This window comes from Salvelinus alpinus, chromosome 27, assembly GCF_045679555.1.
Source record: "Salvelinus alpinus chromosome 27, SLU_Salpinus.1, whole genome shotgun sequence".
NCBI lineage: Eukaryota > Metazoa > Chordata > Actinopteri > Salmoniformes > Salmonidae > Salvelinus > Salvelinus alpinus.
Genome location: NC_092112.1, coordinates 15,499,325 through 15,621,220, shown reverse-complemented (window position 1 = coordinate 15,621,220; position 121,896 = coordinate 15,499,325). Strand labels below are relative to the sequence as shown.

Genomic DNA, 121,896 nt, shown 5'->3' with positions numbered 1-121,896 from the left:
AGATTCAAACACGTAACCTTTGGGTTGCTAGACATTTGCATAATATGCCCACCCATCCACCCTGACCAACAACCCTATGTTTAGTTTCTGTCTTATGTAACCCTACCAAATGTAACATATACTAATTTACATTTATGTTAAGTCTAGTCTGAGACCAGGCTGTTTTTTGAGATTGTATTAAGTCGGGGATCTTGGGGAAACTGCAGTGGGGCTCCCAAAATATATAGATATATCTATATCTATATATATATCTCTCTCTATTTTTTTTTTTTAATTTTGAGGGGGGGGACAATATCCAAACATTTTTGAGATAATTTGAAAGATGTAAATGTATTAATTGGTTTCTTTTCATTTTGATAAGAGAAAACCAAACGATTCAATGAATTTAAGCTTATTTGTTGATGTAAAAATGGAAATTGACCGATTGTTTATTTATTTTTTGTTGATAATTTTTTTAATTAAGTTTGTGTCATTAGATTTGGGGTGTGGTGGGGTCGCAATAAATTCTGGCGGAAAAAATGGGGTCCCCAGAAATTCTGGCAGAAAAATGGGGTACCTGCTGAAAAAGTTTGAGTGACTGTATTGCAAGTGGACTAATGACCAAAAAATGGAACTAGCTCTTTAACTCTAAACAATAACACTAGAACTTTCTGCCTTTAGGCCAGAGGCTCAAGGAAATCGCTCTCTCTCCCAAGGACGTCTGTCTGCCTGCCTGCCTGGACAGGTGGTGAGGCGTACAAGCTTATCCCACGGTGAAGTTAATATTTGATAGGAGAGGAGTGGCGGCTAGTTTGCAAGTAAAATCCTCCATAATCAGAATATTGCTAGAGAGAGAGGAGGAACCCGCTTGGTCGCTCATGGATTGGTGTCTTGACGGTACAGACGGTCCGTTCCCTCCCTCTACCCTACCTAGTGCCTCCACTGAGAAAAGTCACACACTTGTCCAGTCCAAGGGCAAACTAAGTTGGTAGAATGAAAAGCAATTCAATTCAGAGATGGGGTATTGGTGTCCGAAGCACAGTAGTTCAACTGTGGTAAGTAAAAAAATTATATGTGCCATTGGTATAAAGATAAAATGATGAGACTTTGGATAAAGTGCATATAGACTGCCGAAAAAGGAAGTTGGTCTGGCTAGCATATTACTTATTAGCCTTAATTTGTAATATTAATCATTGCAATGTACAGTATTTGTATTTCATGGCTTTTAAATGTAGAGCATCTCTGCTTGGCCTAATTTAATTAGAAATTGTTTAATGCAGCTGTCGGACCAGCTATTGCTCATGCTTTGTGGGTAGTCAGTTTGTTCACCGATACCATGTCTGGCTCTGCTTCTTCCTCTGAGTCAGCCAACCACTTCTTGCTCTCTTAATCAGCCAACGACTCTGCACTTGCCTGGACTCATCCTTCTCTTGCTGTTTTACATACAGAATTTTTGCCAGTAGGCCTATAACAGAGGAGCTTGATGTTAGTTTTTAAGGCCCACTGACTGTGCATTGGTTTCAGTTGGCTTTGTTGTCTTTCCTTTCAAGATAGACATATCGTTTGTCAGCAGAATTTACTAAGCTTTCCTGCAGTGCAAGTTTGCTCTCATTTTTTCAGAATGATATAGAACCTAAAGGTAAAAATAAGAGTTAAAAGGAGAAGAAAGAACTGTTAAACGGCTTCCATTTTATGTTCTACCCTGTTGTTCCTGGTTTAGAGGTTTTTCCATCCTAAAAGGTTAGAAATGAAACCAGCAAACACTGCATCCCTTGAAGACAGGCATTCTTCCTATCACTGTACTGTGCAGAACGTTGTCTTTGTGAGTCACAGCTCACTCTCCTATCCTACACCTGCATGACTTCAATGTGTCACAGCCGCTAATGACAACCAGGTGTTGTTGAGACGTCTGTCATGTTCATTAGGCAACAAACAGAAGAAGACTGTCTGAAGTGGAGTGTGAGGTACTCAATCTCCAACTTGTCCAATTAGAAATACTCATTTTCATTTTATATTAGAAATAGTTTGGACTTTGGTTTGGCTCTGTGCCTGTTGACACATGCATTTTGATTTTCTTTGCATATATTAAGTACACTGAGTTCATTCGCACTTCTCATTATATATGGCAGTGAACCAGGAAGACGTTGCTGTTTGTGGGCCACTGAAGGTGCTGGGCCGTCACTTTGACCTTTTAAAGTATCACTACCTGGTCATACTGTAATTTAACAGTAATCATGTGACTACACTGTCTGGACTTGCCCTGTGGTAGCTTACAAGAGTGAATGATTGTCATCCCAAGGACCTGGCTTATCTGTGACTCAACCACTAAAGTGGTTGTTACTAGCAAAAGGGAAACCCCAGTGTGCATTCCAAAGGGCAACCTATATATTGCGCTACTTTTCACCGTGGCCCATCGGGCTCTGGTCAAAGGTAGTGCACTACGTACTTAATAGGGTGCCATATGAGATGCAGCCCCAGTCTTGTGACCAGTTATGTAAATTCTGTCATGGTTGCTCAGGTGGTTTGGAAATGCAATGGCCCAAACAACACTTTTCTGTCATTTTTGCGTCTTCAGAAGCAGCACTGCCTTGACCTCTGTGTGGCATGTGAGGGGAATAGGGGGAAGTTGTCCCTTGATGGTGATCTTGGGTCTGTTTTGTATTTTACCAACTAATGGTTTAAGGTTAGGATTGGAGTAGGGGAAGCTGATCCGAGATCTGTACCTAAGGGAAACTTCACTGGGGAGCCATGTGTGAAGTTAGGGGATCGGCTAGTGAATAGCCAATCAGCTGTCAGAGTGGGGGGATGGGAACGAATGGGGGGAAAGGGGTTGTTAAAAGTGACTGACATCCCTGTCTTTTTTCTAGAGGCTCAGGTGTTTGAGACCATCAACTGTTACTTGTAGCCTCACTCACTCACTCCGTCCTGTTTACAATTCTCATTCTATGCTTCTCATTAAAGGCAAATTTAGTTTGAAAATCCTACAGCTCTTTCTTCCTCATTCATACAAAAACACATTGGTCAATATTTATTGTTCAGGAATAGTTAGGTAGTAATAACCGTATTAAGGAACGTAAAAGCTCCCTTTCTAACCTCTCTGGCGTGGATCTGTAACCGTGGCTGTCCACCGTTACCAAGGGGAGTTGTCCCAAGCTGGGTGACTCCACACGAACACTAATTCAGCCGTGGCGTGTTGATGAGTCACCAGCCATAGAGAGAGGCTTAAAGCAGCTATGTGCTTCAGGGCCTGAAGGCAGGAACGCACCCGGCTCTCAAAGACGAGCCTGAGCCTGCACTGTGTAGGAGTGCAGCCCTTTCAAGCTCTTTGTGTGTGTAATGTGCCACCCAAGCCATAGACTGTTCACTCTGCTACCATCTGGCAAATGGTACCAGAGTGGACCAACAGGCTCAGAGACAGCTTCCACCCTCAAGCCATAAGACTGCTAAATAGCCAGACTGCTAAATAGCTTAAACAACAGTCACCCACGAAGCGTCGTTACCCATCGCTCCACAAAAGCTGCGGCCCTTGCAGAGCAAGGGGAACCACTACTTCTAGGTTTCAGAGCAAGTGACGTAACCGATTGAAACGCTATTAGCGCGTACCCGCTAACTAGCTAGCCATTTCACATCCGTTACATACACACTCACTAGACTATATACAGTTGAAGTCGGAAGTTTACATACACTTAGGTTGGAGTCATTAAAACTTGTTTTTAAACCACTCCCCAAATGTCTTGTTAACAAACTATAGATTTGCAAGTCGGTTAGGAGATCTACTTTGTGCATGACACAAGTAATTTTTCCAGCAATTGTTTACAGACAGATTATTTCATTTATAATTCACTGTATCACAATTCCAGTGGGTCAGAAGTGTACATACAGTAAGTTGACTGTGCCATTAAACAGCTTGGAAAATTCCTGAAAATGTCATAGCTTTAGAAGCTTCTGGTAGGCTAACTGACCTCATTTGAGTCAATTGGAGGTGTACCTGTGGATGTATTTCAAGGCCTACTTTCAAACTCAGTGCCTCTTTGCTTGACATAATGGAAAAATCTAAAGAAATCAGCCAAGACATCAGAAAAAAAATTGTAGACCTCCACAAGTCTGGTTCATCCTTGGGAGCAATTTCCAAACATCTGAAGGTACCACGTTCATCTGTACAAACAATGGTACGCAAGTATAAACACCATGGGACCTGAGTTTAAATGTACTTGGCTAAGATCTATGTAAACTTCCGACTTCAACTGTATATAGTCTATTGAGTGTGTATATGGTGTGTATGTATAGTCTACTGAGTGTGTATATGTTGTGTATATATAGTCTAGTGAGTGTGTACAGTATATGGTGTGTAAATATAGTCTAGTGAGTGTGTATATGGTGTGTATATAGTCGAGTGTGTGTGTATATACAGTTGAAGTCGGAAGTTTACATACACCTTAGCCAAATACATTTAAAATCAGTTTTTCACAATTTCTGACATTTAATCCTCGTTAACATTCCCTGTCTTAGGTCAGTTAGGATCACCACGTTATTATAAGAATCTGAAATGTCAGAATAATAGAGTGAATTATTTATTTCAGCTTTTGTATCTTTCATCACATTCCCAGTGGGTCAGAAGTTTACATACACTCAATTAGTATTTGGTAGCATTGCCTTTAAATTGTTTAACTTTGGTCAAACATTTCTGGTAGCCTTCCACAAGCTTCCCACAATAAGTTGGGTGAATTTTGGCCCATTCCTCCTGACAGAGCTGGTGTAACTGAGTCAGGTTTGTAGGCCTCCTTGCTCGCACACACTTTTTCAGTTCTGCCCACACATTTTCTGTAGGATTGAGGTCAGGCCTTTGTGTTGGCCACTCCGATACCTTGACTTTGTTGTCCTTAAGCCATTTTGACTCACCACTTTGGAAGTATGCTTGGGGTCATTGTCCATTTGGAAGACCCATTTGTGACCAAGCTTTAACTTCCTGACTGATGTCTTGAGATGTTGCTTCAATATATCCACATAATTTTCCTCCCTCACGATGCCATCTATTTTGTGAAGTGCACAAGTCCCTGCTGCAGCAAAGCACCCCCACAACATGATGCTGCCACCCCCGTGCTTCACGTTTTGGGTTGGTGTTTTCGGCTTGCAAGCCGCCCCCCTTTTCCTCCAAATATAACGATGGTCATTATGACCAAACAGTTCTATTTATGTTTCATCAGACCAGAGGACATTTCTCCAGAAAGTACGATCTTTGTCCCCATGTGCAGTTGCAACCCGTAGTCTGGCTTTTTTATGGCGGTTTTGGAGTAGTGGCTTCTTCCATGCTGAGCGGCCTTTCAGGTTATGTTGATACAAGACTCGTTTTACTGTGGATATAGATACTTTTGTACCTGTTTCCTCCAGCATCTTCACAAGGTTGTTTGCTGTTGTTCTGGGATTGATTTGCACTTTTCGCACCAAAGTACATTCATCTCTAGGAGACAACGCGACTCCTTCCTGAGCGGTACGACGGCTGTGTGGTACCTTCAGGCTTTTGGAAATTGCTCCCAAGGTTTAACCAGACTTGTGAACGTCTACAATGTTTTTTTCTGAGCTCTTGGCTGATTTCTTTTGATTTTCCCATGATGTCAAGCAAAGAGGCACTGAGTTTGAAGGTAGGCCTTGAAATACATCCACAGGTACACCTCCAATTGACTCAAATGATGTCAATTAGCCTTTCAGAAGCTTCTAAAGCTATGACATTTTCTGGAATTTTCCAAGCTGTTTAAAGGCACAGTCAACTTAGTGTATGTAAACTTCTGACCCACTGGAATTGTGATACAGTGAAATAATTTGTCTGGAAACAATTGTTGGAAAAATTACTTGTGTCATGCACAAAGTAGATCTCCTAACCGACTTGTCAAAACTATAGTTTGTTAACAAGAAATTTGTGGAGTGGTTGAAAAATGATTTAATGACTCCAACCTAAGTGTATGTAAACTTCCGACTTCAACTGTACGTACACACCATATACACACTCACTAGACTATATATACACAATCATTCACACACACTACACTTGCACTCCCACACAAATCCCTCACACATTCCAACACTACGTACACACACACCCACACACAACACACACATACATACATACATACATACATACATACATACACACACAACACACATACACACACAACACACATACATACATACACAACACACATACATGCATACACACACACATACATACATACACAACACACATACATACATACACAACACACATACATGCATACACAACACACATACACACCACACATACATACATACACAACACACATACATGCATACACAACACACATACATACATACACAACACACATACATACATACACAACACACATACATGCATACACAACACACATACATACATACATACATACACAACACACATACATACATACATACACAACACACATACATGCATACACACACACATACATACATACACAACACACATACATACATACACAACACACATACATGCATACACAACACACATACATACATACACAACACACATACATACATACACACACACATACATACATACACAACACACATACATACATACACAACACACATACATACATACACAACACACATACATACATACACAACACACATACATGCATACACAACACACATACATGCATACACAACACACATACATGCATACACAACACATACATACATGCATACACACACACACTTTTACACTCATCATTTGCTGCTGCTACTCTGTTCTTTATTTTACTCTTATTGTTATCTATCGTGATGCCTGGTCATTTTACCCTGCCTTTATGTACATACTTTTGTATATATAGTGTATGTGGATTTGGCTATTTCAGCCGCACTCGTTGCTGACAGGTGTATTAAATTGAGCACACAGCCATGCAGTCTCCATAGACAAACATTGACAGTGGAATGGCCTTACTGAAGAGCTCAGTGACTTTCAACGTGGCACCGTCATAGGATGCCACCTGTCCAACAAGTCAGTTCGTCAAATTTCTGCCCTGCTAGAGCTGCCCCGGTCAACTGTAAGTGCTGTTATTGTGAAGTGGAAACATCTAGGAGCAACAACGGCTCAGCCGCAAAGTGTTAGGCCACACAAGCTCACAGAACGGACCGCCGAGTGCTGAAGCGCGTAGAAATAATTGTCCTCGGTTGCAACACTCACTACCGAGTTCCAAACTGCCTCTGGAAGCAACATCAGCACAATAACTGTTCGTTGGGAGCTTCATGAAATGGGTTTCCATGGCCGAGCAGCCGCATACAAGCCTAAAATCAACATGCGCAATATTAAGCGTCGGATGGAGTGGCGTCAAGCTCACCGTCATTGGACTCTGGAGCAGTGGAAACGCATTCTCTGGAGTGATGAGTGACCATCTGGCAGTCCAACGGACAAATCTGGGTTTGGCAGATGCCAGGCAAACGCTACCTGCCCCAATGCATAGTGCCAACTGTAGAGTTTGGTGGAGGTGGAATAATGGTCTGGGGCTGTTTTTCATGGTTCAGGCCCCTTAGTGAAGGTTAATCTTAACACTACAGCATACAATGACATTTTAGACGATTCTGTGCTTCCAACTTTGGGGCAACAGTTTCAGCATGACAATGCACCCGTGCACAAAGCAAGGTCCATACAGAAAGGATTAGTCTAGATAGGTGTCAAAGAACTTGACTGCTCTGCACACAGCTCTGACCTCAACCCCATCAGACACCTTTGGGATGAATTGAAACGCCGACTGCGAGCCAGGCCTTATCGCCCAACATCGGTGCCCGACCTCACTAATGCTCTTGTGGCTAAATGGAAGCAAGTCCCCGCAGCAATGTCCCAACATCTAGTGGAAAGCCTTCCCAGAAGAGTGGAGGCTGTTATAGCAAAAAAAAGGGGAAACCAACTCCATATTAATGCCCATGATTTTGGAATGAGATCGGTAAGCAGGTGTCCACATACATTTGGTCATGTAGTGTATCTACCTCAAATACCTCATACCTCTTCACATTGATCTGGTACTGTTACTCCCTGTATTATAGCAACATTCTTATGTATTTTATTTGAATCCTCTTGTGTTAGTTACTATTTTATTTTCTATTATTTTTTTTAAAACTCAGCATCACTGGAAAAGGTTTGTAAGCAAGCACTTCACTGTAAAGTCTACACCAGTTGTATTCGGTGTGTGTGTGATAAATACAATTTGAATTGTGACAGAGAGAAAGACCACATTCCCACTCCAACCTCCCTCACAGAGGAGCCACATTCATTAGACGGTGATGGTAATGATGTAAGAGCTGTTTTCTGTCTCAGATTCCCCTTCTTCTCATCCTCTCTCTTACCTGTAGGAAAGAGGTGAGAAAGGGGTTTGGCGGGGGAAGGGAGGAGGCAGTGTGAGGTAGAAGGGAGCGAGTTGGACAAAGAAAAAAAAAAGCTACGCTCCACTGGCTAGGTGAAGAGGGGGAGGAGAGAGAGAGTCATTACAGACCATGTGGCAAAACGGCAAGCGTTAGAATAGAGTAAACTAAGGAGGAACAGATAGGTCATCGTCATGCCACAGAGGAACCAGCTTTATCCACCGATCCGGTCCAATCCCTCTCCCCCTCTCCCCTCACCTTCCCCGCAAAGAAGCTAAACCCCTTCCCACCAGGTGAGTGAACAAATGGAACTGAAATGGCTGCTTCTTCTCACCACCTCTCTCGTCTCTCTTAGAACCCGCTCTAGCAAGTACCTCTGTTCATTTGACAGAATTTGAGAGCAGAACATTGAACCATGCAGTTTTCCTACAACAGTGCCAGGCCAGAATAGAGAGAGAGATCCAACAGGGTACTGCCTGAAGGGACTGTCCCTGAGCTGGTAGTGGGAATGACTTCTGGTCTTCTTCTTCTCTGAGTCTCTCTTTGGTGTGTTTTCAAAAGGGTTGCTTCTGATCCGCTACGATACAGACAAGGCATCAGGCTGCTACAATGAACACTGTTTGAAGGCATACAGTAGCTCATTATGTAGTTCTGCCAGTCATTGTACAGAGATTGGAGTACTGCAACTCTATCTGGTGCTTGAGTTGACATTTGAATCAGGGTAAATTGCAGTCAATTCAGGAAGTAAAACATCCCAAGTTATGTTTAATCTAATTCATGTTCATGTTCAAATCAAGGTTGGGGTCCATTCAAAAAAGTACATTTGGTTTACTTTTTTTTATTGACCCCAACGCTGAATTGAACGTAGATCAGATGGAACAGAGCGTGGGATGTTTGGCTTCAGAAATGAAGATCAAACAAACAGAACCAACACTTCAATTGATATTGAATATAATTATTGTCTTAGAGGACAGTGCATGTCTTGGGTAGAGGACAGTGCATGTCTTGGGTAGAGGACAGTGCATGTCTTGGGTAGAGGACAGTGCATGTCTTGGGTAGAGGACAGTGCATGTCTTGGGTAGAGGACAGTGCATGTCTTGGGTAGAGGACAGTGCATGTCTTGAGTAGAGGACAGTGCATGTCTTGGGTAGAGGACAGTGTATGTCTTGAGTAGAGGACAGTGTATGTCTTGGGTAGAGGACAGTGCATGTCTTGGGTAGAGGACAGTGCATGTCTTGAGTAGAGGACAGTGTATGTCTTGGGTAGAGGACAGTGCATGTCTTGGGTAGAGGACAGTGCATGTCTTGAGTAGAGGACAGTGCATGTCTTGGGTAGAGGACAGTGTACAATGGGAAAGGGATACATTTCAATAGAGGGTTTAGCCTCTATTTTCACTGCAGGATTCACAAAAGCAAGAAACAGGTGGTTACTGGGGCACTGATACTGTGCTTGGGTATTGTTACTTATCTGTTACCTACCTGGGGTGTATTCATTAGTCCAAACCGTAGCAAAAACAAGCATTTCATCTGGGACAAAGTTCTGGGACAAGTTCATCTGGGACAACTTCATCTTAGTCCCTCGTTTCAACATTTTGCTTCCGTTCGGTTCCGTTCGGATCCTAGTGAATATACCCCTGTTTAAATTGGCACTATTCTTTTGGCTTTTCACCAATGCTGTAATCAACACACCAGTTAACCCATTTGAGATGCATTGATATTTAGTCAGGTTGATATCTGTGCGGTACCACCACTACCACCATTGGACAGGATGTGACTTAATACAATAACTACAGCTGACTCCTGATCAGTGCCAAACTCCGAGAGCACATTGTAGTTCACCAGCACCAATTTAACTACATTATTTTTCAAATATCTGCATTCTTCATGACAAGCCTAGGCTGCTGCACATTTCAACAGTCAACTTGTTAGTTGAACACTGGGTGTTGGCAGTTGAGCTGTTGGCAGCTCAGTTGAGTTGGATATGCGTTGTTTTGAATAGTGAGGCATCTCAGAGATGTCTGGTCATGCAGCATGTAAGGAGCATGGACTCCTCCGGTATTTAGTCCTAGTCCTACAGCATAGTATAAAGGAAAACCTCACAAATCTCACATAGTGGTGGTTTCAAAGGCATAGATCCTAAATCCTTCAAGTTAGCATCAAACATACGTTTTTCTATTGTTACTATACCACATCTTAGGTGGTTTCTCCGTACAATATGAATGATGGGTTTCAATGATAATAATACTGTATAATAATTTTTTTAAGCACCATTCAAAACACCCAGGACACTGTACAGCAAAAAAAGAGAGAGGGGAAAAGATAAAACTATTTAAAATAAAAGTTCAAATTAAAAGCTACTTAGGTTTTCTGTATGGTTAACATGACTCTGTCAGTTGTGACAAGGACATGACAGAGGAACAACAGGTGGCCTATCTCAGACTTGCCGTAAGGCTTATGTTAACAACAAAACCATGAGAACAGTAGGCCGAGATCTTGACTACAGTTAATGTATGTACTGTATCTAAATGCTCAGACTGACACTATTAGCAATGTGTGTGGGAACGGAACAAGGCGTGTTTCTCGTGGTACGAGACACAAGTTTGATTTTGTTTTGAAAATGAAATTATTGGATGTAGATAAAGTCACCCCAGTATTAAAAAAAAAAAGTTAACAACTTTAACCTTTAAACGTCAGTACAGACCCGAGTTTGATCCCGGGCTGTGTCACAGCCGGCCGTGACCTGGAGACCCATGAAGTGGCGCACAATTGGCCCAGCATCGTCCAGGTTAGGATGTGGTTGGCAGGGATTTACTTGTCCCAGTGCGCTCTAGGGACTCCTTGTGGCGGGCCGTGCGCCAGCAAGCTGACTTTGGTCGCCAGCTGGATGGCGTTTCCTCCGACACATTGGTGCGGCTGGCTTCCGGGTTAAGCGAGCAGTGTGTCAAGAAGCAGTGCGGCTTGTCAGGGTCGTGTTTCGGAGGACACATGGCTCTCGACCTTCGCCTCTCCCGAGTCCGTAAGGGATTTGCAGCGATTGGACAAGACTGTAACCACCAATTATGATATTGGGGAGAAAAAGGAGTAAAAGTAAAAAAATTAATAATATGTAAATAACTTTTAACCTTTAAAATTGCGCACTCTGGATGCTACATTTCCGTTAAGCTGTTTGCCAGACCTGATTGTTGATGGTAATGATGATATAATTTAAGAGGTATGTTAATAGCTTGAGATATTATTACTAGTTCATAGCTAATGACATGGGGGGGGGGTCCTTTCCTCTTGTAGAAATAATACTACAAGGTATGCGAGTCACTATGAAGTCATTTCCTACATGAATAGTTAGAAGCAGACTCAAACTCGGTCTCAGACTCCATCTTAGTTTGCACCCCCAAGGTGCATGTTTTGGTTTTTGCCTTAGCATTACACAGCTAATTCAAATAATCAACTTAGGACTGAGTTTGGGAAACCCTGACTTAGATTAGTGACTGTGACATGAACACAAAGACCAAGAGATGTCCCAGATCCCCTTGAACCTGTTTGGTCTGTGGAACACCTGGGTCATGTTCATTAAGCACCAAACAGAAGAAAACCCACTTAACAGGGAGGGACTACCTGTACTTGTCCAGTAAGAAAGTATTTTTTTCATTTTCCTGTTGCAAGACGTTTGTCTAAGGTGTGTGCCCTAATGAATACTACCCTGGTATCCTCCAACCAAAATAACTGGATGGGCATTTCACCAGGAAAGGTATCATCCCCCCCACCCCACCAGTGAGTGGAGACATTACTCAAAACGTCTACAACCATCCCAGGAGCACCTTGCTCACTGTATGTTGTCATGTCACAGGAACTAGCTTTCATCCCAATCCAGAGCTCCGCTGTAGAGACACATTCTTAGCTGTGAAATATTTAGCCTATTCATTATCTGAAACTGGAATTATTTGCTGTTTTACTCTTTTGAAGGAGTTGTCATGACAACAACAACTCTGAACCGTGCATCATAACTGGAATCATGAAATAGCTGACACATTCCCCTTACCACCTCCTCTCTCTCTCTCTCTCTCCTGCTTTCCTCTCGTTGGTGTGTGTGCACTGCATCCTGCCAGCTCCAGTCTGTCTCCAGGATCATCTACCCTGTAGGTTTATGGTCAATTCATTTATTTTTGTGTTTGGTTTCATCCGCTGAAGTGTACTTCCTGTACTATCTGTATTTGTCTACATGATGAGATATTGGCCCAATAAGTCTTATCTTCTACAGTGTGACAATGACTCACCATGAGCGCATACCAAATAGAATTGTATTCCCTATGTATTCCACTACTTTTGATTCGGGCCCATAGGGCTCTGATTAAAAGTAGTGCACTTTGTAGGGAATATGGTGTAATTTGGGCAGTGGTGGGGAAAGTACTAAATTGTCATACTTGAGTATAGTCACAAGATTCATTAATAGAAAAGTTAAAAGTCACCCAGTAAAATATTACTTGAGTAAAAGTCTAAAACGTTTTGGTTTAAAATGTACTTAAGTATCAAAAGTAAATGTAATTGCAAAAATATACTTACTTATCAAAAGTAAAAAGTATAAATAATTTAAAATTGCTTATATTAAGCAAACCAGGTGTCACAATTTTTATTTTTATTTAAAATATAAGGATAGCCAGGGGCACACTCCAACACTCAGACATAAATTACAAACAAAGCATTTGTGTTTAGCGAGTCCGCCAGATCAGAAGCAGTAGGGATGACCAGGGATATTCTCTTGATAAGTGTGTGAATTGTACCATTTACCTGTCCTGCTAAGCATTCAAAATGTAAGCACTTTTGGGTGTCAGGAAAAATGTAAGGAGTAAAAAGCACATTATTTTCTTTAGGAATGTAGTGAAGTAAAAGTAAAAGTAGTCAAAAATATAAATAGGTAAAGTACAGGTACCCCACAAAATATTACTTAAGTAAAAATACTTTAAAGTACTACTTAAGTACTTTACACTACTGCATTTGGGACTCATACCATGGCTGCTTGGATAAACAGATGTGTTTTTGCTGTATGCACTTTGAAATACATGTCCTGAATACTCATAATTGCACATCGTTCTAATAACAATGAAATAGTCAACATATTGTTCATGCAACGTACAGTATGGCATATGGTGTAGGAGATGTATTTATCCTGTTGTCATGTGTTGTCCGCATGCCATGCCTGTTAAATCCCAGAAATAATTGGCCCTTGGGGATAAATAAAGTGTAATAAATCGACTTGAACAGGGATCCCAAGACACATTACTATCCATTAGCCTCCACTATCTACACTCTGGAACAAGCCAGTTAGAGGAGTGGACGAGATCCTCCGTAGCGGCAGATGAGCGACACTAGTCTAGATCTAATTTCTTGTCTCTCTGTATCCTCCACCACACCCGCAGATCAAACAGTAGGAGGGAAATAAAGAGAGGGAGAGGGAAAGTAAATAACATTCATTTTATCTAACATTTCTTTCCCTTCCAGGTCGAGAATCATTAAGACCCCAGTGGTGGGTTAAGGGTAGACGGACAGACAGACGGTGGACATAAAGCCCTCGCTCGCCCGGGATTAAAAAGGAACTAAGAGAGGCAGAAGACGTAAGACCACGGTAAAGACCACGGTAAAGACAGGTAAGGCTCAACACAGCTTCCTCTCTTCTCTAGCCTCCAGAGGACTCTTGTTTCTTGACAATGTTTATACCTAAACTACAGCATGTCCTGAGATCTGTGGCTAATCTGTTTATTATGTGATGTTTGACACCAGATATGGAAACTGTACATTATAATCAATATATTTTTTTATGCGACATGGAGAATGAGTACATGATAAAATAAGTATTTGTGCTATGAAGTCCTTATGTCGGTAGCCTTCAAATAAAGTTTAGCCATTCATCTCAATTCAAGAATTGAACATTCCATCATTGGAGATAAATGAATGAACCTCCCCTTTTAATTAATATCCTGAATTTACTTGAAATGTTGCCAACCCTGATCAGTTTCATGCTCTGATGTCCCGCACAGAACTTTTATTCGGAACACTTTGCTCATGAGGGTAGCAGAAGCAGTTATGTATAATGTCATAACATATTACCGTGACGACCCCTCTGATCTTGTAAATAGTGTACTTTAATGAGAAGCAACTAAGAGAGGGCTGAGTGAAAGGACATTAGTGCAGTATGGCCAGTTTAGAGAAAGATTCATGTTGGTAGGAGTACTGACATACTATTAGAATAAACTCCTGGTTCAGTGGCATGACTGAACCATGACAAAAAAATCTAATAATAAATGTTTTGTTAACCATGTTTAGTTATTGTAACTGTAAGCCTGACCTACGTTCAAAATGTAAACTCTTCTGTACATTCAGTACAGTGCAGTAAGTGAGATTGATACAACCGTTTAGCTCAGAGTGAATGTGTCATTTCAATATCCCACTTCTCGGGACAGCTCTCTTAGTTTACTTTCCGACCTTAGGTAAATATTGACTTACCTACTTTAGTGAGACTTTATGTTGCATCTGCCAACCCTACCTGGACTTGGAGACACACCAACCAGCACTTCTAACTCATGGACTGTACCACTAAACAACAAAAGAGGGGTGGGGTGACCATTCTAGCCCTAGGCAGAGTGATGACATTGTGGGCCTTGAACAGTTGATCAAAGTGTCACATTTTGGCATTTATAAATGCCATTCTTGTCTGCTATTATCAGGTGCAGGGAGCAAACTACATCCCTTCCTTTTGTCAAATCAAATTGTATTTATCACATGCGTCGAATACAGGTGTCACGTTCCTGACCTGTTTTCTGTTGTTTTTGTATGTGTTAGTCGGTCAGGGCGTGAGTGTGGGTGGGCATTCTATGTTATGTGTTTCTATGTTGGTTTATGGGTGACCTGATATGGTTCTCAATTAGAGGCAGGTGGTTTTCATCTCCTCTGATTGAGAACCATATTAAGGTAGGTGGTTTCACATTGTTTGTTGTGGGTGGTTGTTTCCTGTGTCTGTGTCTGTATGCACCACACGGGACTGTTTCGTGTTTTCGTTCGTTTGTTGTAGTCTGTTCCTGTTTCATGCGTTCTTCGGTTTTATGTAAGTTCTTATGTTCAGGTCAGTCTACGTCGTTTGTTGTTTTGTATCAATTCAAGTGTTCTTCGTGTTTTCGGTTTTGTTAAATAAATTACTATGTCCTATCACAACGCTGCGCCTTGGTCCAATCTCTCACCACAAGACGACCGTTACAACAGGTGTAGACCTTACCGTGAAATGCCTACTTACAAGCCCTTAACCAACAATGCAGTTCAAGAAATAGAGCTAAGAAAATATTTACTAAATAAACTAAAGTAAAAAATATAATATTTCTTTTTTTTTAAGTAACAAGAAAATTACCTAACAATATACAGGGGGTACCAGTACCGAGTCAATGTACAGGGGTACAGGTTAGTTTTGGTAATTTTAAAGTGACTATGCATAGATAATGAACAGCGGGTAGCAGCAGTGTAAAAACAAAAGTGGGGGGTCAATTTAAAATAGTTTGGGTGGCCATTTGATTAATTGTTCAGCAGTCTTATGGCTTGGGAGTAGAAGCTGTTAAGGAGCCTTTTGGTCCTAGACTTGGAGCTCCCGTAATGCTTGCCGTGTGGTAGCAGAGAGAACAGTCTATGACTTGGTTGACTGGAGTAATTGACCATTTTTTGGGCCTTCCTCTGACACCACCTGGTATAGAGGTCCTGGATGTCAGGAAGCTTGGCCCCAGTGATGTACTGGGCTGTTCGCACTACCCTCTGTAGCGCCTTACGGTCAGATGTTGAGCAGTTGCCATACCAGGCAGTGATGCAACTGGTCAGGATGCTCTCGATGGTGCAGCTGTAGAACCTATTGAGGATCTGGCCTGTTTGAGTCATATAGGTATTATAGACTCGGTCAGGGACAGGTTGAAAATGTCAGTAAAGACACTTGCCAGTTTGTCCAAGCATGTAATCCGTCTGGCCCTGCGACCCTGTGAATGTTTATTATTTTTATATATATTTTTTAATATTATAAATGTTTTCAGATTTAAATACCCCTTTTTCTCCCCAATTTCATGGTATCCAATTGGTACAGTCTTGTCCCATCGCTGCAACTCCCAAACGAACTAGGGAGAGGCGAAGGTCGAGAGCCGTGCGTCCTCTGAAACACAACCAAGCCGCACTGCTTCTTGACACAATGCCCGCTTAACCCGGAAGCCAGCCGCACCAATGTGTCGGAGGAAACACCATACACCTGGCGACCGTGTCAGCGTGCATTGCGCCCGGCCCACCACAGGAGCCGCTAGTACGCGATGGGAGAAGATCATGCCTGCCGGCCAAACCCTCCCGTAATCCGGACAGCGATGGGCCAATTGTGCGCCGCCCAATGGGTCTCCCGGTCGCGGCCGGCTACGACACAGCCTGGACTAGAACCAGGATCTCTAGTGGCACAGCTACCACTGCGACGGGAGGCCGCTTTGGGAATGTTGACCTGTTTAAAGGTTTTGCTCACATCGGCTACAGAGAGCGTGATCACACAGTCGTACGGAACAACTGGGGCTCTCATGCATGCTTCAGTGTTGCTCGCCTCGAAACGAGAATAAAAGGCATTTAGCTCGTCTGGTTGGCTCGCGTCACTGGGCAGCTCTGGGCAGCTGTGTTTCCCTTTTGCAGTCTGTAATAGTTTTCAAGCCCTGCCACATCTGATGAGCATCAGAGCCGGTGTAGTAGGATTTAATCTTAGTCCTGTATAGACGCTTTGCCTGTTTGATGGTTTGTCTGAGGGCATAGCGGGATTTCTTATAAGCGTCCGAATTAGTGTCCCGCTCCTTGAAAGCAGCAGCTCTAGCCTTTCGCTCGGTGTGAATGTTGCCTGTAATCCGTGTCTATGCACTTATTGATGAAGCCGGTGACTGAGGTGTTATACTCCTCAATGCCATTGGATGAATCCGGGAACATATTCCAGTCTGTGCTAGCAAAACAGTCCTGAAGCGTAGCATCCGCGTCATCTGACCACTTCCGTATTGAGCGAGTCACTGGTACTTCTTGCTTTAGTTTTGCTTGTAAGCAGGAATCAGGAGGATAGAATTATGGTCAGATTTGCCAAATGGAGGGCGAGGGAGAGCTTTGTATGTGTCTCTGTGTGTGGAGTAAAGGTGGTCTAGAGGTTTTTTTCTCCTCTGGTTGCACATGTGACATTTTCTTGTTTGCTTATGGCCTTATACAGCTCGTTGAGTGCGGTCTTAGTGCCAGCATCGGTTTTGGGGGAAATAGATGGCTATGAATAATATAGATATGAACTCTCTTGGTAGATAGTGTGGTCTACAGCTTATCATGAGGTATTCTACCTCAGGCGAGCAATACCTCGAGACTTCTTTAATATTAGACATTGTGCACCAGCAGTTATTGACAAATAGACATACACCTCCGCCCCTCGTCTTCTCAGAAGTAGCTGCTCTGTCCTGCCGATGCATGGAGAAGCCAGCCAGCTCTATCTATTCGAGGTGAGTAATCGCTGTTCTGATGTCCAGAAGCTCTTTTCGGTCACAAGAAACAGTAGCAGCAACATTATGTACAAAATGAGCTACAAACAATGCGAAAAGAATAAATAAATAGCACAGCTGGTTAGGAGCCTGTAAAACGTCAGCCATCCCCTCCAGAGCCATTATCACACCGTCATTTGGGGAAGTAACAATGCCCCAATGATCAATCAATCAATCAAATGTATTTATGAAGCCCTTTTTACATGAGCCGATGTCACAAAGTGCTATACAGAAACCCAGCCTAAAATCCCAAACAGCAAGTAATGCAGATGTAGAAGCACGGTGGCTAGGAAAAACTCCCTAGAAAGGCATTCAGAGTTAGAGACCGTAGGCACGGTAGAGAGAGAGTCGAAAACAGCAGGTCCGGGACAAGGTAGCATGTCCGGTGAACAGGTCAGGGTTCTAAAACCGCTGGCAGAACAGCTAAAATTGGAGCAGCAGCATGACCAGGTGGATTTGGGACAGCAAGGAGTCATCAGGCCAGGTAGTCTTGTGGCATGGTCCCAGGGCTCAGGTCCTCCGGGAGAGAGAGAGAATTAGAGGGAGCATCCTTAAATTCACACAGGACACCAGATATGACAGGATAATTACTCCAGATATAACAGACTGACCCTAGCCCACCGGCACAAACTATTGCAGCATAGATACTGGAGGCTGAGACAGGAGGAGTCGGGAGACACTGGCCCCGTCCAATGATACCCCCGGACTGGGCCAACTCCGCAAACCAGCAACTTACTACCCTGAGACAAGGCTGAGTATAGCCCACGAAGATCTCCCCCACGGCACTAACCCGAGGGGGCGCCAACCCGGACAGGAAGATCACGTCAGTGACTCAACCCACTCAAGTGACACACCCCTCCCTAGGGACGGCATGGAAGAGCACCAGTAAGCCAGTGACTCAGCCCACGAAATAGAGTCCGAGACAGAGAATCCCTGTGGAGAGAGGGGAACCGGCCAGGCAGAGATCGCTCCAGTGCCTTTCCGTTCACCTTCACACCCCTGGGCCAGACTACACTCAATCATAGGACCTACTGAAGACATGAGTCTTCAATAAAGTCTGTGTCTTTCACATGGATACATTTTCTTTCTAAAGTATATATTTTTTGTCATGTTTCTACAGGTATCTACATGATATTTGTCTATGTGGATTGCAAATGGTAAATTCTGGTACTTACAGAGAGTACAACACTGGTAGCAGTTTTGGTTGCTTTTTTCAGTGGAGGTGAAGTTATGCATTGCCAAGCTGGACATAGAAAGGAAAAGTGACAGTGAAATATTGTTTTGGATTCACAGTGATGAATCAGATATAACAGCAAATCGGCATCTGGGTAATGTCAGATATGCTAATAATCGTGATAATTCATGTCACATGAATGATCACTGTAGATCTGGAGTGTATTCATTAAGAGCTCACAGTAGCAAAAACTTTTTGCAACAGAAAAACTAGTGTTTCTTATTTCCATTTCAGCTGTTTGCTTCCGTTTGGTTTCTAATGAATACACCCCTGATGGGCGGATCTTATGTCTGTCTACTGTACACTAAACATCTTCAAAAAGGTTTTGTTATGTAACACATAATGTTACCATATCATCTTACTGTTTCCGTCCTTTTGAAAAGGAAGATATTTATGTTACATTTCGTAATCCAGGGATTTGTATCATTATTTATTGAGAAGTGGAGCAGCCAGGGCCGGAACTACCTGTCATATAATATGACGTAGAAATTATTTAGTTTGATCGTGGTTTCAGAGCCTTTTCAACATTTAGTGAAAAACTGTTGATAGTTTGTTTTTAGATTTGAAGTAGGACATGTAAGTTTCAAAGAGGCTTATCGTAGTTTGTTACACAAGCGTTTCAGAAAAACATAGCCAAGAAAGTAGGGCCTGTGGTTACAGGACATACCATTGACTAGTCCTGCGTGCATGCACATGCAAGCTCACCCTTGTGCATACACACGTGGTCAAAACCTTAAAGGCTTCCTGGAAGTGCTTAAAGTCATGTCTGTCATTTGAAGAAGCAGTAAACAACTACCAAATGCACATCCTCTCTGTACTCTCTGGAGATAAATCCATCTCCACTGGGTAAGACAGCGCAGCGTCTTCCGATCCGTTTTGTTCTAGGTTATGACACGTCGCCTATTGTGTCATTGATGCTGAAATCATTTTAAACCCTAACTCCTGGGCTAAAAAACACACTCAATGGAGAATATCCTATGGAAGTGCTTTTTATTCCAGGAACCAGCTTAATCTGGGTCTGGGGAAAACGGCCTTGAAACCCTAACAGAACAATCACGCTCAGGTGCCCGTCCTAGCAGTGCTTGTTAGTGCAGAAAGTGACAGACAGCTAACAATAGCATGTGTAGTAATGCTGTGGTGGGTGACTGACTATGTAGTGTAGTAATGGGACCATTATCGTTGTGCTAACTGAAGGAGATAGAGTAGGGAAGTTGTACCCTGTAAGCTGATCTAAGGTCAGTTTATATTTTCCCTCCTAATCATTAAAGGGGCAATCTGCAGTGGCTACATACATTTTTGAACTACAGTATGGAAGAACCCAACATTTAAGCTTGTTTTACAAGCTTAAACAAAGTAAATGTAAACAAACACTGTATAGCATCAAAAAAAAAATCTAATTAACAAGGGGAGGTGTGGCCCGACAGAGCGAGGGAGAAAACGATGTGCTGCAGCACCCCCTGAAAAATGTGAATATATATATATTTTTTTAAATGTAATGTTATGTATTTATGTTTTTATCACAAAGGTATTTTACTGAGCCTTTACTAGCAGTGTTTCAATGGACCGATATAGCCATCTGTAGCACTGTTTATCTCATGTCTCTCTCACTATCTACCTCCTCTTCATCCCCCCTTATTCTCTTCTCTCTCCCTCCCCCTTCTTTTACTCCCTCCCCTCTCTCCCCCTCCCTAACTCCCCCCTATTCTCTCTCCCTCCTTCTTACCCTCCCTCAACCTCATCTCTCTCTCTCCCCTTCCCTCACTCTCCCCTTCTTTATCTCCCCCCCTCCATTCTCTATCCCTCCTTATTTCCCTACCTCTGTCTGTCTGTTGACTCTCTCTCCCCTCCCTCCCTGTCCCTCACCCCCTTCTCTCTCTCCCCCTCCTCACTCCCACATCCCTGCTTCACCCGCTCCCGCACCCTCCCCTCCTCTCTCCCTCCTTTCCCTGCCTCCCCCTCTACTCATCTCTCTCGCCTTCTCTCTCCCACTGACAAACGGACAGACAGGCAGACAGGCACACATACACTCATACACACAAAACACACACACATATTGACGCTACACACACACACAGACACAGACACCTTTCACACTCCTACTCTGTTTCTTATCTACCCTGATTACCTAGTCACTTTTACCCCTACCTACATGAACATATATCAATTACCTCAACTGCCTTGTACCCCTGCATATTGACTCAGTACTGCTACTCCTTGTATATAGCCTCATTATTGTTATTTTATTGTGTTATTATTTCCTTAACATGTTTTGGGCAAATATTTCTTACTTTTTAACTCTGCATTGTTTGGATAGGGCTCCTAAGTAAGCATTTCCCTGTAAATCAAATCAAATGTATTTATATAGCCCTTCTTATCATCTGATATCTCAAAGTGCTGTACAGAAACCCAGCCTAAAACCCAAAACACCAAGCAATGCAGGTATAGGAGCACGGTGACTAGGAAAAACTCCCTAGAAAGGCCAAAACCTAGGAAGAAACCTAGAGAGGAACCAGGCTATGAGGGGTGGCCAGTCCTCTTCTGGCTGTGCCGGGTGGAGACTATAACAGAACATGGCAAAGATGTTCAAATGTTCATAAATGACCTGCATGGTCAAATAATAATAATCACAGTAGTTGTCGAGGGTGCAACAGGTCAGCACCTCAGGAGTGAATGTCAGTTGGCTTTTCATAGCCGATCATTGAGAATATCTCTACTGCTCCTGCTGTCTCTAGAGAGTTGAAAACAGCAGGTCTGGGACAGGTAGCACGTCCGGTGAACAGGTCAGGGTTCCATAGCCGCAGGCAGAACAGTTGAAACTGGAGCAGCAGCACGGCCAGGTTGACTGGGGACAGCAAGGAGTCATCATGCCAGGTAGTCCTGTGGCATGGTCCTAGGGCTCAGGTCCTCTGAGAGAGAAAGAATCAGAGAAAGAGAGAATTAGAGAGAGCATACTTAAATTCACACAGGACACTGGATAAGACAGGAGAAATACTCCAGATATAACAGATTAACCCTAGCACCCCGACACATAAACTACTGCAGCATAAATACTGGAGGCTGAGACAGGGGGGGTCATGAGACACTATGGCCCCATCCGATGATACCCCCGGACAGGGCCAAACAGGCAGGATATAACACCACCCACTTTGCCAAAGCACAGCCCCCACACCACTAGAGGGATATCTTCAACCACCAACTTACCATCCTGAGACAAGGCCGAGTATAGCCCACAAAGATCTCCGCCACGGCCAACCCAGACAGGAAGACCACGTCAGCGACTCAACCCACTCAAGTGACGCACTCCTCCTAGGGACGGCATGGAAGAGCACCAGTAGGCCAGTGACTCAGCCCCTGTAATACGGTTAGAGGCAGAGAATCTCAGTGGAGAGAGGGGAACCTGCCAGGCAGAGACTGCAAAGGCGGTTCGTTGCTCCAGTGCCTTTCCGTTCACCTTCACACTCCTGGGCCAGACTACACTCAATCATAGGACCTACTGAAGAGATGAGTCTTCAATAAAGACTTAAAGGTTAAGACCGAGTCTGCGTCTCTCACATGGGTAGGCAGATCATTCCATAAAAATTGAGCTCTATAGGAGAAAGCCCTGCCTCCAGCTGTTTGCTTAGAAATTCTAGGGACAATTAGGAGGCCTGCGTCTTGTGACCATAGCGTACGTGTAGGTATGTACGGCAGGACCAAATCGGAAAGATAGGTAGGAGCAAGACCATGTAATGCTTTGTGGTTAGCAGTAAAACCTTGAAATCAGCCCTTGCCTTAACAGGAAGCCAGTGTAGGGAGGCTAGCACTGGAGTAATATGATCAAATGTTTTGGTTCTAGTCAGGATTCTAGCAGCCGTATTTAGCACTAACTGAAGTTTATTTAGTGCTTTATATGGGTAGCCGGAAAGTAGAGCATTACAGTAGTCTAACCTAGAAGTGACAAAAGCATGGATTAATTTTTCTGCATCCTTTTTGGACAGAACATTTTTGATTTTTTCAATGTTACGTAGATGGAAAAAAGCTGTCCATGAAACAGTCTTGATATGTTCGTCAAAAGAGAGATCAGGGTCCAGAGTAATGCCGAGGTCCTTCACAGTTTTATTTGAGACGACTGTACAACCATCAAGATTAATTGTCAGATTCAACAGAAGATCTCTTTGTTTCTTGGGACCTAGAATAAGCATCTCTGTTTTGTCCGAATTTAAAAGTAGAACATTTGCAGCCATCCACTTCCTTATGTCTGAAACACAGGTTTGAATAATATTAATATTAAGAAATGCTATATGGAAGGAAAGTAGTGTGGAAACGTACCAAAAAAACTTCCTGAACAAAAGGTTTCACTGTAATAGTGAAGGTGTAAACTTGGCAGTAGAAAACCTAACCAGTATATTTGACCTCTCAGCTTTCCTATCAAATCTAAAAAATATATTTTTTTTAATGAACAACAATGACAAATGGTTTGATGAAGAATACAAAAACCTAAAAAATAAATTGAGAAACCTATCCAACCAAAACCCAAAGACCCAGAAAACTTGAGCCTTCACTATGGTGAATCACTAAAACAATACAGAAATACATTACAGAAAAAGAAGGAACAGCACATCAGAAATCAGCTCAATGTAATTGAAGAATCCATAGACTCACAAACAACAACACGAAGGGTTATCTATCCAACACGGAGATGAATGGATAAACCACTTCTCCAATCTTTTTGGCCCTATAACAAAGAACAAACAGCAAAAACATTTACATGATCATACAAATATTAGAATCAACTATTAAAGACTACAAGTACCCACTGGGTTCTCCGGGTACATTGAATGAACTACAGGACAAAATACAAACCCTCCAACCCAAAAAGGCCTGTGGAGTTGATGGTATCCTAAATGAAATGATAATGAATATACAGACCACAAATTCCAATTGGCTATACTTAAACTTTTTAACATCATCCTTAGCTCTGGCATCTTCCCCAATATTTGGAACCAAGGACTAATCACCCCAATCAACAAAAGGGGAGACAAATTTGACCCCAATAACTACCGTGGGATATGTGTCAACAGCAACCTTGGGAAAATCATCTGCATTATCATTTACTGCAGACTCATACATTTCCTCAGTGAAAACAATGCACTGAGCAAATGTCAAATTGGCTTTTTACCAAATGACCATACAACAGACCGACCACGTATTCACCCTGCACACTCTAATTGACAAAGAAACAAACCAAAACAAAGGCAAAGTCTTCTCATGCTTTGTTGAACTCAAAAAAACTTTTGACTCAATTTGGCATGAGGGTCTGCTATACAAATTGATGGAAAGTGGTGTTGGGGAAAAACATACAACACTATAAAATCCAAACACACACACTTCTTTCCACAGGGCCGTGGGGTGAGACAGGGATGCAGCTTAAGCCCCACCCTCTTCAAAATATGCAGTCGTGGCCAAATGTTTTGAGAATGACACAAATATTTTATTTTCACAAAGTCTGCTGCTTCAGTTTGTATGATGGCAATTTGCATATACTCCAGAATGTTATGAAGAGTGATCAGATGAATTGCAATTAATCACAAAGTCCCTCTTTGCCATGCAAATGAACTGAATCCCCCCAAAAAACATTTCCACTGCATTTCAGCCCTGCAGTTGAAGTTGATTCAGAAAATCAAAAGTCTAAAGTTGATTCAGCTGGTGCACCACCAGTACAGAGCTTGTTCAGGAATGGCAGCAGGCAGGTGTGAGTGCATCTGCACGCACAGTGAGGCGAAGGCTTTTGGAGGATGGCCTGGTGTCAAGAAGGGCAGCAAAGAAGCCACTTCTCTCCAGGAAAAATATCAGGGACAGACTGATATTCTGCAAAAGGTACAGGGTTTGGACTGCTGAGGACTGGGGTAAAGTCATTTTCTCTGATGAATCCCCATTCCAATTGTTTGGGGCATCTGGAAAAAAGCTTGTCCGGAGAAGACAAGGTGAGCGCTACCATCAGTCTTGTGTCATGCCAACAGTAAAGCATCCTGAGACCATTTTGGAACAGTTTGGTGACGAACAATGCCTTTTCCAGCATGATGGAACACCTTGGAATAAGGCAAAAGGGATTACTAAGTGGCTCGGGGAACAAAACATCGATATTTTGGGTCCATGGCCAGGAAACTCCCCAGACCTTAATCCCATTGAGAACTTGTGGTCAATCCTCAAGAGGCGGGTGGACAAACAAAAACCCACAAATTCTGACAAACTCCAACCATTGATTATGCAAGAATGGGCTGCCATCAGTCAGGATGTGGCCCAGAAGTTAATTGACAGCATGCCAGGGCGGATTGCAGAGGTCTTGAAAAAGAAGGGTCAACACTGCAAATATTGAGTCTTTGCATCAACTTCATGTAATTGTCAATAAAAGCCTTTGACACTTATGAAATGCTTGTAATTATACTTCAGTATTCCATAGTAACATCTGACAAAAATATCTAAAGACACTGAAGCAGCAAACTTTGTGGAATTTAATGTTTGTGTCATTCTCAAAACTTTTGGCCACGACTGTACAGTATATCAACGAATTGGCGAGGGCACTGGAACAGTCTGCAGCACCCAGCCTCATCCTACTAGAATCTGAATTAAAATGTCTGCTGTTTGCTGATGAGCAGGTGCTTCTGTCCCCAACCAAGGAAGGCCTACATCACCTAGATCTTCTGCACAGATTGTGTCAGACCTGGGCCCTGACAGTAATTCTCAGTAAGACAATAATAATGGTGTTCCAATAAAGGTCCAGTTGCCAGGACCACAAATATAAATTCTATCTAGACACCGTTGCCCTAGAGCACAAAAAAAACTATACATACCTCGGCCTAAACATCAGCGCCACAGGTAACTTCCACAAAGCTGTGAGTGATCTGAGAGACAAGGCAAGAAGGGCCTTCTATGCCATCAAAAGGAACATACAATTCGACATACCAATTAGGATCTGGCTACTTGAATCAGTTATAGAACCCATTTACCTTTCTGGTTGTGAGGTTTGGGGTCCGCTCACCAACCAAGAATTCACAGAATGGGACAAATACCAAATTGAGTCTCTGCATGCAGAATTCTTCAAAAATATCCTCTGTGTACAATGCAAAACACCAAATAATGCATGCAGAGGAGAATTAGGCCGATACATGCTAATTATCAAAATCCAGAAAAGAGCCGTTAAATTCTACAACCACCTTAAAGGACGTGATTCACAAACCTGTCATAACAAAGCCATCACCTACAGAGAGATGAACCTGGAGAAGAGTCCTCTAACAAGCTGGTCCTGGGGCTCTGTTCACCAACACAAACAGACCCCACAGAGCCCAGTTCTACCCCAGTTCCAACACAATTCCACCCAACCAAATCACGAGAAATCAAAAAGATAATTACTTGAAACATTGAAAATAATCAACAACTAAAATGCTATTGTACTTTAACTATTTGCACATCATATGACATTTGAAATGTCTTTATTCTTTTGGAACTTTTGTGAGTGTAATGTTTACTGTAAAAAAAAATCTTGTTTATTTCACTTTTGTTTATTATCTATTTCATTTGATTTGGCAATGTAAACACGTTTCCCATACCAATAAGAGGTGGGCGAGAGAGAAGGGCGAGTGAGGTGGGAGAGAGAGAAGGGCGAGCGAGGTGGGAGAGAGAGAGAAAAATACATAGATTAGAGGGAGGGGGAAAGAAAGAGAGAGAGAATGGAAGGAGAGAGAGCGGTAGAGGTTGAAGGAGGGACGACAAAGAGAAATATAGAGAGAGGAGGGAGAAAGAGATGGAGAGGGAGGGAGGGAGAGTGTCATTTTTGTGATTGCTTTGTCTATGCGTCCATATTGGGATTCTAATCTTACCTCATTGAATGCAATGTATTCACTTAAGCATTAACCCTGTGACACTCATCTTTCCCATCGACTGCAATTTGTTGAGAAAAACGTCAACCCTGTGACACTCGTCTTTTCACATTGACTGCAACGTACCAGAGGGTATCTTACCTGGACCCCTGCATGTCTGCTTGAGTGTGTCACTACCGAAAGAGAGAGTGTGCGTGTGTGTCAGTGTGTGTGTGTTCTTGATACACTGCCACCTTGGCTTTGGCTGAGAAGCTGTTGACGTCCTGTGGTAACAGGGTTCCCCTTGCTTTCCCCAGCCCTCCTTCTTCCCGCCCCTCACCGGCTGTCTCGTCATGTTCCGGCGGAAAAAGAAGCGGAGGCCGGAGATCTCGGCGCCACAGAACTTTGAGCATCGGGTCCACACGTCATTCGACGCAGTGCAGGGGTGCTTCGTGGGCCTGCCGCCCCAGTGGCAGAGCGTCATCGACATCCTGAGGAGGCCAAAACCGGTGGTGGACCCGTCCCGGATCACCAATGTGGAGCTCAGGCCCAAGAAGGTACAGTGGGGTGCCTCATGCCCTATCATTGTTATCATTGTTATTATTAGCATTGTCATAATTATTATCATCATTATTATCATCATTATTATTATCATTATTATTATTTTCATTATCGTTATTATCATTATCAGTATCATTATCATCATCATTATCATTCTTGTCATTATTATTATCATAATTATTATTAGTTTTATTATTATTATAATCATTATTATTATCATATCTATTATCATTATTATTATCATCAGTATTATCATTATTATTATCATTACCATCATCATTATTCTAATTATTATTATCATTATTATAATTATTATTATCATATGTATTATTATCATCATTATTATTATTATCATTATCATCATTATTATTATCATTAACAAATTAACTCTAAAGGCAGTGTTCTTTTTTCAACACTCGAAAGTGTTAATTTAACACTGGATTCAGAGGAACTAATACGGGCACTGAAAGTGTTACATTTAACACCTTCAGAGTTAAATGTACGGAAGTGGATTTGCTGTTGTCAACTACTGTGCATTTGATGTTCAGTTTCACCTGACCCAATTCAAGTAAATAACAATAATGATATCTGCATGCTTCTGTGTATTCAGTGTGTTTCATGCACATACTTTATTATACAGGACTCAGATAAATACCTGTGTGTCTTTATACGTACTGTATATGAAAGCATTGGTAAAAATAAACACCTGTTTTAGTGACACCAGGACATGCATATGAAATACTGAATGACGGGTTTATTTGTTTGTTAGTACAATAGAGACAGAGACACAGTTAGAGGAAGTGTTTGGTAAAGCGCTTAAAGAGCCAACTTTTTGTGATACTCTTTCGAGGCAACATTCTCCCTGTCAGTATGTTGCTCTTTTAGGTCATATTTAATCCTGTGACAAAAAGAGAATCTTAGATTAGTTTACACCTTGCATGACACACTGACATGTCATCCATGGTGCGTTAACGTACAACAAAAAATTGTGAGAAAAACCCTGAGGATATAGGTTTATATCCTCAGACCTTATGTGCCTGTTGTGTCCTCACCACTTCCCCATGTATTGGCACAAATTACAATTTTTACGGCACGTTTTGATTGATACATTGTCCTTGTGTTTAAAAAGTAACCTCACACCTAAAAAGTCCCTCAAGAAAATAATACAATTATGGGTATGTTCAAAATGTGAAAGTTGATCTGTTCATTATCTTCAATCATTGCAAACATGATGGTATACTAGAATGGTGTATACACAAACATGCTTTAGGGGGATATTGGTATTGAACAGATTGAATATAGCAAATAATGGAATGAGATGAAATTAAGTTAATAGATAGTAGGTAAGTACCAATACTTGCAGCATGTAAATTAATCAAGGAGCCCTTTTTACTCAACAACACACAAACTGATTTTGTGTCAGTCCTACATTTAACGTAACTCACCAATGAACGTAATCTTGCAAAAAATGAATCTGTGCATTCAAACTAAGTGAAACTTGTTTGCGACGAACTAAACCAATATACTGTCAAAACTCAAAAACGTGTGTAATACTGCACAGAGATGTTTAACTTTTTTAACTATCATGACCACACACACACACACACACACACACACACACACACACACACACACACACACACACACACACACACACACACACACACACACACACACACACACACACACACACACACACACACACACACACATCATTGACCAGTAGAGCACAGTTTAGGCCTACCATAACCAACCTTTGTTCTTACCTTCTATTTGCACTCATTTGTTTATGGAACCATTCCCAGCAATCTCAAGGCACTTTTATCAAGCTTCGTGTTGGGTGCAACTTGTGTTGTGTACACAGTGCTCTATTTTCACACACCATTTAGACCTGACCTGGTTTCAAGGTACACAACAGGAGCAATGAAAATAGTTTCCAAGATACAGTGTCACACTCTTAGACCGCCTATATATTGTTAGTTTATATACACTGCATTTCAGACTGGAATTCTTATGGGGATTTTCACACATTTTATTTAGTGAGGGAGTAAATCAGAGGGGATACAGGCAGGTGGGGAAAACAGATTGAAGGGTTAGGAGTGGGAATTGAACCCCGGTCTCCGATAGGGAGAGGATTATACATGTGTCTACGCCAGGAGTGTTACCACTAGACCACCGGCTCTGCCGACTGGATTTCTACGTGCAGACTGGATGTCTATTGATATACTTGACGAGGGGATTCAAATAAGAGATAATGGTGATACTCTTGAAGTTAATTTTGTACTAAACTGTCGCACAGACTTTTAACACGAGCAGTGTTCAGTCATGCCTAGTAATTCATTAGCTGAGAGGCTGTCAAGAACATGCTCCTGACCCTGATAGCTAACCCATCATCATCATCATCTCTCTCCCTCTCTCATTCTTCTCTCTTACTTTCTCGCTCTCTCTGCTGTTCATTAGAAAGATAATTGGGGGCTCCTGTCATTGACTAAGGGACTGTACGTTATTTATAATGAGGGATACCTAAAGAAAAATGGGCTTCTGTGAAATGAAAATGGATGCCTTCAGTGAAATATATTTTTAGCCAACCCTCCCGGAACGCTTAAAAACAACAAGTGAATCTCCCCTATACCCAAAATAATAATACAATTATTACAATTCCAGCCCTGGTTTTAACTTAACACACCAAGCCCTTCACTGACACTGAGATATGCACAGTGACTGAAGGAATCGGCTGACAAAGTCTATGGATAGTGTCGTGGAAAATCATTTTCAAATACAACGCTTACCAGAACTTTTAAAATCAAACATGCTCTTTATTACAACTGTACAGCCCACTGGCATGTCCCCGCGGAACACACCCCGCGGAACACACCCTTTCTCAGAACTCCAGCTACTCTATTTTATACACACATAGTATTGTCCGTCCCCTATGAAGTCATTCACCACCATCTGCTTTCAATTTGTTTATCATAGTGGCTGGACCCTCTATCCCAGTGTGTCCAATTACCTCTAGGCGCCACTCTGTCTGACATGTATGTTTGTAATAGAATGGTCAGACCATATGTCTAGTGTCCAATTGCTTTTAGGCGCCACTCTGTCTGACATGTATGTCAGCACAATGGAGAATCTACAAGGGTCAGAGGGTCAGAACGTCCCTTAGTAGACCTCCATCACCACGGTCCCATGACCCATGTTAACATGTGGTTCGTTACTTTAATGTTCAGCTATCTTTTATATTTATATGTTATCCATGTATCTTATGTTACCACTACACTACTACACCATCTGCTAATCTTTGGTTTCCTGTATTTACCAGAATGGCAAATGCACTCACATCTGCTCTCTTATACTACCTTCCAGTATACTCCTGTCTACTGTCCAACAGTGTGATATCTACCCACATATGTCACCTACTCCTACATAATCCCTCCTCTTGAGGGTATTAACCTCAAAAACCATACTAAAAATGACATATAGAGAGTAGATATCAATACCAACAATTGACTAAAACATTATCAAAATAAAGCTTACAAATCACTTGTACCAAACATCTCAAATGTGAAATAGGAGTAAAAGATCCAATCAGAAACAGTATAAAAAATAAAAATAATACAATGAATATAATAAGAAATTGAATATGAGAAAATCAAAGACCTACATGCAGTTACAAAAGAAAATTGACACAACATCATTCTAAATTTAAGCATTTCAACATGATCCTCCTTGCAGACATGAATTTGGGAATACAGCATATACAGGTAGACCATCCTTACAAAAATCATGGCAAGCATAACCACCTCCAGGAACTACTCTATATAGACAGTTTGGATTCCCAAAGGGGCAGTCCAAAGGTCCACCGACCGCATTACAAGGCTTTCCATACTTATTAGTATACTTGCCTGGGCTACTCGGTACAGGATCAATCACCACAGGAGGGTCATCTCTCCTTACAGACATCTATTTAACTGCTGTCTGAACCACAATTGACTTTACCAGGGGTATAACACAACAAAATGCAATACCCAAAGCCAACAACCCTCCTCCCAACATGATGGTCATCCTAGCAAACATGACACAAACTCCACCCTTCTCCACTAAGAGCCAATTAAGTATAGTTAATGAATCCCTGTTGATTATATCATATATAATTAATCCATTCTAAGTTCATATTTGGTGTTATCCACAGAAATATAGATTCAAATCCTGATTTAACCTCCTCTCTGGCCTTGAAATCCCTAAGTAGACCTCTAAGCAGTCCAATTGCATTAAGGTATACCTCAGGATCCTTATCATAAACCCTTTTAACTCTAGGTTTTAACATAGTCATCATGGAGTGATTCAATAATAGTAACCTATTTAATTGCTCTAACTAAGGCACAAAGACCAATCCATCCATCAGGCAATACATTCAACAGTTAGTTTTTTCCACACATCCAGAAACTATCAGCAATACCTCTGTCTTGATTTTTCAACATATTAAGAGATGGCGCAACCTGAGTTATGTGACCACACAACCCTTTATCATTATTTTTACGAACTCCCACATTCTCTAAAACCCAAATAGTATCACATTCTACAGTGGTGTTTCCTACATCAATTCCTTCGGTGTCATGGCTGTAAAAACATTCATATTTTCCTTTAACCACGGTACCTCTGTCTAATTGAGGTACATTTAATTCAGTTCTAATATTATAGGCAACACAATCATTGTCTCCCAGCATGGTCTCATTCAACATAGTTTTACCCCTAGTACTTACCCAGAACAATCCTACATTTTATGTCACACAAGGGAATAGAATACTTTCTATTGGTACAATAGTCATTTTTACAACTTACACAGTTTTGACATGATGCTGGTTCAGAGACTATTAAAAGATCAGACAAAGGTGATTTTCTTCACAAAATACAATTGTCCATTCTGTGTCTGTTTGCCATATACTTAGCCCATTCGTATCACTCCTTCTTCACTACTTCTTCTCATGTAGTGTCCTTGAGTGGTTCTGATTCTGATATATCTAATTCTGTTGCTTTTTCAATGTTCTTATCTTGAGGTAGATCATTAGAGTTTATCAGAAAGTTTCAAATATCAGTAAAAACTCTCCTGACTGATGTCTCAGGTTGCTTTGTTGGCACGGTGGTCTGCTTGGTAAGGGCAGTCGATGTCATCTAGTGGTAGCTACTGTGGTCGTCACAGCAGCCGCCACCCTTGTTGTTGTCACAGGTTCTTCCTGTTCAGGTGCAGGGGTAGGTCTTCACCTTCCACTGGTTCAATCTTGTTCATGATGAGCACCTACTCGTCTTTTTCTTTGATTCATGTCAGGTCACATCCTTTCGGGTCCCAAACGACTTCTCCCTTTGTTTGGTGATGTGTCCATCCACAGAGTGCAATCTCCGATAAGGGTTTGATCCTTATGATTGAGATAGACTTCAGTTCTCCTGCTTCTGTTATACATTGAGGTGGAACATAGATTCTAACCTTGTCAGTCTTTTTGGATTGTTCGGCTGATTCCATTCTTCTCTTCCTGCTCCCACCATACATCTTGATTGTGCATTAGTCTGTTGTTTCTATACTAGCATTCACTGTTGCTTCTGTTATGTCAATGTCATTATTCTTTTGTTGTTCTAACATCAATTGTCTGTAAAGGAGGCCATTCAAAAGTTTAAAAGTCAATTGTGGGGTAATCCCCATTTTCTTCAGCTTGCGGGACTTTTCCTCCTCTTTCTTCACCTGAAGCTCCCTCCTCAGGCCGGACTTAGCTTCCATCTGGAAGGGTTTCAATTTTAGGAAAGAAACGTTCTTATTCTGTTCCTTGTGAGGCCTCTCCTCCTCTTCTGGGTGCATTAGTCGGTGCACGTGTCATATTTTGGCTTTCACTTGATTTACTGTTTTCTTGGCTCCTCCCTGGCATCTCAATCGTTTCCGCTGCTCCTGCTCCCTCCAGGCTCCCTCCTGGTGAATCAGCATCCTCAGTGTCCTCATCTCTATGTGGTTGTATCCTTCTCTCTGTTGGGACTCAGCTGCAGTGGTTCAGATGGTACCACGTCTGGCTTCTTTTCACTTGGACGGCCGTTCTTGTTGCTTTGGCCACCTCATAGGGTCCATCTCTCCTCGGTTGATCCCACTTCCTCCGGATCCCTCCAACGTGGACTAGATCTCCTGGTACCACTGAGAGAGGTCCTTCTGGTCCCCTTGGATCATCAGACGCAGAACCTCTCATCCTGGTTCAGGTTTCTGCCTACTTTCTGTGAAGCATTCATACTTAGAGACTTATGGCCTCTGTTCTAAGATTGCACCATACATCCTCTTACTTCCATCACTCATCACACAACAAACAGACATTCCAGCTGAAGCTGGCGAACCCCTCTCCTTCTGGTTTCCTAAACATAAGACTTGGAAAACAACAGACAAAACATAACAGCATTGACAATGTTATGTGTTATGCATAAATATATTCATGCAAACTGAAATCTGAGACCATGACAATTCCCACTCTCTCTTTACCTGACTCTATGCCTCCAGGATACTTTTCTGCTGGACTCCACAAAAATAAAAGCCCTAAAAAGCTTCCTCATGCTTCCACCCAGTCTTCCCCTTTCGGCCACAGGTTCTGAGAGGTGTTCCCAAATCATGTCATTTTTACTTAGTTTCCCATCTACTCCATTTCAACTGATAATCATGTGCATAACCTACAATTAACATTCTCTCTTCTTGAATTAATTCAACACTGTATATGCTTTCATATCAATCCCTTTAACATGTTTGTTTAGAGTATAATATCCTATCATCCATTCTCTTTCACATGATGTATTAAAAATAAAACAAGTAGCCTCCAAACTCAACCCAGTATGTCTATAGTGGAATCTAATCTCTCTCTCTTTCTCTCTCTGATTCCACATCCTCTGTCATGGTGTTTTCAAGCTCACCCATTATTCAGCTGGACCTTACTTCTCGTGAGACTTATGCACCCACCAAAGAGAGACATAAAGAACTTTACCACTGCAGTGTTGTAAGAAGTATACCACCAGCCTGGTGTATCTTGATGTACACTCAGTCTCCAGAATGCAGCCCAAGCCCTTCCATTTCTGGCTGTTTTTTCCTGAGGACATACACACTAACACATGGGTTATTTCCTGACAACATTAGCAAGATCACTAAATCTTAATTTTTAATAACAGCCCTATGTAACCATTCTGCCTCAAATACCTGGCCTCCTGCCACAGAAATATTCAATGATAGTCAAATGATGTTCCCTACATCAACTGCTGTACAATAACATGTAATCAGTCAAATGTCTTCCAGTTGGATTAATATCCAATCCTATCAAAACTAAGTAATAAGTTTCTTAAACTTTTGCTCTAGTGTTCAAAATGCCACCACTTATTCTTTTTACCATATCTTTAAATATGTGAATTGTTCTATTTACTTTAGAATTGTCCCTATATTTTACACAGCCAGCTGTCTTTCCTTTTCTGTGAATTATCTCTATTATTATACATAGTTTCTAGAAATAACACCCCTTCACTACCATTACCTTCATTTATGAGTCCCCTAACCCATAACAGCCATTATTTGATACATACTTAAAACATCCTTAAGTCAATTTATATATCATTTATATCAGTATCAGTCCCTCCTCAGGAACATATACACAACATTATGTTCCTCAAAACAAAAATAAAGTGACCAAACGAGAAAAAGAGAGAGAAAAAAAAAAAGAAAATTATAATAATTTCACATTTGCAATAAATTTCCACTATTCGTAATGTAATTAAACCTGGAGAAAACGTCCATCTGTTTCATTCTATGCCCATGTTATTATTGGTCTCTTTCTTCTTCATTCTTGGGTATCATCGCACAACAGACTACCTTTTTATTCAATTACTTATATTATTACATTTTATCATTACAATTCCAATGGCATTATAAAACAAAAGAAACAAAAAATCCTGTAATCTAATATTCTGTAAGTTTTGTCAACCACCTTGTCTCAGGATTAGTTTCCAGAGCTTCCCTAGGCCTATTAAATTTAAACAGTTCTATATCTAAATAACTAAACAGTTATTTCTTAAATACATTTTCCAACCCAATATTCAGGATAACAGTCCTTAGTGTTTACTTTAACTCAAATTTGACCTTATCTATTCAATACACAACATCCCTTTAATAATTAACATTTATACTAAACACTTTAATTACCAGTACCATCTATTTTCCCAATAGCCCTTTTGTCTCAGTTTCTCTCATGAATGGCCTGATAATAAAAAAATCAGTACCCCAATAACTTTAAGTCATTATTCTCCCAACAAATATAATGTAATTTCAGCATGTCTTTTTTTAGATACAGTTCACAGGTCATCAGACACAGTTGTCCCTCACTGTTCAGTCGGTTAGGGTGGGTTTGATCTCCACACCCACTTGTGGTGATATTCTCTCCCATGCCTTAAAGCATTCTGACGTCACCTTCTTATGATAACTCCCTTATTCCACCAGTGTTCTCTCAGATGAATTATAGATGATGTTTTTATCAACAAAACCCTTACAGAAACCCACACTCCAATAAACCCTTTAGAATAACTTTCAACACTTTTTATATGCATAATGAACAAAACACATTTGTGTATTCCCCCAAAGACCATAACCCCAAAGAACTGATAGTTTTACCTATGAACCCATGTTATATCGAAAATAAAAATTAAAATAAACCTATTCGAATAACTTATTCAATTTAAGGGTACAACTCTTCATAATTTTCCCAGGGACATAAGAGATTTTCAAAGTAATTATACAGTTTGAATAGAGTCTGGTGTCTTAAACATTTTATAAGTATATCCCACCTGTTCCAACAATTTCTAGTAAAAGGTGATCAGTCTTTCACAAGAAATTCCTAGGATTCAGGGCATTTTGACACCATTAATATGTTTCCACTCCCCCTTTCTTTAGGAGCAACTTAAATACATTTTTCAAAAACATGTTCATCCTTTTGCATACCCAATTTGAAACTGAATTGGAAAAAACCCTTCCAATATATCTACTAATGCATATTCATTCCCAGTACATGGTGTACTCACTAGTGAATCATAAGCCAATAATCGCAAAGGGACTGGACTCACTCATCCAGAACTCCATGTTTTAGCCTTATCCAGATATTTTTATTTTTAAAGCGGCTGACTTTAATTAACTGCTTTCCACAGTAATGCAGTCTCCAATGACATTGTTGATCAGAGAAGATTAAAAAACCCTTTTTTTCCCTTATTCTTTCTGGAAAAGAAAGTGTACATATTGTTAATATTCACAACGTTACCTTTTAGTCAGCAAACCAATAATTTTACTTATCCATAGATTTTATTCTAAAGCGTCTTTAACAGTTCCAGAGAATTGTGGTATAGAATGTCTAACAATTAAAATTCCATCGTTATTTTACTAGATGTCAAACGTGATCTAATACTTCTTCTTGACCACATATAAACTGTAATTTCTATGAAACACTCATTGTTCGCTCAGAGACTATACACCGACAAGTAAAAAATTCCATTCTCACTAACCTCAAACCAATTAGTTGTTTGTTATTTTGACAAGGATATAAACTCTTGTATAGCGGCATTACCTACTACCGCACTAAGTTCTAATGTCACATTACACTAATTTTCCCATACCCGATATACCTATATCCAGAACAGAGAGCTATTTTCTTATTGGTTCTTAGATCTTGTCAATAGTTCTGCCAATCACCCGCACGTCTGCGAGGACTAGAGGAACCACACACACAACCTCATCGCAATGTATTTTCTGATGATAGAATGTTGACATCAGAACGCCTACAAATCGAGCTTCACATTTTGGTCCCATGCGACTATTTATTTATTTATTTTTCCTAAATACTCCCATGTATTTCTACACCTTTTATTTACTATTTTTCCGAGGTAGAGCCAATCTCCTTTCCAATTAATAATTCATTTGTCACATCACTTAATTTCTTTTATCGAAGCCTACTCTATACAGTACATACATTATTTCTGAATACTACAGATTACTTAATGTCTTATTCTAGTACAGTACTTCAAATATCACTGTTTTTTTCCCTTTACAGATATCATTATTTATTCATTTGGTTTGTTGTTACAGTTCTAATCAATTTTTAAGATTACATTTACGTTACATTTAAGTCATTTAGCAGATGCTCTTATCCAGAGCGACTTACAAATTGGAAAGTTCATACATATTCATCCTGGTCCCCCCGTGGGAATTGAACACTCAACCCAGGCGTTGCAAGCACCATGCTCTACCAACTGAGCCACACAGGTCCACTGCCCGCTCCGTTAAGATCTCTATCTAACGTCTTACTATTACCTATATTTATTTATTTTGTCTCTACTTTCTTACCTCTTCTCCATATTCTTATTGTTTGATCCTATGGTCAATTTACTAGTGAGTCAAGCCACCCCTGTTCTCCTTTTTATCCTGGCCACTCCATTTTGCACCGCTGTCTACCCTGCAGGCTATTTTTTAGACCGTAGCTTCTGTAGACACAGAGTGTCTGACGGCCTGTTTTTTCCTCCTCCTTTGTTTCACCGTACGCGAATTCTTAATGTGTCCTGGATCCCACTATTTATCTTAACCAACCTAGATTCATTGTTAAACTTTATAGTATAATTTCAATTTATTGGCGCTCCTACTTTCTGTTTTGTTACACACTTTTCTATCCGTATTTATACTATTCGGTTAACGCCTTTTTAAGTATTTTTATTTATTATTTGTTTTGACACCGTTTTTAGTAATTCTACTATGGTCGCTTATTACTTTATCACATCAGTGTTTTTATCCTTGATTACAACTTATTTTACTTCGATGTTTCTTAATTTCGTTCCCTCTATCTTAGTATTTAGAGGCACCCTTTCTTTACGTTCTACTCTGTCACAGGAAGGCTGCGCGCACCCTCTTCAGGACGCTCTGCCTACACGCACATAACCTGTCCTATCTTTCTTCCTAATGTTCTATCTTTACACAGATCCACTCATTTCTTACAACATTTTCATTCATCCTTTTTATTTTTCATCTGTTCATTCAATCCCTTTGTTTTTACCTCAAAACAACTTAGTCTTTCTTTATTGACTTAATTCACTTCCTCCTACATAAGCCTAGACTGCTAAGATTTCTACAATATGACGAGACTACTGTCTAATCGGATCAGCTTGTCTTCATATCCTATTCAACCCCCAATACTTATCTTTTCTTCTATTATTAGAGTAGTATTGTGGCGTGACCTACTGAATTACCAAACCCTGGTAGCTAGACAGAGCGGTTTTTTATTCGCAGGATTTCTTTTGCATTTGAACGCCGCACAATCGGGCCAACGTTTTTCCTGCACCTACTACTTCACCCATACAGTCCTCCTTTCAGAGCGGAAACTATGAATATTTATTTAACTACTGATTTATGTTTTGACCGTATAAGTTACTTTTGCAGTTGAACGCCGCACAATCGGGCCAACGTTTTCCTACAACCTACTGATTTATGCTTTGACCGTATAAGTTACTTTTGCAGTTGAACGCCGCACAATCGGGCTAACGTTTTCCTACAACCTACTGATTTATGCTTTGAACCGTATAAGCTACTTTTGCAGTTGAACGTCGCACAATCGGGCTAACGTTCTTCCTGCCTTCTAAATATTTCATCCGTTCAGTCCTTCTTTCAAAGCGGTAACCATGAAATATTAATTTAACTACTAAATATTCACCAACAGACCCTTCTGCCGCGCCGTGAATATCCCACCCAAGCAGACCTTTTCAAAAATGTTAACCAGCCATCTCAGCCAGATGCGCAAACAACCGCATCATTTAAGCTACACATTCGAACGGTCTGATCTGAACGAGCGCATGCATGCTCACTCTACATCTAACACAAGCAAAGTTCACAGCACCTATTCACTCAGTCTCTATACATGCGCATACATTTATATTTAATACCATTCCCCAAATTACACATACATGCAAATTCATTGAATTTAAAAGTTCTTTTGTATTTACTGGTTTCATTTTAGGAAATTTGAAAGAGAGACTTACGTGGCGCTCCTCTCGCTGAGACAGTATCTCTGAAGCAATCTTACACAAACATTTCAACTATTGTAAGAACTTGCTTACCGTCTAGTTGGGCGGCCACCTCTGTTTGTTAGATTGTCCAAAGAACCCATCATCAGCCAAGAACGTCCCAGTCCCTATCAGCTCCTGGCTAGCTCGCCAAATATGTCGTGGAAAATCATTTTCAAATACAACGCTTACCAGAACTTTTAAAATCAAACATGCTCTTTATTACAACTGTACAGCCCACTGGCATGTCCCCGCGGAACACACCCCGCGGAACACACCCTTTCTCAGAACTCCAGCTACTCTATTTTATACACACATAGTATTGTCCGTCCCCTATGAAGTCATTCACCACCATCTGCTTTCAATTTGTTTATCATAGTGGCTGGACCCTCTATCCCAGTGTGTCCAATTACCTCTAGGCGCCACTCTGTCTGACATGTATGTTTGTAATAGAATGGTCAGACCATATGTCTAGTGTCCAATTGCTTTTAGGCGCCACTCTGTCTGACATGTATGTCAGCACAATGGAGAATCTACAAGGGTCAGAGGGTCAGAACGTCCCTTAGTAGACCTCCATCACCACGGTCCCATGACCCATGTTAACATGTGGTTCGTTACTTTAATGTTCAGCTATCTTTTATATTTATATGTTATCCATGTATCTTATGTTACCACTACACTACTACACCATCTGCTAATCTTTGGTTTCCTGTATTTACCAGAATGGCAAATGCACTCACATCTGCTCTCTTATACTACCTTCCAGTATACTCCTGTCTACTGTCCAACAGTGTGATATCTACCCACATATGTCACCTACTCCTACAATAGTAGACTATAATTTAGTCTGTCAAACCTCTTATTTCTTGAATAGCAAGAAACAGGCTCCGACACAAAGCCCTCGTTGTCAGGAGCCTAAAGTCAAATTGAAATGAAGACTGTTTAAATTAATTAGGCCTTCTGGAATTAGCGTACTTTCAGCACCCATGCGCTGTCCATCTTTGCGGTTGCCGCTTCATAGTAATGTAAGTTAAGTAAATTACTGAAATATGGCTTATTGGGAGGCCAATAACTCTGATAAATAGCTTCATTATGGGCAATGAAACATACTGATTTTATTTTAATCAATTATAGCAGTAGCAAGCTTACCTCCGGTCCTCCTTCTCATCTTCGCACTCTCCCTCTCAAACTTAAAAGGACATCAATAGGCCTAGTCCGCATGCAGAGATATTGCATTTTTTTGGACAAAATAAAACAATAATTTTTGGAAGAAGCCTCTGACTTGCCTCCTGAAGTACCATTGTACACAGCACAGTCATTGGTTAGGCAGCACAATAGGGTCTACATCAGCAAGAGCAGGGCAGGCCAGGGCCCATGATTGGGAACTATATATCCCTGACCTATGACCTCTGACCTGAGGCAAGTCTGTTTTGCACAGAGGGATAGGAATGGATAAAAATCAGTACAGGTCGCTTTTTTACACAGCGCTTCTAAAGAGATTATTGACAATTTATATCATTTCTAATTATCAGCCAGCCCATGAAATAGGGCCCTGGTTGTGCCTACCATGTTCCAGAACCAATATTGACTGTTTTTGTTCATGTCCAATTTCTCCCTTTCAGACCATTTGTAGGGGGAGTTTCATTGGACACGAAGACTACATCTCCCACGTCATCTCCGAGATGACTCGTCTTACCGTCACCAGTTCCAACTCGCTCCGGAAGAGCAGTCCTTCGGCGCGGCAACGGGCACGCTCCATGGGGCGTCTGGGCGAGCTCGTCGAAGGGGACACGTATCAGTATGAGGAGCTGGGCCAAGAGAAGAGTCATAACGGCGGTAACAGCTACTGGCAGGTACAAAGCGAGACCGGCAGCCCCAAACTGGCTCTTAGGAAAACATCCACCCTCCAGCCCAATGGGGTACTGCCTAGGGCAAAGTCGACGCATGAGATGAGCACGGCGGCTGAGGATAAACCTGCACCTCTGCCGAAGGGGCCAGCCCCCACGCCCCCTAGAGGAGGCACAGGTCATTATACACGTAGCGAATGGGCCGGACTTATAAATAGGCCGGGACAGCAGATGGGGATGCCTCTAAAGGGCAAGGTAGCCAATCAGAGGCCGGCATCCTGCTATAACCTGCAGACCCTGCAGACGCAGCAGCAGGTCAACATGAGGGTCAAGCCTGGGGTCAGTCACCTGCCGGACCTTCTGACCTCCTCCAAGGATACTTCTCCTCAGAGAACCCACTCGTCCTGTGACCTGAAGGTAAGCCTCTTCCGTTTCCATTTAGCATTGATATGTTGAAGCTGTGTCTTGTTGGAAGGAAACATTGTGGTCACCTCAAGACTGCAGTTGCCTACACCTGTCATTGCAGATCACCTATATTTGTAGTTTGTCGAAGGCCTATGCTAAAATATCTTTCCTGTCATCTCCCAGAGGAATTCATTAGGGCCCTCGGCCATGTCCTTACCCAATGGCACCAGCAGCCTGATCTCAGGCCGAGGGCTAACCCACAGACCCTCACGCTCGTCCTCCAGCTACACCATTGGATTGTTATCACCTATAGTTCAGGGGGCTACCATGCCCCTACTCCCCAAACAGGACAGCCCATCCCAGCCCCGGCCTTCTCCCACGGGCTCCCCGGCCACCAGCTCAACAGGAACGGCCCAGCAGCAGCAACAGCCCAAACCCAAGCATGGGCCAGAGACTGAGCCGGTCAAAGTGACCCATGTGCAGTTCAAGGCGGCCCTGCAGATGGTGGTGGACAAGGGCGACCCGCGCACCTCTCTGGAGAATTTTGTGAAGATCGGGGAGGGCTCCACGGGGGTTGTGTGCATTGCCCGCGAGAGGCATAGTGGTCGGCAGGTGGCAGTGAAGATGATGGATATCCGTAAGCAGCAGCGCAGAGAGCTGCTCTTTAACGAGGTATGCAGTATGTTAATGGGAGGTAAACGGTCAGAATTGGACTGTAAGAAAGGCTAAACTATGTTAGTATATCATTAGGTTGTGGGTTCCTATCTGGCCTGAAGGACTAAAACAAGATATGAAACAGCATGCCTCCATAAATGGTATAGGACAGAACAGAGGACTTTATTGTATAGTGAGTTGCACTTAATGACATGTAAAACTCACTACACAACAGTTTCTTGGAATTTGAACATTCTGTTCAATTAATAAATGCATGTCTAGTCTGAAAGGTAGATAGACACGGACTTTCTCCCAATGAGCTTGAAAAGCTACCTTTAGATATCATTTGTCTGTCAAGATTGCTTATCTACATGGATAGATTGCCTATCTAAATGGATAGATTACTTACAGTTGAAGTCGGAAGTTTACATACACCTTAGCCAAATCACAATTGCTGACATTTATTCCTAGTAAAAATTCCCTGTCTTAGGTCAGTTAGGATCACCACTTTATTTTAAGAATGTGAAATGTCAGAATAATAGTAGAAAGAATGATTTATTTCAGCTTTTATTTCTTTCATCACATTCCCCGTGGGTCAGAAGTTTACATACACTCAATTAGTATTTGGTAGCATTGCTTCTAAATTATTTAACTTGGGTCAAACGTTTCAGGTAGCCTTCCACAAGCTTCCCACAATAAGTTGGGTGAATTTTGGCCCATTCCTCCTGACAGAGCTGGTATAAGGTTTGTAGGCCTCCTTGCTCGCACACGCTTTTCAGTTCTGCCAACAAATTTTCTATAGGATTGAGGTCAGGCCTTTGTGTTGGCCACTCTAATATCTTGACTTTGTTGTCCTTAAGCCATTTTGCCACAACTTTGGAAGTATGCTTGGGGTCATTGTCCATTTGGAAGACCCATTTGCGACCAAGCTTTAACTTCCTGACTGATGTCTTGAGATGTTGCTTCAATATATCCACATAATTTTCCTCCCTCATGATGCCATCTATTTTGTGAAGTGCACCAGTCCCTCCTGCAGCAAAGCACCCCCACAACATGATGCTGCCACCCCAGTGCTTCACGATTGGGACGGTGTTCTTCGGCTTGCAAGCCTCCCCCTTTTTCCTCCAAACATAACAATGGTCATTATGGCCAAAATGTTCTATTTTTTTTACCCATCGCTTTTGTGGAGCGATGGGTAACGACGCTTCGTGGGTGACTGTTGTTGATGTGTGCAGAGGGTCCCTGGTTCGCGCCCGTGTCGGGGCGAGGGGACGGTTTAAAGTTATACTGTTACATTGATGCTGTTGACCCGGATCACTGGTTGCTGCGGAAAAGGAGGAGGTTGAAAGGGGGGTGAGTGTAACGGATGTGAAATGGCTAGCTAGTTAGCGGGTACGCGCTAATAGCGTTTCAATCAGTTACGTCACTTGCTCTGAAACCTAGAAGTAGTGTTGCCCCTTGCTCTGCAAGTGCCGCGGCTTTTGTGGAGCGATGGGTAACGACGCTTCGTGGGTGACTGTTGTTGATGTGTGCAGAGGGTCCCTGGTTCGCGCCCGTGTCGGGGCGAGGGGACGGTTTAAAGTTATAGTGTTACATATGTAAAGTTCCGACTTCAACTGTATAGACATCTGGGCTGATTCCTCACCGTTCTCATGATCATTGCAACTCCACGAGGTGAGATCTTGCATGGAGCCCTAGGCTGAGGGAGATTGACAGTTCTTTTGTGTTTCTTCCATTTGCGAATAATCACAGAAACTGTTGTCACCTTCTCACCAAGCTGCTTGGCGATGGTCTTGTAGCCCATTCCAGCCTTGTGTAGGTCTACAATCTTGTCCCTGACATCCTTGGAGAGCTCTTTGGTCTTGGCCATGGTGGAGAGTTTGGAATCTGATTGATTGATTGCTTCTGTGGACAGGTATCTTTTATACAGGTAAGAAACTGAGATTAGGAGCACTCCCTTTAAGAGTGTGCTCCTAATCTCCGTCCGTTACCTGTATGAAAGACACCTGGGAGCCAGAAATCTTTTTGATTGAGAAGGGGTCAAATACTTATTTCCCTCATTAAAATGCAAATCAATTTATAACATTTTTGACATGCATTTTTCTGGTAATTTTTGTTGTTATTCTGTCTCTCACTGTTCAAATAAACCTACCATTAAAATTATAGACTGATAATTTCTTTGTCAGTGGGCAAACGTACAAAATCAGCAGGGGATCAAATACTTTTTTCCCTCACTGTAATAGCCCTCTAAGCACCTCTTCTCACGTACATTTGTAACCATAGGTGGTGATCATGAGGGACTACCGGCACAACAACGTTGTGGAGATGTACAGGAGTGCCCTGGTGGAAGAGGAGCTGTGGGTTATCATGGAGTACCTGCAGGGCGGCGCTCTAACCAACGTTGTGTCTGAAACCAGGTAAAGGGTCTGTCAATAAGAGGAGCAATGTTGTGAAACTTAAAACACAGAATACTTCCTAGCAACAGTGATGTTCATTAATCATATTATATATATTAATAATAATTTTCAGAATGCCACGACAATGTACACAAACCAAACCTGTCGGGTAGAATGAGATGAGTAATAGTTTGTTTTGGGAAAATCCCATTTGGTCAAGAAGTTATGTCAAGTAACTGTATTGCCACCCACTCCGCCATACCTTCTTTTGCGTTAAAGGAGAAATGTAATTGTTATAAATGCCAAAATAAAGGAGGGTCTAACAATAACACAAGTTGGCACGTGTTGCAACAAGATTCCTCTGTAATTGCCTACTACGATTTGGTCCACTGGAGAACAGTACAATGTTGATCTGAAAAGAAGAGAACGATTCACATGATGCTAATGCTAACATGATTAACCCTGATGGATGTTGTGTCAAAGGCAAAAAACTAAAATTTTATATCGTCGGCTGACTAGGATGTTGGATAACAAGTTTAAGTTGCATGTCATTTCATACCAGGCTGAATGAAGAGCAGATAGCCACCGTGTGCGAGGCTGTGCTACAGGCGTTAGCCTATCTCCATTCCCAGGGAGTTATCCACCGTGACATCAAGAGTGACTCTATACTGCTTACGCTGGATGGGAGGGTAAGTGCAGCCACATCCAGAAATAATTTCAGCCCGGTCTGTAACATCAGAACACATGACAAAATATTGCACTAGCTGTTTACTCCTGGGGGCAGGAGTGGCTGGGTTCTGAACAAACAAAATTAGGGCAGAAACTGTCTTCAAAAGCCCTTACCCAGCACCTCTACCTATCCATCCCCTATTTACCAGCAAACCCCTACAGATAAACCTCTAGAAACTCTCAATCACTGAAGACCAAATCTTAAATTGAGATAATGCAAATTGTATTGATATCAATGGCATAAAGTTCAAGCTAAAGCTAAATGTAAAGCTTAGATGAGCATGTTGGAATTTGGCCCTTTCAGTGATTTGTAATGTATCCAATCATTTTTATGGCCTTTAATTATAATTTAAAAATTTTTTTTATTGTATTATTTTCCTAGATCAAGCTGTCAGACTTTGGATTCTGTGCTCAGATCAGCAAAGACATCCCCAAAAGGAAGTCCTTGGTTGGAACACCGTACTGGATGGCTCCAGAGGTTGTGTCAAAGACGCCATATGGAACTCAGGTAACAGAACAACCAACCAAAACTGTGTTTGTTTGACTGCTAGAAGGTTGTCTCATTCTACAATATGAACAGAGTATCTGAAACACTGATGTGTCCCTCAAACACATCCAGTGAACACCACAAGTTTTGGGACAGTGACAATTGTGTTGTTGTTTTGGCAGCTTTAGTTTAAGGATATTGTCATCCATATCGGGTGAACCGTTTAGAAATTACAGCACTTTTTGTACATAGTCCCCCCATTTTAGGGGACCAAAGGTTTCTGGACAAATTCAGTTATGTGTATTAAAGTAGTCAAACGTTTAGTATTTGGTTCCATATTCCTAGCATGCAATGATCACATCAAGCTTGTGACTCTACAAACTTGTTGGATGCATTTGCTGTTTGTTTAGGTTGTGTTTCAGATTATTTTGTGCACAATAGAAATGAATGGCGCAGCGGTCTAAGGCACTGCATCTCAGTGCTAGAGGCGTCACTACAGACCCTGGTTTGATTCCAGGCTCTATCACAACCGGCCGTGATTGGGAGTCCCATAGGGCGCAGCGTCGTTAGGGTTTGGTCAGGGTAGGCTGTCATTGTAAATAAGAATTTGTTCTTAACTGACTAATTAAATAAAGGTTCAATAAAAAAAATAAAAAAACATAAGTGAATTTGTTCCGATACTTTTGGGGGATTGTATACAAAAAAAATCAATAATTTCTAAACTGTTCACCCGAAATGGGTAAAAATACCCTCAAATTAAATCTGACAGTCTGCACTTTAACCTCATAGTCATTGTATCATTTCCAATCCAAAGTGCTGGAGTACAGGGCCAAAACAACCAAAAATGTGTCACTGTCCCAATATTTTTGGAGCTCACTGTATGTTTTGATCTTATTGTTTTGCACATTGTGTTTTATTCACACACACACACACACACACACACACACACACACACACACACACACACACACACACACACACACACACACACACACACACACACACACACACACACACACACACACACACACACAAAGCACACACACACACACACACACAAAGCACACACACACACACACACAAAGCACACACAAAGCACACACACACACACACACAAAGCACACACACACACACACACAAAGCACACACAAAGCACACACACACACAAAGCACACACAAAGCACACACAAAGCACACACATGATCCTGTTACTGTTGCCTACACCTCTCCTTCACCACTTCAGGCCAGATACTCCTTGCACTAGAGAATACTGCCTAAAACAGACAGACAGGATTATCTGTTACCCACCGAGGTATTTTCTTATCGGGATTCAACAGAGATGGAGGGACCTTTTTCCATCCTTAAGTGTGCGTTTGATGTGAGAGAAAGACAGTGTGTGTACTGTCACTGAATGTGTGTGATAGTGTCTGCCTTTTCCTGTGATGTTCAATGAATGCTTGTACAGGATATGACATGGTTGAACATGCCATTTCTACGGGTGTGTGTGTCAGTGGCGATGAGTGACGTTTAAAATGAGTGAGGATGATTTTTTTTTTAATGAGCATGGCCTATTACAGCATATTGGATGACTGTCATTCACATTCCATTAACCCAGTTCAATGTAACATCGATAGATTTAGGCTACTACATGGTACTCTAATGTTCCCTGTACCCATCATGAGGTTGCTACAACCTAGCCTATGAATTAAAGTTTACAACGTAGTTGCACACAGGTCGAGAGACGCATTTGAGGTAACAGACAGTGACATTCAATACCGCCTTGCATCTAGCTGATATAGGATGTAATCATTAGTCCAACAGTCGCAAACGAGAGTTTCTATTGGACAAATTCAAGTATGTTTATCCCCGTTTTGTTCCATTTGTTTCCGTTTAAGAAACGTTTTTCAACAGAATCCGCGGAATGAATACACCCCTGACCACTCGTAAACACAGCCACTTTGTATTCCTTCTCGCATCCATGCGTTCACCTCCTCTCACCGCTCCCCTTCGCTTGAGGACTTCAATGCACAACACATCAGCTATATGTGACCAGGCAACGAAAAAACTTTACAAGCCAAACCGCTACACACAGCCTACATCGTTGTCACCATATTAGATAACGTAATATCCTAGTCAACATAGCTAATAGAACTAATGTGTTAGTAAACCCGCTACAATCACGCAGTAACGTTACAGTGTATAGTCATTAAGCAGTTTAGCCTTTACACCGGTGGCAATACATTAGTAAAACCAAAAGATTACCTTGACTTGGAAGAGTTCCAGTGTTGTGTTGGCTAGTCATAGCCAGATAGCTAACATAGCATCCCTCTGTTTGAGCAGGGTGTTTCAGTAGGCTAAACTAGCTAGCTGCATTTGCTAGCTAAGAAAGTGTCTTTTTTTTCAGTTTCAATCTCTTTCTATATATATATTTCTCTCTTGCATCTCCTTAATTTTGGAAGAAATGAATTTGTTCAAAACGGTTCAACTATTGTCTTTCTCTCCCTGAGTCAACTACTCACCACATGGGAACCATGAGCCTCCTAGGTTTTGTATTGAAGGCAATATACCCAGAGGAGGACAGATGCTAGATGTCCTCCGGCTACACCATGGTGCTACCCTACAGAGTGCTGTTGAGGCTACTGTAGACCTTCTTTGCAAAATATTATAATTTAATCAATAATTTGATGACTTGATAATATTTAGTATAGTTTTATCTAAAAAAGATAACTTTTTAAATGTTTTACCATTTTTATTTTTATGAAATTAACTGAGGAGGATGGTTCTCCCCTTCCTCCTCTGAGGAGCCTCCCCTGGTGTGTGTTTATGTTCCTGTGTCAGTCAGGTGGATGGAAGGTCTCTGGATATGCTGTTAGAGGATACGTGAGGCTCTGTGTGTGTTTATTATTGTAAATGTCTCTGATGTCTGGCAGGTGGATGTGTGGTCCCTGGGTATCATGGTGGTAGAGATGGTGGATGGAGAGCCTCCGTACTTCAGTGACACACCAGTGGCAGCTATGAAGAAACTGAGGGACGAGCCGCCACCCACAGTCAGTAACACACAGAAGGTGAAATACATATAGATACATACCACACACACACACACTCACACTCGCACACTACTCACACCCCATCTCTCTCTCTCTCTGTAGATCTCCCCTGTGTTGAAGGACTTCCTGGATCGTATGCTAACACGGGACCCCCAGGAGCGGGCTACCGCTAGCGACCTGCTGGAGCACCCCTTCCTGCTGCAGTGTGGCTCGCGGCAGTGCCTGGTACCCCTAGTGGAACGATACCGTAAGCGCATGTCCCGCTGCTGACTCACCCAAACACACAGGATCCATGATGGCCGAAAAATGGGCTGATCCCCTGACGTCTGACCCTGGGTTAACAGGCGACCTGTCGCTCCATCCACCACATTGGTATTGAGTCTCAATGCCCACTACAGGAAGTGGATTTACTGTCACTCGGTGTGTGGATGGATAGACGAGTCGATCAGAAAAGCCTCTCTCTCTTTATCTTGTCCCTTTTTATTTGCTCCTTTTCTCTGGAATCCCTTCAGATCCACAGGAGAGTCGTCGCTCCCTTGTTGGGCAGTGTAGGGCAGGATGGAATTGGATATCTGAGTTTAAGGATTTGTTAATTAATTCTATGCAAAAAGTGCAACAAGCCCCAATGCAGAATCGCAGTGACCTGAAACTTCTGTACTGATCATCCCCACCATCGCTGTCCAATTTGTCCTACTGACTTTGAAATGTAACAATTACAACTGACTTTGGTACTATACTTGATGGGTAATTCGTTCTGTAAAACAAATGAATGACCAGACCCTTTCTACCAGATCACATAGGGGTAACCCTGGACTTGATCAGGGGATGATCTACAAAGTTGTCCCAAGCAGAAGCTTTGTTTTGGTATTGCTGGAGAAACATGTTTTTATAGAATTTCAAAATGGATAAAGTATTTCGGGATATTGCAGATATGAATGTGAGTAATATAGTAAAGAGTAAGACTATACTGAGTATAGTCAATGTTCTATTGTGGGACAGGTATCCCTGGGAAAACACTATTTTAATCAGAACCGATCACCTGTATTTAAAGTATAAAAAGGGATCCGCCATACTTTGGTTAAACATGTTTTTGACAAAATAGGCATGCAATATATTGAAATTGAATAAAATACGGACATGAGGTACTTCAAAATCTCAAGACCAGATTGATTTGTAGCCTACTGCTGTACCCCTGTTAGCTGACTATCCTACTGCTGTACCCCTGTTAGCTGACTAGGCTACTGATGTACCCCTGTTAGCTGACTAGCCTACTGATGTACCCCTGTTAGCTGACTAGCCTACTGCTGTACCCCTGTTAGCTGACTAGCCTACTGATGTACCCCTGTTAGCTGACTAGGCTACTGATGTACCCCTGTTAGCTGACTAGGCTACTGATGTACCCCTGTTAGCTGACTAGCCTACTGCTGTACCCCTGTTAGCTGACTAGGCTACTGATGTACCCCTGTTAGCTGACTAGGCTACTGATGTACCCCTGTTAGCTGACTAGCCTACTGCTGTACCCCTGTTAGCTGACTAGGCTACTGATGTACCCCTGTTAGCTGACTAGGCAACTGTACTGTTTGCCAACACTGGATATCTATGTACTGTAGCTTTCTTATGTCAACACCCATTTTCACATGCATTTTTGTCCTTCTCAGAATGTTCTGTATCTGACCCTGTACAGCAGTTTATATTTTTCATACACTTCAAAAATGTGACTTCACTTTGCACGTAAGTACTTGGTAAGTACTGGTAAAGGACAAAACCTATGAAGGTACTTCTTTACATTTTTTAAAATAAATATCTGTGAACAAATGCTGTTTTTTTGTTGCAAATATCATATTGATTATGATTTAAATACAGCTTATAGGCCTACAACATGATATAAGCATGCTGTTGAATCTGCATAAGAGCCTCTGTTAAATGATCAAATACGTATACAAGTCATTGCCATTCAGGTGAGATCATCATGTCCTAACTATTCACAGGATATTCAGGTGTTTTGTGACCGAGCTTTCTGTGACCTTCATTACACCTTATCATGGCATCTTTTAATGCGATGAAAAGCACTAAATTATGGTATGAGTGAAAAAGTGTTTCACAGAGTTTAAATAATTGCAGTAATTTCTATACCATACCAATGTAAAATAAGTGATGTGAGAGAAAGGTTTCCCAGAGGGATCTGTATTAACCTGCCTTATGTTAATGAGTACAAATATGGAAATCTTGTTGAAAAAAAGGATGACAAACAAAGTTTTAGGTAGCAAACAACCCTGTGAATTTCAGCGTGACTCAGTTTTCAACTACGTAATGTGCAGATAAGGTTTGCAATTAATACACTTTTCAGTCATTTTGAAAATATTTTCATCACTTATAAAGCATGACAAATTGGGTGAAGAAATCAAATAGATGGATACAGATAAAGATATTCAATATGTTTCCTTAACAATAGTTTCATAATAACAAATGAAATAGCATATCAGTTATTGTATACAGCACAAAACTGGGACACAGTATGTAACACGTGATTGCGTAAGACCAGTTAAGCTGGCACTGCAGCTTTTCATAGCACTTAACACAGCCATGTTTTTTCCCCCTCATTTTAAGAATGTTCAACTTGAAGAAGGAAGGAGAATGAACCGTCTCAGAAGAGATTTGACACTGCTGTCGGGTTGCAAAGGGAGGGAATATTACCAAGTAACTCTAGAAATGTACCAGTAAACAAGCACATTTTTGGAAACTTGAGTTTTCATAACGTAAAAAAATATCAAATAATAAAATGTTTTAATATGAAAAAAGAATCTCAAAACTGTAAAACATTATCGGAAATATAACCCATCAACTTAGTGAACACTGTTACTCTTTAATGAGGGTTTCAGCATGCAATGTCCTTTATATTTTGGGGTTTTATTTACTTTACAATGCCAATATATCTTTGTTGTAAATGTTTTGGGGACAAATTGGTGGCAGTTGTGAAAAAAGGTAAATGAAAGAGTTGAGGAGATAATTGGAAATGACATCATTGTTCATTAGACGTGTTTTACATGATTAGGTTATTTTCTCCTGAATCACATGGTCTATCTACTAGAAACGAATGGACATTGTGGAAACAGATATAAAGAATATGAAGAAAATATGAATACATTTAGATTTCCAAAATTACCTTTTAATTACAATCATTTCTAAAAATTCCAAAATAACTTTGGTAAATTACCCGGGAGTTTTACAAACCTACACTGCTGTCAATAGATCTGGCAAATGGTAGGCAATGCTTTTTTTATGTCCCTGACAGCCACTAAAGAATAGAAGTTGTTCAACATTTTCTAGAGTCAGAAACAGTGGAATTTAACAGTTTGTCCATGTCCTGAAATCATCATCTCATTTGAATCAATTCAACTGTGAAATATGAACTTAGGCTGTACATGGACATTTAGATTATATCAAATGCACAGGACTTCTTAATGCAGTCTTATGAAGAGAAATGCTATAGCAAAGCGGTTTCAAAAGCCCTGTGTGTTACACTCTGTAAAACTTATCTCGGAATTAAGGACGGAGAGTGCTTGAAAGTGTGCTGGAGTGACGCATGGCAGGCTAGTGAGGCACTTTGTGATGATAGGCCTTGTTATCAACATACTCTTCAAGAGTCATTGAGAATGTAAGGCAATGCATGTTCTCAGTTTCTATAATTAGGCATGGCAACATAGCTCAACTCCAATTGTGGCAGCAAGAAAATAGTTCAGAGTTGTGGATTATATAGTAAACATCTATGTTCAGAGATGTGGATTATATAGTAAACATCTATGTTCAGAGATGTGGATTATATAGTAAACATCTATGTTCAGAGATGTGGATTATATAGTAAACATCTATGTTCAGAGTTGTGGATTATATAGTAAACATCTATGTTCAGAGTTGTGGATTATATAGTAAACATCTATGTTCAGAGATGTGGATTATATAGTAAACATCTATGTTCAGAGTTGTGGATTATATAGTAAACATCTATGTTCAGAGTTGTGGATTATATAGTAAACATCTATGTTCAGAATTGTGGAGTATACGTATATACTGAAGAAAGATATAAACGCAACATGCAAGAATTTCAGTGACTTTACTGAGTTACAGTTCATATAAGGAAATCAGTCAGTGGAAATACATTCATTAGGATTTCACATGACTAGGTATACAGACATGCATCTGTTGGTCACAGATACCTTAAAAAAAGGTAGGGGTGTGGATCAGAAACCCAGTAGGTTGGACCTGAAACACGCTGTCATACACGTAGATCCAGAGCATCCCACACATGCTCAATGGGTGACACATCTGTGAGTATGCAGGCCATGGAAGAATTGGGACATTTTCAGCTTCCAAGTGTAACGGATGTGAAATGGCTAGCTAGTTAGCGGTGGTGCGCGCTAGCAGCCTTTCAGTCGGTTACGTCACTTGCTCTGAAACCTTGAAGTAGTGGTTCCCCTTGCTCTGCAAGGGCCGTGGCTTTTGTGGAGCGATGGGTAACGATGCTTCGTGGGCGACCGTTGTTGATGTGTGCAGAGGGTCCCTGGTTCGCACCCGTGTCGGGGCGAGGGGACGGTTCGAAGTTAAACTGTTACATTGATGCTGTTGACCCGGATCACTGGTTTCTGCGGAAAAGGAGGAGGTCGAAAGGGGGGTGAGTGTAACGGATGTGAAATGGCTAGCTAGTTAGCGGTGGTGCGCACTAGCAGCCTTTCAGTCGGTTACGTCACTTGCTCTGAAACCTTGAAGTAGTGGTTCCCCTTGCTCTGCAAGGGCCGCGGCTTTTGTGGAGCGATGGGTAACGATGCTTCGTGGGTGACTGTTGTTGATATGTGCAGAGGGTCCCTGGTTCGCGCCCGGGTATGGGCGAGGGGACGGACGTAAAGTTAAACTGTTACACAAGAATTGTGTACAGATCCTTGCGACATGGGGCCGTGCATTATCATGCTGAAACATGAGGTGATGGAGGTGGATGAATGGCACGACAATGGGCCTCAGTATCTCGTCACGGTATCTCTGCATTCAAATTGCCATCGATAAAATGCAATTGGGTTTGTTGTCCTTAGCTTATGCCTGCCGTTACCATAATCCCACTGCCACCATGGGGAACTCGGTTCACAACTTTGACATCAGCAAACCGTCGCACACATGACGTCATACACGTGATCTGCGGCTGTGAGGCCGATTGGACGTACTGACAAATTCTCTAAAATGACATTGGAGGAGGCTTATGGTAGAGAAATGAACGTTAAATTCTCTGGAAACAGCTCTGGTGGACATTCCTGTAGTCAGTATGCCAATTGCACGCTACCTCAAAACTTGAGACATCTGTGGCATTGTTTTGTGTGACAAAACTGCACATTTTAGAGTGGCCTTTCATTATCCCCAGCACAAGGTGCACCTGTGTAATGATCATGCTGTTTAATCAGCTTCTTGATATGCCACAGCTGTCAAGTGGATGGATTATCTTGGCAAAGGATAAATGCTCACTAACAGGGATGTAAACAAGTTTGTGCAAAATATTTGAGACAAATAAGCTTTTTGTGAATGTGGAACATTTCTAGGATTTTTTTATTTCAGCTCTTGAAACATGGGACCAACACTTTACATGTTGCGTGTATATTTTTGTTCAGTGTTGTTCAATCCCATTACTTTTCAAAATACATACACTTTAGCATAGTTGTTTTAGAGAGGCAGTGGTATCGTCATCTAAAATGTGACATCTGTAAAGAAAAAGACAAAAAAATAAATTAAAAAGACTTCAACATAATTTGTGGCTGTACCAAGTCCTATGTAATGGTGCTTGTTTAAAAGGTCCAATGCAGCCATTTTTATCTGAATATCAAATCCTTTCTGTGTAACAATTAAGTACCCGTTTTAAATTAAAATTGTCAAAAATGAACAAAAATATCTTCTTAGCAAAGAGCAATTTCTTAAGCAAGAGTTTTGTTATGACTGTCTGGGAGTGGTCAGAGTGTGGAGGGGAAAACTAGCTGTTATTGGCCAAGAGGTTAGGTAACAATTTCATCGCCTGGTGTTTACACCAGCCATGCCAAAACTCCATACCACCACAACAGGCTGAAATTTCACGCTGTCTTTTCAAACAGCTGTTACACTAAAAGGGCATTATCATAATTTTCACAATATCACTATTAGTCCAACCTCATAGAGTGGAAATATACATAAAACACAGAACAATCAAGTTTTTGACTGCACAGGGCCCTTAATTCATCACAAACAAATAAAATATCAATCATTTGGTTGTGATGACACAATTACCTTTTACCATGTAATTGTCCAGTAGATGCTAGGTAACTACCAGACTGCAATATACAGTAGAATGTAACTAAATAACCTCTACACATTTTGAGAGTCCATACACGACTTATGTGCAGACCTGAATCAGTGAAACACCCCATTAAAAAGACCAGAGTGCCTTTGTGTGCTGTGCTATTTGAAGGGCATCGTTGAGTGGAGATGAGCCGAGACAGCTTGTTTTGTGAGAGCTGTGAGAGGTGTCTATGTCATCTCTTAGATAGGGACCATGGCAAGCAGCCGACCACAGATACGGAACCAATTCAGCCGAACCGCCATGTCACGACTATTCAGCTAAACACAGCAATATCTACTGTCATTTATGATACCTCTCAAAATTGTCCAATTTTGTGTACTACTCTTGCATAATAAGGTTCATAATAACAAATATGAATGGACACCCAATGCTAAAGAACTAGAGTAAACTTTCAGGGTAGGCCTATTAGGCAGAGCTGTGTGGAATGTATTTCAAGGAGGGTGAAAGGCAGGAGATAAGCAGAGACATGTCACTTTCCCTAAAATGGATACTAACAGCTAAAGGTCTTGGAAACTGCCCCCAAGGCACTTCTCATTCTTGGGATAAAATTGGGTTCTTTTTTTTGTCATGCCACCAGCTACATCCTAATTTGGCCTTCTGTCCCCCTTTATAAGGATCAGACAGCAGAGATGAGCTCGCAGTTACCCACAGAGTCAACAGAAACAAGATCTTTGCTCTGTGTTCACCCCAACTGATTATCTCTTTGTCTGTGGACCTCCAACAGCAACAATGGGTGATGCTCTCATGGCTGAGTTTGGGAAAGCTGCTCACTTTCTGAGGAAGTCAGACAAGGAGCGCCTGGAAGCCCAGACCAGGGCTTTTGACATCAAGACCGAGTGCTTCGTGGTTGATGACAAAGTGGAATATGTCAAGGGGCAGATCCAAAGCAAAGAGGGGGGAAAGGTGGTTGTAAAGAGGGAGGACCAGACTACCGTGACCGTCAAGGAGGTGGACGTCCATCCCCAGAACCCGCCAAAATACGATAAAATCGAAGACATGGCCATGTTCACCTTCCTCCATGAGCCAGCTGTTCTGTTTAACCTCAAAGAGCGTTACGCAGCCTGGATGATCTACACCTACTCAGGGCTGTTCTGTGTGACAGTGAACCCATACAAGTGGCTTCCTGTCTATGACTCTGAGGTGGTGTCTGCCTACAGGGGGAAGAAGAGGACTGAAGCCCCCCCTCACATCTTCTCCATCTCAGATAACGCCTACCAGTATATGCTTACTGATCGGGAGAACCAGTCTGTTCTTATCACCGGAGAATCCGGTGCTGGAAAGACTGTCAACACCAAGAGAGTCATCCAGTACTTTGCCAGCATTGCAGCAGTTAGTGGGGTTAAGAGGGATCCAAGCAAGGGCACCCTGGAAGATCAAATCATCCAGGCTAACCCTGCACTGGAGGCTTTCGGTAATGCCAAAACACTGAGAAATGACAACTCATCACGTTTCGGCAAATTCATCCGTATTCACTTCGGGACCAGTGGGAAACTGTCCTCTGCCGATGTAGAGACTTACCTTCTTGAGAAGTCCCGTATCACCTTTCAGCTCAAAGCTGAGAGGAACTACCATATTTTCTTCCAGATATTGTCCAATCAAAAGCCAGAGCTGTTGGACTTGCTGTTAATCACCAACAACCCATATGACTACTCCTACATCTCCCAAGGAGAGGTAACAGTAGCATCCATCAATGATTCTGAGGAACTGATGGCCACTGATAGTGCCTTCGATGTGCTCGGCTTTACTGCAGAGGAAAAACAGGGGGTCTACAAGTTGACAGGTGCCATAATGCACTACGGCAACATGAGGTTCAAACAAAAGCAGCGGGAGGAGCAGGCAGAGCCTGACGGTACAGAGGCTGCTGACAAGTCAGCTTACCTAATGGGGATAAACTCTGCAGATCTGATTAAAGGACTTTGCCATCCCAGAGTCAAGGTTGGCAATGAGTATGTCACCAAAGGTCAAGGTGTAGATCAGGTCTACTATTCCCTCGGTGCATTGGCTAAGTCAGTGTATGAAAAGATGTTCAACTGGATGGTGGTGAGAATCAACCACTCCCTTGACACAAAACAGGCACGCCAGCATTTCATAGGCGTGCTGGACATTGCTGGATTTGAGATCTTTGATTTCAACACCTTTGAACAGCTCTGCATCAACTTCACAAATGAGAGACTGCAACAGTTTTTCAATCATCACATGTTTGTGCTCGAGCAAGAGGAGTACAAAAAGGAGGGCATTGACTGGGAGTTCATCGACTTTGGGATGGACTTGCAAGCTTGCATTGACCTCATTGAAAAGCCACTTGGGATCATGTCAATTCTAGAGGAAGAGTGCATGTTCCCCAAGGCCAGTGACCAGACCTTTAAGGCTAAGCTATATGACAACCATTTGGGCAAGAATAGAATGTTTCAGAAGCCAATTCCAGGTAAGGGCAAGGCAGAGGCACACTTTGCCCTGCTCCACTATGCTGGCACTGTTGATTACAATATTTCTGGCTGGCTGGTCAAGAACAAAGATCCATTGAATGAAACAGTGTGTGGTCTTTATGCAAAATCCTCTCTCAAGCTGTTGAGTCATCTTTTTGTCATCATAGCAACGGAGGGAGGTGACAAAGCTGGTGGAAAAGGAGGCAAAAAGAAAGGGTCTGCTTTCCAGACTGTATCTGCACTTCACAGGGAAAACCTAAACAAGCTGATGAACACCCTGAAAACCACCCATCCCCACTTTGTCCGCTGCTTGATCCCAAATGAGAGCAAAACGCCAGGGACCATGGACAACTGCCTTGTGATGCACCAGCTTCGCTGTAACGGTGTGCTGGAGGGCATTCGAATCTGCAGAAAGGGCTTCCCAAACAGAGTCCTCTATGGCGACTTCAAACAGAGATATAGAATCCTGAATGCATCCGTCATTCCTGAGGGACAGTTTATTGACTCCAAGAAAGCCGCTGAAAAGCTGCTGGGATCATTGGACATTGACCACACTCAGTACCGGTTTGGCAACACCAAGGTCTTCTTCAAAGCAGGCTTGCTGGGTACGTTGGAGGAGATGCGAGATGAACAACTCTCCCGCATCATTACAATGATCCAGGCCAACGCAAGAGCCATACTCATGAGGGCAGAGTACCAGAAGCTTGTGGAACGCAGGGATGCTCTAATGGTCATCCAGTGGAACCTTCGCGCCTTTTTAGGGGTTAAGAACTGGCCCTGGATGAAGATGTTCTTCAAAATCAAGCCACTGCTGAAGAGTGCTGAGTCTGACAAGGAGATGGCAAACATAAAGGACGAGTTCACTAAGCTCAAAGAGGCCTTTGAGAAATCAGAAGCAAGACGGAAGGAGCTTGAGGAGAAAGTGGTGAGTATTCTCCAAGAGAAGAACGACCTGCTCCTACAATGCCAGTCTGAGCAGGACACACTAACAGATGCTGAAGAGCGCTGTGAGCAGCTCATAAAAAGTAAGATCCAAATGGAAGCAAAAGTGAAAGAACTGACAGAACGTATGGAGGATGACGAGGAGATGAATGCAGATCTCACAGCAAAGAAACGCAAGCTGGAGGATGAATGCTCTGAGTTGAAGAAAGATATAGATGACCTTGAGCTGACATTAGCCAAGGTTGAGAAAGAGAAACATGCCACAGAGAACAAGGTGAAGAACCTCACAGAGGAGATGGCTTCCCAGGATGAAAACATTATGAAGCTGACCAAAGAGAAGAAGGCACTGCAGGAGGCTCATCAGCAGACACTCGATGACCTACAGAGTGAGGAGGACAAAGCCAACACCTTGACCAAAGCTAAAGCTAAGCTGGAGCAACAGGTGGATGACCTTGAGGGCTCCCTGGAACACGAAAAGAAAGTCAGAATGGAGCTTGAGCGCTCCAAGAGAAAGCTTGAGGGAGACCTAAAACTGAACCAAGAGAATTTGATGGATTTGGAGAACGACAAACAGCAGCTAGAGGAGAAACTCAAAAAGAAAGACTTTGAGATGAGCAGCCTGACTGTAAAGACTGAGGATGAGCAGGTGGCTGGAGTTCAGCTCCAGAAGAAACTGAAGGAAAGCCAGGCACGAATCGAAGAGCTTGAAGAGGAGTTGGACGCTGAGCGAGCAGCCCGAGCCAAAGTGGAGAAGCAGCGATCTGATCTCTCCCGCGAGCTAGAGGACATAAGTGAGCGTTTGGAGGAAGCGGGAGGGGCCACATCTGCCCAGGTGGAGCTCAACAAGAAGAGGGAGAATGAATTTCTGAAACTTCGCAGGGACCTGGAGGAATCCACGCTTCAACATGAGGCCACTGCTGCATCCTTGAGGAAGAAGCATGCAGACAGTGTGGCCGAACTGGGTGAGCAAATCGACAACCTCCAGCGTGTCAAGCAGAAGTTAGAGAAAGAGAAGAGTGAGCTGAAGCTGGAGCTAGACGACCTGTCCTCAAATATGGAGAGTGTGGTGAAGGCCAAATCCAACATGGAGAAGATGTGCCGATCGATGGAAGACAATATGAATGAGAACAAGACCAAGTATGAGGAGGCCCAGAGGTCCCTCAATGACTTCTCCTCACAGAGGGCCAGGCTGCTCACTGAAAATGGAGAGTTGGGACGTCAGTTGGAGGAGAAAGAGTGCCTGATTTCACAACTCACCAGGGGCAAGAGCTCCTACACCCAGCAGGTGGAGGATATGCGGAGGCAGCTCGAGGAGGAGGTTAAGGCAAAGAATTCACTGGCCCATGCCGTGCAGTCTTCCCGTCATGACTGTGACCTGCTCAGAGAACAGTTTGAGGAGGAGCAGGAGGCCAAGGCAGAGCTGCAGAGGGCACTATCCAAGGCCAACACTGAAGTGTCCACATGGAGGGCAAGGTATGAGACTGATGGAATCCAGAAAACTGAGGAGCTGGAGGAAGCTAAAAAGAAGTTAGTCCAAAGACTGCAAGAAGCAGAGGAGGCTGTGGAGGCTGTGAACGCAAAGTGTTCCTCCCTCGAAAAGACCAAGAGTCGCCTCCAAAATGAAATTGAGGACCTGATGTTGGATCTTGAAAGATCTAATGCAGCATCTGCAGCTCTGGACAAGAAGCAGAGAACCTTTGACAAAGTCATGGCTGAGTGGAAGCAGAAGTATGAGGAGTCACAGTGTGAGCTTGAGGGTTCCCAGAAGGAGGCTCGGTCTCTCAGCACTGAGCTCTTCAAATTGAAGAATGCCTATGAGGAGTCCTTGGATCACCTGGAGACCATTCAAAGGGAGAACAAGAACCTGCAGGAGGAGATCTCTGACCTTACTGATCAACTTGGTGAGGGAGGGAAAAGCGCCCATGAATTGGAGAAACTTCGGAAGCAGCTGGAGCAAGAGAAAGCAGAGCTCCAGTCAGCACTGGAGGAGGCAGAAGGTTCCCTGGAGCACGAAGAGGGCAAGATCCTTCGGGCCCAGCTGGAGTTCAACCAGGTGAAGGCGGATATTGAGCGCAAGCTGGCCGAGAAAGATGAGGAAATGGAACAGGTCAAGAGAAACTACCAGCGCATGGTGGAGTCACTGCAGACCTCCCTCGAGTCTGAGACCAGGAGCCGCAACGAGGCCCTGAGAGTCAAGAAGAAGATGGAGGGCGACCTCAACGAGATGGAGATACAGCTTAGCCAAGCCAACAGACAGGCGGCTGATGCCCAAAAGCAGCTTAAGATCATCCAGTCATATCTGAAGGATACCCAGCTGCAGCTGGATGACTCTACACACGGGAATGAAGACCTGAAGGAGAACATTGCTCTCTTGGAGCGCAGGAACAATCTGTTCCAAGCGGAGCTGGAGGAACTTCGGGGTGTTCTTGAGCAGACAGAGCGTTGCCGCAAGCTGGCCGAACAGGAGCTCACTGAAGCCACAGAGCGCATGCAGCTCCTGCACTCTCAAAATACAGGCCTTATCAACCAGAAGAAGAAACAAGAGGCTGATCTGCTCCAACTGCAGACCGAGGTGGAGGAAGCGGTACAGGAGAACCGCAATGCTGAAGAGAAGGCCAAGAAGGCCATCACCGATGCAGCCATGATGGCCGAGGAGCTGAAGAAGGAGCAAGACACTAGCGCCCACCTGGAGCGTATGAAGAAGAATATGGAGCAGACCATTAAGGACCTGCAGCACCGTTTGGATGAGGCGGAACAAATCGCAATGAAGGGTGGGAAGAAGCAGCTCCAAAAGCTGGAGTTACGCATCAAGGAGTTGGAGAGCGAGCTGGAGGCGGAGCAGAAGAGGGGCACAGAGTCCATCAAGGGGGTGCGCAAGTACGAGCGGCGCATCAAGGAGCTCACCTACCAGACGACAGAGGATCGCAAGAACATGGCTCGCATCCAGGACCTGGTGGACAAGCTGCAGCTGAAGGTGAAGTCCTACAAGCGCACCTCCGAGGAGGCAGAGGAACAGGCCAATGCCAACCTGGCCAAGTTCCGCAAGCTGCAGCATGAGCTGGAGGAGGCTGAAGAGCGAGCAGACATCGCCGAGTCCCAGGTGAACAAACTCCGGGCCAAGACCAGGGACGGGTCCGGCAAGAAGGGCTTGGATGAGTGAGGAGGTCCCAAAACAGCAATGTCACAGGTGTGTTGATTAGAACAATTACCCCTCTTCTCACAATTGCATTATAGATCAGAATGTAAGACATGAAGAATGTAACCCATATTCCCGACAATGAGTACGTTTTACATGCATACTTATAATTCAATATTACTTCCTTACTTACTCTGATTATCTTAATCGCTGTAAGGTTATAAGCGAAGTAAGCATAAACCGATTAAAACACCTAGATTTTTTTTAGCAATCTTTCGAATAATTAGGACATGTAAAGACCTTGATCGGAGTTCCTGCTGTGTATTTGATCTGCTCTCACCAGCAGTGCGAGCCTCCCTCTCAGCACGAGTGAAGTGAGTTTGGAATGTATGCATTATAGAAATGATTTTCAGATGCAAACTTTATATGACTAAACTCAGAATCAAATAGGCTTCCCAAAAAGTATATGATCACTGTGATAAAATGTTTAAGTTGATAGGGTATTTTCTGCATTTTTCAAAGCCTCATCAGGTAGCCTGATTAACAGCTGTCCATGTTAACCGGATTATAAGGGAAATCGATCTTCTTGCAAAGCATGTAAATGTTTTAATCAAGCTATTATAGTAATGAGAGTAATCACAATAATCATATTATTGAATGCATGTACATGTACCTAATTATTTAAGAGGAATAGGCTTCATTGGTTTAAGATAACATACCTAATTCTAATGCGCTAAATAATTTCCCTGTGCAACATAAATCACATTGTATTGTAATTACACAGTTAAAGTGAAAGGTGAATACCATGGTTGGTTATGATGATTACAAAAATGTCTTGCTTAGGGCCTGTGCACTTCTTTACCGCATCGTACACACATGTTTAAACTATACAGCAGAAAGATGCATTGGTGGATTTGTAAGCGTGGCTTCATGTCTAGTAAGTGGTCATGTTGTTTTTGAGGACAGTCTGTAAACCGTAGCGGGGACAGGCTGTGTAATATTGTTGATCTAAAGCAGAGAAAAAGGATGGGGAAATGTTTTGATGTCAACAAAGATATTTCCTTAAATGATTTTGTCAGATATATAACTCCCAAAACATGAGTTAATGTCAGCCTTTCATTTGAATCTGTTCCAACAGTGTGTCCATTGTCAATGTAACAATACCAAGTTGTCTCCACATTTGTAAAGTACATTGGAAATGAATGCTGCCAACTGTGCACCATAACATCTTAAATACTTAAAAGATTCAACTAACAACATTGTATTACAACTAGGAAAAATAAAGCACTGCTCTGCACTAAAAACTGCCTCCAGCACTCTGGTTTTTCTAAGGATTATGTCATTTGATGAATAAAGTTTGAGGAATGTAAAATACTTGGCAGGTGTATCATCAGAATACAGGGGAAACAGGGTAACAAGCCTGTACTCGATCCCAACCCCACAGCTTCTCATCAAACAAGGGAGAGAGGCTCTTCGCCCGACCAGACTGAAACTGTCACTGCAACTGTGCTGGGTTTGGTTTAAAAGAATTCATTTTTGTTAAGTAAAATCATACACTAGTTCTACTAAGCTCCATTTTAGAAAATGGATTATGTCGATATTGTAGTGTCAAAACAGTAGGGTTAAAAGCACCATAAGCATGATCGCTGAGGCCTGCTTATCTACATAGCCAAAGGCTACACGTGCCAAATACAGGTACACTCAGTCACACACGATCCGATCAGAGGTATACGAACAAACGTATTCCTCTTGTTTTGGCAGTGTCTGAGGCGGAAGTGCATTATATCACCCCCTTTTCTTATTGACGTATTGCACTTGTTTTGGCAGTGTCTGAGGGGGAACTGCGTTATATCCCGCCCTTTTCCTACTAGGGTCATATATCTGTCTCTTTAAAATGAGCTAGTTCATTCCCTACATGTAAATAGATCTATCGTTTTACTGAAACAAACATGAATCAGGGATTGCACAGTATTTGAAATTGTGTAAATTGTATTCTCGCTGATCAGTGACAGCATATCTTGACTAATACTGACCTCTAGAGGTGTTTACGGGGAATGTTTGTGATTCGTTCAAACTACTGTACAAAGAAAATTAATAACATTAACAACAGAATGTGAAACACATTCATAGTACTCACGGTAAAGACAAAACTAACAAAATATTTAATATAAATGTAATTCTCCTTTAATTCTGACTCTGTATGGAGAAGTGTCATACAACCTACACAGTACACATAGCCTTGTTTTTTCTTTTAAAAAAACAACTATTTTCTACATTGTACAATAATAGTGAAAACTATGAAATTAGTAACCACAAAAAAGTAGACACCGTTTGCCTTGATGACAGCTTTGCATACTCTTGGACATTCTCTCAACCAGCTTCATGAGGTAGTCACCTGGAATGCATTGCAATTAACAGGTGTGTCTTGTTAAAAGTTCATTTGTGGAATTTCTTTCCTTCTTAATGCGTTTTAGCCAATGTTGTGTGACAAGGTAGGGGTGGTATACATAAGATAGCCCTATTTGGTAAAAGACCAAGTCCATATTATGGCAAGAAAAGCTTAAATAAGCAAAGACAAACAACAGTCCATCATTACTTTAAGACATGAAGGTCAGTCAATCCGGAAAAATTCAAGAACTTTGAAAGTGTCTTCAAATGCAGTCGCAAAAACCATCAAGCGCTATGATGAAACTGGCTCTCATGAGGACCGCCACAGGAAAGGAAGACCAAGAGTTACCTCTACTGCAGAGGATAAGTTTATTACAGTTACCAGCCTCAGAAATTGCATCCCAAATAAATGCTTCACAGAGTTCAAGTAACGGACACATCTCAACATCAACTGTTCAGAGGAGACTGCGTGAATCAGGCCTTTATGATCGAATTGCTGCAAAGAAACCACTACTAAAGGACACCAATAAGAAGAAGAGACTTACTTGGGCCTAGAAACACGAGCAATGGACATTAGACTGGTGGAAATTTTAACCTTTGGTCTGATGAGTCCAAATTTTTGATTTTTGGTTCCAACTGCCGTGTCTTTGTGAGACGCAGAGTAGGTGCTCTGTAAGGGCTATTTGACCTGGCCTCCACAATCACCCGACCTCAACCTAGTTGAGATGGTTTGGGATGAGTTGGACCGCAGAGTAAAGGAAAAGCAGCCAACAAGTGCTCAGCACGTGTGGGATATCCTTCAAGACCGTTGGAAAAACATTCCAGATGAAGCTGATTGGAAGAATGCCAGAGTGTGTAAAGTTATCATCAAGGCAAAGGGTGGCTACTTTGAAGAATAGACAATATATTTTGATTTGTTGAACACTTTTTTGTTAACTACATGATTCCATATGTGTTATTTCATAGTTGATGTATTCACTATTATTCTAGAAAATTGTAAAAATTAAGAATAACTCTTGAATGAGTATGTGTCCAAACTTTTGACTGGTACTGTATATACTCAGTACCTTCGGAAAGTATTCAGACCCCTTTACTTTTCCCATATTTTGTTACATTACAGCCTTTTTCTAAAATGGATTAAATAAATACAAATCCTCAGCAATCTACACAAAATACGCCATAATGACAAAATTAAAATGTTGAATTTTTTATTTTAGCAAATGTATAAAAAAATCCAAAAACAGACATACCTTATTTACATCGGTATTCAGACCCTTTGAGCTCCGGTGCATCCTGTTTCCATTGATCATCCTTGAGATTTCTACAACTTGATTGGAGTCCACCTGTGGTAAATTCAATTGATTGGACATGATTTGGAAAGGCACACACCTGTCTATAGTGCATGTCAGAGCAAAAAACAAGCCATGAGGTCGAAATCATTTTCCATAGAGCTCCGAGACAGGATTGTGTCGAGGCACAGATCTTGGGAAGGGTACAAAAACATTTCTGCAACATTGAAGGAGGTCCCCAACAACACAGTGGCCTCCATCAAATTTGGAACCACCAAGACTCTACCTAGACCTGGCCAAACTGAGCAATCGGGGGAGAATGGCCTTTGTCAGGGAGGTGACCAAGAACCCGATGGTCACTCTGACAGAGTCCTAGAGTTCCTCTGTCGAGATGGAAGAAACCTCCAGAAGGACAACCATCTCTGCTGCACTCCGCCAATCAGGCCTTTATGGTAGATTGGCCAGACGGAAGCGACTCGTCAGTAAAATGGACATGAAAGCCCGCTTTGAGTTTGCCAAAAGGCACCTTAAGATTCTCTGGTCTGATGAAACCAAGATTGAACTCTTTGGCCTGAATGCCAAGCGTTACGTCTGGAGGAAACCTGGCATCATCCCTACAGTGAAGCATGGTGGTGGCAGCATCATGCTGTGGGGATGTTTTTTAGCGGCAGGGACTAGGAGACTAGTCACGATCGAGGCAAAGAAGAACGGAGCAAAGTACAGAGAGATACTTGATGAAAACCTGCTCCAGAGCGCTCAGGACCTCAGACTGAGGCGAAGGTTCACCTTCCAACAGGACAACGACCCTAAGCACACAGCCAAGACAACGCAGGAGTGGCTTCGGTACTAGTCTCTGAATGTCCTTGAGTGGCCCAGCAAGAACCCGGACTTGAACCCGATCGAACATCTCTGGAGAGACCTGAAAGTAGCTGTGCAGCGACGCTCCCCATTCAACCTGACAGAGCTTGAGAGGATCTGCAGAGAAGAATGGGAGTAACTCCCCAAATACGAGTGTGCCAAGCTTGTAGCGTCATACCCAAGAAGACTCGATGCTGTAATCGCTGCCAAAGTTGCTTCAACAAAGTACTGAGTAAAGGGTCTGAATACTTATGTAAATGTAATATTTCCGTTTTTATTTGTAATAAAAAAAAAACTTTTTGCTTTGTCATTATGTGGTATTGTGTATAGATTGATGAGGGACAAAAACAATTTAATACATTTTAGAATAAGGCTGTAACGTAACAAAATGTGGAAAAGGTCAAGGGGTCTGAATAATTTCTGAAGGCACTGTATATACAGTGTATATATGTATGTGTGTGTGTATGTACAGTACAGTAAATTTACAGTTGATCATCCAAATAGGATTAATATTTTTATGATTGGTAAGTCATGGGATATACTTCTATTTGTGCTCTTGCTCTTGTGTAGGACAAAAACAGGGCAGTGTTATGAAGAATTCCTCAAATGTCATTTCGTACTTAATAAATAACAAGATGTATACACGTGACGAGAAAAATCATATGAAACCACGTTTCCATGAATAAGGGAATGAATTGAAAACTACAAGATATATCGGGGGGGTTACCAGAGCACGTGCTAAACATGACAGTGACAACGGTGTGTCACATTTTACATGGAGCAGAATCTGCCCCCTTTCAAGGCTGTGTTGGTGTCTGTCTCATGTCATCCACCCTCCCCCAGATACAAGTATACACACGCATTGACAGATAAAGGTGCATGCACACTCACTCATTGCGTTTCAACACTATTATGCCTCTCTCTCTCCCTCTCTCATCTCATCTAGTTGAGGTGGCTGGAGGTGAAAAGAGAGAGAGATGCCTGTTTGATGTGCAGACGGTGGCCAATTAGAACCAGGCACCAAGACCCTTTATCTCTAGTATGGTTGTGTGTCCGTACATTACAGTCTGCAAAGGCTGTATCTCATCCTGTTTGGTGGTGGTCAAATCAGAAGGGATGAATCACAGCACAGCTTGCAGAACCATAAGGTGAAGATAGTTTTGGTTTTGGTTTGTAAGCTATCTTTGGAGGTGTTGTGAATATCAAGACTCTTTTTTCAGAGCATTTACCTAGGTTATTATAGTAAACTAAAACTGAAACTAAAATGAAAACAAATGATGAAAAAACGATTTAGTAAACTGAAATAAAAAGGAATTAACAAACCTATAACTAAAACAACAATGAAACTATTATCTTTGACTCCAAAACTAACTAACTCAAATATATAAAAAAAACTATCATGAATTATGTTGTTTTAGTTTTTATCTAAGCTTTGGGCAAAAATCCAATTGGGTTTCCAATGCGTTATTCAATCTTTTCGGGGTGTTTTCAAGCTACTGAATCTGGAGGGTAAATGCTGGCAGGAGATGGCGATGTCACTATTAACCTCTAGACAGATGAATTGCTTGCTTAGCTTACAATGCTCCAAGGTCTGGGATATCTGAGACTACATCACTATCACTAGCTAACAGGGAAAAAACAGCCTATGTAGCTAACTTGTCCTACTAAGGTGAAAAACATTGGATTGTTGTAAACATGGGCGAGAAAGAGTTTCCTTCCTCCATATCTTTTTACACCAGTGTTAGCGCTCTTCCTTTTAAAACCAAGTCACATTGCAATTGACCTCATAATTTAAAGGACTAATCAGCAGGTAAAACAATAACAAAGCGTCCTCTCCGCCACTGTTTTGGTAAAAAGCTGAAGGATGGGGATGGAGAATTGCAACCACTCTAAAATTAACAGACAGACCTGCAAGGATTATAGTTTTAACCATGTTTTGAGGCTGCACAGTGTTTGTTCACATTTACAAACATTGGAGTAAAACAAGCATATATTTTAGGTTCTGATGGGGACCGACAATCGAACTAAGCTAATGAGGCACTTATAAGTTATATTCTTCAAGAATCAATGTGTACACATCATTTATAAGTAAAACAATGGATGCAGCAACTGCTGAGTGCCCCTTTTAAACCTGATCTATGACCTGACACATCCCAGTATGCATTGCTGTCCCCCAGACATAGACAACATAATGTCTCCAAGCCACGCATGTTTTCTCTCCCTAACACTAAAACTAAAACTGAAACTTAATAATATAAAAACAAAATAGAAATACTTCTTACTTCTTACTTTTACTGAATTCCAAATAAACAACTAATAGAAATAAAAAGTTTAAAAAACAAAACTATAATAACTTTGGGACACACGCACGCTTGTGCACACACGCGCACACACACACACACACACACACACGCGCACGCATGCTCACGCACAGGCAGAGAGACACAAACAGACAGAACACACACCCATCCCTGCTAAAATCGGACATTCTTGTCAAACACCTCAAACACGACACTTCTTTATGTAAGATATGAAACATAGATTGTGTAGCCATACAAAAGTGCTGAAATAATATGAATGAAAAACAATTGTAAAACATACTGAACAAAAATGTCAATTAAAATAAATTCATTAGGCCCTAATCTCTGGATTTCACATAACTGGGAATACAGATATGTATCTGTTGGTCACAGATACCTTTAAAAAAAATAGTTCAGGGCTTGGATCAGAAAACCAGTCAGTATCTGGTTTGACCATTTGCTTCATGCAGCGCAACACATTTCCTTCGCATAGAGTTGATCAGGCTGTTGATTGTGGCCAGTGGAATGTTGTCCCACTCCTCTTCAATGGCTGTGCGATGTTGCTGGATATTGCCGGGAACTGGAACACACTGTTGTACACGTCGATCCAGGAACTGGGACGTTTTCAGCTTCCAGGAATTGTGTACAGATCCTTGCGACATGGGGCCGTGCATTATCATGCTGAAACATGAGGTGATGGCGGCAGATGAATGGCACAACAATGGGCCTCAGGATCTCGTCATGGTATCTCTGTGCATTCAAATTGGCATCGATAAAATGCAATTGAGTTTGTTGTCCGTAGCGTACGCGTGCCCATACCATAACCCCACCGTCACCATGGTGCAACAACGTTGACATCAGCAAACCCCTTGCCCACACAACGCCATACACGTGGTCTGCTGTTGTGAAGCCGGTTGGACCTACTGCCAAATTCTCTAAAACGAAGTTGGAGGCGGCTTATGGTAGAGGAATTAACATTACATTTTCTGACAACTACTTTGGTGGACATCCCTGCTGTCAGCATGACAATTGCACGCTCCCTCAAAACTTGAGGCATGTGTGGCATTGTGTTTTGTGACAAAACAAAAATTTTAGAGTGGCCTTTATTGTCCCCAGTAGAAAGTGCACCTGTATAATGATAATGCTGTTTAATCAGCTTATTGATATGCCACACCTGCCAGGTGGATTGATTCTCTTGGCAAAGGACATTAATAGGGATGCAAACAAATGTGTACACAAAATCTGAGAGGAATAAGCCTTTGGTGCATATGGAACATTTCTGGGATCTTTTATTGTTAATACAAAATAACCTTCAGGGTGTCTGGCTTGTGTGCATTGGTTAATTGGCTGTAATTGAGTGCCTGGCAGCGCCAAAGAGTCAGAGTGCCTCCTCCCCTAGTTTATAGTGCCCAGCTGCTGCTGTTGGCGCCAGACACTTTATTACCCAACCCCGCTGCTCAAAGGCCACCAAGAGATTTTGTCACACGCAAACACGCACGCACGCACGCACGCACGCACGCACGCACGCACACACACACTCTTGTTACTGTGTCACAAGATGCCAAAAGCATAAAAAACTACGTAAAGACAGGAAATTATGTCACAGGAGTATTGACAGATGGGCTAACTATAGCTCTAAAGAGGACGTCATGATATCATGATATCGGCCATGTTCCAGAACAGATTTGGAGGCCACCTGCTGAGCACCAAAATGGATACAAGTGGATTGCCAATCTGCAGTGACTGGTTACATCTGTCACTCTAACACACAGATCACTAGTTACACATGAATGAGCACACTCACTCACAAAAAAAGAGCAAAAACTGCAAAAAGTACACATAGGCCTACATTTCACACACTTGCAGGAATAAGCATGTACAGTGTGTGTGCTTATTTTTTCATTAAAATATTACAGATACACTCACTCCCCCCATTTTCTAGAGGATGAAACGCAGAGGAGCACAGATGTGTGCCGGAGGCTGTCGCCATTGGAGACAGTCACCAGGGGAGACTGACTGACGTAGGCCTGCTGTCAGTCAGCAACATTAACCCAGTGGCCCCTGTCTCTGCCTCCCTGGAGACCACCCATCCAAAATTCATACAGCAATCCCAGAGGGAATTTGAAAAAGGTTACGGAGCACAGAATATGCCCCTTTTCACGAATACAGGTACGCTCAGTTGCACACCTAAGCTGTGCAGTGGTTGGCGTGAGCAGTAGTGCAGACATAGGCTACTAATTTATGTACTGCTTTTTCATGAAGAGATCTGGTCATATACACACGTGTTTACAACATACACAAGTGAAAGGTGTTGGGTTTGCCTATGGTTGTGTAAAACTTGGGGCTGATGGAACATCTGTTGACAATGTGCTTATTAGGGATAAATGGGCTATAGTTCTCAACACACACACACACACACACACACACACACACACACACACACACACACACACACACACACACACACACACACACACACACACACACACACACACACACACACACACACACACACACACACACACACACACCTCATCTGGCAGAAAGTAAGACCCTCATCAGCACAAATCAATGAGCTTCATTCTTGAGCCTCTGCGTAAATGCAAATCAAATTTTATGTAAGATCCAGGAAACCCTTGTTTTTTTTCTCTGTCTCTCAAGCAATTACTTTTTTCTCTGCTCGGCAATGAGTGGGTGTATCTGTTAAATATCTGTTTTTTAAAGAGCACTTTTACTTGGAATGTCCCTTATTCAAACATATACCTTGTGCAAAGACAGAAAATGATACTATGATGCTCCACAATGACCTTGAAAACACTAAAGCATCAATGATTGATCACCAAATCCAATTTAGATCAAGGTACCAGGCAGCTATGGGGACCATGATGAACCTTTTCATAGCCTACATTCAGTTTTGACAGAGGTCTGGACCCAACACAGGAAGTCTATATAAATGGTCTATATAAAGAGAAACAAGTAACGCATTCCTGGCTGTGCTAGTTGGATGGAGTCCCAGAACAACAATGTCCCCTCCCCTGACAGTCCCGGGTGCGTCACGGAGCTGAAAGAGCTGTGCCTGCTTGCTTTGGAACGTAGCTTGCGTCATGGCGCTGACGTGATTCGCGCAATGCCATCACCGAGACACAGTCGACGCCGGTTTGTGACTAAAGTGTGAAGTGTGAAAAACATGGATTGTTGCATGTAAACAAAAAAAACGGTCTCCTGTGGTCTTTTATTCCACCTAGACAATGTAGCTTAAATGTATTTGTTATTCTACGAAAAGAGTTACAGAAATTGAATAAATTATTATTTGTGCACAGCCTTCCTTGTCTGGTAATCTGAGCATCTGATCTGAACATTTATTTGGGGAGAAATTGATAGATAGGTCTTATATCAGCGAAGTTAAAAGTGTCACTAACTTCAACCAACCACAATAGAAGGGTAAGAAATTAAAGCCTTCCTCAACTTAAGAGGTAGCTACAACTAATAAGTAGGCTATAGTATAGGCCTAGGCGCAATGGTGCATAGCTTCATCAAGCAATTCTGTATTCTATCACAATTGCCAATGTAACCGATGTGAAATGGCTAGCTAGTTAGCGGTGGTGCGCGCTATACTGTTACACCAACAGGTACACCTAAGCTTAGCTCATACCTCTGTTTGTCCCAATGGTTTACTACGCGGAGCTGTCCATGCAACCGATCGCTTGTGCTCAATGCCAACATCACTCATTGCGCATCAAGACTTTATGTAGTTCAAGTATTTGATGATGACTGAACAATGACAACAACAAAAAAGTAATCCAAATAGATCCTGGGGGATTAATTAATTATGCGTATGGTACATTTCAGGGATCTTTTATTTATAATAGAAAATAACCTTCAGTGTGTCTGGTTTGTGGGTATTGGTTAATTGCTTGTAATTGGGTGTTCTGGCAGGCAGGCTGTAGGTGTATAATATAGTCTATAGGCTGATAGGTGACATACTGTGTGTGTTGCATGTGGTCCAGTATGGTTCGTTTTTATCTTTGTGTTTTTACATGGACGTAAAAAAGAAAGATCACCATCTATCCTTATGCAGAATACAATAAGTATAGGCTAATGCAACGAGAGAGAAACATGGAGCCTATTTTCATGAAGTCTGATGTCTTGAAATCATGGCATTTGAGGACAGTGAAATTGATCAATGCAGGGTAAAAAAAAAAGATTTAAATTTCATCGCTTCATCAAAGGCCCGCCTCCCGACCATGTTTTGAGACCAGACCGTCCACTTAATTTGCTGGACAACAGAGAGGCGCCCTTGTACGTTACCTCATTTAATGAGTCGAATTAATCACATCCTCGCTGCCTGGACGCAAAGCCTCTAAATAATCGCCTACAAGAGCTTTCGTCGGGATAAACAATTGCAGTGAGCGTAGCAGAAAGCGCATGGACCACGGAGACTAGCGCACCGCATCATCTCATTATCTCCCCAGTAAATGCCTGGTAAATAACGGAAGGGTGCAACCGCTTTATGAAGTGAGCCTGTGTTATATCCGAGCCAAGATGAGCGCGATAGTAATCTGTTTGGTTACGAAGTGATACGTCGGTGTGAAAGACACATTTTGTGTGCGTTAATTAAGCGGGTAGGCATATTCTCTTGCACCGTGGATACCATCTAATCCTTCAAGACGGACGGTGCGGCGGAGCGAAGAGGGAGAAGGTCGAAAATGAGGGACAGAGACTTCATGCCCAACATGGAACGGGGGAAACCCGCCACATACACGGGGGACAAAAAGGCGAAAATGGCTGCGAAGACTAACAAAAAGTGGGTGAGACTGGCCACTGTTTTCGCATACGTGTTGTCCGTTTCTCTGGCGGCTATAATATTGGCCATATACTACAGCCTAATATGGAAACCGACGTCTGCCGCTGCCTCCTCATCATTTGCGAGCCCCAATGCTGTGATCGTTGTCGCGGCGAATACTACTGCGAACATAACCACCAGTAGCGTGCCAAATAATACAATGCACACTGGTACGCAGACGGACGCTAGTATACGCGACGACACGAGGTCCAAGGCATCACCAGTTACCATCAAAACAGAGACGTCCGGGACTGAGGCATTTCAGTGGGCGGATAGCAGTAGTAAAAGTCCCACGGTCTCCGCAGACGACAATACGCCCAAAACAGTGAATGTCGGACCAACGAAAATACACTTGGTCTCTGCGCAAAACTACGCAGCCACAAACAACAAATTGGCAACTCCAACAGAAGTCAGACACGGGTCTCCAAGTGTCACTGGAGAGGACTCAGTGAACTTGCCGACGCACGCAACCATGGACCAAGAGGATAAGTGGTGGACGTTTAGCTTGGTCTCTCCTGCTGTTGGAGTACAACACGAACCCGTGGAAGGATCTGGGCTGGATTATATTCAAGAGAGCCAAGCTACGGATTCTTCTCGGATGAGCGGAGGGACGCTGGCGGAAGCCGCGGCGGCTACAAACGCAGATCATCAGACTTTGCGCACCGACTCTACCTCTGACCAGGCCCAGGGTACATGGGGACCGGTTACCTTTACCGATGCACAACGTGATTCGGATTTAATAACGGATCGGTCCTCTAACGTACCAGAACACAGGCAGGAGGAGATAGTTACCATGGAAAACGGAGATGCCCCAGCGAGAACCACACAATCCTAAACGCACATGCTTTTTTGGGCACCATTCAAACTGCGTTATAGGGCCTATTCTTATAATGCATTAACGCTTTTTGAAAATTAGCATTATAGCCTAACCTTCCAATAGTTAAGGTATGCCTTCATTTGGTACCCTTATTTGGATTGTTGGCATCACAACATTTCTATCGAAGCATCTTCAAATGTGACCCCATAATGTTGAGGAAATGAACGAAATAATTTATCGCGTCTGGATTGAGCTATAGGTCTATGTTTAAATGTGTTGTTTACATTGGACCGTATTCTCAACGGTAACGGAGCCATGATACACAAACAGCCTATAGCTACTTAACGGGAAAGGCATTTGTATGGTATATCTTTATAGGCTCTGTCCCAGGGTAAGATGATATCAGGAATGGATTGGCAGAGAAAAATATGTAGTCCCTCTCAGGTAGCCTATGTCCATTAACTTACACATTTAGCCGCAAAATACACTGTGTTTTGGTCTTTTCAGTAGGAGTAACATTGTGCGCACCGACCTTTGTGAAAGTTATAGCCAAATGTAGCCTCCTTTTTTACAATATCCATGTGCAAAACGTAGCCTGTATGAACACACAAATAAAGCCTTTTGTGAATAATATTGTTTTTCATGGTTTGTCACGTTTACACTATAGTATGTTAATTAGACAAGAGGACTTGAGATCATGCTTTATGCACTTATTTCAAGTACTTTTGCGCACGCACACCTTTGTTGACTAAATCAATGACCCAAGTATCAACTAGAGTAGGGCGTTCTTATTATTTCAAATGGGAACCATTGAAATCTTTATGCTCTGAAATGTTGCTTTGTCTTTAATGTTTTTCAATTAGATATTGCTTGTTGCCGCGTGGGATTTTTCAGGGCAGGTGGAGAACAATAGGCTACGTTAAACACTTTTGGAACGGGTCTTATCAAAATATACAGAGGTACTGTACAAGAAAGCATGTTCTCATTGTTGTAAACGAATTATTTGCTGGGATGGAGAAAACGGTGACAGAACGGTCCTCAGCTGAGAAAAATTATTATATATTACAAAGCTGTTTCGATATTGGTGTATTGGCAATGGGCCATGAAATGGGTTGTTTGCAAACTGCAGACATTGGGCAATACCAGAGTGACAACAGTTTACAGGCTGACACATTTCCTAATAAATTACACATAACGTTTACATTAAGAATATATTTCAGAGTTCTGGGGCATTGCCCATTAAATGCTTTGTGAATGTGTGAATGAAATGAGAAAGAAATGGCACCAGAGAAGAAGGGAAAGGGTAATGAGAGGGAGAGTTTTCATCGAATCAGAGTGAACTTCAAGAGTAATAGAATTTCTTAATCAGGATAGACTTCCACCCTATCCTTCCACCCTATCCTTCTACCCTACCACCCACCCACCCTATCCTTCCACCCTACCACCCACCCTATCCTTCCACCCTGCCACCCACCCTATCCTTCCATCCTATCCTTCCATCCTGTCCTTCCACCCTATCCTTCCACCCCATCCTTCCATCCTATCCTTCCACCCTATCCTTCCATCCTATCCTTCCACCCTAATCTTCCAACCTATCCTTCCACCCATCCTATCCTTCCATCCTATCCTTCCACCCTACCACCCAACCACCCACCCTATCCTTCCACCCTATGCTTCCAACCCATCCTTCCACCCTATCCTTCCATCCTATCCTTCCACCCTATCCTTATTTTCTATCCTTCCATCCTATCCTTCCACCCTATCCTTCCATCCTATCCTTCTAACCTATCCTTCCACCCTATCCTTATTTCCTATCCTTCCATCCTATCCTTCTAACCTATCCTTCCACCCTATCCTTCCATACTCCTGAGACCAGAATGGGCTCCACTCTTCAGTGTCGTAAGAGCGTCCTCCACTAATCTTAGCTTGACTCTGTATAATTCTATGCCACAGTGGGCTATACGTCGCTGCCTTGACCACCTTCCAGAATCATTTGCCCAGGGTCGGACTGGCCATCTGGCATTTTGGGGAAATGCCAGATAGGCTGTTCCAATTTAAAGCCTAGTGGGCTTGTCAATTTTTTTTTTTTGCAACATGATAATTATCTGGCTAATAATGGGACCTCGAGGAAAAAATTGTCTGGTGTGTTAGAAATGCCAGGTCCATTTTTTGGTCCCAGTCCGACCCTGCATTTACCTGTGCCCTGCACCGTACCATGTATGCTCCCAGGCTTTGATGGCAAAACCTGGCCATTGATCAACAAAAGCCGAGGCTGGGCTCTTCAATACCATGAGTTACCGCACTGCCACTCATCCGAGTAATAGCTCTCCCTCCCCAATGGGACCTGCATTAGTTCTGGCAGCCTGCCACAAATAACTGTACCGTCAGAGGACTATCACATTCACCCATCCTTTCAGTCTTTAACACCCTTCCTCTAGAGAGACCAGTGTGTTTTCTTAGGATAAAACTAACAAACAGATGCTAGTTCAAAGGGGAGTCTGGTGAACACTAAAGTGCCCAAAGGCCATTCAGGGCTCAAGGTGTCATGTGGGCCTTTCTGTCCTTCAAGCATGAGAAATGGATGCATACCATCTCTCTTCATGTTACGTTGCGTATCGGTAGGAGGTTTTGAGAGTAAGGGAAGTGGAAGGGCAAGGGGGTTTATCTTACTGAAAGCCTTTTGTGGGTGCAAAGATTTTTTTATTTTTTATTTGACCTTTATTTAACTAGGCAGGTCAGTTAAAAACAAATTCTTATTTACAATGACGGCCTAGAAACAGTGGGTTAACTGCCTTGTTCAGGGGCAGAATTATAGATTTTTACCTTATCACCTCAGGGATTTGATCTAGCAACCTTTTGGTTACCGGCCCAACACTCTAACCACTAGGCTCCGGAGCAGCAATAATTGTCACGTTCCTGACCTGTTTTATGTTATTTTTGTATGTGTTTAGTTGGTCAGGGCGTGAGTTGGGGTGGGCATTCTATGTTTTGTGTTTCTATGTTTAGGTCACTTGTAATTAGCCTTATATGGTTCTCAATCAGGGACAGGTGTTTGACGTTTCCTCTGATTGAGAACCATATATAGGTTGGCTGTTCACACTGTTTGTTTGTGGGTGATTGTCTTCTGTGTCTGTGTATGTTGCACCACACGGGACTGTTTCGGTTTGTTTGTTCGTTTGATGTAGTCCGTTCCTGTTCGTGAGTTCTTCGTGCATTTATGTAAGTTCCATGTTCAGGTCTGTCTACGTCGTTTTCTTATTTTGTAGTTTGTTGAAGTGTTTTCGGTTTTCGTCAGTACTTTAATAAACTTCATTATGTCCAAATATCACGCTGCACTTTGGTCCAATCCCTACTCCTCCTCTTCGTCTGAAGAGGAGGAGGACACCCGTTACAATAATCAAGGCCTGATCCAGGTCTTTTAGCAATCACAAATACAATACAGACAACAATAGGCACTTCAACTGGTCTAAAGCAAAGAATAACTCATATTTTACTGGGTGACTTTCACTTTTACTTGAGTCAAGTAAAAATGACTCAGGAAATGTTTTAAGTCACCCAGTAAAATACTACTTTAGTAAAAGTCTAAAAGTCTTTGGTTTTAAATATACATAAGTATCAAAATTAAAGGTAATTGCTAAAATATACTTAAGTATCAAAAGTAAAAGTATAAATTGTTTTAAATCCCTTATATTAATCAAACCAGATGGCAAGATTTAATTTTTAATTTTTGTATTTACAGACAGCCAGCAGAACACTCCAACACTAAGACAATCATTTACAAAGAAAGCATTTGTGTTTAGTGAGTCTGCCACATCAGAGGCAGTAGGGATGACCAGGGATGGTCTCTTGATAAGTGTGTGAATTTGAAAATGTTCTTGTCCTGCTAAGCATAAAAAATGTAACAAGAACTTTTAGGTGTCAGGGAAAATGTATGGTGTAATAAGTACATACTTTTCTGTAGGAATGTAGTGGAGTAAAAGTAAAAGTTGTAAAAAAATATATAAATTGTAAAGTTAAGTACAGATACCCCACAAAAAAATACTTAAGTAGTACTTTAAAGTATTTTTACTTACACCACAATATTTTTGTGTTAATGGTGCAATCAGTTGGTTGTAGTTTTGGATAGAGCAGACCATATATTTTTGTTAGCTGCACGTGTGACATAACTCCTCCAGTCCTATTTATAATATCGTTAATAAAGATTATACCGTTTGTAATTTTGTTTCTCCCCCCCCCCCCAAAAAAAAATATATATCAATTTGTATATTTGAGTTTAACCATAATATTTGTTGTAATATGTGTTCTGTCGTTTAAGGTGGATTATACTGAAATTGCAACCAGCTTTCTATCGCTTGTTTTAAAAATAGCGATTTCATTTTTCATGACCTTTGTCTTGCTGCAGTTGATAACCAGGCCTTCTTGCTGGCCAAAGGACTGGATTCGGTCAATTTTGGGCTTGTAGATGTTGGTGTGGGATAAAAGAGTTGTCATCGGTGAAGTCAAGGTCTTAGTAAAATACAAGGTCCATCGTATACCTCTTGCCTGATCTTCTGTTGTTCGCCGCATCACCCAGTCTATTGCCAGGTTGGAGAGTAGGGCTGAAATCACACAATCTTAACAAACTCCAGACTTCACAGCAAAGCTCATGTTGTTCGTTCCCATAGTGCATGAGAAGTTGCTGCAGAACTGTTTTATGATGTTAACGACATGGGTGGAAATTCCATAAATTCTTAATATCTTCCATAAGCTTCCGTGGCGGATGTTGTCAAAAGTCTTCTGGAAGTCAATAACGTTGATGCAGAGCTAGCCTGTTGTCTCTTCTTACTAGCCTGTTGTCTCTTCTTACTAGCCTGTTGTCTCTTCTTACTAGCCTGTTGTCTCTTCTTACTAGCCTGTTGTTTCTTCTAACTAGCCTGTTGTCTCTTCTTACTAGCCTGTTGTCTCTTCTTACTAGCCTGTTGTCTCTTCTTACTAGCCTGTTGTCTCTTCTTACTAGCCTGTTGTCTCTTCTAACTAGCCTGTTGTCTCTTCTTACTAGCCTGTTGTCTCTTCTTACTAGCCTGTTGTTTCTTCTAACTAGCCTGTTGTCTCTTCTTACTAGCCTGTTGTCTCTTCTAACTAGCCTGTTGTCTCTTCTTACTAGCCTGTTGTCTCTTCTAACTAGCCTGTTGTCTCTTCTTACTAGCCTGTTGTCTCTTCTTACTAGCCTGTTGTCTCTTCTAACTAGCCTTTTGTCTCTTTTAACTAGCCTGTTGTCTCTTCTTACTAGCCTGTTGTCTCTTCTTACTAGCCTGTTGTTTCTTCTAACTAGCCTGTTGTCTCTTCTTACTAGCCTGTTGTCTCTTCTAACTAGCCTGTTGTCTCTTCTAACTAGCCTGTTGTCTCTTCTTACTAGCCTGTTGTCTCTTCTTACTAGCCTGTTGTTTCTTCTAACTAGCCTGTTGTCTCTTCTTACTAGCCTGTTGTCTCTTCTTACTAGCCTGTTGTCTCTTCTTACTAGCCTGTTGTCTCTTCTAACTAGCCTTTTGTCTCTTCTTACTAGCCTGTTGTCTCTTCTTACTAGCCTGTTGTTTCTTCTAACTAGCCTGTTGTCTCTTCTTACTAGCCTGTTGTCTCTTCTAACTAGCCTGTTGTCTCTTCTAACTAGCCTGTTGTCTCTTCTTACTAGCCTGTTGTCTCTTCTTACTAGCCTGTTGTCTCTTCTTACTAGCCTGTTGTCTCTTCTTACTAGCCTGTTGTCTCTTTTAACTAGCCTGTTGTCTCTTTTAACTAGCCTGTTGTCTCTTCTTACTAGCCTGTTGTCTCTTCTTACTAGCCTGTTGTCTCTTCTAACTAGGCTGTTGTCTCTTTTAACTAGCCTGTTGTCTCTTCTTACTAGCCTGTTGTCTCTTCTTACTAGCCTGTTGTCTCTTCTAACTAGCCTGTTGTCTCTTCTTACTAGCCTGTTGTCTCTTCTTACTAGCCTGTTGTCTCTTCTTACTAGCCTGTTGTCTCTTCTTACTAGCCTGTTGTCTCTTCTTAACTAGCCTGTTGTCTCTTCTTACTAGCCTGTTGTCTCTTCTTACTAGCCTGTTGTTTCTTCTAACTAGCCTGTTGTCTCTTCTTACTAGCCTGTTGTCTCTTCTTACTAGCCTGTTGTCTCTTCTTACTAGCCTGTTGTCTCTTCTTACTAGCCTGTTGTCTCTTCTAACTAGCCTGTTGTCTCTTCTTACTAGCCTGTTGTCTCTTCTTACTAGCCTGTTGTCTCTTCTAACTAGCCTGTTGTCTCTTCTTACTAGCCTGTTGTCTCTTCTAACTAGCCTGTTGTCTCTTCTAACTAGCCTGTTGTCTCTTCTTACTAGCCTGTTGTCTCTTCTTACTAGCCTGTTGTCTCTTCTTACTAGCCTGTTGTCTCTTCTTACTAGCCTGTTGTCTCTTCTTACTAGCCTGTTGTCTCTTCTAACTAGCCTGTTGTCTCTTCTTACTAGCCTGTTGTCTCTTCTAACTAGCCTGTTGTCTCTTCTTACTAGCCTGTTGTCTCTTCTTACTAGCCTGTTGTCTCTTCTTACTAGCCTGTTGTCTCTTTTAACTAGCCTGTTGTCTCTTCTTACTAGCCTGTTGTCTCTTCTTACTAGCCTGTTGTTTCTTCTAACTAGCCTGTTGTCTCTTCTTACTAGCCTGTTGTCTCTTCTTACTAGCCTGTTGTCTCTTCTTACTAGCCTGTTGTCTCTTCTAACTAGCCTGTTGTCTCTTCTAACTAGCCTGTTGTCTCTTCTAACTAGCCTGTTGTCTCTTCTTACTAGCCTGTTGTCTCTTCTTACTAGCCTGTTGTCTCTTCTTACTAGCCTGTTGTCTCTTCTAACTAGCCTGTTGTCTCTTTTAACTAGCCTGTTGTCTCTTCTTACTAGCCTGTTGTCTCTTCTTACTAGCCTGTTGTCTCTTCTTACTAGCCTGTTGTCTCTTCTTACTAGCCTGTTGTCTCTTCTTACTAGCCTGTTGTCTCTTCTTACTAGCCTGTTGTCTCTTCTTACTAGCCTGTTGTCTCTTCTAACTAGCCTGTTGTCTCTTCTAACTAGCCTGTTGTCTCTTCTTACTAGCCTGTTGTCTCTTCTAACTAGCCTGTTGTCTCTTCTTACTAGCCTGTTGTCTCTTCTTACTAGCCTGTTGTCTCTTCTAACTAGCCTGTTGTCTCTTCTTACTAGCCTGTTGTCTCTTCTTACTAGCCTGTTGTCTCTTCTAACTAGCCTGTTGTCTCTTTTAACTAGCCTGTTGTCTCTTTTAACTAGCCTGTTGTCTCTTCTTACTAGCCTGTTGTCTCTTCTTACTAGCCTGTTGTCTCTTCTTACTAGCCTGTTGTCTCTTCTTACTAGCCTGTTGTCTCTTCTTACTAGCCTGTTGTCTCTTCTAACTAGCCTGTTGTCTCTTCTAACTAGCCTGTTGTCTCTTCTAACTAGCCTGTTGTCTCTTCTTACTAGCCTGTTGTCTCTTCTTACTAGCCTGTTGTCTCTTCTTACTAGCCTGTTGTCTCTTCTTACTAGCCTGTTGTTTCTTCTAACTAGCCTGTTGTCTCTTCTTACTAGCCTGTTGTCTCTTCTTACTAGCCTGTTGTCTCTTCTTACTAGCCTGTTGTCTCTTCTAACTAGCCTGTTGTCTCTTCTTACTAGCCTGTTGTCTCTTCTTACTAGCCTGTTGTTTCTTCTAACTAGCCTGTTGTCTCTTCTTACTAGCCTGTTGTCTCTTCTAACTAGCCTGTTGTCTCTTCTAACTAGCCTGTTGTCTCTTCTAACTAGCCTGTTGTCTCTTCTAACTAGCCTGTTTTCTCTTCTTACTAGCCTGTTGTCTCTTCTTACTAGCCTGTTGTCTCTTCTAACTAGCCTGTTGTCTCTTCTTACTAGCCTGTTGTCTCTTCTAACTAGCCTGTTGTCTCTTCTTACTAGCCTGTTGTCTCTTCTTACTAGCCTGTTGTCTCTTCTAACTAGCCTGTTGTCTCTTTTAACTAGCCTGTTGTCTCTTCTTACTACCCTGTTGTCTCTTCTTACTAGCCTGTTGTCTCTTCTTACTAGCCTGTTGTCTCTTCTTACTAGCCTGTTGTCTCTTCTTACTAGCCTGTTGTCTCTTCTTACTAGCCTGTTGTCTCTTCTTACTAGCCTGTTGTCTCTTCTTACTAGCCTGTTGTCTCTTCTTACTAGCCTGTTGTCTGTTCTAACTAGCCTGTTGTCTCTTCTAACTAGCCTGTTGTCTCTTCTAACTAGCCTGTTGTCTCTTCTTACTAGCCTGTTGTCTCTTCTTACTAGCCTGTTGTCTCTTCTTACTAGCCTGTTGTCTCTTCTTACTAGCCTATTGTCTCTTCTTACTAGCCTGTTGTCTCTTCTTACTAGCCTGTTTTCTCTTCTTACTAGCCTGTTGATTTTTCTGTACTGCTCTTCCAGTTTCTGTTTCAGACTTTTTGATTTGGCATCTGTTGTTTTCTCTTATAGGCGCCTTCTTTCTTCAATAATTTTCCATGTTTCTGGGGTGATTAATTCCTCAATAATTTCCCATGTTTCTGGGGTGATACATTCCTCAATTTCCCATGTTTCTGGGGTGATTCATTCCTTCCATTGCCGCCTTCTCTGTCCATGGTTTCTTTGCTGATTTTACTGTAAGCCTTAATCAATTTCTCCCACTTCCTATCTATATATATATATATTCCCCTCTTAATCTTCTTCTTCTGTGTTGTTTGAAAGGGCTTAAGACGTGTTGCGAGCTTGCATTATGAATGTTTTCTTGATGGTTTGGTCTCTCAGCATGCCAACATGTTGGTGGTCCTGAATGTTTCAGCTGGCAGTCACAAGATGGTGGTCACTGGCGACATCTGCCCTCCTTCAATACTTGACGTCCCTCAGCGAGCAATTTTTCTTCATATTTGGCATCGTTTGTGGGAGCATAACACTGAATTATTGTTAGTTTGGTATGTTGTCCATTGAGTCTGTGTCACGACTTCCACCGAAGTTGGTCCCTCTCCTTGTTGCGGCGGCGTTTGGCGGTCGAAGTCACCGACCTTCTAGCCATCGCTGATCCACTTTTCATTTTCCATTGGTTTTGTCTTGTCTTCCAACACACCTGGTTCCAATTCCATCAATTACATGTTGTGTATTTAACCCTCTGTTCCCCCCATGTCCTTGTCGGTAAATGTTTCTTCTAGTGCTTATGCACGGTATGCTGGTATTTACCGGGTTTTGTTTGACCCAGTTATTGTATTGTTCTGTTGACGGTGGTTTATGGATATTAAATGACACTGTTGTAAATCAGTTTTCGCTCTCCTGCGCCTGACTTCTCTGCCGCCAGTACGCACCTCACTACAGAATTACCGACCGGAACTATGGAGTCAGCAGGAGCAGGTACCCCGGGTATAGGGGTGGAGGAGCGCGTCCAGGAGCACGCAGCAATGCTCCACCATCTTGGCACCGCCATGGACCGCGTTGTCCAGACAATGGACCACTGGGAGAGACAGGGAGTTCTTCCAGCGCCTCCATCAGCACAACCGGGGTCTCCACTGAGCGCCCCTCTTCCTCCTGGTCCCAGTGGGATTTGTCTCTCCCTGCCCCAGGAATACGATGGGAAGGCTGCGAACTGCCAGGGGTTCCTTTTACAATTGGACCTATACCTGGCCACCATCCACCCGGCTCCATCGGGCCGTGAGAGGGTGTCCGCCCTCGTCTCGTGCCTCACCGGGAAAGCCCTGGAGTGAGCCAACGCCGTGTGGAGAGAGGGAGATGTGATGTGGCGTTGCGCCGTTTCCTTTCTTCGACCACCCGCCCGAGGGTAGAGCGGCAGGTGAGCGCCTCTTCCATCTGAGGCAGGAAACGAGGAGCGCCCAGGAGTTCGCCCTGGAGTTTAGGACCCTGGCTGCCGGCACGGGATGGAACGACAGGGCCCAGATCGACCATTACTGCTGCAGTCTGCGCGAGGACGTCTGTCGGGAGTTGGCCTGCAGAGACACCACCCTCACGTTCGACCAGCTGGTGGACCTGTCCATCCGGCTGGACAACCTGCTGGCTACCCGTAGATGTTCAGATCTGGGTCTAGTAGTTCCATCCTCCCGCACCCCCTCTCCGATACCCATGGAGCTGGGAGGGGTGGTGCGCAGGGAGACCGGAGGGGGTTCCAGCTCGTGCACCATTTGTGGCCGCAGAGGTCACACTGCCGGTCGGTGCCGGGTTGGTTCCTCTGGGGATCGAGGCAACAGGTGAGCCGGTACCATTTTCACCCAGAGCCCTCTGTTTGTGTATGTCACTTTCCCTGAGTTTTCCCCGCATTCCCAGCATAAGGCGCTCGTAGATTCTGGCGCGGCTGGGAATTTTATTGAAGAGCGTTAGCCCATAGTTTATGGATCCCCATTGTTCCCGTGGCTGTGCCCTTCCCCGTTTACGCCTTAGATAGTCGGCCATTAGGGTCAGGTTTGATTAGGGAGGTCACCGCTCCTTTGGGCATGGTGACGCAGGGGGGTCACAAGGAGAGAATTAGTCTCTTCCTTATTGACTCTCCTGCGTTTCCCGTGGTGCTGGGCCTACCCTGGTTAGCTTGTCATAACCCCACTGTTTCTTGGCCACAGAGGGCTCTCACTGGGTGGTCGCGAGAGTGCTCAGGTGGGTGTTTAGGGGTTTCAGTTGGTGCTACTACGGTGGAGAGTTTAGACCAGGTCTCCACCGTGCGCATTCCCCCTGAATATGCCGATTTGGCTCTCGCCTTCTCCAAAAAGAAGGCGACTCAATTACCACCCCATCGACGGGGCGATTGTGCGATAAATCTCCTGGTAGACGCTGCACTTCCCAGGAGTCACGCTTATCCCCTCTCACAGGTGGAGAAGGAGGCTATGGAAACACATGTCTCCGAATCCCTGCGTCAGGGGTACATTCGGTTCTCCACTTCACCCGCCTCCTCAAGTTTATTTTTTGTGAAGAAGGAGGGAGATCTGCGCCCATGTATTGACTATCGGGGTCTGAATCAGATCACTGTGAGGTATAGTTACTCGCTACCGCTCATAGCCACAGCGATTGAGTTAATGAACGGGTCGCGCTTCTTCACCAAACTAGATCTCAGGAGCGCTTACAACCTGGTGCGTATCCGGGAGGAAGACGAGTGGAAGACGGCTTTCAGTACCACCTCAGGGCACTATGAGTACCTTGTCATGCCGTACGGGTTGATGAATGTGCCATCAGTCTTCCAAGCCTTTGTAGACAAGATTTTCAGGGACCTGCACGGGCAGGGTGTAGTGGTGTAAATTTATGACATTTGATATACTCCACTGCAGGCGCCGAGCATGTGTCCCTGGTGCGCAGGGTGCTTGGTCGCCTGTTGGAGTATGACCTGTACGTCAAGGCTGAGAAATGCTTGTTCTTTCAACAGTCCTTCTCCTTCCTAGGGTATCGCATTTCCACCTCAGGGGTGGAGATGGAGAGTGACTGCATTTCAGCCGTGCGTAATTGGCCGACTCCCACCACGGTAAAGGAGGTGCAGCGGTTCTTAGGGTTTGCCAACTACTACCGGAGGTTTATCCGGGGTTTTTGGTCAGGTAGCGGCTCTCATGACCTCACTGCTGAAGGGGGGCCTGGTGCGCTTGCAGTGGTCAGCTGAGGCGGACAGGGCTTTTCGTCACCTGAGGGCTCTGTTTACCTCGGCTCCCGTGCTGGCCCATCCGGATCCCTCTTTGGTGTTCATAGTGGAGGTGAACGCGTCCGAAGCTGGGATAGGAGCTGTGCTCTCTCAGCGCTCGGGTACGCCACCGAAACTCCGCCCCTGTGCCTTCTTCTCGAAGAAGCTCAGCCCGGCGGAGTGAAACTATGACGTGGGGGACCGGGAGCTGTTGGCTGTCGTCAAGGCCTTGAAGGCGTGGAGACATTTGCTTGAGGGGGCTAGACACCCTTTTCTCATCTGGACTGACCACTGTACATCCGGGCAGCAAGGAGACTGAACCCTCGCCAGGCAAGGTGGGCCATGTTTTTCACCCATTTTGTGTTTACCCTTTCCTACACACCAGGCTCCCAGAACGTGAAGGCAGATGCATTGTCCCGGCTGTATGACATAGAGGAGCAGCCCATGGATCCCACTCCCATACTCCCCGCCTCCTGCTTGGTGGCGCCGGTAGTGTGGGAGCTGGACACGGACATTGAGCTGGCATTACGTGCAGAGCCCGCTCCCGTCCAGTGTCCCGCTGGGCGTCTGTACGTCCTGTCTGCTGTTCGTGACCGGTTGATCTATTGGACCCACACGTCACCATCCTCTGGTCATCCTGGGATCGGTTGGACAGTGCGCTGTTTGAGAGGGAGGTACTGGTGGCCTACCTTGGCTAAGGACGTGAGGGTTTATGTTTCCTCCTGCTCGGTGTGCGCCCAGTGTAAGGCTCCTAGGCACCTGCCCATAGGTAAGCTACACCCCTTACCCGTTCCACAGCGGCCTTTGTTGCACCTGTCGGTGGATTTTCTGATTGATCTTCCACTATCACAGGGTAATACCGCAATCCTGGTCGTTATGGATTGTTTCTCTAAGTCCTGCCGCCTATATTCCTTTTTTTTTTTTAACATTCTTGAGACATGGGTAGGTAGGATCCTTATTTTTGTTATATTTTCCAGAACAGAACAAAAAGCATTTAATTTAATCAGGTTATGTGGACAAAACTGTTTTCTGTGAGACTGCAGTATGTATGGTACATTCAGTTTCTGAGACTCCTTGATTACATAACAAGAAGCTATTGGACTCCTCACTGGTCTTTACAAATATGTAACCATATTACGAGGAGGAAGTTAACCACAGAAAAAAAGTGTTTTTCCCTTCTCAAGTAATAATTCATGGTTTTATCTGACAGATTGTTGGCGACTATGAACCAGATAAGATGTAAAACATTCTCAGATAATAAAAATAGGTTCCTCATCCTTGCACGACTCTTCCAAGGTTTAAGAATGTTTACTCAAGGACTGACCAGTCAAAGACACTAAATGAAAGTTGCCATGGCGCCCAGTCTCTCCCAACTCCTAGTATCTCCTTGGAGTGGACACCAAGTGATGCAACTACCACTTCTTACTACATTTACTTAGCCAGGACGGTCCACTCAGTAACACTTGCCACTGTTCACCCATTTAACCCTAATCCATTAGCGATACCATGTTTATGGACATGTTGTTAGCATAGATTCTAACAGCATACAGTACACAACTAGGAGAGAAGCAACCAGAACAACGTCATGAGTCCCTAAGAGCATCGTTTGTGGGAGCATAACATTTGATTATTGTTAGTTTGGTAGGTTGTCCATTGAGTCTGGCAGTTATCATTGTGCTGCTGATTGGTTTCCATTCAATTACAGTTCTCTACACCTTTCTGTAGGATGATGTCGACTCCATTCAGGGGTGTGAAGTACTTAGTAAAAATACTTTAAAGTACTACCTAATTCGTTTTTGGGGGGTATCTGTACTTTACTATTTATATTTATACAACTTCTACTTCTACTTCACTATATTCCTGAAGAAAATAATGTACTTTTTACGCCATACATTTTCCCTGACACCCAAAAGCACTTGTTACATTTCAAATGCTTAGCAGGACAGGTAAATGGTACAATTCACACGCTTCTCAAGAGAACATCCCTGGTCATCCCTACTGCCTCTGATCTGACCGACTCACTAAACACTTTGTTTGTAAATTATGGCTGAGTGTTGAAGTGTGCCACTGGCCATCCTTAAAAAAAGAAAATGGTTCCGTCTGGTTTGCTTAATATAAGGAATGTGAAATGATTAACACTTTTACTTTTGATACGTAAGTATATTTAAAATCAAATACTTTTAGACTTTTACTCAAGTAGTATTTTACTGGGTGACTTTCACTTTCACTTGAGTCATTTTCTATTAAGGTATCTTTACTTTTACTCAAGTATGACAATTGGGTACGTTTTCCACCACTGACACCAGCGTGTAGTACTGTTTCTCCAGCGCTGGTTCTCGTGGATTCAGAACTAGTCCACCTCACTTCACTCACCCCCAGGATCCGTGACTTGTAATCTCCTCATTTCGTTGGAAACCTGTGCCAGCTTTCTGGACTCAAACATTGTTCAAAAATGACAAAAGCCAAAGTGCAGTTTGTTTTTGGTGTTTAGTGCTCCCATAAGTCAGTCACTAGTTTCCCGTAGGCTTTCACTGATGGTGGTCATACGAGTCTGGGACTCTGTGAGATCTTTGCATCCATTTGTAGAATTGTAATTTGTTGCGGTTTTTGTAGGACAAAGTTTTTGCGGTTTCGGGTTGTTAGCCCCATGCCCAACAGTCCAACCTTTCTGTTTTCAGGAGATTTTGGAGATGATTTGTTAGTCCTCTCCCCTGACCTTTTGTCTTCCTGGTGATGGATTACAGTCTCATACAATGTGAGTCCAGACAGGCTTTAGGTTGTGTACAAGCAGCCCTGGTGCGTCAAGCCCAACCAACTACTGCTATGTTGGTTTCACCAGTTCATACCAGCAGCGCAAACATTTTTTGGGACTGAATCAACAGTGGACTAATTAAAAAAATACCAGAAGATAGTTTGAGTGGATTATTCCTTTAATGAAATGTTGAAATAAGCATTTTCAATTCTTGCTAAGTCATGCCATGTAATTATCAGCCTTTTACTATTACTTAGTATCGATAGGAAATAGAAGGTAACCACTGAACATGCTAATTCTGCTGTTGTCAAATATGCTACTGCCACTCCAGAGAACCACATTGACTTTGTCTCCTTCCACCAGGACTAGTGTGACTCCATTGGCCCCGCTGTGGTAAATACCGGATTTTGGGTTGGCATATTCATAGACGGCAGCCATGTTCACACCGTTCTTGAGCAACGCTGCATTCGCCACCCCTGAATTCCCAACATTGCAAGTGAATGTGAAGTAGTAGGCCCCTCCCACAGGTGCAGTAAAGACACCTGCATCAGGTGGGAAAGCAAGGTGGACAAAAATAACTTTGTGTGATTATGACACAACAGAACAAGGACATAAAGACACCTCAGTAAAATACATAAACGTGCAATCTGTAGCTTTCATCATTGCCAATGGCAACTCAGTACTACAAACACTTTCAGCCAAGAACCGAAAGATTAAACAAACTGTTTGATGCGCTAAGTCCCATCCCCTCAGTTTACAAGTGCAGGACAGCGTTCCATAAGTCAGTCACTAGTTTCCCGTAGGCTTTCACTGATGGTGGTCATACGAGTCTGGGACTCTGGGAGATCTTTGCATCCAATTGTAGAATTGTAATTTGTTGCGGTTTTTGTAGGACAAAGTTTTTGCGGTTTCGGGTTGTTAGCCCCATGCCCAACAGTCCAACCTTTCTGTTTTCAGGAGATGTTGGAGATGATTTGTTAGTCCTCTCCCCTGACTTTTTGTCTTCCTGGTGATGGATTACAGTCTCATACAATGTGAGTCCAGACAGGCTTTAGGTTGTGTACAAGCAGCCCTGGTGCGTCAAGCCCAACCAACTACTGCTATGTTGGTTTCACCAGTTCATACCAGCAGCGCAAACATTTTTTGGGACTGAATCAACAGTGGACTAATTAAAAAAATACCAGAAGATAGTTTGAGTGGATTATTCCTTTAATGAAATGTTGAAATAAGCATTTTCAATTCTTGCTAAGTCATGCCATGTAATTATCAGCCTTTTACTATTACTTAGTATCGATAGGAAATAGAAGGTAACCACTGAACATGCTAATTCTGCTGTTGTCAAATATGCTACTGCCACTCCAGAGAACCACATTGACTTTGTCTCCTTCCACCAGGACTAGTGTGACTCCATTGGCCCCGCTGTGGTAAATACCGGATTTTGGGTTGGCATATTCATAGACGGCAGCCATGTTCACACCGTTCTTGAGCAACGCTGCATTCGCCACCCCTGAATTCCCAACATTGCAAGTGAATGTGAAGTAGTAGGCCCCTCCCACAGGTGCAGTAAAGACACCTGCATCAGGTGGGAAAGCAAGGTGGACAAAAACAACTTTGTGTGATTATGACACAACAGAACAAGGACATAAAGACACCTCAGTAAAATACATAAACGTGCAATCTGTAGCTTTCATCATTGCCAATGGCAACTCAGTACTACAAACACTTTCAGCCAAGAACCGAAAGATTAAACAAACTGTTTGATGCGCTAAGTCCCATCCCCTCAGTTTACAAGTGCAGGACAGCGTTTGACACAAAATGAAGTTACAGATTGCGCCTTTAATAAAATGCTGAGAGACTTATCTAGTGGGTAAATACCTGTTTCTGGGTTATATGCTTCACCGATGTTTGTAGTGACCTTTTTATACACCACGGTGGTGTCCTCGTCGAAAGGTCCGAAGTGATAATGTTCCTCACTGACCCTAAGTGAAGTGGAGAAGGCCACTTTTGGTTTGCCTGTAAAAATACATTATGTTCAGATTACTACACATCAAATGTTTCAAGCCAGATAGTTTGACATCCTGAACTTTTGCACTTCTTTCCAATGATACTGTGAAATAATGACAGAGCATGATGAACACACACTTCTATTGATCATGCATGAGTACACACACACACACACACACACACACACACACACACACACACACACACACACACACACACACACACACACACACACACACACACACACACACACACACACACACACACACACACACACACACACACACACACAGTGTTCCTGCACGCCCGTAGGAATATCGACACACACTGTTCCTGCACGCCCGTAGGAATATCGACACACATAAAGAAACTAAGTCTTGGGACAATGATAAGAAATGGCCAACATTACTGTTACCCTCGCTCTCCAGTTTCTCCACTCGGGCTGTCAGTTCCCTCAGCAGCCTGTCAACCTCGGACGGGACAGCTGAGAAAGATGTTGAGATGGGAACCTGGTTTGGCCCAGGTGTTGGTGAGATAGGCTCACTCTCCGTCTGAGTCTCAACCACACAACAGCAAAGCAACACCACCACAGCCAAAACGGACTCCATCACAGGGCTTTTGAACGAACCGGGTGGGAGAGATTTGCTGAGATGTCTGACTGCTCCTCATATGTTGAGTTAGATATATATGGATTGGTTTATTTAAAATGTAACCAGGGTTGCAAAATTCTGGGAACTTTTCAAAAATCCCCAGCTGTTGCAGAAATCCTGGCTGGAAGACTCCTGGAATCAGGAGGGAAAAGCAGGAAATCCGGGACTCCTCCAACCGGGATTTCTGGACCACCGGGGAATTTGTCGTAATTACCAGAATTTTGCAACCCTGGTATCAGCAAAGTTCACTCAACTCTGTGTGTCAACAAATGACATCAAACCGACCCTTCGCTTTTTACTGTAATAGAACAGCAAAGACAAAATAATATTTTGATTAAAGGAGCATTCCACAATATTTCTATAAAATGTATGTCTATGTTTTATCTATAGTAGTAAAGGAAGAAAATATCTAAACATAATACCCGTATGGCCAACTGACATAACAGTGAAATAGCAGATATGGATGATAACAAGAAATACACTTGTTTCTCTATCGTCAATGTTTAAACAAATAAAACAACATTCTTGAGACATGGGTAGGTTGGATCCTTATATTTGTTTTATTTTCCAGAACAGAACAAAAAGGATTTTATAAAATTAGGTTATGTAAATTAACATTAACAAAACTGTTTTCTGTGAGACTGCAGTATGTATGGTACATACAGTTTCTGAGGCTCCTTGGTAACATAAGAAGTGAAAAAAATTAAATTCAACTAAACATATTGTCACGCGTGCTCCCGCTCTTCCCCCCTGGCGCTCGAGGGCACCAGGCTCCCCAGCACTTCTGCCATCATCATTACGCACACCTGCCTTCCCCCCCGTCACGCGCATCAGCGATTATTGGACTCACCTAGACTCAATTACCTCTGTCATTACCTTCGCTATATCTGTCTGGTTCCCAACTCTGTTCCCTGCTTCTGCATTTATTGTCATATGTCCTTGTTTACCCGTGTGCTGACGCTGTTCCTGTCCTGTTACCTGTTTGTTCCTGATGAAATGTTGACTCCCCGTACCTGCTTCTCATCTCTGGCGTCGGTCCTTACACATATGCTCTAGTACAGTGTGCTCAGGCTCACTGTAGTTAGTGCTGGATATCTTAGTGGGGGGATTCCTATGCATCTGCGACATCTGATAAACCAGTTTTACTCTATTGGTGATTAAGAATCTTTATAAATCATACATTTGTAAAACCTTCAGAATCCTGTTTGCATAAACGTTGGAGAAATGCACCTGTAGTATTTCCTGAAGGATGACGAACATCAGTGTTTGATTATTGTACATACATTCCTACAAAACTTTACAATCATTATAGTTACAAAAAGCCAATGGTATGCTCTCCTCACATTGGAAAGAGCAGAACACCAGTGAATGTGCTCCTGTATCCATTGTCATAGATGCTGTTGTCCCTCCAGAGGATAATGATAACATGATCACCTTCATCTAACTGCAGTATTACACTATTTGACCCCATGCTGTCAGTATTACCATTTTCAATCATTGCAGCCATATTTTGGCCATTCTTCAACAGGGCCGCATTCACTTTTCCTGTAGTCCCAGAACTGCAAGTGAACGTGAAGTAGTAGACCCCTCTCACCGGTGCAGCAAAGACACCTGCAGTGCAGACAGAGGAGATGCATGCAATAGATGCATTCATTTCAACATCATACTCGTGATAAACATGAATTCCTTTTGGTTCAATTTATATATGACTTGCATGTTTGATGTTCGGAGGTCTATAAAAGTCACGGACAATCAAAGCCCTCTGAGCTCATATTACAATTTAAAATAAATGAAATTAGAAACAGTAATTATGCTGTAAAATAAACTACCTGTTCCAGAGTTGTAAGCTTCGCCAATGTTTGTGATAACATTTGTGAATATCAGGGTGGTGTCAATTTTAAAGGGCCCTTTGTGTTGAGATGATGGGAAGAGTGACGCTGAGAACGCCACCTTAGGTCTCTCTGTGAAGAAACAGGTGTAAATTATTTCAAGAACACACACAAACACCAAAACTGATTGAAATGAACTTTGTCTATAGAAGTACAGGCCGTTGGGGCAATTCACAATATTACAAAATGTAGCAAGAACACCATCATATCGTGCTCAGTCACTCACTCACCATTACATGCCTTCTCCAGATTTTCCACTTTGGCACTAAGTTCTCTCAGCACAGTGTAGATGTCCGATAGGGAGCCGGTGGTGCCAGCCGCTTCACCGACACTCTCCAGCAGCTCTTTCATCCAGATGTTTCCTACTTTGTCGTCAACGCGTTGAGAGCTTTTGCTTGCGACGTTTCCCTCACTACTGCTCACAACTTGCGCACCAGACAGACTGCAGCAGCACAGCAACAGCAGCAGAACACAGACAGACTCCATCTCTTAATAAAGCAACAAATGAAGGTGTTTGTAACTAGTCATTCCTGTTGGCTATTTATACACATGCCTGGTAAAACAATAACATCGGGTTCCATGGGAATAGGAGTATGCCAAAATAATAATTATTCTTCAGAACCAAAAAATTAATAATCAACTAGATGTTTCTCATCAACACGGCATCTGATTTAACCCTATGCAGATATTTGTAAGGATACACGTGAGTGTTTTTGGTCTGTGTCCCCACCCCCGGAGCAGCCATTGGACTCCTCACTGGTCATTAGAAATATGTAACCATATTACGAGGAGGAAGTTAACCACAGAAAAAAAAGTGTTTTTCTCTTCTCAAGTAATAATTCATGGTTTTATCTGACAGATTGTTGGCGACTATGAACCCTGGTATCAGCAAGGTTCACTCAACTCTGTCTGTCAACAAATGACATCACCAACCCTGAAGTAGAGCAACAAAGACAAAAAAGCATATTTTGATTAAAGCGCATTCCACAATATTTCTATAAAATGTAGGTCTATGTTTTATCTATAGTAGTAAAGGAAGAAAAACTAAACATAATACCCGTATGGCCAACTGACATAACCTTGAAATAGCAGATATTGATAACAAGAAATACACTTATTTCTCTATAACCAATATTATTATTTTTTAACATTCTTGAGACATGGGTAGGTAGGATCCTTATTTTTGTTTTATTTTTCAGAACAGAACAAAAAGCATTTTATTTAATCAGGTTATGTGGACAAAACTGTTTTCTGTGAGACTGCAGTATGTATGTGTCACTGTCACGATCGTGTGTTGGAGATTCGGACCAAAACGCAGCATGAGGAAAATAAGCCATCTTCCTTTTATTATAGAAGAAGGCAAAAACGAAACAAAAACACTTACAAACTAACCAAAACAATAAACGACCGTGAAGCTAATAAACGTAGTGCACATACACAGGCTACAAACGTTCAGACATAGACAATTCCCCACAACAAACTAAAGCCTATGGCTACCTTAAATATGGCTCCCAATCAGAGACAACAGAAACCAGCTGTCTCTAATTGGGAACCCATTCAGGCAACCATAGACTTTCCTAGACAACTAACCACAACATAGACACAGCTAGACAACTATACTAAACATAAAGCCAACTACTCTAAATAAACCCCCTAAACCTTACAATCACCCTGGACACTACAAAACCCACATAAATACCCATGTCACACCCTGACCTAACTAAAATAATACAGAAAACAAAGAATACTAAGGCCAGGGCGTGACAGTCACACCCTGGCCTTAGTATTATTTGTTTTCTTTATTATTTTAGTTAGGTCAGGGTGTGACATGGGGAATGTATGTGTTTTTGTAGTGTCTAGGGTGGTTGTATGGTTTAGGGGGTTAAATAGAGTAGATGGGTTTGTGTTTAATATAGGTGTCTAGCTGTGTCTATGGTTGCCTGAATGGTTCTCAATCAGAGACAGATGTCATTAATTGTCTCTGATTGGGAGCCATATTTAAGGCAGCCATAGGCACTAGGTTAATGTGGGTAATTGTCTATGTTGTACGTTTGTAGCTTGTGTGTGCACTTACGTCTATAACTTCACGATCGTTTGTTGTTTTGTTTCAGTTTGTTAAAGTGTTCGTTACGTGTTTTTCCTTTCTCTAAAATAAAAGAGAATGTATTTTGCACACGCTGCGCCTTGGTCCACTCTCTCTCAGCAATACGAACGTGACAGAATTACCCACCAGAATCAAAGGACCAAGCAGCGTGTGAAACAGCAACAGGACCCACCTACACAGGAGTTATGGCAATGGGAGCAGGATCTGGGCTACACTACGTGGGAGGAGATCGACAGGTGGGCGATCGACCCAGGGCGAATGCCGGAGCCCGCCTGGGATTCTCTGGCGCAATGCAAGGAGGGATACCGGCGAATGGAGGCAGCGCGACGACGTGGTAGGAAGCCTGTGAGTCAGCCCCAAAAATTTCTTGGGGGGGGGCTGAAAGGGAGTGTGGCGAAGTCAGGTAGGAGACCTGGGCATACTCCCTGTACTTACCGTGGAGAGCGAGAGTACGGGCAGACACCGTGTTACGCAGTAGAGCGCATGGTGTCTCCTGTACTTGTTCATAGCCCGGTGCGGGTTATTCCACCTCCCCGCACTGGCAGGGCTAGATTGATGTTTGAGCCGGATGTCATGAAGCCGGCCCAACGCATCTGGCCACCAGTGCGTCTCCTCGGGCCGGCTTACATGGCACCAGCATTATGCATGGTGTCCCCGGTTCGCCTACATAGCCCGGTGCGGGTTATTCCACCTCCCCGCACTGGTCGGGCGACGGGGAGCATACAACCAGGTAAGGTTGGGCAGGCTCAGTGCTCAAGGGAGCCAGTACGCCTGCACGGTCCGGTATTTCCGGCGCCACCTCCCCGCCCCAGCCCAGTACCACCAGTGCCTACACCACGCACCGGGCTTCCTGTGCGTCTCCAGAGCCCTGTTCCTCCTCCACGCACTAGCCTTGTGGTGCGTGTCTCCAGCCCATTACCACCAGTGCCTACACCACGCACCAAGCCTCCTGTGTGTCCCCAGAGTCCTATGCGTCCTGTTGCTGCTCCCCGCACTAGCCCTGAGATGCGTGTCTTCAGCCCGGTACCACCAGTGCCGGCACCACGCACTAGGTCTAATGTGCGTATCCAGGGTCCAGTATGCCCTGTTCCTTCTCCCCGCACTAGCCTGAAGGTGCGTGTCCTTAGACCGGTACCTCCAGTTCCGGTACCACGCACCAGGCCTACAGTGCGCCTCAGCCGGCCAGAGTCGTCCGTCTGCCCAGCGCCTTCTGAGTCGTCCGTCTGCCCGGCGCCTTCTGAGTCGTCCGTCTGCCCGGCGCCTTCTGAGTCGTCCGTCTGCCCGGCGCCTTCTGAGTCGTCCGTCTGCCCGGCGCCTTCAGAGTCGTCCGTCTGCCCGGCGCCGCCAGGAGCCGCCCGTCTGCCCGGCGCCGCCAGGAGCCGTCCGTCTGCCCGGCGCCGCCAGGAGCCGCCCGTCTGCCCGGCGCCGCCAGGAGCCGCCCGTCTGCCCGGCGCCGCCAGGAGCCGCCCGTCTGCCCGGCGCCGCCAGGAGCCGCCCGTCTGCCCGGCGCCGCCAGGAGCCGCACGTCTGCCCTGCGCCGCCAGGAGCCGTCCGTCTGCCCGGCGCCGCCAGGAGCCGCCAGGATCCGCCAGGATCCGCCAGGAGCCGCCAGATCCGCCAGCCAGCCAGGAGCCGCCAGGATCCGCCAGCCAGCCAGGAGCCGCCAGGAGCCGCCAGATCCGCCAGCCAGCCAGGAGCCGCCAGGATCCGCCAGCCAGCCAGGAGCCGCCAGATCCGTCAGCCAGCCAGGAGCCGCCAGGATCCGCCAGCCAGCCAGGAGCCGCCAGATCCATCAGCCAGCCATGAGCTGCCGTCCCTCAGTCCGGAGCTACCCCTCAGTCCGGAGCTACCCCTCTGGGATGGTCTTCAGTCCGGGACTTGCTACAAGGGTCGCCGCTCCAGAGGCGCCACCAAAGCGGGTATTGACAATGGTGGAGTGGGGGCCTCGTCCCGCGCCCGAGCCGCCGCCATGATGGGGGCCACCTCGGACCCTCCCCTTCTGTTTCAGGTTCTGCGGCCGGAGTCCGCACCTTTGGGGGGGGGGGGGGGGGGGTACTGTCACACCCTGGCCTTAGTATTATTTGTTTTCTTTATTATTTTAGTTAGGTCAGGGTGTGACATGGGGAATGTATGTGTTTTTGTAGTGTCTAGGGTGGTTGTATGGTTTAGGGGGTTAAATAGAGTAGATGGGTTTGTGTTTAATATAGGTGTCTAGCTGTGTCTATGGTTGCCTGAATGGTTCTCAATCAGAGACAGATGTCATTAATTGTCTCTGATTGGGAGCCATATTTAAGGCAGCCATAGGCACTAGGTTAATGTGGGTAATTGTCTATATTGTACGTTTGTAGCTTGTGTGTGCACTTACGTCTATAGCTTCACGATCGTTTGTTGTTTTGTTTCAGTTTGTTAAAGTGTTCGTTACGTGTTTTTCCTTTCTCTAAAATAAAAGAGAATGTATTTTGCACACGCTGCGCCTTGGTCCACTCTCTCTCAGCAAGACGAACGTGACAGTATGGTACATTCAGTTTCTGAGGCTCCTTGATTACATAACATGAAGCCATTGGACTTCTCACTGGTCATTAGAAATATGTAACCATATTACGAGGAGGAAGTTAACCACAGGAAAAAAAGGGTTTGTCCCTTCTCAAGTAATAATTCATGATTTTATCTGACAGGTTGTAGATTAGATAGGCGACTATGAACCAGATAAGATGTAAAACATTCTCAGATAATAAAAATAGGTTCCTCATCCTTGCACGACTCTTCCAAGGTTTAAGAATGTTTACTCAAGGACTGACCAGTCAAAGACACTAAATGAAAGTTGCCATGGTGCCCAGTCTCTCCCAACTCCTAGTATCTCCTTGGAGTGGACACCAAGTGATGCAACTACCACTTCTTACTACATTTACTTAGCCAGGACGGTCCACTCAGTAACACTTGCCACTGTTCACCCATTTAACCCAAATCCATTAGCGATACCATGTTGATAGACATGCTGTTAGCATAGATTCTAACAGCATACAGTACACAACTAGGAGAGAAGCAACCGGAACAACCTCATGAGTCCCTAAGAGCATCGTTTGTGGGAGCATAACATTTGATTATTGTTAGTTTGGTAGGTTGTCCATTGAGTCTGGCAGTTATCATTGTGCTGCTGATTGGTTTCCATTCAATTACAGTTCTCTACACCTTTCTGTAGGATGATGTCGACTCCATTCAGGGGTGTGAAGTACTTAGTAAAGATACTTTAAAGTACTACCTAATTCGTTTTTGGGGGGTATCTGTACTTTACTATTTATATTTATACAACTTCTACTTCTACTTCACTATATTCCTGAAGAAAATAATGTACTTTTTACGCCATACATTTTCCCTGGCCCCCAAAAGCACTTGTTACATTTCAAATGCTTAGCAGGACAGGTAAATGGTACAATTCACAAGCTTCTCAAGAGAACATCCCTGGTCATCCCTACTGCCTCTGATCTGACCAACTCACTAAACACAAACACTTTGTTTGTAAATTTTGGCTGAGTGATGAAGTGTGCCACTGGCCATCCTTAAAAAAAGAAAATGGTTCTGTCTCTTTTGCTTAATATAAGGAATGTGAAATGATTAATACTTTTACTTTTGATACGTAAGTATATTTAAAACCAAATACTTTTAGACTTTTACTCAAGTAGTATTTTACTGGGTGACTTTCACTTTCACTTGAGTCATTTTCTATTAAGGTATCTTTACTTTTACTCAAGTATGACAATTGGGTACGTTTTCCACCACTGACACCAGCGTGTAGTACTGTTTCTCCAGCGCTGGTTCTCGTGGATTCAGAACTAGTCCACCTGACTTCACTCACCCCCAGGATCTGTAACTTGTATCTCCTCATTTCATTGGAAACCTGTGCCAGCTTTCTAGACTCAAACATTGTTCAAAAATGACAAAAGCCAGTGCAGTTTGTTTTTGGTGTTTAGTGCTCCCATAAGTCAGTCACTATTTTCCCGTAGGCTTTCACTGATGGTGGTCATACGAGTCTGGGACTCTGGGAGATCTTTGCATCCATTTGTAGAATTGTAATTTGTTGTAACGTTTTTGCGGTTTCGGGTTGTTAGCCCTATGCCCAACAGTCCAACCTTTCTGTTTTCAGGAGATTTTGGAGATGATTTGTTAGTCCTTTCCCCTGACCTTTTGTCTTCCTGGTGATGGATTACAGTCTCATACAATGTGAGTCCAGACAGGTTTTAGGTTGTGTACAAGCAGCCCTGGTGTGTCAAGCCCAACCAACTACTGCTATGTTGGTTTCACCAGTTCGTACCAGCAGCGCAAACATTTTTTGGGACTGAATCAACAGTGGACTAATTAAAAGAATACCAGAAGATAGTGTGAGTGGATTATTCCTTTAATGAAATGTTGAAATAAGCATTTTCAATTCTTGCTAAGTCATGCCATGTAATTATCAGCCTTTTACTATTACTTAGTATCGATAGGAAATAGAAGGTAACCACTGAACATGCTAATTCTGCTGTTGTCAAATATGCTACTGCCACTCCAGAGAACCACATTGACTTTGTCTCCTTCCACCAGGACTAGTGTGACTCCATTGGCCCCGCTGTGGTAAATACCGGATTTTGGGTTGGCATATTCATAGACGGCAGCCATGTTCACACCGTTCTTAAGCAACGCTGCATTCGCCACCCCTGAATTCCCAACATTGCAAGTGAATGTGAAGTAGTAGGCCCCTCCCACAGGTGCAGTAAAGACACCTGCATCAGGTGGGAAAGCAAGGTGGACAAAAACAACTTTATGTGATTATGACACAACAGAACAAGGACATAAAGACAACTCAGTAAAATACATAAACGTGCAATCTGTAGCTTTCATCATTGCCAATGGCAACTCAGTACTACAAACACTTTCAGCCAAGAACCGAAAGATTAAACAAACTGTTTGATTCGCTAAGTCCCATCCCCTCAGTTTACAAGTGCAGGACAGCGTTTGACACAAAATGAAGTTACAGATTGCACCTTTAATAAAATGCTGAGAGACTTATCTAGTGGGTAAATACCTGTTTCTGGGTTATATGCTTCACCGATGTTTGTAGTGACCTTTTTATACACCACGGTGGTGTCCTCGTCGAAAGGTCCGAAGTGATAATGTTCCTCACTGACCCTAAGTGAAGTGGAGAAGGCCACTTTTGGTTTACCTGTAAAAAAACATTATGTTCAGATTACTACACATCAAACGTTTCAAGCCAGATAGTTTGACATCCTGAACTTTTGCACTTCTTTCCAATGATACTGTTAAAATAATGACAGAGCATGATGAACACACACTTCTATTGATCATGCATGAGTACACACACACACACACACACACACACACACACACACACACACACACACACACACACACACACACACACACACACACACACACACACACACACACACACACACACACACACACACACACACACACACACACACACACACACACACACACACACACACAGTGTTCCTGCACGCCCGTAGGAATACCGACACACATAAAGAAACTAAGTCTAGGTACAATGATAAGAAATGGCCAACATTACTGTTACCCTCGCTCTCCAGTTTCTCCACTCGGGCTGTCAGTTCCCTCAGCAGCCTGTCAACCTCGGACGGGACAGCTGAGAAATCACTCTCCGTCTGAGTCTCAACCACACAACAGCAAAGCAACACCACCACAGCCAAAACAGACTCCATCACAGGGCTTTTGAACGAACTGGGTGGGAGAGATTTGCTGAGATGTCTGACTTTTCCTCATATGTTGAGTTAGATATATATGGATTGGTTTATTTAAAATGTAACCAGGTTGCAAAATTCTGGGAACTTTTCAAAAATCCCCAGCTGTTGCAGAAATCCTGGCTGGAAGATTCCTGGAATCAGGAGGGAAAAGCAGGAAATCCGGGACTCCTCCAACCGGGATTTCTGGACCACCGGGGAATTTGTCGTAATTCCCAGAATTTTGCAACCCTGGTATCAGCAAAGTTCACTCAACTCTGTGTGTCAACAAATGACATCAAACCGACCCTTCGCTTTTTACTGTAATAGAACAGCAAAGACAAAATAATATTTTGATTAAAGGAGCATTCCACAATATTTCTATAAAATGTATGTCTATGTTTTATCTATAGTAGTAAAGGAAGAAAATATCTAAACATAATACCCGTATGGCCAACTGACATAACAGTGAAATAGCAGATATGGATGATAACAAGAAATACACTTGTTTCTCTATCATCAATGTTTAAACAAATAAAACAACATTCTTGAGACATGGGTAGGTTGGATCCTTATATTTGTTTTATTTTCCAGAACAGAACAAAAAGGATTTTATAAAATTAGGTTATGTTAACAAAACTGTTTTCTGTGAGACTGCAGTATGTATGGTACATACAGTTTCTGAGGCTCCTTGGTAACATAAGAAGTGAAAAAAATTCATTTAAACTAAACATATTGTCACTTCTGCTCCCGCTCTTCCCCCCTGGCGCTCGAGGGCACCAGGCTCCCCAGCACTTCTGCCATCATCATTACGCACACCTGCCTTCCCCCCGTCACACGCATCAGCGATTATTGGACTCACCTAGACTCAATTACCTCTGTCATTACCTTCCCTATATCTGTCTGGTTCCCAACTCTGTTCCCTGCTTCTGCATTGATTGTCATATGTCCTTGTTTACCCGTGTGCTGACGCTGTTCCTGTCCTGTTACCTGTTTGTTCCTGATGAAATGTTGACTCCCCGTACCTGCTTCTCATCTCTGGCGTCGGTCCTTACACATATGCTCTAGTACAGTGTTCTCAGGCTCACTGTAGTTAGTGCTGGATATCTTAGTGGGGGAATTCCTATGCATCTGCGACATCTGATAAACCAGTTTTACTCTATTGGTGATTAAGAATCTTTATAAATCATACATTTGTAAAACCTTCAGAATCCTGTTTGCATAAACGTTGGAGAAATGCACCTGTAGTATTTCCTGAAGGATGACGAACATCAGTGTTTGATTATTGTACATACATTCCTACAAAACTTTACAATCATTATAGTTACAACAAGCAAATGGTATGCTCTCCTCACATTGGAAAGAGCAGAACACCAGTGAATGTGCTCCTGTATCCATTGTCATAGATGCTGTTGTCCCTCCAGAGGATAATGTTAACATGATCACCTTCATCTAACTGCAGTATTACACTATTTGACCCCATGCTGTCAGTATTACTATTTTCAATCATGGAAGCCATATTTTGGCCATTCTTCAACAGGGCAGCATTCACTTTTCCTGTAGTCCCAGAATTGCAAGTGAACGTGAAGTAGTAGACCCCTCTCACCGGTGCAGCAAAGACACCTGCAGTGCAGACAGAGGAGATGCATGCAATAGATGCATTCATTTCAACATCATACTCGTGATAAACATGAATTCCTTTTGGTTCAATTTATATAGAATAGTTGACTTGCATGTTTGATGTTCGAAGGTATATAAAAGTCACGGACAATCAAAGCCCTCTGAGCTCATATTACAATTTAAAATAAATGAAATTAGAAACAGTAATTATGCTGTAAAATAAACTACCTGTTCCAGAGTTGTAAGCTTCGCCAATGTTTGTGATAACATTTGTGAATATCAGGGTGGTGTCAATTTTAAAGGGCCCTTTGTGTTGAGATGATGGGAAGAGTGATGCTGAGAACGCCACCTTAGGTCTCTCTGTGAAGAAACAGATGTAAATTATTTCAAGAACACACACACAAACACCAAAACTGATTGAAATGAACTTTGTCTATAGAAGTACAGGCCGTTGGGGCAATTCACAATATTACAAAATGTAGCAAGAACACCATCATATCGTGCTCAGTCACTCACTCACCATTACATGCCTTCTCCAGATTTTCCACTTTGGCACTAAGTTCTCTCAGCACAGTGTAGATGTCCGATAGGGAGCCGGTGGTGGCAGCAGCTTCACCGACACTCTCCAGCAGCTCTTTCATCCAGATGTTTCCTACTTTGCCGTCAACGCGTTGAGAGCTTTTGCTTGCGACGTTTCCCTCACTACTGCTCACAACTTTGGCACCAGACAGACTGCAGCAGCACAGCAACAGCAGCAGAACACAGACAGACTCCATCTCTTAATAAAGCAACAAATTAAGGTGTTTGTAACTAGTCATTCCTGTTGGCTATTTATACACATGCCTGGTAAAACAATAACATCGGGTTCCATGGGAATAGGAGTATGCCAAAATAATAATTCTTCTTCAGAACTTTCTTGTGAATAGGGGGGCGCTGTTTTCACTTTGGAAAAAATCGTGCCCAAATTAAACGGCCTCGTACTCTGTTCTAGATCATACAATATGCATATTATTATTACTATTGGATAGAAAACACTCTGAAGTTTCTAAAACTGTTTGAATTATATATGTGAGTAAAACAGAACTCATTTGGCAGCAAACTTCCATATAGGAAGTGAAAAATCTGAAAACGAGGCTCTGTGTCAGGGCTTGCCTATTCAATTGGCTTTTATTTGTCGATATGTATGCACTTCATACGCCTTCCACTAGATGTCAAAATGGCAGTAGAAGGTTGAATGGGGTGTCTAGCTTGATGTGAGGCCGAATAAGAGCTTTTGGAGTGGCAGGTCCGGTATTTTGTCAGTTTTCGACGGCGCGCGGGGGAACTCGACATTGTCTTCTGAAAAGTGTTCGGTATACACGGCGAATTGCTCCGGCTCTGATTTTATTTGATACATATGAGAAAAACATCATAAAGTAGGATTTTTCAACCGAGTTTGATCAGTTTATTCAACGTTTATTGGGACTTTTGGAATTTTTCGTTCCAGGCGCAAACATTTCTTGGACACGTGAGCTCGACATGGCTAGCCAAAGTTGCTAATTCGACAGAAGAAATGGACATTCTAAAACCAAACAACGATTTATTCTGGACCAAGGACTCCTTGCACAACATTCTGATGGAAGCTCAGCAAAAGTAAGACACAATTTATGATGTTATTTCGTATTTCTGTGGAATATGTTCACTCCAACAGGTGGTAGAATATGTGAGCGCTGTCTCACAGTAATGCTTTTTGTATGTTGTAGTAAAATTATTAAAAAAAATCTAATACAGCGGTTGCATTAAGAACCAGTGTATCTTTCATTTGCTGTACAACATGTATTTTTTAGTAAAGTTTATGATGAGTTCTTTGATTAGATTAGGTGACTGTCCAAAATATCTCCGGAGATTTTGGTGAATTGTTGCTACATTTTCACAATGTATAACCACGATTTGCAGCTCTAAATATGCACATTTTCGAACAAAACATAAATGTATTGTATAACATGATGTTATAAGACTGTCATCTGATGAAGTTGTCCAAAGGTTAGTGATTCATTTTATCTGTATTGCTGTTTTTGTGAAATCTATGCTGGCGGTGGATAAATAGCTTTGTGTGTTTGGCTATTGTGATGAGCTAATATAATTCTATATTGTGTTTTCGCTGTAAAACACTTACAAATTCGGAAATATTGGCTGGATTCACAAGATGTTTATCTTTCATTTGCTGTACACCATGTATTTTTCATAAATGTTTTATGATGAGTATTTATGTGTTTCACGTTGCTCTCTGTCACGCCCTGGCCTTAGTTATCTTTGTTTTCTTTATTATTTTAGTTAGGTCAGGGTGTAACATGGGGGATGTTTGTGTGTTTTTGTCTCGTCTAGGGTGTTTGTATTGTCTAGGGGGTGTTTGTAGAGTTCATGGGGTTGTGTTCATTGTAGGTGTTTATGTAAGTCTATGGTTGCCTAGATTGGTTCTCAATTAGAGACAGCTATCTATCATTGTCTCTAATTGGGAGCCATATTTAGGCAGCCATAGTCATTAGGTAGGTTGTGGGGGATTGTCTATGTGTAGTGTTTAGTGTCAGCACTATTTGTTTTGTATAGCTTCACGGTCGTTTGTGGTTTTGTATAGTTTTGTCAGTGTTCGTTTCATTTTCGTCTTCATTAAAAGGAAGATGAATTGCTATCACGCTGCGCCTTGGTCCTCCTCTCTTTCTCCTAACGACGATCGTGACACTCTCTGTAATTATTCTGGCTGCTTTGGTGCTATTTGTGATGGTGGCTGCAATGTAAAACCAGGATTTGTAGCTATAAATATGCAAATTTTTCGAACAAAACATAAATGTATTGTATAACATGATGTTATACGACTGTCATCTGAAGTTGTTCAAGGTTAGTGATTAATTTTATCTCTATTTGTGGGTTTTGTGAAAGCTACCTATGCGGTGGAAACATGGTGAAAATATGCCGTTGTGTGTTTGGCTATTGTGGTTAGCTAATATAAATACATATTGTGTTTTTGCTGTAAAACATTTTAAAAATCAGAAATGATGGCTGGATTCACAAGATGTTTATTTTCATTTGCTGTATTGGACTTGTGATTTCATGAAAATTATATTATATGATATCCTTGTCCCGCTAGGCTATGCTAGTCAGCTTTTTTGATGAGGATGCTCCCGGATCCGGGATGGGTATCACTGAAAGGTTAATAAAGCAACAAATTAAGGTGTTTGTAACTAGTCATTCCTGTTGGCTATTTATACACATGCCTGGTAAAACAATAACATCGGGTTCCATGGGAATAGGAGTATGCCAAAATAATAATTCTTCTTCAGAACCAAAAAATTAATAATCAACTAGATGTTTCTCATCAACACGGCATCTGATTTAACCCTATGCAGATATTTGTAAGGATACACGTGAGTGTTTTTGGTCTGTGTCCCCACCCCCTGAGCAGCCATTGGACTCCTCACTGGTCATTAGAAATATGTAACCATATTACGAGGAGGAAGTTAACCACAGAAAAAAAGTGTTTTTCTCTTCTCAAGTAATAATTAATGGTTTTATCTGACAGATTGTTGGCGACTATGAACCCTGGTATCAGCCAGGTTCACTCAACTCTGTCTGTCAACAAATGACATCACCAACCCTGAAGTAGAGCAACAAAGACAAAAAAGCATATTTTGATTAAAGCGCATTCCACAATATTTCTATAAAATGTAGGTCTATGTTTTATCTATAGTAGTAAAGGAAGAAAAACTAAACATAATACCCGTATGGCCAACTGACATAACCTTGAAATAGCAGATATTGATAACAAGAAATACACTTATTTCTCTATAACCAATATTATTATTATTTTTTAACATTCTTGAGACATGGGTAGGTAGGATCCTTATTTTTGTTTTATTTTTCAGAACAGAACAAAAAGCATTTTATTTAATCAGGTTATGTGGACAAAACTGTTTTCTGTGAGACTGCAGTATGTATGTGTCACACCCTGGCCTTAGTATTATTTGGGTTAGGGTTAGGGTTAGGGTTAACCCTAACCCTAACCCTAACCCAGGGTGAATGCCGGAGCCCGCCTGGGATTCTCTGGCGCAATGCGAGGAGGGATACCGGCGAATGGAGGCAGCGCGACGACGTGGTAGGAAGCCTGTGAGTCAGCCCCAAAAATTTCTCGGGGGGGGGGGCTGAAAGGGAGTGTGGCGAAGTCAGGTAGGAGACCTGGGCATACTCCCTGTACTTACCGTGGAGAGCGAGAGTACGGGCAGACACCGTGTTACGCAGTAGAGCGCATGGTGTCTCCTGTACTTGTTCATAGCCCGGTGCGGGTTATTCCACCTCCCCGCACTGGCAGGGCTAGATTGATGTTTGAGCCGGATGTCATGAAGCCGGCCCAACGCATCTGGCCACCAGTGCGTCTCCTCGGGCCGGCTTACATGGCACCAGCCTTATGCATGGTGTCCCCGGTTCGCCTACATAGCCCGGTGCGGGTTATTCCACCTCCCCGTACTGGTCGGGCGACGGGGAGCATACAACCAGGTAAGGTTGGGCAGGCTCAGTGCTCAAGGGAGCCAGTACGCCTGCACGGTCCGGTATTTCCGGCGCCACCTCCCCGCCCCAGCCCAGTACCACCAGTGCCTACACCACGCACCGAGCTTCCTGTGCGTCTCCAGAGCCCTGTTCCTCCTCCACACACTAGCCTTGTGGTGCGTGTCTCCAGCCCATTACCATCAGTGCCTACACCACGCACCAAGCCTCCTGTGTGTCCCCAGAGTCCTGTGCGTCCTGTTGCTGCTCCCCGCACTAGCCCTGAGATGCGTGTCTTCAGCCCAGTACCACCAGTGCCGGCACCACGCACTAGGTCTAATGTGCGTATCCAGGGTCCAGTATGCCCTGTTCCTTCTCCCCGCACTAGCCTGAAGGTGCGTGTCCTTAGCCCGGTACCTCCAGTTCCGGTACCACGCACCAGGCCTACAGTGCGCCTCAGCCGGCCAGAGTCGTCCGTCTGCCCAGCGCCTTCTGAGTCGTCCGTCTGCCCGGCGCCTTCTGAGTCGTCCGTCTGCCCGGCGCCTTCTGAGTCGTCCGTCTGCCCGGCGCCGCCAGGAGTCGTCCGTCTGCCCGGCGCCGCCAGGAGCCGCCCGTCTGCCCGGAGCCGCCCGTCTGCCCGGCGCCGCCAGGAGCCGCCCGTCTGCCCGGCGCCGCCAGGAGCCGTCCGTCTGCCCGGCGCCGCCAGGAGCCGCCAGAATCCACCAGGAGCCGCCAGATCCGCCAGCCAGCCAGGAGCCGCCAGGATCCGCCAGCCAGCCAGGAGCCGCCAGGAGCCGCCAGATCCGCCAGCCAGCCAGGAGCCGCCAGGATCCGCCAGCCAGCCAGGAGCCGCCAGATCCGTCAGCCAGCCAGGAGCCGCCAGGATCCGCCAGCCAGCCAGGAGCCGCCAGATCCGTCAGCCAGCCATGAGCTGCCGTCCCTCAGTCCGGAGCTACCCCTCAGTCCGGAGCTACCCCTCTGGGATGGTCTTCAGTCCGGGACTTGCTACAAGGGTCGCCGCTCCAGAGGCGCCACCAAAGCGGGTATTGACAATGGTGGAGTGGGGGCCTCGTCCCGCGCCCGAGCCGCCGCCATGATGGGGGCCACCCCGGACCCTCCCCTTCTGTTTCAGGTTCTGCGGCCGGAGACCGCACCTTTGCGGGGGGGGGTACTGTCACACCCTGGCCTTAGTATTATTTGTTTTCTTTATTATTTTAGTTAGGTCAGGGTGTGACATGGGGAATGTATGTGTTTTTGTAGTGTCTAGGGTGGTTGTATGGTTTAGGGGGTTAAATAGAGTAGATGGGTTTGTGTTTAATATAGGTGTCTAGCTGTGTCTATGGTTGCCTGAATGGTTCTCAATCAGAGACAGATGTCATTAATTGTCTCTGATTGGGAGCCATATTTAAGGCAGCCATAGGCACTAGGTTAATGTGGGTAATTGTCTATGTTGTACGTATGTAGCTTGTGTGTGCACTTACGTCTATAGCTTCACGATCGTTTGTTGTTTTGTTTCAGTTTGTTAAAGTGTTCGTTACGTGTTTTTCCTTTCTCTAAAATAAAAGAGAATGTATTTTGCACACGCTGCGCCTTGGTCCACTCTCTCTCACAAGACGAACGTGACAGTATGGTACATTCAGTTTCTGAGGCTCCTTGATTACATAACATGAAGCCATTGGACTTCTCACTGGTCATTAGAAATATGTAACCATATTACGAGGAGGAAGTTAACCACAGGAAAAAAAGGGTTTGTCCCTTCTCAAGTAATAATTCATGATTTTATCTGACAGATTGTAGATTAGATAAGCAACTATGAACCAGATAAGATATAAAACATTCTCAGATAATAAAAATAGGTTCCTCATCCTTGCACGACTCTTCCAAGGTTTAAGAATGTTTACTCAAGGACTGACCAGTCAAAGACACTAAATGAAAGTTGCCATGGCGCCCAGTCTCTCCCAACTCCTAGTATCTCCTTGGAGTGGACACCAAGTGATGCAACTACCACTTCTTACTACATTTACTTAGCCAGGACGGTCCACTCAGTAACACTTGCCACTGTTCACCCATTTAACCCAAATCCATTAGCGATACCATGTTTATAGACATGCTGTTAGCATAGATTCTAACAGCATACAGTACACAACTAGGAGAGAAGCAACTGGAACAACCTCATGAGTCCCTAAGAGCATCGTTTGTGGGAGCATAACATTTGATTATTGTTAGTTTGGTAGGTTGTCCATTGAGTCTGGCAGTTATCATTCTGCTGCTGATTGGTTTCCATTCAATTACAGTTCTCTACACCTTTCTGTGGGATGATGTCGACTCCATTCAGGGGTGTGAAGTACTTAAGTAAAAATACTTTAAAGTACTACTTAAATCGTTTTGGGGGGGTATCTGTACTTTACTATTTATATTTATACAACTTCTACTTCTACTTCACTATATTCCTGAAGAAAATAATGTACTTTTTACGCCATACATTTTCCCTGGCACCCAAAAGCACTTGTTACATTTCAAATGCTTAGCAGGACAGGTAAATGGTACAATTCACAAGCTTCTCAAGAGAACATCCCTGGTCATCCCTACTGCCTCTGATCTGACCGACTCACTAAACACTTTGTTTGTAAATTATGGCTGAGTGTTGAAGTGTGCCACTGGCCATCCATAAAAAAAAGAAAATAGGTCTGTCTCTTTTGCTTAATATAAGGAATGTGAAATGATTAACACTTTTACTTTTGATACGTAAGTATATTTAAAACCAAATACTTTTAGACTTTTACTCAAGTAGTATTTTACTGGGTGACTTTCACTTTCACTTGAGTCATTTTCTATTATGGTATCTTTACTTTTACTTAAGTATGACAATTGGGTATGTTTTCCACCACTGACACCAGCGTGTAGTACTGTTTCTCCAGCGCTGGTTCTCGTGGATTCAGAACTAGTCCACCTGACTTCACTCACCCCCAAGATCTGTAACTTGTATCTCCTCATTTCATTGGAAACCTGTGCCAGCTTTCTGGACTCAAACATTGTTCAAAAATGACAAAAGCCAAAGTGCAGTTTGTTTTTGGTGTTTAGTGCTCCCATAAGTCAGTCACTAGTTTCCCGTAGGCTTTCACTGATGGTGGTCATACAAGTCTGGGACTCTGAGAGATCTTTGCATCCATTTGTAGAATTGTAATTTGTTGCGGTTTCGTAGCACAACGTTTTTGCGGTTTCGGGTTGTTAGCCCCATGCCCAACAGTCCAACCTTTCTGTTTTCAGGAGATGTTGGAGATGATTTGTTAGTCCTCTCCCCTGACCTTTTGTCTTCCTGGTGATGGATTACAGTCGCATACAATGTGAGTCCAGACAGGCTTTAGGTTGTGTACAAGCAGCCCTGGTGTGTCAAGCCCAACCAACTACTGCTATGTTGGTTTCACCAGTTCGTACCAGCAGCGCAAAATTTTGGGGGACTGAATCAACAGTGGACTAATTTAAAAAATACCAGAAGATAGTTTGAGTGGATTATTCCTTTAATGAAATGTTGAAATAAGCATTTTCAATTATTGCTAAGTCATGCCATGTAATTATCAGCCTTTTACTATTACTTAGTATCGATAGGAAATAGAAGGTAACCACTGAACATGCTAATTCTGCTGTTGTCAAATATGCTACTGCCACTCCAGAGAACCACATAGACTTTGTCTCCTTCCACCAGGTCTAGTGTGACTCCATTGGCCCCGCTGTGGTAAATACCGGATTTTGGGTTGGCATATTCATAGACGGCAGCCATGTTCACACCGTTCTTGAGCAACGCTGCATTCGCCACCCCTGAATTCCCAACATTGCAAGTGAATGTGAAGTAGTAGGCCCCTCCCACAGGTGCAGTAAAGACACCTGCATCAGGTGGGAAAGCAAGGTGGACAAAAACAACTTTGTGTGATTATGACACAACAGAACAAGGACATAAAGACACCTGCATCAGGTGGGAAAGCAAGGTGGACAAAAACAACTTTATGTGATTATGACACAACAGAACAAGCACATAAAGACACCTGCATCAGGTGGGAAAGCAAGGTGGACAAAAACAACTTTGTGTGATTATGACACAACAGAACAAGGACATAAAGACACCTGCATCAGGTGGGAAAGCAAGGTGGACAAAAACAACTTTGTGTGATTATGACACAACAGAACAAGGACATAAAGACACCTGCATCAGGTGGGAAAGCAAGGTGGACAAAAACAACTTTGTGTGATTATGACACAACAGAACAAGGACATAAAGACACCTGCATCAGGTGGGAAAGCAAGGTGGACAAAAACAACTTTGTGTGATTATGACACAACAGAACATGGACATAAAGACACCTCAGTAAAATACATAAACGTGCAATCTGTAGCTTTCATCATTGCCAATGGCAACTCAGTACTACAAACACTTTCAGCCAAGAACCGAAAGATTAAACAAAATGTTTGATTCGCTAAGTCCCATCCCCTCAGTTTACAAGTGCAGGACAGCGCTTGACACAAAATGAAGTTACAGATTGCACCTTTAATAAAATGCTGAGAGACTTATCTAGTGGGTAAATACCTGTTTCTGGGTTATATGCTTCACCGATGTTTGTAGTGACCTTTTTATACACCACGGTGGTGTCCTTGTCGAAAGGTCCGAAGTGATAATGTTCCTCTCTGACCCTAAGTGAAGTGGAGAAGGCCACTTTTGGTTTTCCTGTAAAAATACATTATGTTCAGATTACTACACATCAAACATTTCAAGACGGATAGTTTGACATCCTGAACTTTTGCACTTCTTTCCAATGATACTGTGAAATAATGACAGAGCATGATGAACACACACTTCTTTTGATCATGCATGAGTACACACACACACAAACACCAAAATTGATTGAAATGAACTTTGTCTATAGAAGTACAGGCCGTTGGGGCAATTCACAATATTACAAAATGTAGCAAGAACACCATCATATCTGTCACGTTCCTGACCTGTTTTCTGTTGTTTTGTATGTGTGTGATGGTCAGGGCGTGAGTTTTGGGTGGGCAGTCTATGTTTGCTGTTTCTATGTTGGTTTTGGGTTGCCTGGTATGGCTCTTAATTAGAGGCAGGTGTTTTGCGTTTTCCTCTAATTGAGAGTCATATTAAGGTAGGTTGTTCTCACTGTTTGTTTGTGGGTGATTGTCGCTGTGTCTGTGTATTTTGCACCACACGGTACTGTCTCGTCTCGTTCGTTCGTTCGGTCGTTCCTGTTTATGTGTTCCTCGTTTCATGTAAGTTCATAGTTTAGGTCTGTCTAGTTCGTTTTGTTATTTTGTTAATCATTCAAGTGTATTTCGTTTCGTGTTTTTCCGTCTTGTCAAATAAACATTATGTATTCATCACCCGCTGCGCCTTGGTCTACTCACTCACCGAGGGACGGCCGTTACAATATCGTGCTCAGTCACTCACTCACCATTACATGCCTTCTCCAGATTTTCCACTTTGGCACTAAGTTCTCTCAGCACAGTGTAGATGTCCGATAGGGAGCCGGTGGTGGCAGCAGCTTCACCGACACTCTCCAGCAGCTCTTTCATCCAGATGTTTCCTACTTTGTCGTCAACGCGTTGAGAGCTTTTGCTTGCGACGTTGCCCTCACTACTGCTCACAACTTGCGCACCAGACAGACTGCAGCAGCACAGCAACAGCAGCAGAACACAGACAGACTCCATCTCTTAATAAAGCAACAAATGAAGGTGTTTGTAACTAGTCATTCCTGTTTGCTATTTATACACATGCCTGGTAAAACAATAACATCGGGTTCCATGGAATAGGAGTATGCCAAAATAATAATTCTTCTTCAGAACCAAAAAATTAATAATCAACTAGATGTTTCTCATCAACACGGCATCTGATTTAACCCTATGCAGATATTTGTAAGGATACACGTGAGTGTTTTTGGTCTGTGTCCCCACCCCCTGAGCAGCCATTGGACTCCTCACTGGTCATTAGAAATATGTAACCATATTACGAGGAGGAAGTTAACCACAGAAAAAAAAGTGTTTGTCCCTTCTCAAGTAATAATTCATGATTTTATCTGACAGGTTGTAGATTAGATAGGCAACTATGAACCAGATAAGATGTAAAACATTCTCAGGTAATACAAATAGGTTCCTCATCCTTGCATGACTCTTCCAAGGTTTAAGAATGTTTACTCAAGGACTGACCAGTCAAAGACACTAAATGAAAGTTGCCATGGCGCCCAGTCTCTTCCAACTCCTAGTATCTCCTTGGAATGGACACCAAGTGATGCAACTACCACTTCTTACTACATTTACTTAGCCAGGACGGTCCACTCAGTAACACTTGCCACTGTTCACCCATTTAACCCTAATCCATTAGCGATACCATGTTTATAGACATGCTGTTAGCATAGATTCTAACAGCATACAGTACACAACTAGGAGAGAAGCAACCGGAACAACGTCATGAGTCCCTAAGAGCATCGTTTGTGGGAGCATAACATGTGATTACTGTTAGTTTGGTAGGTTGTCCATTGAGTCTGGCAGTTATCATTCTGCTGCTGATTGGTTTCCATTCAATTACAGTTCTCTACACCTTTCTGTGGGATGATATCGACTCCATTCAGGGGTGTGAAGTACTTAGTAAAGATACTTTAAAGTACTACTTAAGTCGTTTTTTGGGGTATCTGTACTTTACTATTCATATTTGACAACTTTTACTTCACTACATTCCTAAAGAAATCAATTATGTACTTTTTACTCCATACATTTTCCCTGACATCCAAAAGCACTTGTTACATTTCAAATGCTTAGCAGGACAGGTAAATGGTACAATTCACACGCTTCTCAAGAGAACATCCCTGGTCATCCCTACTGTCTCTGATCTGACCGACTCACTAAACACAAATGCTTCGTTTGTAAATTATGGCTGAGTGTTGAAGTGTGCCACTGGCCATCCTTAAAAAAAGAAAATGGTTCCGTCTGGTTTGCTTAATATAAGGAATGTGAAATGATTAACACTTTTACTTTTGATACGTAAGTATATTTAAAACCAAATACTTTTAGACTTTTACTCAAGTAGTATTTTACTGGGTGACTTTCACTTTCACTTGAGTCATTTTCTATTAATGTATCTTTACTTTTACTCAAGTATGACAATTGGGTACGTTTTCCACCACTGACACCAGCGTGTAGTACTGTTTCTCCAGCGCTGGTTCTCGTGGATTCAGAACTAGTCCACCTCACTTCACTCACCCCCAAGATCTGTAACTTGTATCTCCTCATTTCGTTGGAAACCTGTGCCAGCTTTCTGGACTCAAACATTGTTCAAAAATGACAAAAGCCAAAGTGCAGTTTGTTTTTGGTGTTTAGTGCTCCCATAAGTCAGTCACTAGTTTCCCGTAGGCTTTCACTGATGGTGGTCATACGAGTCTGGGACTCTGGGAGATCTTTGCATCCAATTGTAGAATTGTAATTTGTTGCGGTTTTTGTAGGACAAAGTTTTTGCGGTTTCGGGTTGTTAGCCCCATGCCCAACAGTCCAACCTTTCTGTTTTCAGGAGATGTTGGAGATGATTTGTTAGTCCTCTCCCCTGACTTTTTGTCTTCCTGGTGATGGATTACAGTCTCATACAATGTGAGTCCAGACAGGCTTTAGGTTGTGTACAAGCAGCCCTGGTGCGTCAAGCCCAACCAACTACTGTTATGTTGGTTTCACCAGTTCGTACCAGCAGCGCAAACATTTTTTGGGACTGAATCAACAGTGGACTAATTAAAAAAATACCAGAAGATAGTTTGAGTGGATTATTCCTTTAATGAAATGTTGAAATAAGCATTTTCAATTCTTGCTAAGTCATGCCATGTAATTATCAGCCTTTTACTATTACTTAGTATCGATAGGAAATAGAAGGTAACCACTGAACATGCTAATTCTGCTGTTGTCAAATATGCTACTGCCACTCCAGAGAACCACATTGACTTTGTCTCCTTCCACCAGGACTAGTGTGACTCCATTGGCCCCGCTGTGGTAAATACCGGATTTTGGGTTGGCATATTCATAGACGGCAGCCATGTTCACACCGTTCTTAAGCAACGCTGCATTCGCCACCCCTGAATTCCCAACATTGCAAGTGAATGTGAAGTAGTAGGCCCCTCCCACAGGTGCAGTAAAGACACCTGCATCAGGTGGGAAAGCAAGGTGGACAAAAACAACTTTGTGTGATTATGACACAACAGAACAAGGACATAAAGACACCTCAGTAAAATACATAAACGTGCAATCTGTAGCTTTCATCATTGCCAATGGCAACTCAGTACTACAAACACTTTCAGCCAAGAACCGAAAGATTAAACAAACTGTTTGATGCGCTAAGTCCCATCCCCTCAGTTTACAAGTGCAGGACAGCGTTTGACACAAAATTAAGTTACAGATTGCACCTTTAATAAAATGCTGAGAGACTTATCTAGTGGGTAAATACCTGTTTCTGGGTTATATGCTTCACCGATGTTTGTAGTGACCTTTTTATACACCACGGTGGTGTCCTCGTCGAAAGGTCCGAAGTGATAATGTTCCTCACTGACCCTAAGTGAAGTGGAGAAGGCCACTTTTGGTTTGCCTGTAAAAATACATTATGTTCAGATTACTACACATCAAACGTTTCAAGCCAGATAGTTTGACATCCTGAACTTTTGCACTTCTTTCCAATGATACTGTGAAATAATGACAGAGCATGATGAACACACACTTCTATTGATCATGCATGAGTACACACACACACACACACACACACACACACACACACACACACACACACACACACACACACACACACACACACACACACACACACACACACACACACACACACACACACACACACACACACACACACACACACACACACACACACACACACACACACACACACACACACACACACACACACACACACACACACACACACACACAGTGTTCCTGCACGCCCGTAGGAATATCGACACACACTGTTCCTGCACGCCCGTAGGAATACCGACACACATAAAGAAACTAAGTCTAGGGACAATGATAAGAAATGGCCAACATTACTGTTACCCTCGCTCTCCAGTTTCTCCACTCGGGCTGTCAGTTCCCTCAGCAGCCTGTCAACCTCGGACGGGACAGCTGAGAAAGATGTTGAGATGGGAACCTGGTTTGGCCCAGGTGTTGGTGAGATAGGCTCACTCTCCGTCTGAGTCTCAACCACACAACAGCAAAGCAACACCACCACAGCCAAAACGGACTCCATCACAGGGCTTTTGAACGAACCGGGTGGGAGAGATTTGCTGAGATGTCTGACTGCTCCTCATATGTTGAGTTAGATATATATGGATTGGTTTATTTAAAATGTAACCAGGTTGCAAAATTCTGGGAACTTTTCAAAAATCCCCAGCTGTTGCAGAAATCCTGGCTGGAAGATTCCTGGAATCAGGAGGGAAAAGCAGGAAATCCGGGACTCCTCCAACCGGGATTTCTGGACCACCGGGGAATTTGTCGTAATTACCAGAATTTTGCAACCCTGGTATCAGCAAAGTTCACTCAACTCTGTGTGTCAACAAATGACATCAAACCGACCCTTCGCTTTTTACTGTAATAGAACAGCAAAGACAAAATAATATTTTGATTAAAGGAGCATTCCACAATATTTCTATAAAATGTATGTCTATGTTTTATCTATAGTAGTAAAGGAAGAAAATATCTAAACATAATACCCGTATGGCCAACTGACATAACAGTGAAATAGCAGATATGGATGATAACAAGAAATACACTTGTTTCTCTATCATCAATGTTTAAACAAATAAAACAACATTCTTGAGACATGGGTAGGTTGGATCCTTATATTTGTTTTATTTTCCAGAACAGAACAAAAAGGATTTTATAAAATTAGGTTATGTTAACAAAACTGTTTTCTGTGAGACTGCAGTATGTATGGTACATACAGTTTCTGAGGCTCCTTGGTAACATAAGAAGTGAAAAAAATTCATTTCAACTAAACATATTGTCACTTCTGCTCCCGCTCTTCCCCCCTGGCGCTCGAGGGCACCAGGCTCCCCAGCACTTCTGCCATCATCATTACGCACACCTGCCTTCCCCCCGTCACACGCATCAGCGATTATTGGACTCACCTAGACTCAATTACCTCTGTCATTACCTTCCCTATATCTGTCTGGTTCCCAACTCTGTTCCCTGCTTCTGCATTGATTGTCATATGTCCTTGTTTACCCGTGTGCTGACGCTGTTCCTGTCCTGCTACCTGTTTGTTCCTGATGAAATGCTGACTCCCTGTACCTGCTTCTCATCTCTGGCGTCGGTCCTCACACATATGCTCTAGTACAGTGTTCTCAGGCTCACTGTAGTTAGTGCTGGATATCTTAGTGGGGGGATTCCTATGCATCTGCGACATCTGATAAACCAGTTTTACTCTATTGGTGATTAAGAATCTTTATAAATCATACATTTGTAAAACCTTCAGAATCCTGTTTGCATAAACGTTGGAGAAATGCACCTGTAGTATTTCCTGAAGGATGACGAACATCAGTGTTTGATTATTGTACATACATTCCTACAAAACTTTACAATCATTATAGTTACAAAAAGCAAATGGTATGCTCTCCTCACATTGGAAAGAGCAGAACACCAGTGAATGTGCTCCTGTATCCATTGTCATAGATGCTGTTGTCCCTCCAGAGGATAATGATAACATGATCACCTTCATCTAACTGCAGTATTACACTATTTGACCCCATGCTGTCAGTTTTATCATTTTCAATCATTGCAGCCATATTTTGGCCATTCTTCAACAGGGCCGCATTCACTTTTCCTGTAGTCCCAGAACTGCAAGTGAACGTGAAGTAGTAGACCCCTCTCACCGGTGCAGCAAAGACACCTGCAGTGCAGACAGAGGAGATGCATGCAATAGATGCATTCATTTCAACATCATACTCGTGATAAACATGAATTCCTTTTGGTTCAATTTATATATGACTTGCATGTTTGATGTTCGGAGGTCTATAAAAGTCACGGACAATCAAAGCCCTCTGAGCTCATATTACAATTTAAAATAAATGAAATTAGAAACAGTAATTATGCTGTAAAATAAACTACCTGTTCCAGAGTTGTAAGCTTCGCCAATGTTTGTGATAACATTTGTGAATATCAGGGTGGTGTCAATTTTAAAGGGCCCTTTGTGTTGAGATGATGGGAAGAGTGACGCTGAGAACGCCACCTTAGGTCTCTCTGTGAAGAAACAGGTGTAAATTATTTCAAGAACACACACAAACACCAAAACTGATTGAAATGAACTTTGTCTATAGAAGTACAGGCCGTTGGGGCAATTCACAATATTACAAAATGTAGCAAGAACACCATCATATCGTGCTCAGTCACTCACTCACCATTACATGCCTTCTCCAGATTTTCCACTTTGGCACTAAGTTCTCTCAGCACAGTGTAGATGTCCGATAGGGAGCCGGTGGTGGCAGCAGCTTCACCGACACTCTCCAGCAGCTCTTTCATCCAGATGTTTCCTACTTTGTCGTCAACGCGTTGAGAGCTTTTGCTTGCGACGTTTCCCTCACTACTGCTCACAACTTGCGCACCAGACAGACTGCAGCAGCACAGCAACAGCAGCAGAACACAGACAGACTCCATCTCTTAATAAAGCAACAAATGAAGGTGTTTGTAACTAGTCATTCCTGTTGGCTATTTATACACATGCCTGGTAAAACAATAACATCGGGTTCCATGGGAATAGGAGTATGCCAAAATAATAATTCTTCTTCAGAACCAAAAAATTAATAATCAACTAGATGTTTCTCATCAACACGGCATCTGATTTAACCCTATGCAGATATTTGTAAGGATACACGTGAGTGTTTTTGGTCTGTGTCCCCACCCCCCGAGCAGCCATTGGACTCCTCACTGGTCATTAGAAATATGTAACCATATTACGAGGAGGAAGTTAACCACAGAAAAAAAAGTGTTTGTCCCTTCTCAAGTAATAATTCATGATTTTATCTGACAGGTTGTAGATTAGATAGGCAACTATGAACCAGATAAGATGTAAAACATTCTCAGGTAATACAAATAGGTTCCTCATCCTTGCATGACTCTTCCAAGGTTTAAGAATGTTTACTCAAGGACTGACCAGTCAAAGACACTAAATGAAAATTGCCATGGCGCCCAGTCTCTCCCAACTCCTACTATCTCCTTGGAGTGGACACCAAGTGATGCAACTACCACTTCTTACTACATTTACTTAGCCAGGACGGTCCACTCAGTAAAACTTGCCACTGTTCTCCCATTTAACCCTCATCCGTTAGCGATACCATGTTGATAGACATGCTGTTCGCATAGATTCTAACAGCATACAGTACACAACTAGGAGAGAAGCAACCAGAACAATGTCATGAGTCCCTCAGAGCATCGTGCCCCACTAGCAATGGTTTCGTCTGCACAGCAAGTGAAAAGATGCCAATACATACATGGATTCAGAGTAGGTCGACTGAGGCAAAGAGGATCAGGACACCTAGGTCTTTGCAATCACTTTTTAATCATTGGGTGGGTTTTACGTAAGCCTGATAATATTGAGAGTGGACAGCGTTAGCAGCAGAGGCGTTTGTCCTCTTCAGGGCCCTAATCTCTGCAGGTGTCGAAGTGAAAACTAAATGACTTATAGGCATCAAAATCCCAACGATGCCCGCGAACACAATACACACAAAGCCCCACACAAGCACACAGCTGCAGAGGACATCCACCACCACCAGCCAAGGTCTTAAGTCTGCCACTAGGGAACACTGAACCACAGTAAAGGATTAAAAAAGGATGACGTGTGGCTATAGGGACCATACTTTCAATCAGTGTACTACATACCATGTGAGACTGGGACAACACAGAGCACGGTTCAGTGATTGATGCCAATTTCTACAGACGTGAACAATTTACACTCACACTTCTGTCATGAAGACTAACCCAGAGAAGCCAAGTAGAGTTGTTTGATGTATATTTGTTAAGATGTTTGGGCCTATTCTAAACCTGGGGGTAAACAATAGCCAAAACAACTCAATGAAGCCCCAAAGGGCAACGTTGGCCAAAACAATTCAGAGGCAGGCTTATTCTATTGCCAACAGACAAAGTCTCTTCATGTTGTTAAGTGACTTCACACCTCATGAAGTATACCATGAAGTTATTAAAAGCCAGACAATGACCTGTCATAAAACACATGGAATTGTTATTTAAAGAGACATTTGACCTTGATATAAAACATACCAACACTTTAGTCAGTCATGTTGTAGTCTCCTTTTAACAGGATTTTGGTTGAAGATTTAACACAAGGATTTGTCATCTTTACTACTCCCTAATATGGCGAGGCATTCCAACCCCATAGTAAAAATACTCCCCCGCCAAACCATCCACACTGTATTGTCTGAGAACAAGCTCTTCTGGGAATTAATTTGCTTCCTCCCACCATTTAATTGCACGTCATAATCTGTTGGTTTAATAACTACTCCGGATGCATGCCGTGACTTGGGAAAGTTGTGAATAGCCTATGAAGGCTATTCTAAACTGTATTATGCACGTCGGTACTAGTCCCAATTGAGTGTACTTATTAGGTTGCAATATACTGTATTTCCATATGTGAAATGTCTTGGTGCAGAGCTGGCAGAGACGGTCGGCCAAGAGGACAAACTGACAACGCAAAAAATCCCCCACTCGCTACGAGGGTCAATGTTCAAGGTAGTTTGGTGTTTAAATTGAGAAACATTAACCAGAGATGGCCATGTTCTGTTATAATCTCCACCCGGTACAGCCAGAAGAGGACTGGCCACCCCTCATAGCCTGGTTCCTCTCCAGGTTTCTTCCTAGGTTTTGGCCTTTCTAGGGAGTTTTTCCTAGCCACCGTGCTTCTACACCTGCATTGCTTGCTGTTTTGGGGTTTTAGGCTGGGTTTCTGTACTGCACTTTGAGATATCAGCTGATGTAAGGGCTATATAAATACATTTGATTTGATATAAAATCAACTTGTCATTACAGTATCTGACAAATGTTTACAGTACCTATCCACCCAGATCCATTAATGGTATAGTTCTCCCAAATAACTTTGTTTCCTTACCCTGTAAGCAGTCTATGGACAAGGTAAAACAGAAATCCATGCTTTGGTTGTTTCCCTGGGGATGTGAAAAATGCTAATATAGATACCATGACTTGGGATGTGTCAAACGTATCTAGTGACGCAGGCCCCGTTGATCTGGTCAAACGACATCGGAACAGCCACTCTCTCTCGTAATGAGGACCACTTAATTGCTTCCTCTATACCAATGAAATTTTCCCTTAAGAGGTTTCAAATCAAAAATGGGTCACTGGTATATATTGTACCTAACATGACAGTCGG

General features: G+C 42.9%; 4 protein-coding genes and 1 pseudogene across 6 annotated transcripts; 2 read left to right on the top strand and 3 right to left on the bottom strand.

Annotated features, from left to right (window-relative positions):
- Positions 1-728: 728 nt before the first annotated feature.
- LOC139556008 (serine/threonine-protein kinase PAK 6-like) lies at positions 729-51,011 on the top strand. Of its 3 annotated transcripts, XM_071369469.1 has the most exons (11): positions 8,451-8,657; positions 12,473-12,496; positions 13,857-14,002; positions 27,301-27,540; positions 41,254-41,895; positions 42,067-42,555; positions 44,821-44,954; positions 45,496-45,622; positions 46,045-46,170; positions 49,080-49,214; positions 49,299-51,011. In XM_071369469.1, exons 4-11 carry the CDS (start codon positions 27,337-27,339, stop codon positions 49,464-49,466), a joined length of 2,025 nt encoding a protein of 674 aa, XP_071225570.1. In that variant the 5' UTR covers positions 8,451-8,657; positions 12,473-12,496; positions 13,857-14,002; positions 27,301-27,336; the 3' UTR covers positions 49,467-51,011. The 3 variants fall into 3 exon arrangements, with proteins under 3 accessions (XP_071225571.1, XP_071225570.1, XP_071225569.1); XM_071369470.1 differs by lacking the exons at positions 8,451-8,657; positions 12,473-12,496 and adding an exon at positions 729-1,034; XM_071369468.1 differs by lacking the exon at positions 12,473-12,496.
- A 5,195-nt stretch (positions 51,012-56,206) lies between these two features.
- LOC139556007 (myosin-6 pseudogene) lies at positions 56,207-63,371 on the top strand (annotated as a pseudogene).
- A 26,747-nt stretch (positions 63,372-90,118) lies between these two features.
- On the bottom strand, positions 90,119-91,610 carry LOC139556012 (cerebellin-2-like). Its single transcript, XM_071369472.1, has 3 exons — positions 91,347-91,610; positions 90,803-90,940; positions 90,119-90,500 (listed from the first exon to the last, which is right to left on the bottom strand). The coding sequence occupies exons 1-3, from the start codon at positions 91,537-91,539 to the stop codon at positions 90,208-90,210; spliced, it is 624 nt and encodes a 207-aa protein (XP_071225573.1). The 5' UTR covers positions 91,540-91,610; the 3' UTR covers positions 90,119-90,207.
- Positions 91,611-99,951: 8,341 nt separating this feature from the next.
- On the bottom strand, positions 99,952-101,542 carry LOC139556013 (complement C1q-like protein 2). Its single transcript, XM_071369473.1, has 3 exons — positions 101,168-101,542; positions 100,634-100,771; positions 99,952-100,331 (listed from the first exon to the last, which is right to left on the bottom strand). The coding sequence occupies exons 1-3, from the start codon at positions 101,310-101,312 to the stop codon at positions 100,039-100,041; spliced, it is 576 nt and encodes a 191-aa protein (XP_071225574.1). The 5' UTR covers positions 101,313-101,542; the 3' UTR covers positions 99,952-100,038.
- Positions 101,543-110,965: 9,423 nt separating this feature from the next.
- LOC139556006 (uncharacterized) lies at positions 110,966-116,840 on the bottom strand. Its single transcript, XM_071369467.1, has 5 exons — positions 116,559-116,840; positions 115,945-116,082; positions 112,922-113,179; positions 112,045-112,182; positions 110,966-111,347 (listed from the first exon to the last, which is right to left on the bottom strand). Exons 1-5 carry the CDS (start codon positions 116,749-116,751, stop codon positions 111,055-111,057), a joined length of 1,020 nt encoding a protein of 339 aa, XP_071225568.1. The 5' UTR covers positions 116,752-116,840; the 3' UTR covers positions 110,966-111,054.
- Positions 116,841-121,896: the final 5,056 nt, after the last annotated feature.

Excerpts from the sequence above, each read along its gene's own strand:
- LOC139556013 (XM_071369473.1), bottom strand. The coding sequence starts at position 101,312 with ATGGAGTCTGTTTTGGCTGTGGTGGTGTTGCTTTGCTGTTGTGTGGTT. Across the intron at positions 100,772-101,167 it reads GGAGAAACTGGAGAGCGAGG|GTAAACCAAAAGTGGCCTTC; the intron begins GTAACAGTAATG and ends GTTTTTTTACAG. Across the intron at positions 100,332-100,633 it reads AGCATATAACCCAGAAACAG|GTGTCTTTACTGCACCTGTG; the intron begins GTATTTACCCAC and ends CACCTGATGCAG.
- LOC139556006 (XM_071369467.1), bottom strand. The coding sequence starts at position 116,751 with ATGGAGTCCGTTTTGGCTGTGGTGGTGTTGCTTTGCTGTTGTGTGGTT. Across the intron at positions 116,083-116,558 it reads GGAGAAACTGGAGAGCGAGG|GCAAACCAAAAGTGGCCTTC; the intron begins GTAACAGTAATG and ends GTATTTTTACAG. Across the intron at positions 111,348-112,044 it reads AGCATATAACCCAGAAACAG|GTGTCTTTACTGCACCTGTG; the intron begins GTATTTACCCAC and ends CACCTGATGCAG.
- LOC139556008 (XM_071369470.1), top strand. The coding sequence starts at position 27,337 with ATGTTCCGGCGGAAAAAGAAGCGGAGGCCGGAGATCTCGGCGCCACAG. Across the intron at positions 41,896-42,066 it reads ACTCGTCCTGTGACCTGAAG|AGGAATTCATTAGGGCCCTC; the intron begins GTAAGCCTCTTC and ends GTCATCTCCCAG. Across the intron at positions 46,171-49,079 it reads AGACGCCATATGGAACTCAG|GTGGATGTGTGGTCCCTGGG; the intron begins GTAACAGAACAA and ends GATGTCTGGCAG.
- LOC139556012 (XM_071369472.1), bottom strand. The coding sequence starts at position 91,539 with ATGGAGTCCGTTTTGGCTGTGGTGGTGTTGCTTTGCTGTTGTGTGGTT. Across the intron at positions 90,941-91,346 it reads GGAGAAACTGGAGAGCGAGG|GCAAACCAAAAGTGGCCTTC; the intron begins GTAACAGTAATG and ends GTATTTTTACAG. Across the intron at positions 90,501-90,802 it reads AGCATATAACCCAGAAACAG|GTGTCTTTACTGCACCTGTG; the intron begins GTATTTACCCAC and ends CACCTGATGCAG.